Raw genomic sequence first — 144179 nt, forward strand, 5'->3', positions numbered from 1 at the left:
TTAAAGAGAAATTTGCATCAAACCTTTGAAATGTCAAATTTGGGGCCTTTGCATTACTATTTGGGCATTCATATTATCCATAATGCTAGAGACATTGGATTGTCTCAATTTAGATATATTGGTAAACTCCTTGAGAGATTTGGCTTCCAAGATTGCAAGCCAATTAGCACACCGATGGAGACTCGACTCAAGCTATCTTTGCATGATGATAATGATTTGTTTGACATTCAAACATATGCTCCAGCAATTGGATGCCTCATTTATTTATGCAACACAAGGCCAAATATTCAGTTTGTAGTTTCATCCTTGAGCAAATATATGCACAACCCATGCATGTCACATTGGCAAGCTATGAAGTGTATTTTTCGTTACTTGTAGGGTACTAGAACTCTTGGATTGCTTTACGCCAAGGGGAGACCATTGCAATTACATGCTTATAGTGATTCAAATTGGGCTGGTGATTTTGATTCACATCACTCTACAAGTGGAAAATATTTCTTTCTTGGCTCATATTGCATCTCATAGCTTAGCAAGAAACAATCCACTATTGCCACATCATCTTGTGAAGCTGAATACAAGGCAGCTTTCACTACCATAGTTGAATGTGTATGGTTGAGACATTTGTTGGCTGATCTTAATGTATCTATCATGGAGCCTACTCCTTTGTTTACTGATAGTCAAAGTGCCATTGCAGTGGCACAAAACCTAGTGTTTCATGCATGCACAAAACACATAGAGATCCACTATCACTTTGTTAAAGAGAGGCTACGTGTAGGAGATATCAACCTTGTCCACTATCCTACCACCAGCAATGTGATAGACATCTTCACCAAAGCTCTTCCTCGTGACAAATTTGAAGCATTTCCCAGTGACTCATGCCTATGCTCACAAAGGAGTGTCAATGATCCACAATAGGACACTGAGGCACTTTTTATTCTCCTTACGAGAGGTTTTTGCCCCCATTTACATTATTTTCTATTTTATGTGTTTATGTTACATAGTTCGGTCACTTACCATGCTTTACACCTTTTAGGTATGAATGCACCTTAACAACCTTAAGGTCTAATACTTGTACTTTATACTTTCACTTACACTGGGGAATTGCATTGGGTATCGTGCTATGTCTTCACTCTCACTCACTCTATTGTCTGCTATGTACCCTCAATTGAGAGCTCCATCTCCGATCTCACATTAATTTATGTAGTTGTTAACATGTATTACATTTGCATCTTATGGGGAGAACAATGAAAAGCATGGGTTTTGTTGGGCTTCAAATTACAAGGGCTACCATATGGGCTTAAGGTACCTTTTGGTCAATAAAGGGTGGAAATTGTAATAAACTATTGTAAAAGTCAAAAGACTTGGTGTGCTTGGGAGCAAATGCCCTTAGAATTTATTTTCACACTCCCTATTCTTTTCCAATAAAAAGGAGAATTTTAATATTTTTTTGTACAAGGTTGTATAATTTCAAATATTCTTATGTAACTATATGATTATTAAGGGGGGAGAGAGAGAGAGAGAGAGAGAGAGAGAGAGAGAGAGAGAGAGAGAGAGAGAGAGAGAGAGAGAGAGAGAGAGAGAGAGAGAGAGAGAGAGAGAGAGAGAGAGAGAGAGAGAGAGAGAGAGAGAGAGAGAGAGAGAGCTTGGGCACATGAAGGGGTTCAAGCTGTCTTTTGATAGATTGATGTTGAGGTGGCAACAAAAAGTGGATGGATCCCTATTGGATTCTACCTAAGGCTATCTAGCATCTACTCATAGACAAGTTCCATTAAGAATAGGTAACCAATTAGAGCTCTCCACATTTTCTCTATTGTGCCTAATGGATTTTCCACCATAACATGTGCCCCTAGCATAGGCAAGATCAGATAGAGTCCAACAAACTAGTGTTTTGCTTGTGCCTTGATTTAGACTAAGGTCCATCAAGTAGGCTAACAAAAGTGCATTAGTTAGGGCACTTCATGTGCCCATGTTGAGAGAAAGTAAAGCAGACTGAGGAGCTCTAAGCTCAGTTGCAAGCAAGTGACAAGGCATTAAAAGAGATTCAAGAAAAGTAAGAGCGGGAGTTCCATACAGATGAAGGAGTGTGATTTAGCACTTCAAGATCTTTGGACCCATATGAAAGAGTGTGATACTTCACTCAAGGATCCATACAACTGAAGGAGTGTGATTCAGCACTTCAAGATCTTCAGACCCATATGAAAGAGTGTGATACTTCACTCAAGGATCTTTAAGAGACAGGCCCAAGAGCTTTAGAATCAGCCAAAGGAGATTGACACAATGCTTAAGAAGCTCTAGGATTAGCTAAAAGAGATGGAGGCCACCATGAGGAAGCTTTAGGATCAACCTAAGGAGCAAAATCAATCACTCACAAGCAATAGAATTCAAATAACTAAGCTAAGCACATAGATAGTAGTGATCAATCGACAACTCATCGAGGAGGCTAAAATTGAAGTAGCATGGGAGAAAGCAAAGATATATTTAAATGAGAGAAGGCACCAAGAGCACTAGCAAATATAGGGCCAATGGAGTGCCTCATATGTAGGCTTGCGCGTGCATGCACGCACACACACACACACACACACTCTCTCTCTCTCTCTCTCTCTCTCTCTCTCTCTAAAACACATAATGGTCTTATGATTACTTTTCAAGATTGTTTCCTTGAAGGATTCAAATCCCCTTAGGGTTGAGTATTGGATGAGAGTGCGTGAGTTAGAGAGATCTTCTTTGACCATTATATATTGGGCAACAATTGCCAACACTAACATTTTGAGGAGTTCTCTTATTGACGATTCTTATGATTTGAGTTGAGAGTTTGGAGGTCCTCATGAATGATCCACTTTCAAGTACGTACATCAAATCCCTTTTTGTGTTCAACTCACAATGTGTTTTTCACATTGACTTTGGCAATGGAGGCAGTTGCAACGTTGATGATAAGCACCTTGCTACACATGGGCACTAGCTTCCTTCGATTTTAGGTTAGAGTATGATCATATTAGGTGTCATGTAAAAGAATAACCTATAAAACTTTCAATATTCCAAATACTTAATTGCTCATAATTTGTACAAACATTCAAAAAAGCTTTATATAATCCAATTATTGATATGCTAATATTGCGACACTAAAACATCCATTGTTTAAAGTTTATGAAACCAAAGATATAAAAAATACGATCATATCTTTAAGTATGTTGTAAAAAATGCATCATTACTATGTAGTACATTGTTTGTTGCATGCAACACACATTGTTTGATTAGTTCTTTTGTGAGCAAAGGGAAGCAACTGATACAATACCCTTTGCTCACCAAAATGCAAAATGAGTAAGCAGTGACCTCATGAGCTTTGCAGGAGTACCAATGGCACGAAGTGCGGTTAGCAAGCTTGGTCAAAAATGCTACCTAGCATATTTAAAATGAGAACTTGTAGTATTATTTTTGATAGTGAGGTAAAAAGATAGATGCAATGCCTAGTGGGCTAAACTCTCACAAGGCTTATAGGCCCCCAATCAACTACATAAGCACTACTAGCTTTTCGCATGCACTTTACGCTAATGACACAATGCTGTTTCGCTGTCGCAAAAAGTGGCAAGTGAAGTTGCTGTGTAGTTCGCTCAACAATTCATTTCTCCTCTCTCTCTCTCTCTCTCTCTCTCTCCCCCCCCCCAATTCCCTATATCTAATTTTTTTTCTTTCTCTCTTTGCCTTTTATTTTAGTTTGTTTTCTCTCATCTCCTTGTTCTCTCTCTCTCTCTCTCTCTCTCGCATCAAATGTAAAAATAAAAGTAATTTATAAAATTTATAATATAAAATGCTAGATGTATATGCAATCTCTTTTATACATTAAACTTTTAAAATTTCATTTATACACAAAGTTGGTACTAATTGGACCTCACAAAGTTTTGAAGTTTAGTCAAACCTTCCTCTCTCTCTCTCTCTCTCTCTCCTGACGTCTCTTTCTTTTCTCTCTCTTCTCACCTCTCACTCTTGATTTTTTCCTCTCTCTCTCTCTCTCTTTCCATTTTTTCTCTCTCTCATTTCTTTTGCTTCTCTCTCTCATATTTTTTTCTCCCCCTCTCTATTCCCTCTTTTCTCTCTCTTCTCTTTTTTCTTTTCTTTTTTTTCTTCTCTCTCTCTCTCCCCCTTTTCTTCTCTCCCCTCTCTCCCTACTTTTTTCTCCCTCCCTCTCTTTCCTCTTTTTTCTTTTCTTTTCTTCTTCTTCTTCTTCTTCTCTCTCTCTCTCTCTCCCTCTCTCCCTACTTTTTAAGTTCTCTCTCCTCTCTCTCTCTCTCTCTTTCCTTTGCCTTTCTCTCCCATCTTTTCCCTTTCTCTCCCTCTCTTTTTTCTTTTTTTTCTCTCCTTTTTTAGTCTCTCTTTGCTATTTCTCTTTCTCTCTCCAATTTTTACTTTGCCCCCTAGATATGTCTCTCTCTCTAACTTTTTTTCATTTTTTTCTCCTCACCCCCTCTCTCTCAATCTTTTTTCTCCTGCTCACTCTTCCCTCTTTTGTGTCTCCTCTTTTCCCTCCCTCCCTCTCTTTCCTCTTCTCTCTCTCTCTCTCTAATGCCAGGACAGCCTCCCATCAGGTGTCTTTCTTTGATGCATCTGAGGAGATGCTACAGGAGCAGGATGTGTCAAAGCTACAGCTGGAGAGGAAATCTCAGGATATGGGGGAAGTCACCGAGTATGGGAGATACCTTGTGGAGATGGGTACAACACACAGGTTGGCCATTCTCAATGGCCTGGCTAGATACCCCTTATTCGATGCCTTCACATGTTATCCTCACCGACACGGTGCCATCATAGTAGACTATATTCTTGCCCCACCGATGCTAATATCTCACATCCACAACCTCTCAGTATCCCCACGCCTTCTCAAAGTTGCAGTGGATCATGCCTACATATCATTCACCATCAATCTCCAATTCATTGACACGTAGACCCATCATGCAACTCACCAACACTTGAGATACCTCTTTTCCACAGAGAGAGAGGATACCTATGAGGCGGAGATCCTTAGATTGTTACAGGATGTAGACCCCAATGTTCCATTACAAGAGTTGACTCAGCAGTTCAGTGAGGCCCTACACATCGCTACAAGTGTAGCCTTCCCACTCTCACAACCCACATTGAGAGCCTCCATCGAGGTGACACCTTGGAACAATTGGTATGATGATGAGTGCCATGAGACCAGAGCACGGCTACAGAGAGAGATAGCACTGGGGTCCACTACCCATAGACAGGCATAGATACTCTTTAGATGCCTCAAACGGTGGAAGAAGAGAACATTCTTGGCCCAGCTTTAGCGAGACCTATATCAGTTATTCCTGAGTCAGGACTCTAGAGAGGCTTGGAGGCTTTTCAGAGAGCATTGCCCAACCACACCTATTACATCCACCACTATATGGGAGGAGTATGCAACTAGTCTTTATACTGTGGAGGGTCAGCCACCTCTTTCCTGACACCCACTTGAGCCTTGTCCAGAGACCACCACTTTCTTTACAGAAAGTAGGGTCTGAGAGGCCATTGACAGACTTAGTAAAGGCACAAGATCATGATGGATTAGTAGCCGAGCACTTGATCCATGCTAGAGATTTGGTGGCAGGATTTCTAGCTTACATGTTTAACAGAGCCATGTGTGAAGGCCTACCAGAAAGCTGGAGCACGAACTCTATTATGCCTATCCTCAAGTCAGGGGACCCTACTCTACCCAATAACTATCATACTATCATGATTGGGCATACATTGGCTAAGTTATATGCTTCCATCCTTGAGCATGAGTTAAGCATGTGGGCAGAGATGTGGGATCTTAGAGCATAGGGACAAGCTGGCTTTAGGAGAGGCTTCTCCACATTGGATCACATCCTCACACGCAATGCGATCATTGAGGAGGGAAGGGCCCATGGCCAATGGACCTACTCCTACTTTGTGGACTTCCGCAAAGCCTTTAACAACACAATACCGAGAGACATGTTGATAAATAGATTGCATGCCATGGGAGTACCGAAAGAGCTCAGTTGGGGTATTTTGGCACTGTATGAGAGAGTTGTGGACAGAGTCCGGACACCCGAGGGCCTTTCGGCACCTATTTACTCTACCATTGGGGTGAAGCAGGGACGCCCCCTCTCTCTGACATTATTTGGCCTGTACATTGATGGGATTGCTAATTACATTTCACAGGAAGGAGATAGAGGAGCTCCACTAGCTGGCACTTGGATACCTCTCCTATTGTATGCAGATGACATTGTATTGATAGCTGACTCTCCAAAGGGTCTATTGAGACACTTGGATGCACTACACTCCTATACTTTAGATAGTGGGCTTTTAGTGAACCTTGGTAAAACCAAGGTGATGGTATTTAATACTACACCACAATGGATCAGGAGATCAGCACCTAAATTCACATATGGATTTGAGGAGCTAGAGTATGTGGATTCTTATACATACATGGGAGTCTTATTCACAGGGCCCACCTTTTCTATGCGAGAGGCAGCAGACACTAGACTGACTTGCAGATACACAATACTAGGTGGTTTGGAGAGAACGTACTCATAGGTGCAGTTCCAAGAACCCTGCATCAAGCTATGGCTCTTCGATACACTGGTCACATCCACACTAGTTTATGGAGTACAGATATGGGGGCCCAGTCTTGACCACCGTAGCAGATCAGGGTGCACTTATGACGGATGGAGGTCGATGGAGAAACCCCTAGTGTCCATGATATCCGGTATGATCACATGTAAGACCTCAGCGCCACATGAGATCATCAGAGCCAGCTACATCGATTGTGGTAGAGGCCCTCACCCGATCAGTCACATACATACATAGCCTATGGGACTTACCCAAACACAAATATGCACGGTTGTGCCCTTGAGTCCTCCAGGCAGTTGGCCAGAGAGGGTGATACTTCATGTTGGTATGCATAGATGTTGGCTTGGTTTGAGTTGCATGGCTTTAGCATGGACAAGTTACCCCCCTTCTAATACTCCCTTGATGCACCATCTCTTGATCTGAGTAGGTTAGAGATCCACAAGATCATCAGGATGGAACTTACCCAGTTGGATATCAGGCGGACATGGTTGATGCTAGGGCAGGAGCTAGGGACAAAGATGGCTTTCTACCGCGAGCATTTCCTTCATACTATAGATGATGGATTTATTGTTCGCCATGAGGTACATGGACACCCACCTTTCCCATGGGATCAGATGTACTATTGACTAGTTGCGCACCTCCTCACATTAGCTAGAGATTGAGACTGGCAGATATAGATCCATCCCACCAGAGGAGCGCATATGCCATATATGCCAATTAGAGCCAAAGACAGAGGAGCATTATATTTGTCGCCGCTGCCTAGCATATTATGAGGTCCGTGGTCGTTTCCAATGTCTCTTTAGAGGCGGATTTGGACCACTATTCAGAGTCATGGATTTTACTGATCACAGAGATGCCTTGGCCTCTTTCTTCTTAAGATACGACGGCTTCGTGACATGCGCCTCAGGAGTACAGCTACTCCAGGACATCGAGGCCCTTTACAGAGGCAGCTCACAGACTTCTTTGCAAAGGAGACTCTGAAGACTTCAATATAGTTACAGCCACAGTCCACACGAGAGCCTCTCTCATCTCCATAGTCCACACACAAACAAGGAGTACTGATTGGTCGAGCCGTTCAACTTAGCCGATCCAGACGTCTTAGGCCTCGATACAGACACCGACGACACCTTCATAGGTGGATACAGGGGATTATTGCTCGGACTAGAGCTAGGTCCTCCATACCCACATGAAATTGTACCATTTGGAGCTCGTTGTTACTAAATAGAGCTGTATGTTTTACACATTTGTGCTACATACATATTTTTCCCGGACAGTTATACCATCATACACATGATTGTAACTCATGGTCTCATAGGTCATTTTGGCCTTTTGTAGACGTTAATATATCGTTTCTCATTTCATTTCTCTCTCTTAAATTTTATATTTTCTCTCTCTCTATAGTTCTCTCTCTATGTAATCCCTCTCTCTCTCAAAGTATGTTAATTTTTAATTAATTTTAAAAAAATATTTAATTAAATAGAAAAATAAATTTAAAAATATTTAATTAAAAGAGAGAAAAAAGAAAAAAGGAGGAAAGTTTGAATTAAACAATTTAATGAGAGAGAGAGAGAGAGAGAGAGAGAGAGAGAGAGAGAGAGAGAGAGAGAGAGAGATTTGATTTAAAAAGGGGGAGAAAGAGATGTTTGTGAAAAGTTTGATTTAATTAAAAAAGGGAGAGGAAGAGAGAGAGAGAGAGAGAGAGCCTACATGTGAGAGAGAGAGGGGGTTTAATTAAAAAGGGAAGGGGGAAGAGAGAGGGAGAGATTACACATGAGAGAGATGGGGTTTTAATTAAAAAGGGGAGGTTTGGGGAGGGGGTAGGCTCGAGAAGCCCTTTGGAGGTTCAGGGCTTTTTGAACCTATAACAAAAGTGATATAATAGTATTGATTTATGTCATTAGCACAAAATCAAGGAGCTCCATGAATCCTTTCTTAATTACGGTCACCTTATTACCATCCATGTCATCAACGCAAATTGAATTGGGGAGGTTGTAGTAGGGGAAATACCTCATTGTATCTCTCAATTGTCTTCTTGTAAGTAGAAGCTTCTATGTGTACCTTGCATTTTTGGGAAGCATAAGCTAAGGTAGGTAAAAGTTAAGGAGCTTGACACAAGGTGGTCCTTGAATTGCAAGAGTCATGGGGCAAAATGTTTACTAATGACTCTATGAGGGCGTAGAAACACATGCCTAGAGAATTTGATGTTATGAAGGGTTTTCTTTCAAAAGGTTTAGTAGATGCAATCCAATGTGTGTATTCTATGGCAAGAAGACTTAGGATTTTCATCTTTAGTGAGATATTCGAATGAATTGATTGAGTAAACCTCTTGCTATAAAAACATTCAGTATGGCAGACCCTCGTGATTCGGTGTATCTATCACCTACAAAAACAGGGCTTGGGGATTGAAGGTCTGACCTCCCTAGCCACCAACCACAACACAAGGAATGTAATACTTGCGGATGCCAGCGGCTGATAGCGAGAAAGAGGCATTGCAAGTGCAAACGAGCTTTTGAAGTAGAGACTCCTACTGCTCCAAAGAGCCCACTTGGGAGCAGCTGTGCAAGATGATAAATCTACCTCAAGTAAAGCAGGATTTGTGATGCTGCAAAGTCTGACACCTGCAGGAGGTTTTGTGTCTTCCTGAAGTAAGCCCAAATGATCCAAATAGTGAATGCTTATATCTTCTTCTTGTGATCTCCAGCTAGATGTTACCCATGGATACGATGTTTATGACAAGTTGTTGTTCTGTCCGGGGATGATGACGATGAAGGCTGGGGATGGCATGGTCACCTAGAAAAGAAGTGGCATGGCAGCTGAAGGACGTGTGTCCATGCTAGGACCTCCAGCGGTTCAATAAGGCATAAATGCCTTTTACAGATCGTGTCCTTTTTGGATCAATAAGACAAAAATGCACAAATGTTTGGGATTGATAAGGCAGATATGCTTTCTTCGGATTGTGTCCCTTCCTAACCTTTTTGATGGACAAAATTGCTGGATAATAAATCCATGTGGACCAGGGATGATTCCTGCAGGTCGGCTAGCTGGGGATAGATATTTGTCCTCGTTGAGTCTTGCTGAAGCAGAAGGGAACCCTCATATAGCTTTCACAGATCCTTCTGGGAGTGCAATTAGACCTAGCATTTCAGAAACTGCTTCAAACATAGTTGATCATATAGGGTTATTGTGTAAGGACGGTCAGCTTGACGAGGCACTGTATATTTTTAGTGTGATATGTGAACAAGGACTTCAGTTATATTCTGGTGTTTACTTCTGCCTTCTGCAGGGATGTGGACAGGCAAGAGCCCTGGCAGAAGGAAGGCATATCCATTTCTACATGACACAGATGGGGTCTAAACTGAATGTTTACCTTGGAAATGCTCTTATGAATATGTATATTAACTGTGGATGTATTGTTGATGCTCGCAAGGTGTTTGACAGCCTGCCTGAACGGAATGTTTTCACATGGACTGTGATAATATCAGGTTATGTAAAGTGTGACTTTGCAGAAGAAGCCCTCCATGTGTTTGAACAAATGGAGCAAAATGGTATGCCTGATGATGTTTGTTTTGTGACTGTTTTAAATGCTTGTGCAAAATTGCGAGCTTTAGAGAAAGGTAGGCAAGTACATGATTCAATGGTGAAGTTAGGCATCACAGAAGAGAAAGTTGTAGGAAATACTTTAATTGATATGTACTGTAAGTGTGGGAGCTTACAAGATGCTAACCTGGTGTTTGACAGGATTCGACAAGATGAAGTCTCATGGAATGCACTGATCTCAGGTTGTGCTCAGCATGGACTTGCTAAAGAGGCTTGGGCACTGTTTAAAAGGATGGAACAAGAAAAAGTAAAACTTGGCAAGGTTGCATTTTTAAGTATTTTGAAGGTATGTGAGACATTGAATGATTGCTGGCTAGTTCATTTGTATCTTTGTGAAAATGGGTTAGACTCAGATCTATGCATTAGAAGCACCCTTTTGAACATGTACATAGAATGTGGAAGCATAAAGGATGCAGAGGTTGTGTTTGATGGTACCCGTAAGGTAGATGTTGTGCTTTGCAATACCTTACTTACAGGATATGTAAAACAGGAACAAGGCAGCAAGGCTTTAGATTTATTGAAGCTCATGGACAAGCAAGGCTTGAGACCAACCAATGTTTCATACATTGGTGCTGTACAGGCATGTGCTAGCTTAATGTCTTTCGAGGCAGGCAAACTAATCCATTCTCAGTTAGTTAGAGATGGCTGTGATTCTGACATTGGAAGTATGCTAGTTGACATGTATTCCAAATGTAGCAGTATAGATGATGCTTGCTCTGTGTTTGATAGGTTAAGAAATCGAACTGTATTCACTTGGACTGCAATGATGACAGCATATACACAAGATGGAAATGATGAGTCAGCATTGCATTCTTTTGAGCAAATAAGAGTCCAGGGTCTAGAGGTAGATGAATTTTGTTTTGCTAATGGCCTGAATTCCTGTGTATCCTTGGAGAGAGGGAGGCGACTTCACGTTCATATTCTTGCTTCTGCATATTTGGGAACCACCTTTGTAGGCTGTGCCTTGATAAACATGTACATCAAGTGTGGGAGCCTGCAAGATGCGGTGAAAGTATTTGAGACTATGCCACAACGAGATGCTTGCATTTGGTCACAGATGATAGGAGGGTATGTGAAGCATGGACAAGCTGAAATGGCACTTGAACTCTTCCAGCACCTAGAAGTGCATGAGCTAGACGACTCCATTTTTAGTAGCATTGTTAATGCATGTTCTACTCTAGCTGCAATAGAGCAAGGCAAACATGCTCATTCTCTAATAATTCAATCTGGATTTGACCAGGACATATATGTAGGGAGTGCTCTTGTGGGCATGTATGCAAAATGTGGGGCCTTAAAAAGTGCACGCAAAGTCTTTGATCAAATGCCTGAGCATGATGTTGTTTCGTGGAGTGCAATGATTGCTGGGTATGTCCAGCATGGGGAAGCTGAAGAAGCCTTGAGGTTGTGGATGCTGATGAAGCAAAGTGGAATGCATCCAGATGAATTCACATTTGTTAGCATCTTGAATTTGTGCGCTGGCCTTGCAGCTTTAGAGCTAGGCAAGCATATCCATGCCCACTTTGTTGGAGTGGGAATCAAGCTTACAGCTCTTACAGGGGCTGCGATTGTAGACATGTATGGTAAGTGTGGAAGTTTGGACATTGCATCTGAAGTTTTTGAACAGCTGATTGAGAGGGATGTGAGTGCTTGGAATTCTGTCATCGCAGCCTATTGTCAACAAGGCAAAGCCAATGAAGTGCTTCGACTTGTGGAGAGAATGCAGCAAAATGGGATTGGCCTGGATCGCATCACATCTGTTGGTGTCCTTTCTGCACTAGGTCACAGTGGCTTAGTTAGAGAAGGCCTTCATTATTTTGATTTGATGACAAGTGCTTATGGCGTTATGCCTACAACAGAGCATTACAGTTCAATGGTAGACCTTCTTGGTCGTGCAGGCCACTTGGGTCTGGCATATGAGTCCATTGAAAATGCACCATCACAACCAGGTGCCTCGACATGGAGGGCGATGCTTGGTGCTTCAAGAATCCATGGAGACTTAGACCTTGCAGTGCGTGCAGCAAAACATGTATTGGAACTGGAACCACATGATACGGCTGCTTTTGTTTTACTCGCAAATGCCTATGTTCATTCCTAGCAGGGCATAAGATTGAGGCAGGTAGATGGTTCAGTAATGTACTGCAAAAAATTGCTTAAGTTGTAAGCTTCAATTCGTGGGACATTACCTTGTCATAAGAACTGAGCTGTCTGCTTCAGAATGGATCTTGGTACAGCAAATGAAATGGTGCCTAAAGTGCTTGCAGAATATACTGCCAGTTTGAGATGGTTTATTTACATCTAACATTCGATATGTGAATGGGCAAACCACAAGTCAAAATGCATCATAGAGCTAATGTAATGGCACCTTACTGTGCATCCAGCAGGCTGGTCTGGAATGTTCACACTACCTCTTGCATGATACAAGGAAAAGCCAAGCATTCAACTGGTTTTCAGCTTGAAAAGGCTGTCAGAAAGCATGCATTGTCGTGACTTCAGGTGGACACGAATACGGCAGTATGAAAGTGAACTGTGTATTGGGTAAGAGTTGATGAAGACTGGATGAAATAAATCTCCAAGCTCTGATGATGACAGCTGTGAACCTGACCTCAAAACTTCTTCCCAAGTCTCTAGTCCTGATGTCCTGAAAGATCAGTGAATGTCTAGACTGCCATGGTCCTCCGTGTGTAGAGGTAATAGACTGAAGCCTCCATAGCAAAAGTTTCTTCGAAGGCTCCTTGCTTGGAAGGAGACCCCCTAACAATGAGCTTAACCAATTAAAGCTTTGCTTCGACTGTTTGGGTCTATGGTCCCCAAGCCTCCTATAGATCTAGGTTGTATAATGACATCCCAAGTCACATTTGCCTTGGCTGGGCTCCCATCTTATATGAACCAACCAAATAGAGTCCTTGATTATGTGTTTCACCCAAACAATGAAGTGATATATACACGGTTGCAAAAAGAACCTAGTTGGTGTGAAGATATGTTGGGCAATGTACGAACATGACTAAACCACAAGAACTCAAACAAAATGTAAAATGCAAACAGAGAAGGAAGATAACTCTAAAGTAAATGAACGAATGCTGTAAATGAATGAATGTGTACAAGATGCTCAAATGCAGAGCTGTCCAACAGCCGATGACTGTTGTGGGAGTGGGCTGAGGGGGTAGTTGGAGTGTGATGTCCATTGAAGGTAGCAGTCGATGGAGAGGCTAGATAGCCACTAGATGGAGTAGGCTGGAATGAATGAACCAGTTTATAGATGAGGAATGAACCAAATTGTGAAACTTCGCTTGGGGAAAATAGAAACTCTTTTTAGTATTAAAGTGAGAGTTTTGGGGCTGTTTAAATGAGCTAATTAAGGTTTAATGTGAAATGCTCCTTTTAACTTAACCTTCCCTCTTAGGCCCAAAATTGGGACGAGAAAGGGATTGCAAGTGTAGCTCACCCCTTGTATATCTTGAGATGTCCCATACCCAAAGTAGCAAGGGTATTGGCCAATAGGTGCAAGTTTGTTGGCCAAGAACCTACCAAGACTACAAAGGTGATGATTATCTTATCTCGGGAGTTCAAATGGCCACCCTAGAGAGGCCAAGGCATCAGGCAAAGGGTGCTCATCAATCACCAAGTGGCCTATAAGGACTTACAAAGGTGATGTAAAAACCACTTTAAACTTTAAGTTTTCTCTCTTGTTTTTTTTCAAATAATTGTGCCCATGGGGGGCATACAAAGGGATAGTTGGCATACAGACCAAAAATATGTACTTAGTTATCTACCTGGGCATTGATGAGAAGCAAAGGGGTGAAGAGATATGTACAGCTGGCTCAAGGATGCTCTGTATAATGAGATGTATAAATAAATGTTGCATGATGAGAATGTGCATGCAACAATGCACCACCTTGGATTGTATCTCTCATGACAAAAATTGTTCACTTGTCTAAGTGTCCTTTTACAAAGATGATGATGATCATGCAATGTTAAGGGTGAGTATATAGGGAAGGAAGGCCGAAGTCAACGACAATGTCGAAACTCATAGTAATGAAGTGAAGGGTAGGGACCTTTTCTCAACAAAGGATGTTGATGTTGAAGGAGAAAGAGGAAGTTGATATTGGTCTTTGTATTGTGTCGAGAACCATGAAATATGATAAAGATGATGTACCCTAGGTGAAAGAGATGAGAGGCAGCTGTTATAGTAGTTTTGAGAGATGCTAAAAGATTTCTCACAAGAGAACAAGCCTTTATTAGAGATTCATTCATCTCCAAGATAGCGGATATAGATATGGTTAGGATAGATTTGGGTAGTCTTTGTAGCATCACCATATGTAGGAGCAGATCAAGTAGCAATTTTGAATAGTTGCTAGCAATTTGGGTAGGGATCAAGGCAAGTCGAACATGACCGGTATGATAGGTAGTAGTACGATGTGACAAGTTGCGCATTTAGTGCATGCGATAATTTTTTGTTTGTAGTTGGACCAATTAACTAACAATTGACCAGTTTTGACTAGTTGACTAGCTACATTTGATTATTAATGATTGGCCTTTTTATTATAGGCTTGTCCTTGGTCACATTCACTTGATTTTTGTGTAGATTGAGAGAGAAACTTTGGCTAGATATTTCTCATAGCCCCTTGTATATCCTACCTTTTGTATTTAGTATACATTCATTGTAGTCTTCAACATTCTTCTCTCTCTCTCTCTCTTTTTACATTGTTTGGGCCTTCTTTGAAATGTGCGGGGCATCTGCAACTCGTTTTGCCGGGTGTAGCTGATTTTCCCTCCATTCGAGCATCTAAATACCAAAATGCAATTTTTCTTAGTGTGTTTGTAGGCTTTCAAAGATAAATTACTATTGGTTTGATGCTTTTGACGATTCCAAAGAGTAGCTTCTCCCTTCTTTTGATAGGCAATCATACCAATCAGATCATTGCAAAGAACGATGTGTAGATCAACATTGAGAGCCTTTTTCTCCCTCTATTTGATCGAGAAGATTGGAGCCCCCTTCACCTCCTCTTACTTCTCTCCATAGCTCACACAGAGCTTGTACCTTTAGCTCTTGTCTTGCCATGATGGCACCCCTATTCAATGCCCATGCTTTCTTTCCTACCCAAAGAAGATTAGCTTGATGGGTCGAACTGCTCCCTTTGGTGAGATAAAGTGGAGTGTATTCGGAGCCTAAGGGGTTTCATTGAACGAGTGATGAACTACTTAGGAAAGGGTGTATGAAGTTGCTTACCTAGTTGACATGCTTTACAGACCTGTGGAGATAGTTTGAGGTATGAAAGGCCCTCAACTATCCCTTGGCGTGACAACTCATAAAGAGAGTTGTAGCCAAGTTGTCCTAAGCAAACATGCTAAAGATGCTCAGAGTTCGTGGGCTCTCATGTGGTGGTCAAAGCTTGGAAGTGATGAAACTCTGAATCATTGGTAGTCGGCTTGGTAAGAAAGTGTGTCATGTGGTAAAGGGCATTAGGTTGTGCCTTGTTGCGAGCAATCCCTAAACCGATTTCAGTGTCTAGGACCTCGATTGTGGTCGATGTGAAGAAAACTGCTCGACCCAAATGGCAAAGTTGCTGAATGGGCAATAGGTTTACCCCAAGCTGGGGGACATGATAGACATCATCCAATGAAGCAAGATCTAGAGCCAGGTTGATGGAAAACTAATGCGACCTTGGGTCTGAATCTTGACTGAGAAGGTGTTTCTTACGCGAACACTCCTGGTTGCAGGGGTCTAGGAGTGAAAATGTCCACTCTAGGAGTCATGTGATGGGTAGCTCCACTGTCCAGAAGTCAAACATATACTAGCATGCTTGACTATGACGACTGGGTGTCTACAGACACCTCATCAGGGGGCAACTCATAGATATGAACGAGACTCGTATCCGATATCTCTAAGGAGACGATGTGGGCCTTTGCAGTCTAGTCAGACAAACCCTTTGGAGTTGAGTAGTTTGCTAATTGTGATCACTGACCGGTGGTAGTGTGAGTTTGTGTCATGAGGACATGTATTTTTAAAACCTCACTTAACATGTGGATTAATTTTTAATCACATGATTAAGTAAATGTTGCACATGTGAGGTGCAACTAGGGTTAAAGTAAATTTACGAGCTCGGGACCTGAAGAAATCACGGGATGTCAAAGGCAAAAGTTGTTATAAGTTATGCTGTAAAGGTACTTGGTGGTATCTGGTGCCAATTGTTGGCCTAGGTTATCCATTTAGCCATAAGTGTCAGTTTGGTGACATTAGAGAAGTGGCGTTTAATGGTACCTAATGCCAATCTGATGGTCAAAGATGGCGCAGAGACACTCGGGAATGGAAGTTGCCTAGGCAATTTAATTATTGGCCAGTTAGATTATTTTTCAAGGCACTGAAATAATTATTAGATTAATTTTCAGTATTTAAAGACTGAAAATTAATATTTAATTATGAAAAATGCTGGAAAAACCATTTGGGAAGGTCGCCACTTGTCAAAAATGCCCATGCAAGACTGAAAAACGTTTTTAGAGGCTGGAGAGAGGCATTTTTATAAATTCAGCCTACAAGAGAGAGGGAGGGGAGGCTGCTGGTCTGATTTGCAGTCATTGGAGGACCTTTTGAGGCTGCCAAGGGCAAGAGAAGACCAATCAACGGTAGGAGGCAGCATCTATGGGCTGTTGAGACAGGGCAGCAGCTGTAAATGACTGATTTTCTTCAGTTCTTTGCATCTACAAGCTGTTGTGGCAGGGCAACAGCTGGATTTGACTGATTTTCAGTCATTCTTCGCGATAAAACTCTGAATTTTCTCTCTCTACAGCTTTCCCTCTCATCTCCCAGCCATTTCACAGTGTTGCTCTGAAGATTTCAGCATTTGGACCCTTGGAGACAGAGAAATTGCAAATTTAATTGTTGTAAATCCTAATTTACAGCAGAAATTAGGGTTTAGCAGCAGCCTTGGGAAGCATGCCAGAAATTGGAAGCTCCAAGGCTTGGATTCAACAGTGCTGAAGGTGAATCTCAGCTAAATTCAAGTGGAGGACTAGCCAGCCATTGAATTTGGGGCATTTCCAGTGTCCATCAAGTGGGTGAAGGCCAATTAAGTGCCCGAATCAAGGGGCAAAATAGATTGAAGACTTGCTGGTCACTTTGGACAGCAAGGGGAGTTGAAATACTGAAAGGGATCGAGAGAATCCCATTGTAAATCAACTTATTCTTCGATAAAGCTAAAGAAATACCGAAAGGGGCGCCAATTTTGGGGCCAATCGGGTGTGCATTGTCCAAGATTAGTAGGTAAATTTGTATTGTCAGATTTGCATTAAATCAAGGATTTACCACCCATCCACGGAAGGAAGACTAGTTTCAGTTTGGCCTCGCCATTGCCCTTATTGTGAGAGTTGCCACCACCTTGCTTCCTTTGTTGGGGGTTACTCGATCGGGGTGCAAGGGTTTGATTTTTGGATTTAGGCTATGTGTCTCTTGCCTTAGATCGATACTTGTCATCATAATGGCCAACCTTTTGACAGTGTAGATAATAGCTATTCTTTTCAGGTGCATTCTGCCATGCAGGTTTAAGTGTAGATTAATTAGTTCCTTGGGATTCACCAGCCTTGTTGTGATTTTGATTTTTATTTTGATTTTGATTTGAGTTTTGTGTACCCTTGCCTTGTTGCCCCCTCTGAGAAGATGCAACTAGAGTTCCATCTATCGAGGATGTGTTATGAAATTGATCGAACAATCGTGCGTAATGCAATAGCTAATACTCAAACTCATAAAATGTGGGCATCAGAGGCTGTGAAATTTTACTACACAATGGAAATATTTTCTTGGCAGCTTGTTAAGAAACAGGGTAACTTGATTGTCCGAGGACTTAGGATCCCTAGTGGTTGGAAACGTTGTAAGGAGATGTTGATACTCAGCCAACTTGACTTTCAAGTCATCCTTGTCAGTGATTTTGAAATTTTGGAGCTCATGATCCAAATTGATGTGACAGGTCCTATCTCGAGTTGCATAACGGTTAGGCAAGTGTGACCAATGCTCTAATGCTAAGTCGAAATGTTGAAGCTGAGAGTGAAACTCAGGCAACAAGCCTTGCCAAGCCTTGCATAAGCTCGACAATAGCGGAGGCATTACGAGTCTTTCATGAGCGGACCACCTCGTATGGAACAAGGGTGGGATTAGGATGGGGTTGTAACCCTTGCACTAAATCCCATAGGTTCTCAGAGTCAAGACACGCCTCATTAAATTTGACCAAGTGGTGTAGTTCGACTCGTTGAAATGAGTCCTTTCATTAAATGCATGCTTGGTGGATGAGGAGCTAGAACCATGAGGTGTGTGGGAAGATGGATAGATGGGATAAGATGGAGGATAAGATAGTGGTTGGGATGGATAAGGAGGAGGAGGGGGTAAAGGTGGATAGGCATAAATAGGCGGCTGATGTTCAATGAGTGCCGATTGCTACGGAGGTATCGAAACGGACATAGGTCCATATGATACTGTAGGTATAGGTGGAGGCACTGGGATATGATAGCCTTGTCCAAATGTCGGCTAGGGCACAACATAATGATCAGATGGTCCACCAGGTAATGCCATGAAGGTAAATAATGATGCCAAACGATCCACACTTGAGTATGTCTGGGATGCACTCCTAGAGGGATAACCCGAACACTAGGTGTTCTTTGCCAGGGTTTGCAAAGCCCTTAGATTGCTCCATGTAAATCTCATCATGCAAGTCCCCATGTAAAAAAGCCGTCTGGACATCCATCTGGTATAAGTCCAAGTCAAGCTGTGCAACCAAAGCCAAGACTAAGCATAGGGTGGTCATCTTGACCACAGGAGAAAAGACTTCATCAAAATTAACACCATGCTCCTGCTTAAAACCCTTAGCAACCAATCGAGCCTTGTATGCCGGCTTGGGGTGTCCAAGGGTACTTTTCAGCTTGTACACCCACTTGCATGGCAAAGCCTTCCTACCCTGAGGCAAGGAAACCAAATCCCAAGTCTGATTCTTATGCAATGAGTCAAGCTCAGACTGCATAGCCCTCTCCCAAGAGTGACAATCACCCCTGTGCATAGACTCATCATAAGTGAGAGGCTTTCTTGTATCTGTAACAAGTATATAATCCATAGAGGGCGCAAAACGGTCAGGAGGTCGTCTATCTCTAGTAGAACGCCTCAACCCAGGCTTTGCTGCCTGATCGACATCCTGTCTAACATCACCTTGTCTAACATCTGGGGCCATGAGCATTAGGTGATGCTGCACGCTGTCTAGCTGGTTGTGGAGCGGATTGAACGGGAGCAAATGGCTCCTCCTGAAAGATAACTCTCCGTACTCTGCGTATCTCAACCACTTTCTCAGGCTGCATATGCATTTTGTCCTCATGAAAGATGACATCATGGCTGCGGATCACTTTCCGCGCTTGCGGATCCCATAGACGATAACCCATCTCTCCTGCATCTCCATAGCCAATGAAAATGCATTTGACACTTTTAGGATCCAGCTTATTGCGTTTGTCCTTGGGCACATGGCAGAATGCCTCACATCCAAAGACACGCAAATGATCATAAGAGGGGGGCTTGCTTGCCTATATCTCCCCTGCAACCTGAAAGTCAATGCCACTGCTAGGCGACTTGTTAATGAGATGCATTGTAGTAGTGACTGCCTCAGTCCAAAAGTGCCCCGGTAAGTCAGTCTGGCTAAGCATGCTACGGACCCTTTCCTGAATGGTTCTATTCATGCGTTCAGCCATACCATTCTGGGCTCAGCCCATGTCAGATGAGGCAATAGCAAGCTAGCCGTCAGACCCTTCTGTTGTTCTTGCTTTTTTGAATGAGCTTTTCGATCAAAGGCCAAGGTTTCCTAGAGAGTACATAGCTCGAATACCATGTGAAGAAATGCTCTAAATGCAAAAAGCACAAAACCAATCGTACGACAAAGCACAAACTTATAAACTCAAAACACAATTAGGGTTAGGGGTAGGATAACTCAAAGAGAGTGAACACAATGAATAATAAAGTGAATGAATAATGAATATATAGTGCTCATACAACAAACAAACTATGTAGTGAATACTGAACTTCTAACTCGTATATGGTTGGGGTCAAGACAGAGGTTATGAGCTGTAGAGTGTGCCATATTTCAAACAGATTCCAAATCGCAGCAAAGGTAGCCTCTGAGTGTTAAATACTAGTAAACACAACCAAGAAAGGCTGGATCTAATACAGATGACAGTGCAAGAGAGAGAAAGACTACAAACATAGGCACTTAAGAAGAGAGAAAATTTGAACGGCAGCTATTAGGTGCAAACACAACAGACAGGTGAGCATGTCAGGACGACAACTAGAAACTAAAAATGCAGCATTTAGAGGGGAGATAAGATTAGGGCGACAGTTCAAGGTTGATGGTGATAGCATTGGATGCTGAGGTCAGCATCAAATGTAGCAACAAATTGTAGGCGATAGCTCTCGAGAACCTGACGAAGGCTGCAGATAGGTGGTGAAGGCTGGAATCAAACGCTAGATGGTAGCAAATGGTTGGGGGTTGCTCTGATTGTGATGTCCTCCATGAATGGGGTGTGGGCAGCAGAGCTACGACTCTCGAAACCTATAAAAATGAGATTAAGGGAGAGTGGTGGACTACATGTCTATTTATAGAAAGTTTGGGGCACCCAAATTAGGGTTTTATATGTGGGATATCTTAACTTTCAAGGATCATGTTTCTTTTTAAAATAAGTGGTTTTCTTCATTAAATAAGCGTGTTTTGGGGTTGTTTAAGTCAGGCTAATGATTTTTTAGCTCAACACCCCACTTCTCTTGTGTAGGGTCCTCCACGGCAGTTGTTTGTTGGTGTAGTTGCTGCACTTGTTCTTGCTTGTGCACCATCTCTCCCATAGGTTTCATCCCAATCCCCTACCATCTTCTTTGGTGGTTCCCTTGTACCTCCCATCCCTTTCAAAGGGGGACGATATCGACGATACAGTTTTGGATTCTTTGGCCCCTAGTGTTTTAGAGGGGGATTTCTAGTGTTTTAGAGGGGGATTTCTAGGATCATGAGGAGCTTCTTAATTGATAGACTTGTTCAGCTTTGGCATTTCTTCTGCCACCCTTAGTGTTGAGCTAAAAATACTCTACACTCTAATTCGCTCTTTAAAATAGCAAGGTTCTAGAGAGTTTCTTTATCCCACATGCAAAACCCTAATTTGAGAGGATCCTTCCACATCTATAAATAGATAGACACCCCATTCAGCCCATCCTTGTGTGTAGGTTCTCAATCCTACGTGTAGATTTCGCCATTGGCCTTCCACTCAGTGGTGGCTGTCTAGCCCATGTGATTGCTGCTACATCATCAGCATCCTCTCCAGCTCTTGGTGTTTGCATTGTTAGATTAGGATTTGGCAACACTTGCACACTCATACACATTCACAGTGAACAAGTGAATGAGAAGAGATGAGAGTGCTGAAAGGTCTAATCCACTATGTGAGAATAAGTTAAAGTACAATCCCTAAGGTATTAATTAAGTACCACACCCACTGATGTGTGTTCACACGGGGAAAAAACCCTTCTCTACCTAGAAGGTAAAAAGTGCCCCTGTGAGATAAGAGAGTGTTCACACCAAAACTTAGAAGAAACATGATACGTATAACAAACTCCCCTCGAGTGAATGATGTAAATGTATACAGGGAATAGGCAAATCAATCCCCAAATGGTATCAAGTTGAGAGCCTTGCAAAAGGCTTTAAACTTCTCTCTAGAGAGAGCTTTCGTAAACACATTTACCAAATTGTCTTGTGTAGGGATATAAACCAAGTCAATCTCCCCTGCATGGAGTCTCTCTTTGACATAATGATAATGCACCTCAATGTGCTTAGTATGAGTGTGAAAAACTAGATTTCTCGCAATTGCCATGGCACTCGGACTGTCAGCGTAGATAGGAGTGGGTGACTGTTGCTCCACACTAAGATCAACCAAAAGGCGTCTGAGCCATACACATTCCAATGTAGCTGTAGATGCTGGCTTGTATTCAGCTTCACAGCTTGATGTGGCCATTGTAGACTACTTCTTGTTCAACCAAGAAATGTATGAATCACCAAGCATGAAACAATTGCCACTAGTGAACACCCTCATGTCAAAACAACTAGCCCAATCATTGTCTGTAAATGCATGCAAGCAAAGATTAGTGCCCTTAGGATAGAAAAGGCCCAATGTTTGAGTGCCTTTGAGATAACGCAAGACATGTTTAGCTGCTTGCCAATGTGCAGTACGAGGGCTGTGCATAAAGTGTGCTAATTGAGAGACCCCAAATTGAATATCCGGCTGTGTATTACACAAGTACAATAAACAGCCAATAGCTTGTTGATAAAGAGAAGCACCAAAAGGTTCTCTTGCATCCTCAAGTATAAGCATGTGGCCTCTTTCAACGGAAGTAGAGATAGGTTTGCCGTCTTGCATCTAAAAACACTCAAGAAGTTGCCCAATGTACTTAGATTGTTGCAAAGTAAACCAAAACCCCCGCCCACCAGAATCAAGAGGCTATCCCCATCTTTGCGGACATAACCTGTGCTCTCAGTGTGTGAATTACTGAAGCCAAGAGTAGTCAAGAATGCATATCTTCTCATACCATGCCCTAGGTGCCTGCTTTAAATCATAGAGGGCCTTATGCAAATGGCATGCTTTGCTTTTTGACCCTTTCTGAACAAAGCTAGGAGGTTGAGTGACATAAACCTCTTCATGAAGATCACCATTTAGAAAAGCAGTCTTCGCATCCAGTTGATGCACATGCCAATCATAATGAGTAGCCAAAGCAATGACACTGCAAATGGTGGGCATACTTGAAGTGGGTGCAAATGTCTCATTATAGTCAATTCTATGCTATTGGGCATATCCTTTGGCAACAAGACGTGCCTTGTAGCAATCAATGCTACCATCATATTTACGTTTTAATTTGTAAACCCATTTAGTGCCTATAGCATGCTTGCCAGTAGGCAAGTCACATAACTCCCATGTGCCATTTTTATCAATAGAGTTTAACTTTGATTGCTTAGCTGGCATCCAATGTTCATTTTGTAAAGCATCATGTAAAGAAACGGGTTTTTCATTGCACGCAGTAGCAATGAGTGCATGCACAACCAAGTTACCCTGTGCATGGCAAGTGGCTACTCTAGTTCTACCGGGGAGAGGAACGGGCTGTTTGCTGTCCCATAATGTTTCTAACAGCCATCCATGGATTGTTTTAGCTTCCCGAATTGCAGCTGTCTCATCGCCACTTCATAATCAACAATGCCGTGATGAATTGGCTGAAAATCAGGCTGCTGTTCAGCATGTGTTTGCTGCTGTAAACCCTCAATAGGTTGTTGAAATTGACCAAAATTAGGTTCACTTTACTGAAATAAATGCAATGTACTGTCAAACATGTCTATAGGCCCTAGATTGGGCTGATTTTTGTAGTCCATGAAGGGTTGACCAGCATGTTTAGCGAATTCTACATCTCTACTAACAAAAATCTTGTTGGTGGAAGGTTGGTATAAGTAGTACCCTTTACTTTCTGCACTATAACCAATAAAGATGCATTTGACAGCCTTCTGTTCCAATTTATGTCTTCATGGTTGTGGCACCAAAGCATATGCCAAGCAACCAAAGACACAATTATGTTACACCATTGGTTTGCAGCCATTCCAAGCCTCGTAAGGCGTACAATCAGCTAATGTTTTAGTTGAGTTGCAATTCAATACATACAATAGACACATCATAGCATCAAGCCAAAACTTTGGGGACAGCTTCTTGTGTAACATCATACAAAATGCCATTTCCATCAAAGTGCGATCTTTCTTTGAGCCACACAGTTTTGTTGAGGTGTGTAAGGCGTAGTATACTAATGGATAATATCCCTTTCAGCCAAGGAGTTGAACTCCTGTGACATATATTCCCCTCCTCGATTGGTACATAGTGTAATCAACTTACATCCATTGCCATTTTCAGCCAAGGCCAAGAATGTTTTAAAGCATGTAAACACTTCGGATTTGTGCTTTAAAGCATATGCCCAACAATGACGAGTCATGTCATCAATGAAGGTAACAAAGTACAAGTATCCTTCAATGGATTTGATACACGTGGGCCCACAAACATCACTATGCACAAGCTGTAATTTCTGATCAGCATGCATAGTACCATCATTGGGTAATGAAGCACGATGCATTTTGCCAAGTACACAACTTTCACATACATTGTGAGTAGTGTTTTCAATGGAGGGAGATCGGACACCATATTTTTGTTTGTTAGGTGTAGCAAACTGCCATATTTAAGATGACCATACCGAGCATGTTGTAACTCAGTGTCATCCACAATGGTGGCATCAATATGTAATGCATTCTTTGATGCTCATCTCTCATACAAATTAAGCTAACAAAGTCCATTCTACAAAGTACAAATGACAATGAGGGCATCCCCATCAGTATAGTCATAGATACTACATCGATTTGGCCACAAAACCAACACATGCAATGAAATTGAAAGCATGTTTTTCTTTATGTATAGCACATGCAATACATTTTCAAGCATGATAGTTTTCCCATCCACTGCAATAATGGGAATCTGACCAATGCCTTGAATGGCGTACAAAGCATTGTTTGTAGGTACAATTGATCCCCCCTTTTGTACATTTGCATATGATACAAACAAGTCACAAAAGGATGTTATGTGCTTAGAAGTGCCATTGTCAAAATACCAAGTGTTGCAATTTTCAGCAATTGAAAGACCATGCTCATGTGAAGAAGGATCATAGGAACAATGCACAACAAAGGCATAATACTCCAAGCTAGCCAAATGTGTGGTTGCATCCTTAGCATTTTTTGCATTTTCAGCAACACTCATACCTGATTGTTTCTTCTTTTCACTTGACATCCTCTTTCTGCATTCTTCAATTAGGTGCCCCTTCATGCTGCAATAATTTCACCTTTTTTTCTTAGCACCATCATCCTTGGTGCTCGAGGAGTCCATAGAAGAAGGTGTTTTGCCTTTTCCTTTGGAGTTTGAGGGCTGCCATGACTTGCCTTTGTTGCGATGGCTGGCTGCAAACGCTTGATTATCCATACTTGTACTAGAGCGATTCAGCCTTGATTGCTCTTCTTGCAATGATAGTGATACCAATGCATCAAATGTGTAAGCATTAGCATCTCCTTTGCCAAGTAAATGGAGTGTGGTGGCAAAACTTTGAGAAGTATCAGGTCGACCAGCCAAGACTGTAGATACAAGAGATGCATCGGTAATGATTTTATCAATGTTAGCAAGCTGCTTAGTAATATCCTTGACACGTGTAATGTAGGCATCCACGGACTCACCCTCTATGATGTGCTCCATCTCAAGTTGCTTATGCAAATAGGCTACACGAGCCTCATTGTGCACTTGATAAAATGATGCAAGCTTATCCCAAGAATCCTTGGCCATTGTGCACGACCAAATATGCGGGATAACGTGTCTCTTGTAGGAAAGTGCAATCAAAGCATGAGCTTGGGTATCATGCCCATCCCATCTGAAGTGATTGCTATGGGAGGTGTAGGAGGAGCTCAAGCTGAAGATCCTCTAGTGATTGTGGATGAGCTAGAAGAACCTGTGATATTTTGTGTCGTAGGGCCTGCATGCCTAACTTTTGAATCACATCCATAACCCCAAAGCTACTTGACAATAAGTACATGTTCATCATGCATGTTCACATGGGATAATTTGTGCCATCTAATTTTGTTTGAGTCCCCAAACATGTTGAGCAAGTCATTTTGCCCGGCCATTGCTTGTTGAAATTTCTGATTTTTTTGTAACTAGTTGCTGTCCAAAGTACAAATGCTATTGCGGTACAAAAATAAAGGAAGGAAAAGATAAAAAACTCTCAATTTTGCAAAAAATTGATGGCGTTGATGAAGAATATTCGATTGAAAGGGCTCCAATGTGCGCGAATGGCAAAAGCCCTAAATTTAATCGATGAAATTGGAGCTCGAATGTGAAAAGCCACAAATTTTGGTGCAAGACCAAGCAATTTCTAAGCACGAGTGCAAAATCTCTAAAATTTTGGTGAGATTCGAAGTTTTTAGGCAAAAGCCCCAAAATTTTGGTGAATTTGAAGTTTTTAGGCAAAATCCCGTGAATTTTGGAAGCAATTTCGGGAATAAATGGTTTTGATCCCCAAATTTTGTGCTTCACAGGGGCATTGCGCATGAATATGAGCAATATAAAGGGCTTAAGACTGATTAAGGCTTGGGAACATTAATATTTTAATGTTTTTTCTTGAATCCGATTGACAAAGCATGTGTGAAGCCGTCGACGGATTGTTGGGCCTGTTGGGCATCGAATTCACGGAAATTGGGGCTTATGATGTTGCAAGGTGATGTGGCGGCGGTTTGACGGCGGGCTGTTGGTAGGATTGTTGGCAGGCGTGTGGCATGACAGGTTTGATGACTCTTGTTGCATCAGTCGTTGCAAGTGTAGGTAATGTGTGAGTGGATGCTATCCGCGTTGTCTTGTTAGCTACTGGGTCTGTTGACTCAGCACAAAATTGTTACGGGCAGCATGAAACAAATTAGTGGCATCTGATAGGTGCAATCAAGTCACACGTGTGATTGTCACTGCAATTTAGAGAACATAGCATGCAACCAAGCGTTGATAATGAGCAAGGAGAAGAGCAGCCAAGCGTAGGGCTCAAGGGCGGCTCAGGTGGTGATGGCAGTGGTTGAAAGGTATGTTTTGACACCACTGTTAGGTTAGGGTTTAACAACATGCGCACAATCATAGACACTCATAGTGAATGAGTGAATAGCAAGAGAGAAGAGAGTGCTGGAAGGTCACATCCACTATGTGAGAATGAATGAGAGTACAATCCCTAAGGTACTAAGTACCACACCCACTAATAAGTGTTCACATGGGGAAAAAACCCTTCTCTAGCTAGAGGGTAAAAAGTGCTTGTGAGATAAGGAAGCGTTCACACTAGAACTTGGAAGGAATATGATAAGTATAACATCCATCCTTGTTGTCGCCTTGCTGCCTAGAGGCCTCATATTACTACATTTTGAGCTGCTAGTTGTCACCTTCGATTTCCTTATCATGGATGCCCGATATAGCTTGTGTTTATAGCTCCAAATATGGCAACAAGCTGATCTCCACTTGGCGATTGCATCTACTTGTGTTTTTGTAGCTAGTGTGGCCGCCTACATTGTCCTCCACTTCTTTGTTGTTGCTTGGGCCTCCTACTACCTTGGTGATCAACGTTTTGTAGTTTCTCACACTTAGACATCTGTGACTGGTGGTTATAGCACTTGAGATTCATCTTCAGTGGATGTCATACTTCGATACTCTTTAGCTCTACCCTTAAGCGTTTTGTAACTCTTACATTCATTTATAGCATTCATTCACCTCGGAGTTTTGTTTCTCTCTCTTTTTCTCTATTCGTGTTTATTTTTGTGTTTGAGTTTTAAGTTTTATGTTTAGGGTTTGAGTTTTATACATCATTGTCTGAGTCTTTGTGTTTCAGTTGTGGTGGTACTAACTACTTTTGATGTTTTCTCAATGCAAAACCTAGCATATCTTTACATGGTATCAGGGCTAGTGCTTTTATAAAGAGCATCTTGCAGATATTATGGAGGCTCGGTTTTGTGTGAGGTACACGAAGGATATGTAACTGATTTATAATGTCTTAGATACCTTTGTCTTGGGGTCTCATGATGTGTTATTAGGCTTCTCCATCATTGGAGGCACTGAGAAGACATTATGAACTCCGCTAGAAAGACAATACCCCACCATCTTCACCTTCTTTTTCTTCTCTTGTTCCATATTTTAGTCGCATGACAGAGGAGGAGTTTGAAGAGTACTTGCACATCGTGTATAGTGGATTTTACAAGCCTCCTACTAGCTTTGCTACTACATTTGGATCGATTGGTGGGGCTGGCCATCTCTCCAATCATGGAGGACATATGACATTTGGAATGACTAGCGATCCACCTTCTTCATCTCAATTAGGCCCAATGTTAGATTCGTACAAGCCCTTTGAGTTGTATGAATCAAAATTCTCTCATTTTTCTTCTGGTGTGTAGGATTTGAATGATTTTTAGTATGTAAACTTCAATAGTGGGGGCTCTTGAAGTAGACATTCTTCATCGGGATGTCTACATCTTTTGTTTTATTTGAGCATGTTAACCAATCTTGATTATTCTCAAATCCCTTGCATCCCACCCTCTTTTGATCCGCACCTGAATTCCTCCCTTCTTCATTCCAAAACCTTGGATTGCACTCTGCTTTCATATCCAGTACACTAGGAGTTGGATCCTCCATCTTCGCCCCTAGCACTTTGTCTTTCTCCACACCATATTCTACCTATCCTTAGTCGACTACCTCTTTGCACATTGGTGCATTGTTAGGGGGAATGCCACTCTTTAACACTGTGCCTTCCACATACCCACTAGTGAGTACTTTCTTTTATCCTGGGACGGCTATGGTGGCCATGATGAAGCATTTGTAGCTTTAGAGATGGGTGACAGGAAGAAATTGAAGGCCTAGTGCTATCATTGTGGTAAGTAGGTATAGTTGCGCAAGGACTGTAAGGAGTTAGTGGTTTTGTGGAAAAAGAAGGAGAAGAAGAATAAGCAAGATACGGACTCTTCAAACAAGCCATCCTCATCCTCCTTTGACTTCAATTCGGATTCTCTTGGCAAGGCAAAGGCTAAGGCTAGAAGGGGTCATGCTCTTTAAATAAGGGGAAGGGGTCGGCTTCCCCTCCTTTTGCTACTTTCTAGTGTAGGTGACGCTGTTGTTCCTCGGAACTCTCCAGTGCTAGAGATGGAGTGTGAGAGGGTGGTGAGGTGGAGTAGGTGAGCCTCATCTATATAGGTATACAAGTGCAAAGGATCGAGCGAGGGACTTCCCCTCTAGGTTTATGATGGGCTATTTTATGACAGAGAGTGGAATTGGCTTCTAGTTTGAGCTCATGTGAAGGGACACTTTGGCGGTTGGCAGAAGGGGGGAATCCATGATCACATATGCTTAGAGGCATTACTGACAGGATGGCCATGTATGCTATTGCGAGGCATTGTTGACGGACATAGAGAACTGCTATGATTCTTCTCTATTTTCAAGCATTGGTATGACCGACATTGACATCAAATTTTCTTCGAGTCACCTTGGTGGTAGCTTGATCACCCATTGCTTGGGTATCCATGGTCCTATTTTGATGGTCCTTGTTGAAATGGACTTTGATGAGTCATTATCATTGTATCATTGTATTGTATTAGATCACTTATAATCTAAGAGAGGGTGTTAGCAGATTGGTCAGCTCATTAGCGTGTCTATGCATGTGTATTTGTGGGCTAGGCATATAGGCTATTTTAGGCATTTTTCTAGTGCTTGTTTTTGTGGTTTCTATCATTATTTTATGGCCGACTAGCATTTTATAATTATTTTAATACTGGACGACCTGATGCATTTTTGGCATTATTTTATGCCTATTTATTTGTAGGCTTCCTCCTTAGTTATTATTCACTTACAATCTTCCAGAGCAAGTCCTGTTGGAGAGAGGGAGCCAATGCTAGTGCCCATATAGCGAGTGACTCACAGTTGTGTGCAACTGTCTCATGTTTGGTGTATGGATTCCATTTCTTGAGCATATTTGTGAGTTCTTTCTTTGCAATGTTTCTTTTATTCTTTTGTTTCTCTTTTCTCTTGTGTTGTGCAGTCTATTACAATAGTCACTTCTTTTTCATTGTTGAGCCACTTGTTAGAGTGCAATTGTGCGGAAGTGTATGATCGAGACTGAGAGATAGAGTGAACACGGGGCGGGAGAGAGAGAGAGAGAGAGAGAGAGAGAGAGAGAGAGAGAGAGAGAGAGAAGAACACAGATCTGCAATATGAAGAATGCTGAATAAGGAATGCAGATATGAACACGGGCATAGTGTGTATGTCTACATATCTCCACCTCGATGATGTCACCTTGAAATCTGCAGCAGTCTCCACGAACTCAGCCTGGAAATCTGCGATCAGAGGTGTCCAAAAGTGTGAACATCTGCTATTTATAGCATTAAATATGGGCCAGCCAAAATAGCAGTCGGCCTGTCAAATCTGGCCGATGTGTGCCAGATTTGGCCAACTGCACTGAACCTGCCAAAAATGGCAAAAACTGCCACATCATCACTATGTTCAGTCTGTCCAACTGCTGATGTGGCGTGTCTGAGTCCTGCATGTGCAAATCCGACCTGCGCTACCACGTGGCACTCCAGCAACACACATGCTTGTCCAAGGGATGACTAGATGACCTCATCTCTAATACCCCCTCTCAGATCCTAGACACGGCACTTGTAGTAGACCACATTGATAGTTGCATCCAAAAGCTTCTCCCAAATGAAACGGTACTATATCTTAATGTGCTTTGTCCTATCATGAAACACGGGTTTCCGGGCCAAGGCAATGCAACTTTCATTGTCGCAATGAAGGATAATAGGACTTGTTTGCTGGTAGCCAAGCTCCTCCAATAACCTTCGAAGCCACACCGTCTCTCATGTGGTGGAAGATGCCGCTCTATACTCTGCCTCAATTGAAGATAAACCGTGGGTTGCTTCTTACTGCTCCATGCAACAACACTTGCAACCAACGTAAAGTAATAACCTGTCGTGGACCTCTTGTGGTTTGCATCTCTAGCCCAATCTAAATTGCTCCAACCTGTAAGCACTGTAGGGGCCGATTGGGCCTGACGATTGAGCCAGGCTGTCCTACGCGCAGTGAGAGAGAGAGTGCGAGACAGAGCATAGTAGAGAGTGAGCACGTTTTTCGGTACAATGACGAGTGTACCACTTTAGGTTTTAGATAGATATATATATGAAAGTACAATGTGCTAAGGGTGTGTTTACACCCGTGCACATATAAAAGGCACGATGGCCATTTATTCCCAACAACCTTCCACCTAAAGGCAATGTGCCTTAAGAGGAGAAAAGAATCAGCTAAGTCTAGGTATGTACAAAGCTGAAATAAATATATCTATCCAACTCCCATCATCTGTCGGCAATGAGCAAACCACTCTGTTGGAAGACCCTTCGTGAGGTCTGCAGGATTATCATCTGTATGCACTTTAATAAGCTCAATGCTCTTGCTGTCAAGTATATCTCTAATGAAGTGGTACTTCACCTGTATGTGCTTTGTCTTTGCATGAAAGACAGGATTCCGTGCTAGCATGATAGCACTCTGACTATCATAATGGAGAACAAGTAACTCTGTGATGCCAAGCTCTCCCACCAGACGTGAAAGCCATAAAGCCTTCTTGCATGCCTCAGTGGCAGCCACATACTCTGCCTCTGTAGTAGACAATGCAACATACTTTTGTAGCTTGGAGATCTAAGAGACTGTTCCTCCTGTGAAAGTAAACACATACCTAGAAGTGGACTTCCTACAGTCCACATGACTAGCATAGTCTGCATCCGTAAAGCCAACAACAGATACCTTCTGCTTTCCAAAGCAGATGCACAACTCCTTTGTGCCTTTGAGATATCTCATAATACCTTTCACTGCATCCCAATGCTTCTTGCCAAGGGTTGCCATGTATCTGCTAACCACTCCCACTGCAAAGGCAATGTCAAGACGTGTAGCAACCATAGCATACATCAAACTACCAACAGCTGAAGCATATGGTATCTTGACCATTTCAGCCTTCTCATCATCAGATGTAGGGTTGTCCTCTGCACTAAGTTTCACATATGGAGGCAATGGAACCCCAATTGTTTTCCCCCCTCCATATTGAAACACTGCAAAACTTTGGAGATATACTCCTGCTGAGATAGATAGAGTAAGCCTTTCGATCTATCTCTGAGTATTCGCATGCCAAGAATGTGATTTGCATCACCAAGATCCTTCATGTCAAAGTTGCTATGAAGACTTTGCTTCAATGAGTCCAAGACATGAGTATCCTTGCCAGCAATTAGCATGTCATCAACATACAAAACCAAGATAATCAGGTTGCCATGTGCTGCCTTCTTAGTGTACAAGCAGTGATCCACTTGACTTCTATGAAAGCCTTGGGTTTGCATGAATGTATCAAACTTATGATACCATTCTCTTGGAGCTTGTTTCAGCCCATACAAACTCCTTTTGAGTTTACATACCATTTTTTCTTTCCCTTGTTCAACAAACCCTTCAGGCTGCTGCATATATATGTCTTCATGCAAATCACCATGTAAAAACACAGTCTTTACATCCATCTGTATGAGCTCCATATCCTCAACTGCAACCAAGCCCAAAATGGTTCTCAATGTAGTCATCTTGACTACAGGAGAGAAAATCTCATCAAAGTCAATTCCATGCTCTTGCTTGTACCCTTTTGCAACCAATCTTTCTTTGTACTTTGGTGAGGAACCAGAAGTAACCTTCATCTTGTAAACCCATTTGCATGGAAGGGTTTTCTGCCCTTTAGGCAACTGCACCAAGTCCCAAGTGCCATTTTTTTCAAGAGATTCCATCTCTGACAACATGGCTTTATACCATTTATTGCTGTCCTGTCTGTCCATTGCTTCCTTGAAGCAAGATGGTTCACCACAGTCTGTCAACATGACATAATCAGCCACATTAATTGCACTAGGAACAAACCTGTCAGGTTGTCTAGTAGCCCTAGACGATCTCCCAATCGAATGGTCATTGTTTGTTGGCTGTTCTTGCAAATTTCCATTTTCAGCATGCTGTCCTGGCATTTCAGCCTGCAAATCAGCATTAACAGCTTGCTGTCCTGGCTGTTCCTGCACATGTGTTGGCTCATTTTCATGGGCAACAACTGGCTGATCGTTTTCAGCATCATTTCTTGCATTTACAGGCTCATTTATAGCCGGTATTTGTTGCTGTACAACGGGCACATTTTGCTGTCCAAAAGGTATTTCTTCCCGGAATACAACCCTTCGGACCTCCTCAGTCTTTTCGGGTTGTTTGTGCATGTGATCTTCTCAGAAGATAACATCATTGCTGCGTACTACTTTCCTTTTCTCGGGATCCCACAATTTATACTTCATTTCACTCTCGTCACCATATTCTAGGAAAATGCATTTACAGGACTTTGGCTCAAGTTTGCTGCGCTTTTCTTTACGAATGTGTACAAAAGCCTCGCAGCCAAACACTTTCAGATGAGCATATGAAGGTGGCTTGCCCGACCACGCTTCTTGGGGAATCCCCTCCCCCCCACACCCACCCAAGACCTGTTTGGTGATTGATTAATCAAGTGAACGGTTGTCATAACACCCAAGACCTGTTTGGTGATTGATTAATCAAGTGAACGGTTGTCATAACAGCATGGGGTAATGCAACATGAGACAGCATCCTACGGACCTTATCATGTTTGGTTCGATTCATACGCTCTGTAACTTCATTTTGGGGCGGATTATGAGGGGCAGTGAGCTCCTTCTTTATCCCTTTGCTTTCACAAAATGCTTGAAAGGATTTGGACACATATTCCCCACCATTGTCAGAGCGAAGACACTTAAGTGTCTTATCTGTCTGATTTTCAGCCAATGCCAAGAATTTTTTAAACTTATCAAGCACTTCATCCTTGCTACGAATAGGGTAAACCCATACTTTCCGTGTAGCATCATCGACACATGTGACAAAATATTTCTTTCCCCCTAAAGATAATCTTGGTATTTGACATATATCCGAATGTACTAACTGTAGAGGAGAAGATTTCAAAGAAAGAGACTTTTTATGTGACGTCTGTATATGTTTGCCATAAATGCAATCATCACAATGCTCAAAATCAGCATAACGAAGACAAGGCAAGTAACCTAAATGAGAAAGCACTTTCATTCCTGTTTGATTCATGTGTCCCAACCGGCCATGCCACAAAGAAACGCTTGGCTGCTCGGTCACGGCAACAATATGGTCACGCACACTAGATACATGAAGTGCATACAAAGTATCACTCTTGTAACCTTTGGCAATAACCCTAGATCCCTTATAGATCTTCCATTTTCCATCACCAAAGGTGGTATGAAAACCATCATCTAGCTGCCCTCTGTTAATCAAGCTTTTCTTGAGTTGAGATATATGCCGTACATGCTGAAGTGTAAAGACAGAGCCATGCTTAAACTATAGCTGCACACTGCCAATACCTGCAATCTCACATGCATAGTTGTCCCCAAGATGGACAACACCATGTGGACCCCTTGTATAGTTAGAGAACCACTCACGATGAGGGGTGACATGAAAGAAAGCACCTAAATCAAGAATCCAAGTATGCATGTCATCATTTGTATCTGTAAGTAAAGCATGTGCACAAAAGTGTGAAGAGACAACGAGTACGTCACTCCCACTGTCACTGTCATGAGCGACTACATTCACCTCTTCAATTTTTACACTGCTCTTCTTAGGCTGATTGTCTTTCTTCTCTTCCTTGCTATCATCTGTCTTCTTGCCTTTTCCTTTTTCTTTCTTCCATTTGTAGCAGTCACGTTTAAAGTGACCCTTCTTAGTGATGGCATTCAACATCTTTGCCACGTGATTTAGTGCATCCCTTGCCATTATATTTGCCCTTTTGCTGTGATCTGCCCCTAGTTTGCAAAGCACTGGAAGACTTACTGGATGCATTGTTTTGCCGATTCATCTCTTCCATAAGTAGAGCACTCTCTACATCAGCATACAAAAGGATCACATTAGAATTGCTCATAGCAGTCCTGAATGTATCCCAACTCTTTGGTAGAGTGCAAAGCAAGAAAGTAGCCTTAAATTCCTCATCAATCATGAACTTCAAGGCAACCAGCTGGCTGAAAATGGAGTTAAACTCACTCAAGTGAGTAGACATGGCTATACCTTCTTTCATACGCAAATCCATTAGCTTTTTCAGCCAATACACTTTGCTTGCAACACTCTTCTGTGCATACAATTCTTCCAATCTAGTCCATATAGCATATGCAGAATCCAAACCTTCAATGTTGAAGAGCAAGGCATCAGAAATCGATAGCTCTATGGTTGAGCGTGCAAGCTCATTCAACTCATCCCAATCGTCCTGATCCATGTCCGCAGGCTTTGCCCTTTTGCTTTTGATCGGCTTTGCTTGCTTCTTTTGTAATAGGATATTGTAGCACTCTTTTTGTCACACTGCAAAATTATGTGTGCCTTCAAGCTTCTTTATGTGCATCAAATTACTGTTGTCATTGCTGCCAGCCATGATTTTCAGCCCAAATGTGACAAAAAAAAAAGAAGCAAATGCAGGCCCAAACTGTCACCCAAGTGACCAAGGTATGAACAAGTACCAATCAGCAATAAATGACCATGTAGAAGTACAGATTTGAGATCTGTAATTAAATTTTCAAAAGCACCAAACCATGTGCTACAGCATTATCCAACTGATTACAACTGTTCCAAGGGCATGTGCATCACATTACATGAGAAATCCCAAAATTTCAGCTGCAATTTCTATTGTACATGTACCCACCGGCATAAATTTTGACACGAACGGTCAAAAGCCTTAAAATTTTGTGCTCAAAGCATCAAACACACATCTGCATTTCCTCTGTCATGCATAGGACTGTCCAATTTTGCCAAAATAAAGCAATTTCAGCAAAGCCCCCAAATTTACCAAGTGTCGATGTCCAAATTGCGCGGAATTCAACTTGCATGTACATAAAATGACCACATGCTGCATAAGTTTTGCCCAAACTGCAAAAGCCCCAAATTGTACGGGGTCCAATGTGCCTCAATGTTGAGAAATTGGGTTAATTTCAGCTCAATTTGCGCATGTACATTAAAAGCCCTAAATGTCGGGGACAAAATGTCACAAATTCTTGCAATTTCTAAGGTAGATATCACTGTTGCATCTTGCTCGCACCGAATCTAGATAGATCCTCAAATTTTCCAAATCCTGCGTGCATTAATTTGAGTGAAATTTAAAGAATTTCACAAAAATGTGAAAAACCCTAAAAGTTCCTGGGCAAATGTGCACCGACTTTGCAATTTCTGAGTCAGATTGTCCAATTCTGTGTTGAGATCCCGAAATTCGAGAAAAGCCCCAAATTTTTGGGCCAATTTTGCACAGATCTGAGACTTTGTGCTGGTGTGTGCGAAACCTTGGTTAGAGGAGGGAATTTCAAAGGATTTTGAAGAAAAAAAATTGATGACGTGTCTGTTGACCCGTCAATCGTGCGTCATGACACTAACGCTGCCTGTTCGCTTACTCGCGCTGGTCGCCCTGCTGGACACGGCGCCTATCGCAAGTCCCTCACGTCGCGTCAGCTAGTCGCTGTGTAGTCATTGATGAAAACGTCGACCTGCAGTTGGCTAGTGACGAAAAGCTGCCGTCTAATTGCCTTGTCGATGTTGGTTTGCAGCGTGGCCTCAGACTTGGTCGCCTGTGCAGACTTTGGGTTTCCAGACTGTCGACTATGCCTGCAGCCCGTCACACTTGCTACTGCCCGTTCTCTTGCTCCTCAATAGTCCACAAGTCTGTTACACGAGACACTACTTGTCGCTTGTACCTCTCAACAGCTTGAGTGAACCATTTGCTCTGATACCAGTTTGTAGGGGTCGATTGGGCACGATGATCGAGGTAGACTATCCTACGCGCAGTGAGAGACAGTGTGAGAGAGAGCAGAGTAGAGAGTGAGCACGTTTTTCGGTACAATGACGAGTATACCACTTTAGGTTTTAGATAGATATATATATGAAAGTACAATGTACTAAGGGTGTGTTCACACCCGTGCACATATAAAAGGCACGATGGCCCTTTATTCCCAACAAGCACAAGATCTAAACCATCTATACCTACTAGATACAATATCTCGAGATTAGGGATTTCCCTCAGGAATTGTAAAATCCGCAAAGTAGCTTGCCAATGCACCTTATGAGGTGCAACCATGGACCTGGCCAAAAAACCTACAACATAACACAAATCAAGTTGAGTGTTGAGAAGCCAAATCAAGGACCCAAGAAGTTGCTGATAACAGGTAGCATCTGCCAAAGGTGAATCAACATGGGCAGTAACCTTGCAGTTTGGATCCATAGGAGTCGATAGAGGGACTTGCAATCCTTCATCTCAAATGTAGTCAAGAGCTCCTACATATACCACTGCTGGGAGATAAAGATCCTTAGTTGAGTTTGATACATCTCATGCCCTAAGAAGAAATGGAGAAGTCTCATGTCCGTCATCTCGAACTTCTCGTGAAGTGCTAGCACCCTTGGTTGACTGGACCATCTATATACGATCACTTGTCAAAATCAAATCATCCACATAGAGCATAAACAAAACATGTGCCCTTTTTGAAATGTGGACATAAAATTGGGGATTGGTTGTGGAGCGCCGATATCTCAATTACTGTTGGAGGAATGAGTTGATTTTCTCATTCCAAGCTCGGGGGCCTGTTTGAGGCCATAGATTGCCTTCTTTAACGTGTAGACTGATGAGGAAAAACTAGGAGGTTGCTCAGCATAGATCTCCTCCTTCAAATCACCATTGAGAATGCAAACTTCACATCAAGCTAATAAACTGGCCATCTTCTATGGCTGACTAAGGCAAGAACGGCTCTAATGGTAGCAATTCGAGCTGTAGATGCAAAGGAGTCATGGAAATCCACCCCTGGCCGTTGTGTGAAACCCTTGGCAACGAGCTGCGCCTTATGCTTATCTAGAGTATCATTACTGTGATATTTGGACTTGAATACCCATTTGACACCAATCACCTTTGTATGAACGGGCCAAGGCACAAGATCCCAAGTGCCATTTTGCTTAATAGCATCCAACTCCTGCTCCATAGCTTTCTTCCAATGTGGTGATTGCAGAGCCTCCTTCACGGAGGTAGGCTTCCTATCTTGCATAAGATGGGTCATCACTCTGTTCGCATGGGTCCCCAAAGATCTGTAGTAACAAGCTCCAAGGGAGCTGAAGACTGCCTCGAAGCCTTGTTGGGAATGACATTATGATAGTGTTTTCCACGAATGCAGGATATATAAGGATGTTGGGTCACCACTACATCCAACAAACCTCGGACAAGTTGTCCCCTAGATGCCTTCCAAAGGTAGTTATAATTCAAGTGGCCAAACCGAACATGTCAAAGCTCAAACTTTGTTTGTAAAGTAAAAAGAAGAGAAATCAAAGCAGAAGGAGACCTCAACTTGCAGACTCCATTCTCCTCATAACTTATAGAAAGCACCTTTCTCGATCCATGATCAAGAATCCTTAAAGAATTTGCATCAAACTCAACCAACAAGCCAAGAGCACAAATCTTGTGCACAGAAAGCAAATGCTAACCCAAGCCTGGCACATAAAGCACCTCGGAAGTATGAGTACCACCTTGTCCATTTGGAATCAGTTGCATGTCACCCCTACACTATATGGAAATAGAAAAGCTATCTCCAATTAGAATCTGTCCATGCGAAGGCCGCAAATGGGCCACTTGCAGGAGAAGGGGTCATGTGCTGAGAGACACCACTGTCAATAATCCATTCACGGGGATGTGGGGCCATCAATGTAGCATTAGAAGACTTTGGTGGTCGATGCTTGAACAACCTCCAAATGGAGGAAAGTAGCTGATGAGGAAGCGGCCACCGCTTCGGAATCCTTTGAAGCCTTCTCCTTCTTGGTATCCTTCTTATCCTTGTCGGGGCAATTCTTCTTCTAGTGACAGGTCTTGCCACATATGTAACAAGTAGATTCCTTCTCTTTGTCCTTCTTTGGTTTGTCATCCTTATTCTTCTTGTTGTCCTTTCCCTTCTTCTGAGAGGATTGACCGGTCAATGTCTCTGACTTGGAAGCATTCTACCCTTTAAATTGTTCCTCTTGGTCCAAGACCATAGGAACCAACTGCTCCCATCGAAGAGTTGACTCTTGCCCTGAAGCAATCAAGGCAGAGTAAAGAGCACCAAACCTAGGCGGTAACTATGAAAGAAGAGTTGTTGCCATGTTCTCTGAGGTATTGCCTTCCTTGCGTTTTGGAGCTACATTTGCAATTGCCGAAGCTTATTAACATGCTTCTGCATAGAAGAAGACTTGTTAGGACTCAAAGTCCTCATTTGAACCTCCAAGGACACCCGTTTCATAACGGTCATTCAGTTATACAATTGATTGAGCTCCAGCCATATGTCTCTAGGCACCATCAAGTGCTCAATATAGACAATCACGATTGTAGTACATGAAAGGAAGAAAAATGAGCAGATGCGAGCATTTAGTTTGTCCCAATTCACCCGAGCCTTTGCCAAATCTGCACGATCATTTGCAAAAATTTTGGACTCATCTCTTGATGTAGGACTGTCAATGGCCTTCGTAACAAGCTCCCCCAAATCATAGGACTTCAAGATGGCAAGCATCAGAATGCGTTAGACGTGGTAGTTCTCGCCATCAAGCTTCTGATCTAATGGAAGAGCTGGTAGGACATGCACTTTCCAAAGGCACTTTCTGATCCATAATTGATTGATAGCAGTCAGCTTGCCAAATTTGGCCGACCTATGGCAGATTTGTCTGATTGTACAAAACCTACTAAAAATGGCAAAAACTGCTACATTATCACTATGATCAATCTATCCGATTGCTGATGCTTGTATGATTGCTGCATGTGCAAATCTGACTTGTGTTGCCACATGGCACTCCAGCAACACAAACTCTGACAAATTGCATGGACACATGCCTATCTAGGGGATGACTAGATGACCATATCTCTAACACCACTTTTCTTGCCACATGTATACCATTTTCATAGCATTGGTTTCTCTTTTTTTTTTTGGACACCTTCGATAGCCCCTCACTATGGTCTCATAGTTGGGTTAGTGGCTTGGCTCACCCATTCCGGACTAGAGTTTTCTAAAGTGATCCGTTCGAGGCCTCTCCTCTCCCATTGGCTTATGATGGCTTCCCATTGGGTCCATGTAACGAGCCTTTCTCCTCGAATACGGTGGTAAATAACTTGATTAAGTACTATTTACAGCAACTAACAAATTCACAAAACTGAAATGCACACTTTACCATATAATCTTGGACATTGGACACCTTGTTGGCCCCAAAATTGGCGCCCCTTTTGGTATTTATTTAACTTAATTGAAGAAAAAGTTGATGTACAACGGGATTCTTCCAATCCCTTTCGATATTCCAACTCCCCTTGTTGTCCAAAATGACTAGCAAGTCTTCAATCTGATTTGCCCCTTGATTAGGCTAATCAATTGGCCTTCACCCACTTTGATGGAGATGGAAAATGCCCCAAATTCAATGATTTACTGGTTCCTCCACTTAAATAGGCTAAAAACAGCTTCAACCTTGTTGAATCCAAGTCTTGAAGCTTCCAATTTCTGGCATGCTTCTCGAGGGTGTTGCTAAACCCTAATTTCTGCTTTGCAGATTAGGGTTTACAACACAGGAGTGATCTCAATGCTGTAATCTTTGGAGCAAGGTTGTAGAAAGGTTGGGAGATGAGAGATAATTCCGAGGAGAGAGAAAATCTAGACTTTCTTTGCGAAGACCTCGAGAAAATTTGTCATTTACTGCAGTTGCCGTGTTGCAAGAGCTTGTAGATGCAAAGAACTGAAGAAAGTCAGTCATTTACTGCTGCTGCCCTGTCTCATGTTGCTTGCTGTTGATTGGTCTTCTCTTACCCTTGTGTGCCCTAGAAGGTCCTCCAATGGCTGCAAATCAGACCAGCAGTATCTCCTCTCTCTCTTTTGTAGGTTGAATACACAAAAAATGCCTCTCTCCGGCCTCTAAAGTTTTTTAGACTTGCACGGGCATTTTTGACAAGTGGCAGCCTTTTCAAATTGTTTTTTCAGCATTATCTATAATTAAATATTACTTTTCAGTCCTTAAATATTGAAAATTAATCTAATAATTATTTTGATGCCCTGAAAAATAATATGACTGGCCGATAATTAAATTGGCCAGGACACTTTCATTCCTGAGTGTTTTGCACCTTCTTTGACCATTAGATTGGCGTTCGGTACCATTAAACGCCACTTCCCTAGTCACCAATTGACACTTATGGCCAAATGAATGACCTAGGCCAACAACTGGCACCAGATACCACCAAGTATCTGTGCGGCATAACTTATAGCAACTTTTGCCTTTGACATCCCGTGATTTCCTGGAGTCCCGGGCTTGTAAATTTACTCTAACCCTAGTTACATCTCACATGTGTAACATTTACTTAACCATGTGATTAAAAATTAATCCACATGTTAAGTGAGGTTTCAAAAATATATGTCCTCATGACAGTTAGGCTTTCATTCGGAGAAGGAGTTTTACTTCTTGGTTGACATTCTTCATCAATAGACTTCATCGGTAGTAGCACTCCTTTTGCCACCCTTATTCCATCTCCTTTGACCTTTTGCCACATCTAGAGAGGGGGTGTTAGCAAATGTGTGTTGTGTACAATCATCTCCTGCTTGTGAGCTTCAGCTTGAGTCAAACTAGGACATTATGAGCTCTAACACATTGTGATTTTCTGCGATTTTATGTGTTTTAGAAACTTAAGATGGAGGGTACATCAATGCATTTCATTTTTGGCATTGTGACTATTTTTGGTCAATTGGGTGTGTTGACTAGGCAACACACGCCCTCACTCCATTTGGTCTTCATTCAGCTAGCCCTCCTCTTTCTTTTGTTATCCCTTGCTTTCACTTGGCGCTCACACTTATGCTTAGTATTGCATGTTGGGGTTGACCATTGTAACCTTGTATCATTCAGCCATGATTTAGTTTGTTCCTTCTCTCTTTCCGTTTTTCATTGAGTCGCCTTCTCTATTTGACTCCACTCCACTCTTGTATTGGATCACGTCCACTTGGAGGGAGGGAGATTGGAGTTATTGCTGGTCACCACATGTGCCATTGACTTGTGTGGTTGGTATGATATATCTCATATATTTTGTTGCGGATGCCATTGCTTGTTCATTCATGGTTTGAATTTTTGTGTTCTTTCTTTCACCATTCATTCTTCTCAGCATTCAACAGTTATGATTTTTTTGCTTCCATTGCTCATTCTCACAGTTGCCTAGGAGTAAGTAGCCGAACATAAGTGTATGGAGAAGAGTGGTAGCTCATGATGTGAAACAGAGGGCTGGCAGATCAAAATGAAGCAACACATTGATGTTGATCATTAGCAATGATGACCACCGGTAGCACTAGTTGGATAGTCACTAGACTTAGGGGAGAGAAGAAGATGGCGATGGAGCAGTACTAATGGCGCTAATAAAGATGGTGGCATAAGATGGTGATAAAGAAGATGATGAATATGAAGAGAAGAGGGATGAAAGAATGGTTTTGCTTATGATCTTCTTTCATAGAACTTTTTGAGCCAATTGTCATATTAAAACTCTGGAGTTTCTTGTTTTGAATATGTATAGTGAAAAGCATGAAATGATATGATCATGCACATGGAACACGCTGCTGTTTTTTTTTTGTTTGTGTACTTTAGAGCATTTCACCTTGCATGGAAAGAGTATAAAAGCATAATATCAAAATAGACCTCTTGGATGCATAACAATTGTTAAAAAAAAACCCTTTGATCTACGTGGAGTGAAAGAGGATCCCTAGCCACAAGTTAGCGAAAGTCTCCTAGAACGATAAATATCAAGAGAGGAGTATGCTACAATGTTTTATATGTTTTAGACGGTGTATCTTAGGGCCAATTCCTAAGGTGTAGGAGAGCTGTAGGGGCCACAATAATCGGTTGGGGGATGCCCTTTATGTATGTGATTCGAGGTGAGATAGTCACTTATGTGTGGGAAACTCCCTTGCTTGGAGTTGGGAAGGGTAATTGGTTAGATTTCAATCCAAAAGTGCATCTACAAACACAGTAGTTAGAAGAACATTTATAGTACCTAGGCACTCTTGGCCACAAGGCCTTGTGGTTTTGTATGAGAGCTGGAAAAAATAGCGCATAATTTCAAATTAAGTTTAGGCGGCTTTTGAGGTAGCTTAACAAATTCACCTTGAAAACTAAAGTTTAAGGTGTTATTATCTAAATGTGTGGTCTTTTTTTGGATGATACACCAAGTAAATACAACTGCATATGACATAGAATTGGTTCTCATGTTAAAGCTCTCTTCAACGTATTTCATGTTAGTATGCTAAAGGAAATGCTAAAGGGTTGTGACCAATCAAAGGTCATGATGATAGATTCCATGAACTTACTATAAGATCTTTTAGGCCAAGTTAATTGGCTTTTAACACCAGTTTCTTTCTCACTTTCTCATTTGTTTTGTGTCTCTCTCAATCGAATGGGTGTTCAATTAGTTGTGCTAAAGTTTCTCTCTCAATCGAATGTGTGTTTAATTTGTTGTCTCTCTCTCAATCGAATCGGTGCTAAAGTTTTCAATTTAAAGCGATTTTGTAGTTTAGATAGCTGGGGTTCTCAATCATCCTATTGTACAATCGTTAGAACAAGGCAACCCTTTATCTGTTCTGTTTTTTCCTCTACTTTTCAATGATCATTGGTTAAACAGCCATCATTTTGTGAGCATTGAATTTGTAAGTGTCATTGTAGCTTGTCTTTGCATGTGTTGTAGCATTATGAATTACGCAAAGAATATAGATACTTTTCTGTTTTTTGTCTTGTGAAATCTTAAATGCTATTACAGTTTTAATAAACTGTATGTGTGTCAGTCAAAATTCTATGAAGTTCATAAGAGTGTGCATGTTGTGTATCAAGTAGTTTCTTCTTTTGCTGACACAAATGTATATTGTTTATGTTGAATTTATCTATCATGTAAGGTTGAATAAGAATATGTTTCATGCCAAACTTTAGTTTGTTTTGTAAATACATGCACACTAATTTTTGTTGCAAACAGGGTTTACAGTGATTAGTATATTTCCTTCTGGTTGCAAGGTATTTTGTTTCTCTTAAACCATGTCATGAAAATGCTATGTTTTTATCCTTTTACTAAAACAAAAACAATGAACAGGATGACAAGTGACATGGATGTCCAAGAAGGATTGGCTGCGCCTTTGGAAGTTTTGCCTCAAGTTGAGTTTGCATTTGCATATGGGTCTGGAGTATTTCATCAACCCGGATACTCAAACCTTGCCAAAAAAGAGGTATGACATTGTATAAGTCTGTTGAGACCTCTCTTTTATTGCTCAATTATTGTAGTCTTAAATAATAGTTAGTCGTACGATGGGATTTTTTACTGGATCCAAATTTCATGCTGACCATATGTGAAGCTACAAAACAGCTAAAAGAATCTTCCCAAGACCCTTCACAAATTCCTTACAGAAGGTAAAGTTTATTAGTCTAGGTCCGATTTTCCCATAAGATACCATTAGATAGTGTTTTGTGGCCTTTTTATAAATGTTCACTATTGCCAGTGAATCTTTTTTTCTGGAACCCAAATGATTATCCCTGTCCAATGGGTTACCATGCATGATTGATAGTGGTCTATAGTGTCCTTACTGTGGATATAAAACCTCATACTGTTAGCAATACGGTCATCTCTTATGTGTGAGCCCCATGATGGAAACAAGGAGCTTTGCCCTTGGTTAGTCATTTGCATTAACTCAATATGTGATTATTTGGGTCACTTTATGGCTGTCCAACCTTTTAAGGATAGTTTGTATGGTATCCTAAATTTGGCCATATTTAGGGACTCTAGAGTGCCTTCCTGAATGCAAGATCCCAAAGGAGTTTTGGATGGAGCAGCCTGTGGGATTCATCATTCTAGGACAGGGGAATTGCGCTTTTCACTTGCGGAAGGCCCTTTCCAGCTTGAAGCAAGCCCCCCAATCTTTATATGAGAGAATTGACTTGTTTTTATTTCAGAAGGATTCATCTGTATCTAGTTGGATGAAAAATTCTATTTGTATTCAGCTGTGCTTCATTATTTTGTGGACGATCTGACTGTTACAGGGTCTTATACAACCTCGGTGGCTGATATCATGAATCAATTGTATCACTCTCCTGAGATTATTATCTAAGGTCAATTACACTATTTCCTTGGATTGGAGTTGCTCTTGATGAGCATGAGATTTTCCTTTCCGAGAGTCTAACAGGTGCCACCAGATTGGTTGGGTCCCTATTACACCTAGCCAATACCAAGCTGGACATTTTCTCAGCCGATGGTTGCGGGTTCTTCAATAGTATCAGGCATGTTTTGAATCTTGATGGTACCCTTCGAGCTTTTGTACCTTTTCCAGCTTCCTCAAGAATTAGGGTGCTCTTGGGGTCAGCCTACTGCCATCCTCTTCAATGGCCAAAGTACCATTGCTCTAGCTTTAAACCTGATCTTCCATTAAAGGATTAAGCACATCAGGGTTTATTAGTATCTTGTCCTTGAGTAAATCAAGCTAGCGATGATACCATGTCTTTCACTTCCTTGTTTCATTGTAGTAATGTCATTTTTAGCCCCTCATCTCATTCGAAATCTTGTTTCTTGATATGCCGTCTGAAATGCAGCCTTTGGAGAAGATGGTGACAGATGGTGGTAGAAAACAAAGGGCGTAGGTAGCGTTGGAGGGCTGAAAACAAGTGCTGGATGGATGGAGACAATGTTAGGCAGCCTCGGTCCTCAGCTGAGATGTCCTCGGCAAATGGGGTGTAGGTAGTGAAGCTAGATCTCTTGAAACTTGCAAAATGAGATTGGCTGAATGGGAGAGCAAGCTATATATTTATAGAAAATTTTGGGCTTTCCAAATTAGGATTTACATGTGGGATGTTGAAATTGTCTCGAACAACTCCTAGTTTAAAATAATGGCTGAAATTCATTAATTAAGTTGAGTTTTGGGATTGTTTAATTGAAGCTAATGGTGATTTAGCTTGACACCTCCTTTGAGGCTCAAAATTGAAACTAGAAAGGGATTGTAAACAAGCCCAAGCCCCAATGCATCCCAACAATGTAGCCAGGGTATCGAGCAAAGGGTGCATGTCGGTTGCTTAGTGACCTACCAAGACTATAGAGGCAATGGTTGTCTTACCAAGGGAGCCTAAGTGTTCACTCTACAAAGGATAGAGCATCGGACAAAGTGTACTTGTTGACTGCCCAATGGCCTACTAAGTCATGCAAGGCAGATTAAAACACAATGGACTTTTTTTAAAGGGCTTTTGTTTGGTTTTTCAAAAGATTTAGCATTAAATGTGTTGGAGGTAAAGCTGCCTATGTTACGTCGCTTTGTATTTACTTTACACACCATGACCACACACTTGTACATTGCAGGTGGCGGATGCCCATCCCTGCCACTTTATTCTTTATTCTTTCAGTGACTATTAAATAAGGGAAGGTCAATCACACATTGTGACTATTGGAGTTTCCATATACGATGCCTCTCTCTCTCTTACTCTCTTGCTCCAACCACCATCTCTCTTGCTTTACTCTTGCTTCCACTTGGGCTTTATCTTCCAATTGGTATCAGAGTGGACATTCCAGGAGTTTCTTCATTCTGTACTTCAGCCCGGATTCAAAGCTTCAATTCAAGGTTTCATGTGTTTCTTCCTCCCGAGGTATACATTGAGTCTTTTCTTTTCTCGGCTTGTTTCGGCTTGCTCTGACTTGTGGAGAAGCTTCCTAGGGCTTAGCCGAGCCTTGGTTAGTGCTTATTAAGCTAAGAAGCAACCATGCTATCTATTTTGAGTGGATATAAAGTATGTTGCAAAAGTCGTGGATAGCTATGGCAGGTTGATAACACTTTCACATTTTGGCCATAACTTTTGCATACGCTATTAGATTCGGGTGTTCTATAGCTAGAAATGAAGAGCATGATGAGAGCTACAGATTTGAGCACTCACATAGTTGATTTTGTGTAGTTTTTAGTTCTCTATTTTATACATAATACAATAGAACAATTTTGGTTTGGATAGCAAACAATAAATTCCATAATGTATGTTTGATGCTTCTAGGATGCTATTTCGTGCGTGGATGGTATGGTTATGCTTTGGGATGCTAGTTGGATTGTTTATAGCTTGATTAGCTTAATTTTGCAAAGATTTATTGCTATTATAACAGTTAGGACAGTAAGCATGTAACAGTGAGCTTCATGCTTTAAATGCTAGTGTGTCTATATGGTATGCTGAGTATGCTAAATGTCTATGGTGATGCCTAGCATTGATGTATGAGCTCAAATATGGTTATGACATGCTTTGACACTTGGATTTGAGCTAATTTGATGTACTTGGACTTTGGTCAGTTGCTTTGAGTTCCCGTGCTTGTTCACTTATGGGTATTGAGGCTTCATTGGACACTTATGACGCTCCCAAATATATTTGTGATGCGCTTGGGCTTCTCGGATGCTTTAATGTATACGTCTTGAGCTTTGTTTGCTCACTTTGCATGCTGAATTTGCTTTTAGTGGAAGAGGCTTGTACTTGGTAGAGCTTGGCTCTTTGAGACAGTGGAACTCTTGATTAATGCATATGCTCTCTTGTATGCTTTTGGACCTAGTTACCTCCGCTTGTGGGCTGATTTGATTTCATATGCTTTAGACACTGGCACTTACCTCTGTCAACAGTTTGTCAATGATGTATATGCTTATGGGATGTATGGTTTATTGATACTTTATGTTCGTGATAGTCTTTGATAATGGTGGTCTATGCTTAATCATTGCTAGTTGTATTCTTTGTGTCCCGGTTGCTACTCGGATATCCTTGGCAGTGGGAGCTTTTTTTCTTAGCTATTTGCCCACAGTTGGATTGACATATACTACTATTTTTATTTCAGCATTGCTATAATTACAAATTTTTAGCATTGTCTTAGAGAGCAGACATTGTACTTTGGCAGTCTATTGCTTGTAGTTGGTGGACAGCTCTATACTTGGATATTTTCTCTTGTTTTTCTCTTGTTTTGGTTGAGTTTTGGGGGTTGATTTGCAATTATTTATAGCAGCCCATTCTCTTAGATTTTGCATTGGTATATTGCCATTATGGCTTGTTCTTCGAATGATAGTGCTATTTTCAATATTGAAAAGCTTGATGGCATAAATTTGACCTATTGGAAGATGCAGATATAGCAGATACTAGTTCAAAAGAAGCAAGTTAGTTTGTTGAAAACCAAGAGTGCAAAGCCCAAAGGCATGGATTAGAATGATTGGGATGAGTTGGATGGGCCATGTGAATCCATCCTTATACTGTCATTGTCTAAAGAGGTTTACTTCAATATTGTTACACTTGAGAATAATGCCTAGTAGTTATGGGAAAAGATATGCAATCTTTATGACAAGTAAAGTCTTGTATCATAGATGTATTGGTTGAAACAACTTATGGACCTTTGCATGAAGGAAGAGACTAGTGCGTCCGCGCATTTGAATGAATTTCATTCGATTTTCAGTTAGTTGACTTTACAGGGCATTGAGTTCAAGGATAGTCTACCTTGCTTATTCTTGCTTGTGACACTTTCGGAGTCATGGGATACTTTTTGTACAACCATGTGTGCTAATATATCTAAGGATGTTTTAAAACTTTAGGATGTTGAGGATGCTTTACTCGAGGAGATAAACAGAAAGAATGTGGATGCAACTTGTATTTCTCATGCATTGACTGTTAGGAGGAGACATGATGGTAAGAGTGGTAATGACCGCCATGGTAGAGACTCAGAGAGATCTTAGTCTCATGGGTAGTCTTGCAGTAAGTTCGGTGGTCGTAAATTCTCTCTTACATGTTATTATTCAAGGGACTAGGGTCATATTCGCGGTAGTGCCATAAGATGTGCGATGATAAGTGCAAAGACAAAGGCAAGGGCAAAGCATAGGAAAATCTAATAATCATAGCATTCTTCCTAGTAAGTTTAGTGTGAATATTGAAGAGAGAACTATAGTGCAGCCAAAGTTAGATGATGAGGACATCTTAGCAACTTCCTCTCTTGATACTTCTCAGTTGACCAATACTTTGTCTATATATTCATAGTGTTGGCTATTGGATTTTGGGGCTTCTTTTTACGTTACCCTGTATAGGGATTAGTTTCAGTCTTATCGCAACATGACAGGTTATGTGTGACCGAGAAATGATTTGGCATTGGATATTATTGACATTGGGAATGTACAGATACAATTTCTTTTCGGTAGCTCGTTTACTTTGCATAATGTATGTCATGTACCAGCTTTGACCAAAAGTCTTTTATCTGCTAGATAGTTGGATGATATAGGCTATTATGTATCTTTTGGTGATTTTGCATGGAAGATTACTTGTGAGAATTGTGTCTTTGCTTGAGGTGCCAACCTTTATTTGTATTTGGATCTCTTAACCATGTTTTGGTTGTGGTTGACATACCACATGTATCTTTATGATATCATTACCTTGGGCACATGTCCTTGTAGGGAATGAAAGTGCTTATTCGTTTGCAATATCTTTTGTCTCTTGATTACAAATGTTTTGATTCTTGTGACCATTGTCTTTATGACAAGTAGATATGCAGTTCTCATGAAAAGTTTGGCATTACATGCGTGGACGAGCTGTTGGCTCTTGTGCATTTTGATATATGTGGTTCCATGCTCTGTCAGTCATTAGGTGGCACAAAGTACTTTGTTATGTTCATTGATGATTATTCACATAAGGTTTGGCCATATCCTATTAAGCAGAAATCGGATGTTTTATCTACCTTTCAGCTCTTGTTTGCTCTTGTTGAGAAGCAGTCTTGATATAGGCTGAAATGCCTAAGGTTTGACAATGGGAGAAAGTATGTTTCTAAAGAAATTGAGCAGTTTTGTGATGAGAGGGATATTAAGCGGCAATTGACTGCCCCACACATCCATCCCACAATGGTGGTGTTGAGCAGATGAACAAGATCATTTAGGAAAGATTTCGAAGTACGCTTAGTCAAGTAGGCTTACTATAGTTTTTTTGGATTGAGAAAATTATTACTGCCATACATTTGATAAACAGATACTCATGTACTGCTATTGGTTGTCAGGTTGCAGAGGGGGTATGGTTTGGAAAACCTCCCTTATATACGTATCTCAGAGTCTTTGGATGTGAGGCTTTTTGCCATGTATCCAAGGATAAACATAATAAGTTGGATTCTAAGTTAGTGAAATACATCTTTCTTGGTTATGGGGATGTAGGTGAGATGGGGTATCGCCTATGGGATTCACAGGCTCGGAAGGTTATTTGGAGCCATGATGTTATTTTCCATGAGAAGAAGATGCATAAGAAGCCTAAGCAAGTAGTTGAGGTATGCATGGTGATCTTTTAGGAGGAGCATCCTCTTACTATACAGCTAGCTAGAGAGCTTGTAGTTGATGTTCCAGTGGTCCATGACCGTGATGCTTGATAGGATGTATAGGCCCCATAGCCCATTTTGAGACTGTCTACTAGAGATAGACATCAGCTTGATTAGTTTGCACCCCTTCGTGGACTATGTTATGGTAACAAATTTTGGTGAGTCTCTTACTTATGAGGAGGCCATGTGCAAAGCTGATAGTCACTCTTGGAAGAGAGCCATGTAGTTTGAGTTTGATTCATTGTAGAAAAACCATACATGGAATTTGGTTCCTTTGCCCAATGGGAAACACGCATTGTGATGCAAGTGGATGTACAAGTTAAAGAGTACCCTTGGACACCCCAAGCTAGCATATAAGGCTAGATTAGTTGCTAAGGGTTTTAAGTAGGACTTTAATGAAGTTTTTTCTCCTGTAGTCAAGGTGACTACCCTATGATTGGTTTTGGCCTCAGTTGCGCAGTTAGATTTGGACCTTTATCAGGTGGATGTGAAAATTACTTTTTTGTACGGGGACTTGTATGAGTATATCTATATACGGTAAGTAGCCTAAGGGCTTTATGGAAAAGGGTAGGGAACACCTAGTATGCAAGTTGAGAAATAACCTATATGGCCTTAAGCACACACCTAGGGAGTGGTATCATAAGTTTGATGCTTTTACGCATTCACATGGATACACTCATAGTGATATAGATACCTTTGGATACATGGAAGATGCTCCTCATGGTAACCTTATTATCTTGGTACTTTATATCGATGGCATGTTGATTGTTGGGAGAGCTCATGATGAGTTGGATACTTTGAAGACTCAACTCAAGAAGAGTTGTGAGATGAAGGACATGGGGCAGGCCTTACATATTCTTGGTATGTACATCACACATGGTCACTCTAAGGGGCTCCTTTACTTGTCATAGTAGACGTATATATAGAAGGTGCTTATGTAACTCTTTATGTAGGATGTTAAGCCTATTGCAAGTCAAACCAATTGTGCCAGAGTGTAGCATATGTGGAAGCGTGTGGACAAGATTAAAAAACAACGAACACGAGAGAAAGGGAGAGAGAAAAGAGAGAAAAACACCAAGATCTGCAGTCAATGAATGCTGAAGAGGGCAGATGTACAAGGGTTGTCCGTGTATCTTCTTGAGCTGGATCTCTCCCACCAACCTACAATGACCAACTGAGGAATGACAGGTTGAAATGGGCTACAAATAGCCAACAAAAGAGGGGAGAAATATGGTAGGTTGGTGAGGCAAATCTGGCCTATTGCTGCTAGATTTGGCCGAACTACCAAATCTGGCAAAATGCCGTTGTAAGTTGCCGATTGAGCAGCTAGAATAAATGCAAAAAATACAGCTTGCTTGCATGGCACTAACACAATATCTTGCCCACAAAACCTGCTCGGATAGTAGCCACTATTGAAAATAATGCCCAAACTTACAAGAAAAATGCCTAATGTCCTTCGAGAGTATCTTTGAAAGAACCACCTACACCAATAGTAGCTTGAGAAACGCTAGTCTAGGGGTTGACTAATCTATAAGAAATTGCCCCTAGTTAGATGAGCAGAAGGCTGAGATGGCCCTTAGGTAGAAAATGAAACAATGAGGTGCCGTCTCCTAAGATGCAATGACCATGAGCAATCTTCCATTGCCCACCATGTCTAGGAATGCCTCCATCATGAACACTCCAAAAAAGAAAGGTTGGATCCCTAAATTTCTCCCCTCCCCCCCCCCCCCCCCCCCTCCCCCCCTTCATGCTCTCATTCCGCTTGTTTTCCCTCTCTTGGACTTTGCCACTACCCACCAAAGACATTTCAAGACAAGAAAGTGCAAAGCTCCTTGTTCTTTCCCTAACTTTAATAATCGAACTTTTATTCTTTTATGCTTAACATATTGGACTGCATTATTTATAAGTGACTCTTTTAGGTACTTGTTCCTGTCCTCATCACCATTGGATTCCCATTCTTGTCCTTGTCCCATATACTTTTAATTCATATATGTGTTGTATATACCTATATCATGGAAAACATATAAGAGTGAGTTGAAAATGACCAATGCATGTGCCAATATCTATATATGCAGATACATGCTTGAGATGCATGTACCTACTAAAAGCCGATTCCTAGCTCTTAATGTTAGATTATCTCAGCTCCATTGCAGCTCAATTTGAGCCTTCCATATAATATGCTTTCCCCTTTTGTGCTCTTGATCATACTGTATCCTTGCCCTCATCACCACCTCGTTCCCTTAGCTCATTCTTGTCCTGTGTTTCTTTAATGGATACATATTCATGCATACTTAACTATGTATCCCCTCAAAACATGAAAACCATGTGAGACCCGTTTTTAGGATCCAACTTGCACACGAGAGACAGTCATATTCACAATGAAACACATTGGACATCAGACTCACCTTTGAGCCATAGAGTCAAATAGACTTACCCTTGAGCATGGGAGCTAGCAGCACTCCGGGTCATGACCACATCTCAAGGGTTGGTATTCTATACTACCAGCTCGTACCATCCCCGTGTACGGATGTCTTGGCCAATGGGCCAAGAGTTCAAGAGTGATAATCACATAATAAATTTGCTCAATTGGCCTTGAGTCCTCTAAATAGGACTTGGCTTCCCTAACTCCAAAGTGCCCTTAGTGCATTCGTATTAAGACATCTCATGACCACTGTCATGAGGACATGTATTTTTGAAACCTCACTTAACATGTGGGTTAACTTTTAATCACATGATTAAGTAAATGTTGCACATGTGAGGTGCAACTGGGGTTGAGAGTAAATTTACGAGCTTGGGACCCAAGGAAATCACAGGATGTCAAAGGCAAAAGTTGCTATAAGTTATACCTCACAAGTTCTTGGTGGTATTTGGTGCCAGTTGTTAGCGTAGGTCATTCATTTGGCCATAAGTGTCAATTGGTGACATTAGAGAAGTGGCATTTAATGGTGCCTAACGCCAATCTGATGGTCAAAGATGGTACAAAGACACTTGGGAATAGAAGTTGCCTAGCCAATTTAATTATTGGCTAGTCAGATTATTTTTCAGGGCACTGAAATAATTATTAGATTAATTTTTTGTGTCTAAAGACTGAAAATTAATATTTAATTATGGCTAATGCTAGAAAAACCATTTGGAAAGGTTGCCACTTGTCAAAAATGCCCATGTGAGATTGAAAAACGTCTTTAGAGGCTGGAGAGAGGCATTTTTAGTGGATTCAGTTTGCAAGAGAGAGGGAGGAGATGCCACTGGTCTGATTTGCAGCCATTGAAGGACCTTCTGAGGCAGCGAGGGGCAGGAGAAGACCAATCAACAGCAGGAGGCAGCATCTATGGGCTGTTGAGACAGGGCAACAGCTGTAAATGACTGATTTTCTTCAGTTCTTTGCATCTATAAGTTGTTGTGGCAGGGCAACAGTTACATTTAACTGGTTTTTAGTCATTCTTTGCGACAAAACTTTGAATTTTCTCTCTCTACAGCTTTCCCTCTCATCTCCTAGCCATTTCACAACCTTGCTCTGAAGATCTCAATATTTGGACCCTTGGAGATTGAGAAATTGTAAATTTCTCTGTTGTAAACCCTAATTTACAGCAGCAGAAATTAGGGTTTAGCAGCAGCCTCGGGAAGCGTGCCAGAAATTGGAAGCTCCAAGGCTTGGATTCAATAGGGCTGAAGGTGAATTAGCTAAATTCAAGTGGAGGACTAGAGGGGCAAAATAGATTGAAGATTTGTTGGTCACTTTGGACAGCAAGGGGAGTTGAAATACTGAAAGGGATTGGGAGAATCCCATTGTAAATCAACTTCTTCTTGAATAAAGCTAAAGAAATACCGAAAGGGGTCCAATTTTGGGGCCAATCGGGTGTGCAATATCCAAGATCAGTAGGTAAATTTGTATTTTCAGATTTGCATTAATTGTTTGCTGCTGTAATTAAGTTGTAATCAGGGTTATTTACCACCCTATCCAAGGAGGAAGGCTAGTTACAACCACTATGACCAATGCTGCTAGTGTCCATCTAGATGTCTAGGGTGGTACCACTTCTCCCCTTATAAATGATTGTTGTCCTCAGAATATCCTCAAGGCAAAGTGAGAAAAATGACTCTTCAATGAACGTACCAACTTTCAAATAGCTTGTGTGTCAGGGTGGCTCCTTGGTCCCATGGGTCCATAGCGTGGAAACTTGTACAAGTACCATGGCCTGCGGGCTCTTCCATGGTGCCATCCGGCAACTCCAAGCACCAAGTTACCCAAGTGTGAGTTAAAAAAATGCGTTATGCATATTGTGAGTGAAGCGCGACATGGGAGGGATATCAAGTCGTGATAGCTTGTGACATGACACGACACGAAGGGTGCATGTTGTGATGAGATGGCGTCTTTTTGGCATATCTTTAGAGTTGGCTTCTACTGTGTGTTCAAGACGTGACGTGGTGCTATGTGCCTGCGGACCATGCTACTTGTGCAGGTTTCCATACTGTGAACCTGCGGAACCAAGGAGCCACCGTGATACTCTCTCTTGATAAAAAATTTTACTTGACCAAATACTTGGGATAAATAGTCTAAGGCCAAGAATCGATTTAAGTAGTGGAATACAAGGAGCAATATTCTCAAGCCACGGGACTTTCAGAATCAGAACAATAAGTTCACCTTGTTTCAATTATTCTTTTAGATGACTTAGGTCGTCAAACATAGGATGATGAACTCATATTTCTGAAGGTAAATCTAGCTCATAGGATACGCTACTTATCTTCTTGGTAATCTAGAAAGGACCACAATATCTCAAAGACAATTTATAACACTTTTCGGCAGTCATTGAATCGGAGTTCTTTGGAACTTTAAGGTAAACCCATGTGTCCTTGTGGAGATCTCAAGGAGTACGTTGTTGGTTAGCATAAATCATAGTATGATCTTGGGATGTTTTAATGCTTTTCCTAGCAATCATTAACATTTGGCCAAATGGATGATATATTTTGATTTGTGTTGGTTCGATGATGCTTAGCGTATTGGGCAGTTACAAATCATGTTATCGGGGAAGGTATATGCTTGATGGGTGGGGTAGTGCCCCAAGCCGATGACATGGGCATATTTTAAATTTGTTTTTTAGAAATGTTGTGTGACCGATGATTGGATCGAAAATTTTCAAAAATTATTTTAGTTTGATATGGAAAGAAGAGCTTGGATGCATATTCACTAGAGTTTAAAGATCTATTGCCCAAAATAATGGCCTTGGATGATCCTTAAGCATTGCTCTATATATGAAACCTTTTCAAATTGCCACTGGACTACCAGAATGAGGTGCTCTACAATCTACTTATTTGCTCGATGATGTCTATATATATGCAAAGAATTTTGACAATACTTTGGTTGCAAGGAGCAGTCAGTTTGATTGGAGGGAAGGTCCCATTGAGCTGTTTTATTTGCTCGAGGATGTCTATACGAATGCAAAGACTTTTAATAATACTTTGGTTGCAAGGAGTAGCTAGTTTGACGGGGGGTTCCCATTAAGTTGTTTCTATCTTTAAGTCAAGGAAGTCATCTACCCTAGCAACAACTCATTAGTTGTCTTCAGAGTTGCATAAAAAGAAGGATGGTAAAGTGCAAGGTCACTTGTAGTGAGGATCGCTCAAAGGGCTGTTGCTTCGCTTAGCCAGGTTACTTTTGTGGTAGTTTAGAGTCTCGTTAGAAGAAGAAGTGGAAGTCTACTTCTAAGGTTTCAATAAATACTCTTGAAGCTCCAAGTATATTTTTTGAAATTTTCTTTGAAGATTAAAAAAAAAAGATGCTAGTAATAGCAATGGTAGTTTCATTAATAAAATTGACTTCGTCTTGCATGACCTTTTGAAGGTCAGTGGACATGTAAATGGCCAAGATATTGCAGTTTTATTTGAGAATGACTTTACTCAAAATTTTATTTGAAATTTATTCTCGTTTGGTTTAGATGGTCTCTTCACATGATATCTGTTGATTGAATTTATTGTGTTTGATATGCGAAGGGCCCTAGTATGGATTGTTGGGATTAGATGGTATTGGATTTGAATGTTTTGATCTAACAATATCATTCTCTTATGGAGTTTTGACTTATGAGCCTTGACCATGTTGATATCATTGCTGGCATGCCATGGTTCTTTGATAAATATTCTTCCTTGTACATTGACTATAAAAATAATGTATTTTCTTTTGAGCTTGATTGTCATTTTCATGTGATTGAGGATTGTTTACCCTCCTAGATTACGGACAATAATGTACATATGATTCAAGCCATGGAATTTACTCAATGTTTTTTCAACTCAAGTGTTACTACTTATATTTGTTTTGTTGAAAAATTTCAACCATCTGATTTACACTAAGTCACCTCATGACCATTGTGACCAATGTTACTTGCATCCATCTGGATGTCTAGGGATTTAATACCTAGGATGTATAGACCTATGAATGTAAGTGGATACGTTTTTTTCTACAAGCATACATACCCACCTACCTATCTACAAACCTAATGATTGTACCTAGTTACCCACTATACATACCTACATACATATGCAAGTACATACATATTGTATATATATATACAAGCTGTGACATGGTTGAGATGTTACAATAGAAGTTGAGAAGGATACGGTGAAGATTTGAAGGAAGTACAAAAGGTTTGTGTCATTTTCAAGTTATAAGAAACAGGGTGCATACTGGGCTATGCATGATTGTATTGTGTTTACTTATTGACTAAAGTTACACATCCAGCTCCACAATGCAGTTTCACATCTTCTTACTCTGTACAAGTTTAAACCGGGGAAAAAGGGCTCCCAAAATTCAAGTGTGTTGGCAGTATAGACTCTTCTTATATGAACATGTTTTGCCACTGTTTCTGATTGTTTTGCATAGGCTTTGCTATCGAGCATACAAAGGAAAAAAAGTTAAAAGAGTGTGCATTCTTTTGGTCATTCAATGATAAGCTGCTGAATTAATTCTTGTCAACATGACAAGTTTTGATCTGAACCTCAGTTATGCCATTAAGTTGTTCGGTGTATTGGGCAGGCACCTATGGTGGACTATATTTTAGGGGTTAAGACACCTATACTATGGCATTCAGAGGTACAAGATCTTTTTTCTATTGACACTTCTATTTTCCAAGGATCAGTATAAGTATCTTTTTTTGATTGCAGAATATCGAGAGGAATCCACATCATTACAATTCATGGCTTGCATATTTTGGTGGGAAAGGGGTGAGTTTCTATACATTTATAGAGATTTAACTCAAAATAATATGTTTCTATGCAAAAGCAGTTTATCATAGAGTTTGTGGTGATGGTTCAGAGCTAACATTTTACTCTTATGTCATGTTGGAATGTTGCATCTTATGATCCCATTCAATATGAATCTTCTTTAGGTCACACACTTTCTTGTTCTCTGTAAACACGAACAAGGTACAAGGAAAAGGGAGGGAGGAAAAGAGAGTTTTTGACAAAGAGTAAGCACAATTGCACTATTGCAACTTGTGCCAATTAGTAAGAGCTACTAAAGCCCTACAAAAGATCCTTATCGCAGCTACAAAGGCCCTAAAATTCTCCTTGCTCCCATCCAAGTAAACAGCTGTGTCATCAGCAAACTCTACATCCAGCAACTTCTCAAAAGCTGGGATGGGAAGTCTGATGCCTCCGGCATGCCTGTGGCTCTATCCCTCAAGAAGGAGTTTATGGCCTCTGCAACAAATAAGAAGAGAAGAGGTGCAAGGGGGCATCCCTTCTCAGGTAGGGAGGGAATTAACAAGTAAAAGTACAGCTGATTATAAAATTGGGACTGGGAAAATACATTGTATATTGATTATACTTGATTGTAATATTGGGAGTGGACAAATACATCCTATGTCACTTATAGCTGAGCTCTTATAGCTGATCCATTGTACATGAAAGGAAAGGTATGAATGATGGGGGATCATCCATAGGCAGCATGAGGTCAGCTTTGATGGTTACTTTCATTGACAACAAGATTGTGAGAACACTCACCACCCTGTTTGGGGGCAAGTGGTTTGAAGAGTACGACCTACAGAGGACCTTCTTTCAAGCTTATACAGAGATCATTAATAGGGGTTGTTGAGATTTAGGTGATAAGATGACTGTGGGCTTGTGTTAGGGAGAGAATAATAGGGATTGACTCACCTCATTCCCAAGGGTAGCAAAGATAGATTAGAGATTACCAATGGAGATTAATCATCTAGTTAGGAACAGCTTGTAAGATCCTAGGGGCAAGTGGCTTGGAGAGGACGGCCTAGACAAGACCTTGCAAGCTTACATGGAAATTTCTAATAGGGGTTTGTTGAGATTTAGGAGATAAGATGACTTTTGGATTCATGTCAAGGAGACTATTTGAAGGATTGATTAACCTCATTTTCAAGGGTAGTGAAGATAGATTGGAGATTACCAATGGAGATTAATCTCTTTGTTAGGAACAATTTGTAAAATCCTAACAAAGGTGATTATTCTCACGCTCTCTCTAGTGGTGCCAAATGTGGTTCATCACATTCAGATTGGTTTCCTTAGGTGGTTCCAAGTATCATTCATCCAACTTAGATTGGATTTCTTTGGGATTGCAATATAGTTGGGCAATATTTTCACTTTTTTGGTAAACGATGGTCCTAGTCAGAGCACTTTTTGAGAAACTACAATTTTAGGAGGTTAGGATCTCACTTTTTGCTTCTTGGTAATACCTATGATAAAGTCAACTTAGAAATCTTGAAGAGCATGATGTTTAGGATGGATTTCTTGAGCAGTGAGTCAGATGTGTGTCAACACTTAGCTCTTCATCATACAGCCATATGATATTGTGTGAAACAGTGTCAGTAAATTGAGATACAAACTTAGTGATTTAGTTTTTTAATTAAAATGAACTCAAGTTCTAGTACCCCTAGCTTTGGGCTGTTAGAGTGCAGTGACTGTGGAAGCATATGACCAAACTGAAAGAAAGAAGTGAACCCCGGGGGGAAGGGGCGCAGAGAGAGAGAGAGAGAGAGAGAGAGAGAGAGAGAGAGAGAGATGGGAGAGAGGAGAGAGAGAGAGAGAGAGAGAGAGAGAGAGAGAGAGAGAGAGAGAGAGAGTCCGCCCGCGGTCCTGCGCAAACCCTCGCCTGTACCAGTGCGCCCCGTCGGCTGCCTAAGGGTCGCGTGCCCTTGCCTGGGCTTGCGCCGCAGGGCCCGCTGCCTGTGGCGTGCACACGCTCCGTCGCCCTGGTCGTCTGACCTGTCCGCCCTCCGCTTCCGTCTGCGCCCGCCTCACCCTGCGACTCCCTGCGTCCGTCCGTGCGTTCGTCGAGCCCGCCTGCGCCCGGCTGGCCTTGTGTGCCCCGCCCCATCGCCGCCCCTCTGACGGGTGGGCTTGGCGCCGCCCTGCGCGCCGCCCTGTATGCCGCCCTGACCCCTCGTCTTGACCCGCCTGCCTGCCCTGTGATTTCGCCGCCGCCCGGCCCTGCGTGCCGTCTGGCCCCCTTCCCCCAGGGCAGCGTGGGCTTGACTGGATCCTGCGTGCAGCTGGGGACCAGCAATCCATCCCTGTGCAGGATTGACCTCACCTAACCTAGCTCGCCCTCTGCCAGGACGAGTGTGAAGTCAGCAGTATGGCTGGCCTAGATCTGGATTTTCTTGACCGGACGGTGGCAGCCCTTGGCCCTGATTCCGATGCAGAGGAGCCGGAAGATATGGTGCCATGCACGGAGGAGTTGCCGCCGAGTTCTGAACTGCCGCCCGCTGGCAAACGCTCCAAGCATACGCCTGATGAGCCAATGAGTCCCCAGGAACGCTCCTATGCGCAAGTGGCCTCTGATCCTGCGGATTCGCAGGAAATTGACTGGGAGCATTTACTGGACTTCGCCAATACTCTGCTCGGTGATTATGTCCAGCATAATACCGAATCTTTTTCTGTTGCGGGAACGGATGATGTGCTGGACGCCACGGTGGACCCCAAATCAGTCTTGCAATCCTTCTCAGTGTTTTATGATCGTGCAGTCATACTTTTCTTCACTGGCAGGATCCCAGTGCTTTCGCATATTCGCCAGTGGTTGCACCATCTATTGCAAGGGGAGTCTGTTGAGGAGATCTTCCTTGGACCTCGTGGCTTTTATGAGGTCCTGCTGAAATCGGAATCGCATCGCACAGAGCTCCTGTCCAAGTTGCCCCTATTCTTTGATCGCCGCCTGGTCCATGTTGTGCCATGGCGCCCCATGGCCGACTTCCAGCGTCTGCTTCAGCGCGAATGCCCAGTGTGGGTAGAGGTGGAAAATTGTCCGGCGGTCTATTGGCCCATGTTGAAGGATGCGATGGCAGTTGTGGGCACAGTGCTGGTTCCCCCAAGCCTCAGGGCGATGAACCGCAACCGTTTATGCATGCTTTGGGACACGGCCAGGAAAAGGCCCGCGTGGCTTCGCCTCAATTGTTCGGGCATGCATCCTTTGTATTTTCGCTTAAAATGGGGCAACTTTGCGGGCCACTGCTTTGCATGTGGTAAATTGGGGCATTTCATGGCCGAATGCCCTGAAAAGCAATCGTCTTCGGAGGAGGCGCAGGTTGTGCTGCCCAAGGACGACATGGTGCTTGATGCCACGCCCCAGGAAGCCCTTCAGTCTCCTCGTGTCATGGATAAAGGCAAGCAACAGGTCCCGAATGTGGATCCCCGTCACACTGATTGGATTGAGGCACGTCCTAAAAAAGGAAAAAAGTTGGATGCAGGCCTGGCGGATCCTGGGCCTAGCGCGCTCCAGGATCCCGTACGCACGTATACGCGCCAGAAAGAAATGGCCACTTCACAGCAGGCTTCGCGTCCTACGGCCCCGTCTGGCCCCCGTAATCAGTCTCCAAGGAGAGTCTATACCGATGGCCCCAAAGGCCCACCTGCCAAGCTGGCATTCGATGCCAAAGGAAATGTTATTACACCCTGGGATCGGCGTTATCCCCGCCCCTCTCCCAAGGCAATGGATTTCCCTTCTACCTCCAAAGCAGGTCGCCAGAATTCTTTTGCAGTGTTGGCTGATTTTCTGGATGAGGGTGTCCTGGATGCTCTCGCGGAAAAGGTAAAATCGAGGCAGCAGGCGCCTCGCTCCTGACTTCCTTCTTTGAGGATTCATGAAGATAGCCACGTGGAATGTGCGAGGCATTTGCTCTCGCCTTAAGCAACATGCCATGTGGACCGTCTTGCATGAGAACCAGTGGGATGTTCTGTGTGCAGTTGAGCACAAAAGTCACGATGAAGCAGGGAAAGTGATGGATTGTCATGGATTCCGTCTGTTTTATGCAGGGACCCATGCTACGCACTATTCGGGCGTGCTGATGATTGTCCATGAGAAATATCAGCCTGTCCTTGTTAAAAATGATGTGCAGGGCCGCTTTCTGGTGATCGAAGTCTTATTTGAAGGAGAGATTTTATGGCTGTTGGGCCTCTATGCTCCGAATGATCCCGCATCCCGTCGGGATCTTTGGTCCACTTTACAGGGCTCCATGTCACTCGGCCGAAGGGGGTTTCTGATGGGAGATTTCAATATGTGTGTTGACTCTTCTCAGTCCACTTCAGGGCATTCGGTAATGGATACGCCGGAAAGCCGGGTGTGGAGTTCCTTTGCTTTGCACGTACTCCAGCAAGATCTTTGGTCGTGGCTACACCCTTCTTCTTCAGGATTTACTTTTCATTCCGCACAATATGCAAGTACCTGGTCCCGACTGGACAGAATGTATATCATGCAGGGGGATGATTTTCTTCCCGAGATGCTGGAAATGAAGGTCTTGCGGCAATATGCGTTGTCGGACCATTTCCCCCTCCAGCTTGAGATGTGAGCACACTCTATTGCTCCTTTTCTGCAATTCCTGGATAGGCTCCCGTTACGTTTCAACTCCGCTTATTTGAAGCATTCAATTTTCCAGGGTTATATGCAGCAGCTGATTGAGAGGTTCTTATTGGACTTCGCCTCTGAGGGCTTGCCTTCATTTGCACGGCTGCTCTCTAATGTGCAGCGGGTTGCTCGCCAGTATGGGATCCATCATGCCTCGCTTTGCTGCCGTCGTCGACATGCAGCAGAAGACCTACTGGCTTTGGTCCGTTCCTTGCTCCTGGATTCCCCTGATGATGATTTTCTGCTGTCTCTGGAGAGGCGATTGGCCCATCTTATTCAAGTGTTTCAGTTGAAATCGTATCAACAGGCCAAGCTGCACAACTTGACAGACACATTGCAAGATAGCGCCTGCCAGTCTCATAAGTTCTTTCGCGCCTTGCATGCGTCTCCGGCTCGCGAAAATATGACCAGACTCCAGGATTCGGAAGGTCGCATGGTCACGGATCCGCAGACCATTGTCACTATGTGCAGAAATTATTTTATGGAACTTCTTGGTTCCTCTTCCTCGCCTTCTAGCCAGGTGACGCATGCCCGCTCGGTCTTCTATCATCTGGTCCGTCAGCAGGTTCCAGTTGATATGCAAGCCGCTTTGGAGACGGATATTTGCGAGGAAGAGGTTATGGACGTTTTGTTGCATCTGCCGAATGATAAAAGCCCTGGCTGGGATGGCCTCACTAATGAATTCTTTCAGACCTCGGCCACGCAGTTGGTGAAGCCATTGGTGGCCATGTTTCAGCAGGTGTGGGAAACGGGGGTCATGCCCTCCTCATGGAAAGAAGGCCTTATCAAACTACTTCCAAAGGTCCCTTCGCCGTCAAAGTTGCAGCACTGGAGACCAATCTCTTTGATGGGCTCCCTGTATAAAATCTACTCCAAAGTGCTGGCGAATCGGCTTCACAAGCACCTTCCAGCTATTGTGCATCCTCTCCAATATGGTTTCATTAAGGGCCGCAACATTCTGCATAATATCCTAAACGTGCAAATGGCTATTGACTATGCGCGCCACTCCGGTCAGGAAGTGGTATTGATCCAATTGGACTTGGAAAAGGCGTTTGATTATGTGGACTGGTCTTTCATTGCAGACCTCATGTCAGCCATGGGCTTTGGTACCCGAATGTCCCGATTAATCTACACCATTAGTGCTGAGGCTTCCTCCAGAGTTATGCTTAATGGTGGAGTTACAGAGCCCTTTGTCCTTGCACGCTCGGTCAGACAGGGCTGTCCTTTGAGCCCTCTCTTCTTTGCCCTGGCAACTCACCCGGTCCTTTCAATGTTATCCTCCATGGCAGCCTCTGCTCAGCTGACCGGGCTGTCTCTTCCGTTGGGTCAGCACTTCGTCAGCCAATCCTTGGCTGATGACACCTTTATGATTTTGCAGGCAGACAGGGACAACATTCGAAGGGCATTAGATGTTTGGACACTCTTTGGTCAGGCCTCTGGGCTTCGCATCAATGCCCTTAAGTCAGCCATTCTCAGTTGTACGGAGCCTGATTTACAGTCCTTAGGCTGGGAAGGCCAGGTGGTTTCCCGTGGCTCCATTGTCAGGCATCTTGGATACCCATTGGGGGTGGATGTACGGCCAAAAGACCTGCTGGACTGGATTTCACAAAAACTGGCGGCGAAGTTTATGTATTGGAAGTCGCAAGCGTGGCCATTCCATGTCCGCCTCAAAGTGGCCCAGACAATCATGCTTCCAATGCTAACGTATTTCCTGCCTTTGTTGCCATGGACGTCTACTACTTTGAAGGCCCTCACTCATCCCATCCGTTTCATGCTGTGGAAGAAGGACTCACTGCAGGCCGGCATTTCCTGGATTTCATGGTCACACGCATGTACCCCTAAGCGTATGGGTGGAGGAGCTATTTTGGATGCACACACTCATATGTCAGCTCTCCGGTGGTCCCTTTTTCGTGCCATGTGTGTGGATCAGCACCCATGGACCATCATAGCCCGTTATTTTCTTGAGGACAGCGGGCTTCGCCATGGCAACACACGGCTTCGGGCCTCCTGGTGGCATGTCCTTAATGCTGACTCTCGTGTTTTCAGTCCCTCTTTCTCTTTGTTACTGCACTTGGTCGGCTCGTGGCAAGTGGTGCTCCAAAAGGCCCGTTGGCACCTAGTTGGGGACCGCTTGCAGACTAACTCCTTTCAGCTGGAATTGTTGGCAGTGTCCCGACTCCTTTCATGGGAAGATAAACATCAACTCAGACCAAGATTCAATCGCATGGCCCGTTTAGGCGTGACGTCGGTTGCGGATGCTACCCTTGTCACTCGCAATGTCCTCATATCGTTTCGGACTGCTCGGCGTCTCTTCAAGATCCCGCGTGGATACCGTGATTTATGGGAGCAGCTTTCGTCGGAGCTTCAGAGTCGGCAACCCTTTCTTGCCTTGACTGTGGATCGCCCTTGGCAGGACTGGGACCTTGCAGGCCGCCTGAGTCTGGAAAAGGCCTCTACTAATCAGGTGTATCATCTTCTTGTTCAAGATCACCGATGGCTGGGAGAGAAAGCTAATACTGTTTGGGGCCTGCGGAAATCGCTGTCATGGTGGCAGAAAACGCTGATGGAGGGTTGGCTAAATAAGACACCTTTCAAATGCAAGGTTTTTCTTTGGCGGGTGATGATTGGTGGTCTTCCTCTGGCCTCGGCCCTTGCCAAGCGTCGCATTTCGAATGGCAATTGTTTCTTCTGTACCACACCGGCGGAAACGGCCCGACATCGTTTTCTCTCTTGCCCGCTCGCCAAGAATATCTGGTCACTCTTGTCGCACATTTGGCGCGCGGTAGTGGGGTCCTCGCTATCTCCTTTCGACTGGGTTTTTGTGCGCCCGAAGTATCCCGCGCCGCCACAGTTGCATGAGAAGCTCTTATTTCACTTTTTCAGATATTGGGGATGCTGGCACATTTGGACCACGCGCAATGCTTTTCTCTTTGATTCGGCCTCGAATGTACCCCGACATATTGCCAGGCTTAAAGGGCTCTTACATTGGCAGCTAGATATCATCCGACACTCCGACTTGCTCCCTCGGGAGGATTTGCATCCGTGGCATATGGCAATTGCCTCTGGCTCGTTGCCATGATTCGTGTAACCTTTTCAGTGCATTACTACGGGGCTTCCCCACACGGCCCTCGTGTATCTTGTAATCAGAAAATAGAGAGAGAGAGAGAAAGAGAAAACCTCTTCACATGATGGCTTTGTGTCATCATGTATCTTGTAATCCAGTAATCTTGTACTTTTTTCGTAATTAATACAATTACCTTTTACGAAAAAAAAGAGAGATGGGAGAGAGCAGGGAGAGTGATGGCGGTCGTTAGCGTGCTGTCCCTGCGCCGTCTGCCGAAGCCCTAACCTGCCTGTTTTGTCGCGTCCTGCCTGCGTGCGTCCTCCTGCACGCGGGCGTCTACCTGTGGAGGCGCAGAACTCGCCTTCGACGCCCGTGCCCGCCAGTGCGCCGTCGTGTTCTGCCTGTCATCGCGCTGACCAAGAGAGAGAGAGAACCAGCGGGTCCTGCTCGTCGACGTTGCCCGTCCGTCCTATCCGCCATCTGACCTGCTCGCCATCAGGTCTGCGTGTCGGTCCTGTTCGCCGTCAGATACGCTCGTCGCCTGCCCCGTCACCTGTCCTGTCGCCCGCCTCTGACGACTGCGTGCCCTGTCGCCTGTTAGACGCCATTGCCTGACAGACGCCCTCGCCTGCCAGACCTGTCCGCCCTCGCCTGTCGGATGCCGCCCTTGCTTGTCGGACGCCGCCCTCGCCAGTCAGACGCTGCCCTCGCCAGTCAGCCGCCATGGTGGTCGCCCCAGGTAACACATCGTTTGTCGCAGCGTCTTGCAGGGCGCACTGATCTTTTCTTCCCCTCAGCGAGAGGCAGCATCCTCTGTTCGTGCCTGAGCCTGCGCCTCTGGGTTCTGCGACCTGCACACGGAGACAGTGAGACATAGAGAGAGAGAGAGAGAGAGAGAGAGAGAGAGAGAGAGAGAGAGAGAGAGAGAGAGAGAGAGAGAGAGAGAGAGAGAGAGAGAGAGAGAGAGAGAGAGAGAGAGAGAGAGAGAGAAGACAGCAGTATGACTGGCCTGGATATGGATTTTCTAGACCGGACGGTGGCAGCCCTTGGCCCTGATTACGATAGAGAGGAGCCGGAGGATATGGTGCCGTGCACGGAGGAGATGCCTCCGGGTTCTGAACTGCCGCCTGCGGGCAAACGCTCCAAGCATACTTCTGACGAGCCAATGGGTCCTCAGGAACGTTCCTATGCGCAGGTTGCCTCTGATCCTGTGGATTCGCAGGAGATTGACTGGGAGCATTTGCTGGACTTTGCCAATACTCTGCTTGGCGATTATGTCCAGCATAATAATGAAACTTTTTCTGACACGGGAACTGATGATGTGGTGGAAGCCATGGTGGACCCGAAATCAGTCTTGCGGTCCTTCTCGGTGTTTTATGACCGTGCAGTTATACTTTTCTTCACTGGCAGGATCCCAGTGCTTTCACATATTCGCCAGTGGACGCACCATTTATTGCAAGGGGAGTGTGTTGAGGAGATCTTCCTTGGGTCTCGCGGCTTTTATGAGGTGCTGTTGAAATCGGAAACACATCGAGCTGAGCTCCTGTCCAAGTTGCCATTATTCTTTGATCGCCGCTTGGTCCATGTTGTACCATGGCGCCCTATGGCTGACTTCCAGCATCTGCTTCAACGAGAATGCCCGGTGTGGATGGAAGTGAAAAATTGTCCGGCGGTCTATTGGCCATTGTTGAAGGATGCGATGGCAGTTGTGGGAACAGTGCTGGTTCCCCCAAGCCTCAGGGCTATGAATCGAAACCATTTATGCGTGTTATGGGATGCGGCTAGGAAAAGGCCTGCGTGGCTTCGCCTCAATTGTTATGGCATGCATCCTTTGCATTTTCGCTTGAAATGGGGCAACTTTGCAGGACACTGCTTTTCATGTGGTAAATTGGGGCATTTTATGGCCGAATGCCCTGAAAGGCAACCGTCCTCCGAGGATGCGCAGGTTGTGCTGCCTAAGGATGACATGGTGCTTGATGCCCCGACACAGGAGGCCCTTCAGCCACCTAATGTCGTGGATAAAGGCAAACAACAGGTCCTGGGTTTGGATTCCCGTAGCACTGATTGGATTGAGGCACGTCAAAAAAAAGGTAAAAAGTTGGATGCAGGCCTGGCGGATCCTGGGCCTAATGCTTCAAGGATTCAGTGCGCACGTACATGCGCAGGAAAGAAATGTTCGCTTCACAGCAGGCTGTGCGTACTATGGCCCTGTCTGCCCCTCGTAATCAGTCTACAAGGAAAGTCTATACAGACGGCCCCAAGGGCCCACCTGCTAAGATGGCGTTTGATACAAAAGGTAATGTGATTACACCCTGGGATCGGCGTTATCCCCGCCCCACTCCCAAGGCAGTGGATTTTCCTTCTACCTCTAAAGCAGGTCGCCAGAATTTGTTTGCAGTATTGGCTGATTTTCTGGATGAGGGTGTCCTAGATGCTCTCGCGGAAAAGGTGAAATTGAGGCAACAAGCGCCTCGTTCCTGACTTCCTTTTTTGAAGATATATGAAGATAGCCACCTGGAATGTGCGAGGCATTTGCTCTCGCCATAAGCAACATGCCATGTGGGCTGTCTTGCATGAGAACCAGTGGGATGTATTGTGTGCTGTTGAGCACAAAAATCACGGTGAAGCAGGAAAAGTTGTGGATTGTCATGGATTCCGTCTGTTTTGTGCAGGGACACATGCTATGCACTATTCGGGCGTGCTGATGATTGTCCATGAGAAATACCAGCCTGTTCTTGTTAAAAATGATGTGCAGGGTCGCTTTCTGGTAATCGAAGTCTTATTTGAAGGAGAGATTTTATGGTTGCTGGGCCTCTATGCTCCGAATGATCCCGCATCCCGACGGGATCTTTGGTCGACTTTGCAGGGCTGCATGTCACTTGGCCGAAGGGGGTTTTTGATGGGAGATTTCAATATGTGTGTTGACTCTTCTCAGTCCACTTCAGGGCATTCGGTAATGGATACGCCGGAAAGCCGGGTGTGGAATTCCTTTGCTTTGCGCGTACTTAAGCAAGATCTGGTCGTGGCTTCACCCTTCTTTTTCAGGGTTTACTTTTCATTCCGCACAATATGCAACTACTTGGTCGCGGTTGGACCGAATGTATATCATGCAGGGGGATGATTTTCTTCTCGAGATGTTGGAAATGAAGGTCTTGCAGCAATATGCGTTGTCGGACCATTTCCCCCTCCAGCTTGAGATGCGGGCACAATCTATTGCACCTTTTATGCAGTTGCTGGATAGGCTTCCTTTACGTTTCAACTCCTCTTATTTGAAGCATCCAATTTTTCAGGGCTATATGTAGTAATTGATTGAGAGGTTCTTATTGGACTTCGCCTCGGAGGGCTTGGCTTCATTTGCACGGCTGCTCTCTAATGTGCAGCGGGTTGCTCGGCAGTATGGGATTCATCATGCCTCTCTTTGTCGCCGACGTTGACATGCAACAGAGGACTTACTGGCTTTGGTCCGTTCCTTGCTTGTGGATTCCCCAGATGATGATTTTCTGCTGTCACTGGAGAGGCGTTTGGCCCATCTTATTCAAGTGTTTCAGTTAAAATCTTATCAGCAGGCCAAGCTGCATAACTTGACTGACACATTGCAAGATAGTGCCTGCCAGTCTCATAAGTTCTTTCGTGCCTTGCATGCTTCTCCGGCTCGCGAAAATATGACTAGACTCCAGGATTCGGAAGGTCGCATGGTCACTGATCCGCAGACCATTGTCAATATGTGCAGAAATTATTTTATGGAACTTCTTGGTTCTTGTCCCTCACCTTCTAGCCAGGTTACGCATGCCCGCTCGGTCTTCTATCATCTGGTCCGCCAGCAGGTTCCACTTGATATGCAAGCCACTTTGGAGGCGGATATTTGCGAGTAGGAGGTTATGGATGTTGTGTTGCACCTACCTAAGGATAAAAGTCCTGGTTGGGATGGTCTCACTAATGAATTCTTTGAGAACTCGGCCACGCAGTTGGTGAAGCCATTGGCGGTCATGTTTCAGCAGGTTTGGGAAACAGGGGTCATGCCTTCCTCATGGAAAGAAGGCCTTATCAAACTGATTCCAAAGGTCCCTTCGCCGTCAAAGCTGCAACACTAGAGACCAATTTCTTTGATGGGCTCGATGTATAAAATCTTCTCCAAAGTGCTGGCGAATCGGCTTCACAAGCACCTTCTAGCTATTGTGCATCCTCTCCAATATGGTTTCATTAAGGGCCGCAACATTCTGCATAATATCTTAAATGTGCAAATGGCTATTGACTATGCGCGGCACTCCAGTCAGGAAGTGGTATTGATTCAATTGGACTTGGAAAAGGCGTTTGACTTTGTGGACTGGTCTTTCATTGCAGATCTCATGGCTGCTATGGGCTTTGGTACCCGCATGTCCCGATTGATCTACACCATTAGTGCTGCAGCTTCTTCAAGAGTTATGCTCAATGGTGGGTTTACAGAGCCATTTGTCCTTGCACGCTCGGTCAGACAGGGTTGCCCTTTGAGTCCTCTCTTCTTTGCCTTGGTGACTCACCCGGTCCTTTCAATGTTATCCTCAATGGCGGCTTTTGCTTAGCTGGCAGGATTGTCTCTTCCTTTGGGGCAGCACTTCATTAGCCAATCTTTGGCTGATGACACCTTTATGATTTTGCGGGCGGACAGGGACAACATTCGAAAGGCATTAGATGTTTGGACGCTCTTTGGTCAGGCCTCTGGTCTTCGCATCAATGCCTTTAAGTTAGCCATTCTCAGTTGCACGGAGCCTGATTTACAGTCATTAGGCTGGCAGGGCGAGGTGGTTTCCCGTGGCTCCATTGTTAGGCATCTTGGATACCCATTGGGGGTGGATGTACGGCCAAAGGACTTACTGGAGTGGATTTCACAAAAACTGGCGGCGAAGTTTATGTATTGAAAGTCGCAAGCGTGGCCATTCCATGTCCGCCTCAAAGTGGCTCAGACAATTATGCTACCAATGCTAACGTATTTCCTGCCATTGCTGCCATGGACGCCTACTACTTTGAAGGCCCTCACTCATCCCATTCATTTCATGCTATGGAAGAAGGATTCACTGCAGGCAGGCATTTCGTGGATTTCATGGTCACATACGTGTACCCCTAAACGCATGGGTGGTGGAGCTATTTTGGATGCAGAAACTCATATGCTGGCTCTTCGTTGGTCTCTTTTTCGTGCCATGTGTGTGGATCATCACCCGTGGACCATCATAGCCCGTTATTTTCTTGAGGACAGCGGGCTACGCCATGGTAACACACGGCTTCGGGCCTCGTGGTGGCATGTCCTTAATGCTGACTCTCGATTTTCCAGTCCCTCTTCCTCTTTGTTACTGCACTTGGTCGGCTCTTGGAAAGTGGTGCTCCAAAAGGCCCATTGGCATCCAGTAGGGGACCGCTTGCAGACTAACTCCTTTCAGCTGGAATTGTTGGCAGTATCGAGATTACTTTCATGGGAAGACAAACATCAGCTCAGACCAAGATTTAACCGCATGGCCCGTTTAGGTGTGACTTCGATTGCGGATGCTACCCTTGCCACTCGCAATGTCCTCGCATCGTTTCGGACTGCTAGGAGACTTTTCAGGATCCCGCGCGGATACCGTGGTTTATGGGGAAAGCTTTTGTCGGAGCTTCAGGGTAGGCAACCCTTTCCTGCCCTGGCTGTGGATCGTCCTTGGCAGGACTGGGACCTTGCAGGCCGGTTGAGTCTGGAAAAGGCCTCTACTAATCAGGTGTATCATCTTCTCATTCAAGATCACCAATGGCTGGGTGTGAAAGCTAATACTGTTTGGGGACTGCGGAAATCGCTGTCATGGTGGTAGGCAACGCTGATGGAGGGCTGGCTGAATAAGGCACCTTTCAAATGCAAGGTCTTTCTTTGGCGGGTAATGATTGGTGGTCTTCCTCTTGCCTTGGCCCTTTCCAAGCGTCGAATCTCGAATGGCAATTGTTTCTTCTGTACCACTACTGCGGAATCGGCCCGACATCGTTTTCTTTCTTGCCCGCTCGCCAAGAATATCTGGTCACTCTTGTCGCAAATCCGGCGCGCAGTGGTGGGGTCCTCACTAACTCCTTTTGATTGGGTTTTTGTGCGCCCAAAGTACCCCACACCGCCACAGTTACATATGAAGATCTTATTTCACTTTTTCAGATACTGGGGATGCTGGCACATTTGGACCACGCGCAATGCTTTTCTCTTTGATTCGGCCTCTAATGTACCGAGACATATTGCCAGGCTTAAAGGGCTCTTGCATTGGCAGCTAGATCTCATCCGGCACTCCGACTTGCTCCCTTGGGAGGATTTGCATCCCTGGCATATGGCAATTGCCTCTGGGTCGTTGCCATGATTGGTGTAACCTTTTTAGTGCATTAGTACGGGGATTTCCCACACGTTGGCCTAGGGCCCTTGTGTCTCTTGTAATCATGTAATCATGTAATCTTGTTCCTTTTTTCCGTAATTAATACAATTACCTTTTACGGAAAAAAAAGAGAGAGAGGAATGCTGGCCAGGTTACAATCTCACCATCCTTGCCTCTTTTAGTTTATGTGATGGACTGTCTTTGGCACATTTGGCGCACTTGCAATGTTTTTATCTTTCATTCAGCCTTGGGTATCCATGGCCATGTGGGATGAGTGTGAGGCTTGTTTTTATGGCAGATTTCTTCTATGATTTCAATTGGCATTATAATGGGATAGGTGGCTACTCCATGTATGGATATTGTTTGCTCAACCCTAGTTGTGTCTTCTTGATGGTACCCTTCATTGGTCCTATGGAATGAAACTTGACAGCCTTTTGGAGACTTTTTGTTCTTGCAGGATGTTCCTCTAATAGCCTTTTGGCTTTATGTGTGCTGTTGCTTGGTTGGCCTGAAGGCCTGATGTGAATATTTCCATACATTAATTTAAACTTCTTGAAAAAAAGAGTGTAAAATGCTGAAGGTTGTGGAGAATGAATGATGAATACGGAAGGCAGATATCTAGAAGGGGCACTTTCCCTCAATTTGCACGAACGACGAAGTGATTATGACCAGAAGGCAGGCCTGCCTAAATAGGCAGAAAATAATAAAATAATATGATCATGTCGACTGAAAATAAATTAATAAAATAATGAACAACTGCTGGGAAACATGCAGTCTGCCATGTGATGACTCTGTCTAGCCTGCCTGATCTGCCTGGAATCTTGCCCAAACTGCTGACAACTGCAAAACTGCTGCCCAACATGCTCCTAAACATGGTATGACTGCATAAACTGCCCTAAAATGCCATGTGCATGCTTGTATCCATCCGCGAGGTGAGGAAATCTCGAACACCCCCCCTTAGATATTGGACGTGGCATAAGACTAAGGGATTTGGAATGTTGATGAAGAACAGCTCGAGGAAGAGCCTTGGTAGACAAATCTGCTAGATTGTCCTCAGTCTTGCAATACTTCACATCTATGGGCCCATCCAAGATGTTCCACGAATGTAGTGATATTGGATCTCTACGTGCTTCATCCTAATATGGAATATGGGATTTTGTGCCAAGGCTATGCAACTCATTGTTGCATAGAAATATGGTAGCCCTTGTTTGTGAACAAATAAGCTCCTCCAGCAACCTCCGAAGTCAGATGGTCTCACAAGTAGTAGAACAAGCCGCTTAACACTTAGCCTATGTAGATGAAAGGCAACTGTAGGTTGCTTCTTGTTGCTTTAAGCAATAGCTTATCGTCAATCACTTGTGATCAACATCATCAGCCGTGTGTGAATCTATCCATCATTGTAACATCAAAGCTGACCCACCTATACTTGCTAGATAAAACAGGCCTAGATTGGGGATCCCCTTGAGGAACCAGAATATCTATAAGGGAGCCTGCCAATGAACTTGCTTAGGCTTACTCATAAAACTTGCAAGCACAAATGCATTTGAGTATTTAGAAGCGAAGTCAATGGCTCAATTGATTGTCTACAACAGGAAGCATATGACAATGAAGAATTTACGTGAGCCATAGCCTTCCAATTTTGATCCATGATAGTAAAAATGGTCCAACACTTGTACATCTCAAAGGTGGTCAAGGGCTCGTCACATACTATTGTTGGGAGAGAGAGATCCCCCGCTCAATGCTATATCTCGTGATCTAAGAAAAAGTGAATAAGCCCGATATCTGTCATCTTAAACTTCTCATGCAGTGCTTGCTTAGTTTGCTGGACCATCTGGGCATGGTCAGTTGTGAGAATGAGATTGTCCACATAAGCACAAACATTGTGTGCCCGCCAATTGACATGTGGATGTACAAATGTGGTTTGGAGGTAGATCTTGGATACTCCAATCCGTCTTGAAGGAAGGAGTCTATCTTCTCATTCCAAGCATAGGGAGTTTGTCTAAGGCCATAGAGGGCCTTCTTTAACCTGTATACCTTACCATCTCAGGTAGAAAAGCTAGGAGGCTTTTTAACACGGATCTTCTTTAAGTCATTGTTTAAGAACGTGAATTTGGCATCCAATTAGTAAACCGGTCATCTCCTCTAGTTGGTTAGAGCAAGGATTGTTCGAATAGAAGCCTTGCGAGTAGTGGGGGCAAAGTTATAACGGAAGTCAACACCTGGTTGCTATGCAAAGCCTTTGGTAATCAACCATGCCTTGTGTTTATTGAGTGTGCCATCATTGAGATACTTGGTCTTAAAGATCCACTTGACTCCAATCACCTTTCTATGAGTGGACTGAGACACAAGTTACCAAGTGCCATTCCAGGCAATGGACTCCAACTCTTGCTTTATGGCCTTTTGCCAATGATTAGATTGTAATGCCTCCTTTACCGATGTTGGCTCCCTATCCTGTCTGTATGGATCAGACCATCAAACCATAGTTAGTGCAAAACAACTTGATGGAGTGTGTTTGGTTTCCTCGAGATTGCCGCAAGCCATCCTATGATCGCTACTCCTTCGAAAGCCCCTCAATCCTTGCATCATGGAGTGTCTCACGAGCCCAATAAGGAGGAGGTTGATACTCCCCTCATTGCTTTACATCTGTCGAAGCCTTTGGAACATCCACTGGCGGAGAATTTGGTAGAGAATAAATCTCCTCATCTGTAAATGGAGCTTCAAGAGACAAGCTCTATAGGCATTGGCTTAAGTGCCCAACTTTCACGTGGATCTCTAAGAATAGGGTGCTTCTCATCTCCCCTTTGTAGCTGGAAACTCAAGGAATTTCACATTTTGGCTCGTATAGACCTTTTGTGAGATGGGATCATAAATCATGTACCCCTCTGACTGAGAGCTATAGCCAACGAACACTTGTTGTTTGGAAGCCGCTCAAACTTCTCCCTTTAGTTCTTTGGGATGTCACAAAGACATGTATTTTTAGTGGTTAACTTTGGCATCATTAAGTTGAGCATATGTGAGATACATATTTGAAAAGCAAGACAATTAAGTGATAATTAGACCTTAGTAACCTCAATGATGAGTGGGTGATATTGGCAAAATTTGTAATAAGTTATGTTTGATAGATACTAGGTGGTACTCGGTGTCAAAACTTGGCCTATAACATTTAATTAGCCATCAAGGTCAACATTGATACTAGGGAATTTAACAGTGTCAATAGTGACACTAGGGAATTGACATTAATTAATTAATTAATACAAGTTACTGGGTGATAAGTGTTGAGGATAACTTGAGTGATACATTGCCCTAGTCAGTTTAATTGTTGGTCAAAAAGCCATAAATAATTATTAACTTAATTTTTAGAATTAATATTCTAAGTTGATATTTTGAAAATTAATTGAATAAAACAAAATAATGTTGGAAATCACTTTGGAAGGTTGCTACTTGGCAAAACTTACCCATGCAAGTGGATAAAACGTTTTTGAGGTTGGGGGAAGAGAGAGAGAGTGCAATTCCAGTCTTTGCAATTTCAGAGAGAAAGAAAAAGATCTATTAATGTCTCTAGAAGGCTAGGATGGCCTATGAGACCATAACCAATACAAGTGGTATCATCATCTCTCATCAGAGAAGAAAAACAAAATTATGTCTAGATCTACATGATAAATTGAAACGAGAAATGAAAAATAAGGAAAGAATATGGAGTATCTCCCTCTCAGTCTATGGAATCCACCAAAACTTTGCCAGCTATCTTTGACTGAGTCAGCATGGTAATCTTCATCTGTAGAGAGAGAGAGAGAGAGAGAGAGAGAGAGAGAGAGAGAGAGAGAGAGACAGTATTCAGTCGATGAGCGAGAGAGAGAGAGAGAGAGAGAGAGAGGGGTTAGAGAGAGAGAGAGAGAGAGAGAGAGAGAGAGAGAGAGAGAGAGAGAGAGAGCGACGGGGCGCGAACGACGATGGCGCGGAACGTGACGGGGAGCGCGATGTCGTCGCCTGGTCGCCTCGCGCGGTCGTCGGCTGCCTGACCCGCGCTCGTCCTGCGTGTCGGGGACCCTGCCGTCGCCATCTGACGTGGGAGCTACAGCGTCCGTGCCTGCGCCTCTGCCTTCTATTACCACTTCCGTCTACGCCTGGCACTCTCCAAATCGTCCTGCGCCCCGCCTTCTTGCGACTGTGCTACGTGGCAGATTGGAGGCCTGCGGCAGTCACAGTTCAGGAGCGGCAGTGCCTGAGGAGGATCTTTGTCCTCCTTCCTTCCTGTGGCAGGTGACTGAACGACTGCGAGAGCCAGAAGCCAGTTCACAGCTACTGCACCTGTGCACAAAATTTTCATATAGGGCCTGAAGAACGGAGTCCAGCTCCTGTAAACCCTAAACCTGGCGGTTGTCAGAGAGGCGGCATCCTGAACAGCGTGCCCACTGATCTATATAAAGAAGGCGAGAGAGAGAGAGAGAGAGAGAGAGAGAGAGAGAGAGAGAGTTCGTCCTCTGTGTGAAGACAGCAGTATGGCTGGCCTGGATTTGGATTTTCTTGATCAGACGGTGGCAGCCCTTGGCCCTGATTCCGATGCAGAGGAGCCGGAAGATATGGTGCCATGCACGGAGGAGTTGCCGCCAAGTTCTGAACAGCCGCCTGCCGGCAAACGCTCCAAGCCTACGCCTGATGAGCCCATGAGTCCTCCGGAACGCTCCTATGCGCAAGTGGCCTCTGATCCGGTGGATTCGCAGGAAATCGACTGGGAGCATTTGCTGGACTTCGCCAATACTCTGCTTGGCGATTATGTCCAGCATAATACCGAATCTTTTTCTGTTGCGGGAACGGATGATGTGCTGGAAGCCACGGTGGACCCCAAATCCGTCTTGCGATCCTTCTCGGTGTTCTATGACCGTGCAGTTATTCTTTTCTTCACTGGCAGGATCCCAATGCTTTCGCATATTCGCCAGTGGTTGCACCATCTATTGCAAGGGGAGTCGGTTGAGGAGATTTTCCTTGGACCTCGCGGGTTTTATGAGGTCCTGCTGAAATCGGAAACGCATCGCGCTGAGCTCCTGTCCAAGTTGCCGCTATTCTTTGATCGCCGCCTGGTTCATGTTGTGCCATGGCGCCCCATGGCCGACTTCCAGCGTCTGCTTCAACGCGAATGCCCGGTGTGGGTAGAGGTGGAAAACTGTCCGGCGGTCTATTGGCCCATGTTGAAGGATGCAATGGCAGTTGTGGGAACAGTGCTGGTTCCCCCAAGCCTCAGGGCGATGAACCGCAACCGTTTATGCATGCTATGGGACACGGCCAGGAAAAGGCCTGCTTGGCTTCGCCTCAATTGTTCGGGCATGCATCCGTTGTATTTTCGCTTAAAATGGGGCAACTTTGCGGGCCACTGCTTTTCATGTGGCAAATTGGGGCATTTCATGGCCGAATGCCCTGAAAAGCAATCGTCTTCGGATGATGCGCAGGTTGTGCTGCCCAAGGACGACATGCTGCTTGATGCCACGCCCCAGGAAGCCCTTCAGTCTCCTCATGTCATGGACAAAGGCAAACAACAGGTCCGAAGTGTGGATTCCCGTCGTACTGACTGGATTGAGGCACGTCCTCAAAAAGGTAAAAACTTGGATACAGGCTTGGCGGATCCTGGGCCTCCCGCTTCCCAGGATTCCGTGCGCACGTATACGCGCCGGAAAGAAATGGCCACTTCACAGCAGGCTCCGCGTCCTAGGGCCCCGTCGGGCCCCCGCAATCAGGCTCCAAGGAGAGCCTATACCGACGGCCCCAGAGGCCCACCTGCCAAGCTGGCGTTCGATGCCAAAGGAAATGTTATTACACCCTGGGATCGGCGTTATCCCCGCCCCTCTCCCAAGGCAGTGGATTGCCCTTCTACCTCCAACGCAGGTCGCCAGAATTCTTTTGCAGTATTGGCTGATTTTCTGGATGAGGGTGTCCTGGATGCTCTCGCAGAAAAGGTGAAATCGAGGCAGCAGGTGCCTCGTTCCTGACTTCCTTCTTTGAGGATACATGAAGATAGCCACGTGGAATGTGCGAGGCATTTGCTCTCGCCATAAGCAACATGCCATGTGGACCGTCTTGCATGAGAACCAGTGGGATGTATTGTGTGCAGTTGAGCACAAAAGTCACGGTGAAGCAGGAAAAGTGATGGATTGTCATGGATTCCGCCTGTTTTATGCAGGGACCCATGCTACGCACTATTCGGGCGTGCTGATGATTGTCCATGAGAAATATCAGCCTGTCCTTGTTAAAAATGATGTGCAGGGCCGCTTTCTGGTGATCGAAGTCTTATTTGAAGGCGAGATTTTATGGCTGTTGGGCCTCTATGCTCCGAATGATCCCGCATCCCGGCGGAATCTTTGGTCCACTTTGCAGGGCTCCATGTCACTCGGCCGAAGGGGATTCTTGATGGGAGATTTCAATATGTGTGTCGACTCTTCTCAGTCCACTTCAGGGCATTCGGTAATGGATACGCCGGAAAGCCGGGTGTGGAGTTCTTTTGCTTTGCACGTGCTCAAGCAAGATCTTTGGTCGTGGCTTCACCCTTCGTTTTCAGGGTTTACGTTTCATTCCGCACAATATGCAACTACCTGGTCGCGGCTGGACAGAATGTATATCATGCAGGGCGATGACTTTCTTCCCGACATGCTGGAAATGAAGGTCTTGCGGCAATATGCGTTGTCGGACCATTTCCCCCTCCAGCTTGAGATGCGGGCACACTCTATTGCACCTTTTGTGCAATTCCTGGATAGGCTCCCTTTACGTTTCAACTCCTCTTATCTGAAGCATTCAGTTTTCCAGGGCTATATGCAGCAGTTGATTGAGAGGTTCTTATTGGACTTCGCCTCTGAGGGCTGGCCTTCATTTGCACGGCTGCTCTCTAATGTGCAGCGGGTTGCTCGCCAGTATGGGATCCATCATGCCTCGCTTTGCCGCCGACGTCGACATGCAGCCGAAGACTTACTGGCCTTGGTCCGTTCCTTGCTCCTGGATTCCCCTGATGATGATTTTCTGCTGTCTCTGGAGAGGCGGTTGGCCCATCTTATTCAAGTGTTTCAGTTGAAATCTTATCAACAGGCCAAGCTGCACAACTTGATGGACACAATGCAAGATAGCTCCTGCCAGTCTCATAAGTTCTTTCGCGCCTTGCATGCATCTCCGCCCCGCGAAAATATGACCAGACTCCAGGATTCAGAAGGTCGCATGGTCACGGATCCGCAGACCATTGTCACTATGTGCAGAAACTATTTTATGGATCTTCTTGGTTCCTCTTCCTCGCCTTCTAGCCAGGTTACGCATGCCCGTGCGGTCTTCTATCATCTGGTCCGCCAGCAGGTTCCAGTTGATATGCAAGCCGCTTTGGAGACGGATATTTGCGAGGACGAGGTTATGGATGTTTTGTTGCACCTGCCGAATGATAAAAGCCCTGGCTGGGATGGTCTCACTAATGAATTCTTTCAGACCTCGGCCACGCAGTTGGCGAAGCCATTGGTGGCCATGTTTCAGCAGGTGTGGGAAACGGGGGTCATGCCCTCCTCATGGAAAGAAGGCCTTATCAAACTAATTCCAAAGGTCCCTTCGCCGTCCAAGTTGCAACACTGGCGACCAATCTCGTTGATGGGCTCCATGTATAAAATCTACTCCAAAGTGCTGGCGAATCGGCTCCACAAGCACCTTCCAGCTATTGTGCATCCTCTCCAATATGGTTTCATTAAGGGCCGCAACATTCTGCATAATATCTTAAATGTGCAAATGGCCATTGACTATGCGCGGCACTCCGGTCAGGAAGTGGTATTGATCCAATTGGACTTGGAAAAGGCATTTGATTATGTGGACTGGTCTTTCATTGCAGACCTCATGTCGGCTATGGGCTTTGGTACCCGAATGTCCCGATTGATCTACACCATTAGTGCTGAGGCTTCCTCCAGAGTTATGCTTAATGGTGGAGTTACAGAGCCATTTGTCCTTGCACGCTCGGTCCGACAGGGTTGTCCTTTGAGCCCTCTCTTCTTTGCCCTGGCGACTCACCCGGTCCTTTCAATGTTATCCTCCATGGCAGCCTCTGCCCAGCTGGCCGGTCTGTCTCTTCCGTTGGGTCAGCACTTCGTTAGCCAATCTTTGGCGGATGACACCTTTATGATTTTGCAGGCGGACAGGGACAACATTCGAAGGGCATTAGATGTTTGGACACTCTTTGGTCAGGCCTCTGGGCTTCGCATCAATGCCCTTAAGTCAGCCCTTCTCAGTTGTACGGAGCCTGATTTGCAGTCCTTAGGCTGGCAAGGCCGGGTGGTTTCCTGTGGCTCCATTGTCAGGCATCTTGGATACCCATTGGGGGTGGATGTACGGCCAAAAGCCCTGCTGGAGTGGATTTCACAAAAATTGGCAGCAAAGTTTATGTATTGGAAGTCGCAAGCGTGGCCATTCCATGTCTGCCTCAAAGTGGCCCAGACAATCATGCTTCCAATGCTAACGTATTTCCTGCCATTGTTGCCATGGACGCCTACTACTTTGAAGGCCCTCACTCAGCCCATCCGTTTCATGCTATGGAAGAAGGACTCACTGCAGGCCGGTATTTCCTGGATTTCTTGGTCACACGCATGTACCCCTAAGCGCATGGGTGGCGGAGCGATTTTGGATGCACACACTCATATGTTAGCTCTCCGTTGGTCCCTTTTTCGTGCCATGTGTGTGGATCACCACCCTTGGTCCATCATAGCCCGTTATTTTCTTGAGGACAGCGGGCTCCGCCATGGCAACACACGGCTTCGGGCTTCCTGGTGGCATGTCCTTAATGCTGACTCTCGTGTTTCCAGTCCCTCTTCCTCGTTGTTACTGCACTTGGTCGCCTCTTGGAAAGTAGTGCTCCAAAAGGCCCGCTGGCACCCAGTGGGGGACCGCTTGCAGACTAATTCCTTTCAGCTGGAATTGTTGGCAGTATCGAGACTCCTTTCATGGGAAGATAAACATCAACTCAGACCAAGATTTAATCGCATGGCCCGTTTAGGTGTGATGTCGGTTGCGGATGCTACCCTTGCTACTCGCAATGTCCTCGTCTCATTTCGGACTGCTCGGCGACTCTTTAAGATCCCGCGTGGATACCGTGATTTGTGGCAGCTGCTTTCGTCGAAGCTTCAGGGTCGGCAACCCTTTCCTGCCTTGACGGTGGATCGCCCTTGGCAGGACTGGGATCTTGCAGGCCGCCTGAGTCTGGAAAAGGCCTCCACCAATCAGGTGTATCATCTTCTTGTTCAAGATCACCAATGGCTGGGAGAGAAAGCTAACACTGTTTGGGGACTGCGGAAATCGCTGTCATGGTGGCACAAAACGCTGATGGAGGGCTGGCAAAATAAGACACCTTTCAAATGCAAGGTTTTTCTTTGGCGGGTAATGATTGGTGGTCTTCCTCTGGCCTCGGCCCTTGCCAAGCGTCGCATCTCGAATGGCAATTGTTTCTTCTGTACCACACCGGCGGAATCGGCCCGACATCGTTTTCTCTCTTGCCCGCTCGCCAAGAATATCTGGTCGCTCTTGTCGCACATTTGGCGCGCGGTGGTGGGATCCTCGCTAACTCCTTTCGATTGGGTTTTTGTGCGCCCGATGTATTCCGCACCGCCACAGTTGCATGAGAAGATCTTATTTCACTTTTTCAGATATTGGGGATGCTGGCACATTTGGACAACGCGCAATGCTTTTCTCTTTGATTCGGCCTCTAATGTACCCCGACATATTGCCAGGCTTAAAGGGCTCTTGCATTGGCAGCTGGATATCATCCGACACTCCGACTTGCTCCCTCGAGAGGATTTGCATCCGTGGCATATGGCAATTGCCTCTGGGTCGTTGCCATGATTGGTGTAACTTTTTCAGTGCATTACTACGAGGCTTCCCCACACGTTGGCCTAGGGCCCTCGTGTATCTTGTAATCAGAAAAAAGAGAGAGAGAGAGAAAGAGAAAACCTCTTCACATGATGGCTTTGTGTCATCATGTATCTTGTAATCCAGTATTTTTTTCGTAATTAATATAATTACCTTTTACGAAAAAAAAAGACAGTATTCAGTCCAAAAAGGAAGGCCATAGAGAAGAGACAAGTGTCAAGACACTTGTCACACAAGTTTCCAAGTGTCCCACCACTTGTCACATCTCATAACATGTGGCTGGACACTTGTCTTGTGCTACTCCACTTTCCCCTTTTGTACAAGCTCTTCCCTCTCCTATAAATAAGAGCTCGTTTTTCTTCATTCAGCATCATTTTTCTTTGCTGTAAACTCATGTACAGAACCCACATATAGCCAGAAACTGACCCCATCCATCCCCATCATCATCCCCCACTTCTCCATTATCAATTTCCTCCATATTCCCTCTTCTATCACTGCTGTTTTACAGGACAGCAAGCCTGTAATTTCATTACAGCACCTCCTTCTCGAGCTCTTTCTTCCATTTTAGCAACAAGAAGCAAGCCCTATCCATGTATTGCTGATCAACGATGAAGAAAGGATGATTTCCCCTCTTTCTTCTCTCATACTGTAAAGAAATCAGTTCTTATCATTGCATAATAGATAATGCATGTGTGTTTGTACATCTTTGCATGATCTTGTGAGAGTGAGAATTACTTCTCCTCACTCTCAGGTTGATTTTAACTGAGCCCTTTCCTAAGGGACTTGGGTTGAGCAGAAATACATTCCTTCGGGGGGGGGGGGGGGGGGTTGCCCATCTTCAACCCTCAATCTTGTCTCCATTACTTTTACATTTTCATGGCTGTAATTTTGTGAGTAATTTTCATTTTCAGCTTTAAGTGTTCATTTTCTTTTATATTAAATCTCGAAAACAAGCGGGAGAACCAAGACTCTCATTTTCCACACATCGTCTCAGATTCACAAGAAATCATCTTTCACTTCAGATGGGCAGCTAATGGAGGTGGTGAGCTCATATATTTACTTAGGAGACACTTTTATTGCCGTGTCAAGTTGCTTTTCCACAGTGCAGGCAGCACAGGAGTGACTCACCAGAGGATACATATCATTGGCACTTCTGGAGAGACGGTGTCATCCAACATGCCTACAGGAGTCATATACCAAGCAGTGGCTATTTGATACCCTGGTCACTCTAGCTCTTATGCAACCGTCTGCCCCAGGCCTAGCTACATCAGTCTGGACACATATAGAGGCCCCAGATTATTTTACTGTACACGGATGATATGTAGCAAACCCTTAGTGCCACATGAGATTCTTAGAGCAGAGTTTGCTACGCCATCCATGGAGCTAGAAGCTCTCTTTCATATCATCACTTTTATACAGGGAGTGCAGAGAATGATATCTGATAGGTTACCAGGGAGAGCATTGGTGGCTTCTCGACAGATGGCCTGTGAAGGGTGTGAGAGGTGGAGCAGCTACTTGCTAGATATGATATCAACATGATGAGCCTCCCCCCCTTCTAGTATCACTCACCTCTTGTCCAGCTCCCATGGGCAGAGAGGAACATGATCATGAAGTAGGAGCCATGTCAGAGACATGCTTACAAGACCTGGGTGGCTCCCCTGACCCCTCTTCCCACAAAGATGTGGTACTACAGAGATCTTTTCATGAGCCTCACCGAGTATGGATTCATCTCATGAGACCCTTGTATATGTATTGTTACATGCCACAGGCCATGTGAGTTGCCATCGGCCAACTTAGAGTTTCATCACACCAACTGGAGACAGAGAAACCTAGAGCCTCATGAGTCCCTAAAGAGGAGAGGATATGCAGACTCTGCCACAAGGAGGTAGAGACGGAGGAGCAATTCTTATGCAGATGTAGCGCATATGCCCAGTCACAAGAGAGATCACACATTGTTCCAAGGGCAGCAAACCATAGAGTCGATGATGAGCACACCAGATTTGTTCCGCTATATACTGGAGATCTAGAGAGTTAGGGCATTCCTACTAGTGGTAGGTACACGGGACAGAGTATGACAGATAGCCATGACATAGTTTTATCAGGGGGCAGCAGTGGTTGGAGGACATATTGACACAGGGACAGTGAGACCAAGAGGGGTGTCCCTACAGTAGTACAGACATGACCCAACGTCTTTAGTCAGATGCTGCCCTTCTCACACCAGAGAGAGGTCACCCAGATTTGACAAGGGCATGAGATGTACTTGGCCCACTATGTGAGCTCTTGCACCCATGAGATACTCAGGAGCCTACTCCCCCCCGACAAAAAAGGAAAAGAAACCTCACTGGATGTTCTATAGACTGCATGGCATTATTGTATCTCACATGCATATAGTCTCATGTCCCTAGATGGACATACTTGTATATACTAATGGCTCGCCTAGATGATGGTGCACACGCTCATTTCACATTAGATAGGATTTTGCACTTTTCACTCTCCTAAAACCATGAGGATATTCTCTTGTACTTGGATATGTCTCATAGGCCAATTTGGTCTTTACTAGATGTTAATATATCTTTCTTTCTTTCTCTCTCTCTCTCTCTCCCCTTTTTTTTTCCGTAATGCTCTCTCTCTCTCTCTCTCTCTCTCTCTCTTCCCTCTCTACATTGGCTAAGTTATATGCTTCCATCCTTGAGCATGAGTTAAGCAGGTGGGCAGAGATGTGGGGTCTTATAGCCCAGGGATAGGCTGGCTTTAGGAGAGGCTTCTCCACATTGGATCACATCCTCACACTCAGAGCGATCATTGAGGAGGGAAGGGCCCATGGCTGACGGACCTACTGCTGCTTTGTGGACTTCCGCAAAGCCTTTGACACAGTACCGAGAGACTGGCTGATAAATAGATTGCATACCATGGGAGTACCAAAAGAGCTCAGTTGGGGTATTTTGGCACTGTATGAGAGAGTTGTGGGCAGAGTCCGGACATTTGAGGGCCTTTCGGCACCTATTTACTCCACCATTGGGGTGAAGTAGGGATGCCCCCTCTCTGTGGAAAAAAGGAAATAGAGGAGCTCTACTAGCTAGCACTTGGATACCTCTCCTAATGTATGCAGATGACATTGTATTGATAGCTGACTCTCTAGAGGGTCTACAGAGACACTTGGATGCACTACACTCCTATACTTTGGATAGTGGGCTTTCAGCGAACCTTGGTGGTGATGGTATTTAATACTACACCACAATGGGTCAGGAGATCAGCACCTAAATTCACATATGGATTTGAGGAGCTGGAGTATGTGGATTCTTATACGTACCTAAGAGTCTTATTCATAGGGCCCACCTTTTCTATGCGAGAGGCAACAGATACTAGATTGACTCGCAGAAACACAGCACTAGGTGGTTTGGAGAGGATGTGCTCACAGGTGCAATTCCAAGAACCCCGTACCAAGCTATGGTTCTTTGATACACTGGTCACATCCACACTACTTTATGGAGTACAGATATGGGGGCCTAGTCTTGACCACCGTAGCAGATCAAGGCGCACTTATGACGGATGGAGGTCGGTGGAGAAACCCCTAGTGTCCATGATATCCAGGATGATCAGATGTAAGGCCTCATTGCCACATGAGATCATCAGAGCCGAGCTAGGAGCTACACCGATTGTGGTAGAGGCCCTCACCCGATCGGTCACATACATACATAGCCTATGGGACTTGCCCAGACACAAATATGCACGGTTAGCCCTTGAGTCCTTGAGGCAACTCGCTAGAGAGGGTGATACTTCATGTTGGTATGCACAGATGTCGGCCTAGTTTGAGCTACATGGCTTTAGCATGGACAAGTTACCCCCCTTCCAGTACTCCCTTGATGCACCATCTCTTGATTTGAGCAGGTTAGAGATTTGTAAGATCATCAGGATGGATCTTACCCAGTTGGATATCAGGCGGACATGGTTGATGCTAGGGCAGGAACTAGGGACAAAGATGGCTTTCTACCGTGTGCATTTCCTTCATACTATAGATGATGAATTTATTGTTCGCCCGAGATACATGGACACCTACCTTTCCCATGGGATCAGATGTACTATTGGCTAGTTGCGTACCTCCTCGCATCAGCTAGAGATTGAGACTAGCAGATATAAATCCATCCCACCAGAGGAGCGCATATGCCAGATATGCCAATTAGAGCCAGAGACAGAGGAGCATTATATTTGCCGTTGCCGAATATATTATGAGGTCCGTGGTCGTTTCCACTGTCTCTTTAGAGATGGATTTGGACCACTATACAAAGTTATGGATTTTACCGATAAGTGATGCCTTGGCCTCTTTCTTCTTGAGATACGACGGCTTCGTGACATGCGCCTCAGGAGTACAGCTGCCCCAAGACGTCGAGGCCCTTCACAGAGGCAGCTCACAGACTTCTTTGCAAAGGAGACTCAGAAGACTTCAATACAGTTACAGCCACAGTCCACACCAGAGCCTCTCTCACCGCCATGGTCCACACACAGATAAGGAGTACTGATTGATCGAGCCATTCAGCTTAGCCGATCCAGATGTCCTAGGCCTCGGCACAGACACCGACGACACCTTCATAGGCGGATACAAGGGATTATTGCTCGGGCTAGAGCTAGGTCCTCCATACCCACATGAGACTGTACCATTTAGAGCTCATTGTTACTAGATAGAGCTCTATGTTTTACACATAGCTATAGTTAGTTTCCTTTCTTATTTTGCTTTGTGCTACATATATATTTTGCCCAGACAGTTGTACCATCATACACATGATTGTAACTCATGGTCTCATAGGTCATTTTGGCCTTTTGTAGACGTGAATATATCATTTCATTTCTCTCTCTCTCTCTCTCTCTCTCTCTCTCTCTCTCTCTCTGTTTGCCCCTAAAACCATGAGGATATTCTCTTGTACATGGATGTCTCATATGCCAATTTGGTCTTTACTGGATGTTAATATATCTTTCTCTCTCTCTCTCTCTCTCTCTCAGCCACCAAACAAGATGTTCAGACCATCCAACATTTCCCATACCACAATAACCACTTGAAAACCCCCTATGGCATAGTACATAGGAAATGATATACTGAGTATTAGGCATTAGCTGCCGTTTTGAAGGGAGGTAATAATCCAGCTTCATTCTTGACAAAAAATTATTTTGCATAAGGGAATAGAGATCTACTCCTTACTTTCCTATGCTATAGCAACACATTCCCTGAGCTGTCAGGTTGGTCCGTTCCACTTTTAAAATGGTCAATATCATTTCATATGGTTTGATTGAAGAAAAACCTGACACTAAGAAAAGTTTAAAAGAAAGAATGTTTTTGTAATAATTGGTTTCTTTTTAAAAGGTTTCAATGCTTTACAGGTGTCAACTATTGCAGAGAAGCTTGGTGCCGGAGTGCATTTCAATGCATTTGTTCCTTGGAGAGGGAAGGTACAACAACTGAGTACTTAGTATCACTAAACATCCATGCTTCCAATTAAAAAACATGTGAGATGTGCAAGGCAGTGCTGAAGCAAGCTCTCTCTTTAAGAGCACGACGTTGAATTTGTGGACCTTGCATATGATGACAGATGATCAAATATGGTGTCATCAGTATGGAAAATCTGGCTCAAGATATACTTTCATGGCAAACATTGTATATAAGTGGGCGACTGCACAAGCCTGTATGTGCTTTTGTGTCTATGTTCACAATATATTGGCGAAACATCAATGGTGCCTAGGTTGTTTCTAAAGGTGAAATATCAATTGAAAGAAGAACGGTCACATAAAGTTGCATGTGTGTTCTACATTTTTAATGCTGAAATAAAACCAATGGTCGAGGCTTTATTCAAACTTACACTTTTTTCGTTTCAAGGTTCATATACTTATTGATAATTGGGACCTTGCAAAGGTGAACCAAGTGAATCTCCATGCAGCAGCTTCAGCTGCACTGCTGCTCCTTCCAGCTCAGTTCTCTGAGGTGTGTTAAAAGTGCAGTAGGCTTAATGTTTACTAACTAATTATGCTTTGATTGACACAAAATTTTACCCTCTTTTGTGAAAAGAGCGAGTAGTTGTTCAAATGTCTGTTTTTCTGTCTTGATCTTTTGGGAGTTCTCAAACAAATTGATACTCTTCTGCAAATTCTGAGTTGGGTTTCGATGCTTCAGGAATAATACTGTTAAGAGCCAAACAACCACCAAATCCTGTTCAGAAGGTCGATTCTTTGATATTTCTTGTTGTGGTTTATTGCTGACGTATCTTTTGGACAGATGCTTTTTTGAAGAAAAGAGCTGCATCATTGGGTAATAAATTGGAGAGCATCAAATGGATTAATCTAGCTCTAGTCAGGCCTATGTTTGAGAATAGTTGGGGTGAAAGGGGCAAAAAGGAAAGTGGAGGGGGTATTGCCTATGAGATGTATCAATCTACAAGGAAACAGGCTCCTTTGGTGCGGGTGCTGGGGTTGGGGGGCGGGGGGGGGGGGGGAGGGGAGGGCAAGGGTAGAAGGCACACTCAAGGCCAAATTGCTCATGAGATATATCAAGCTAGAACAAGTCCATTCTTTGGAGTATTTTCTAAAAGTTGAAAAGGATGAAATGCATCCCGTATCTAGTTCCTATCTAGCATGCTAAAAGAGAACAATCATGAAGAGCAATGAGTAATTAGCCACTAATATGATCCTGTGGGTATGAGGAGTTGTAATGTATCATACATGGGATATGGGTGACAAGGACTTGCTCCGCGATGTCATAGGCTCTATAATCTGCCTTCCACATCTCTATGATGTCATGCAGATATCAGAGTACTTTCTGATTAACATGGGCATGGTGGTCTATATCCAAACAGTCTTGCTCTTCTGGCGACCTTGGTGTCTGAGGCTCTTTGTATTTGTGAGCCCCAAGTGGATAATATGGGAGAAAGGGGTGTGGTATGCTAGTTGGACCTGAATAAGTTTTAATCTATGGTTGGGATCTCTGGCTCTGTGTATGGAGGCCCTCTTGATTCCTCTGTAGCTCTAGGAAGAGAAGACCTAGGCATCTCTCATCAAGGTAGTCTATTATTGACTATGTGGGCCAAAACCCTCTCTAAAAAGCAGTGGCATTTCCTTTGAGAATAGCATTGAACTAGGTGGGACCCCAATGGGGCCCCGGTGGGACACCAATGAAGAAGACAAGAAAAGCCTTAGCATTAAACCTGAGGACATTATGGGGATCTTCGCACAATCTGGACTGCACTCCAGTGATTTTCTCTTCCATATTGTGTCTAAGGGGCTTGGCCAATATCTCCAATGTTCCTTTTGGGTTGGACTCCAACTATTGTATAGTATTTAGAAGTGCGCCATCTCGAGTACGATATGTAGCCACCATGTTCACAGTGTAATCTACCCCTCTAGCCTAGTGTCAACACCTTATTGTGTCTGAAAACGCCAAATTCAACTCCTTCTCATCCTTTCAAACACTTCCATTGTGTCTTTTGATCTCATATTGTACTGGGCATCTATAAATGTAATGCTCCTGTGCTTCCACCTCTCAATTGCAAAGCCTGCACATCTTGCCTTTCCTGGCTATTTATGCTGCTCTGCCTGCATCAAGGGTGTGTAATGATACTCTGATTCGGCCAATAGCAACTCTCATGGCATAGGACGTATAGGCATTCATGTAGTGTGGTTGTCTGATATACTCATCATGTGTGGATCAACAAGAGTGATCTTCATAGTATTCCACCTTGGGTAGGGGGTCCAGCCAATTCTCTCAAGCATTCATCTGTATTAGATCCCGTTCCAAAACTCTGTTCCTCTCCTCTTGGGAGAGTCTAAAATATGGGGAATCCTTATTATGTTGGCAAGGTGGTAATTTGTCTATGTCAATATCTCTTTGATATTTGTTCTTGGTCGGTAGGAGGCTCGGAGAGTCTCAATTATAGGGAATCCTTATTATGTTGGAATGGTGGTAATCTTTCTATGTTGATTTGTGTAACATTGCATCTTTGTGGGTAGGAGGCCCAACCTATTCTCTCAATTATGCATCCATATTAGATCTTGTCCTGAAACTTTGTTTCTCTGAGAACCGGTGAAGAATTGTAGAGAGAGAGAGAGAGAGAGAGAGTGTGTGTGTGTGTGTGTGTGTGTGTGTGTGTGTGTGAGTGAGTGAGTGAGTGTGTGTGTGTGTGTGTGTGAGTGAGTGAGTGAGTGAGTGTGTGTGTGTGGTGTGTGTGATGAGGACATGTATTTTTGAAGCCTCACTTAACATGTGGATTAATTTTTTATCACCTGGTTAAGTGAATGTTGCACATGTGAGGTGTAATTGGCATAGCAGCCAGAAGCGTTTAGAAACGAAATGTTAAAAATGTGTTTCGTAAGTTTCTTTCAAGTGGGGGTAAAATAAGAAACACGGGTTTTTTTATATAGGGATTTTTAATAGTTTTGACTGGGGAAAGAGGTTCTAAACCTCTATGGAACTCTCTCTTAAACAAAGAATGGCTAATTGAGCTTGAGTGATAATAAAGTCAATTGAGAATAATACATTATACGTTACATATGCATGATCCATTATTGACTTATCACTTATGCCAAAGTTAGTCTTTGAATAAGCTATACTATGGTTTAGAACTCAAACATTATGATTCATACATATCATACAAAGAAAATTTAAATTAACATGTAAATAGCCTATCTATAATATGGACTGAGTCAAGTTGCAACATCATGATTCTCATTTCAAAACAAACTGACAAAATGCCAAAATCGAGAATAAATCATAATATATCATAAATAACTCATAAATGAGACTAAAGCATAGTTGCATTCGTACTACGTACAGACTAGTTCGTTCCGTATGGTTTGTACCGTACTGTACGATACGTATCCGTACCATTTCGTATAAAAAAAGGGGCTATTTTTAGCCTCTGAAGACTAGACCATACAATATCTTCCAACTCCTAAGCCTTACGTTTATTATCATAATTCCAAGTGTCTCTCTCTCACACACATACACACACTCTCTCTCTCCCAACTTCCAAGACGAGTATGCAATTTCAAGAGCATCTTTACCCTCTCCTCTCTCTCTCTCTCTCTCTCTCTCTCTCTCTCTCTCTCTCTCTCGTCTCACACACACACACACACACACACAAAAGAATGGAGAGCCTGTTTGTCCATCCACCCATAGTTGCCTCCGTACGTGGTACGAAACGGTTCGTACGGTATGATCCGTACGGTATCATATGGTACGATTTCGTACGATAAATCTGGCCTATTTCGGCCACCTGGCCTGTGCGTGCTCTTTCCGCGTAAATTCCTACGCCCCGCGTCCCACGTTTTGTGCTTTTCCTACAGGTTGCAGTGTGCACTTTGCGCTTTTTGGGGGGGTGGGAAGCCTTGGATACCTCACCCCACCACGCTTTTCCAAATTCCAGCCATCATCCATGCAAAACTTAATGCTCCTCTTTTGGATTCCTTCCAGGCTCCAGCTTGCAGCCCTCTCTTTAGAGTCTAGTTTTTAGATTCCTTCTCTCTTTAGACATCGACTGTTTGAACTTTGAACTTTGACCCTTCTCTCATCTACAAAAGGTGCTCCTCTCCTCCATGCTTCCATACCAATTCAGCAAGCACTTACAAGTTACCATTCTCATTTTCCTCTTTCCCGCACCCTATCGAAGCATTTGCCATTCTCAAAGAGTCAAATCTCAGATCCCATCCCCTCTACCCCGTACCCTATCAAAGCATTTGCCATTCTCATCTCCCATTCCCTCTCTCTCACTCTTGCTCTTTCAACTTTACCCCGACCCTCGAGCCTCTCGAGTCTCCCTCCCTTTTAACTTTCAAGAGTCCAGAATCGAGCATCTCTCTCTCTCTCTCTCTCTCTCGGGCCTCTTTATTCATCATTGGCACCATGACTCGTGAGAAGCACGAGGCCTTGAATTTGCATGCGATCCATGTGGAGAGAGAGACAAAGAATTCCAACTCCCACCATTGGACTTGTAAGTATTGCGGGAAGCGCTATACAAGTGGTGCAACTCGGCTTCTCCAACATCTTTCCAAGACGGAGGGGCAAGTTGCTCCATGCAAGGAGATCCCTCGAAACATCACGGAGCAGATTCTCGCCAAGATAAGAGGGGGATCCACAAGAGGAGGAGGAGGTGGCTTATCGGCACCAACTCCTATGTCTACTAACAAGGAAGCATCCAATGTGGGCGTATCTTCAACCGATGCGGGAGAGGCCTCTACCATTGGTGGTGGGGGCTCCACATCCGCATCTGGCTCCGGTAAAAGACAAAGAGTGGAGGCTTATGGCAGCCCTTGATCCTATTCGGGCCGCATGGATAAAATATGGTTGCTCCATTCTCACCGATAGATGGAGTGATCGTAAGAAACAGGGTATCATCAACATACTCGTCTCATGTCCACTCGGCACTTACTTTTTGCGGGTCATAGATATCGGCAAGAGGGGGAGAAAAACGACGGGCACATTTATCTACGGCCACATTCGACAAGCTATCATTGAGGTATACATTGCAATTTGCATTTTAAATTTGTTTCACTTTCTTTCATTATGATAAATCATAATATCATGATTCATAATTAAAATTTGATTTATACATAACTTGTAATTTGTAAATTGTGGTTGTAGGTGGGCCCCTCAAATGTAGTGCAAGTTCTTACCGACAATGCATTGAATTGTCGGCGCATGGGCTGTTTGCTTGAGGCCGAGTTCCCTATCATTGTGTGGACTCCATGTGCAAGTCATTGTTTGGACTTGCTCATGGAGGACATTGAGAAACTCAAGTGGGTAAAGAGGGTGGTCCGCAAAGCTACATCAATTGTCACATTCTTCATGGTAAAGGTAAAGGTGCTTGCAATGTATTGTGAGCATAGCACACTTAAGTTAAAGAAGCCTTCTTCAACTCGCTTTGCTTACATGTGGTTATTGCTGGAGTGCCTTTATGAGGTGCGGTCCGCCTTGTGCCAGACAGTGGTGTCTACTCTATGGAATGAGTGGGATGAGCATGAGACAGAGGAGGCCAAAGTCATATAGCGCTTTTGCCTTAATGAGCAGTTTTGGCAAAAAGTCCGTGCTGTTGTTATTGTCGTGACTTCCTTTTATAGGGTGTTACGTATGAGTGATTGCGAGGGGTCTACCATGGGCCTTCTCGTTTACTTCTTTAGAGCGGCATTGGCGGACGCACGTGCTTGTATAGTGATCACAGAGACACAACGTGCACTTGTTTTAGAGATAGCACAGAGGAGATGGACGTGGATGCATAAGCCCATCCATGGTTTTGCCGCATTGGTACATCCAGTCTACAAGTCACCAGCGGTCATGGATGATAGAGAGTATCGTACCGTACCATACCGTATTTTATCCAGTACTGTATTTTATCGTACCGTGCCGTATCGCACCTTTCGTACGTGACAACTATGCATCCACCCTAAACTTTGCTTTGTTCTTTGAAGTTTGATGTATTTCATATACACTCCCATCTATCTTCTAGTAGCGTATTGCACATGTTGTGCATAAGGTTTTTCCTTGTTATCCTCATGTATTCATCCTATTAACTCAAGTGACATTGCTATTTTACCTCTAAACATGTGCTCTATTATCTATAATCCAAAATAACCAAGTTTTTTTTTTTTCCGTACCAATAGGATACTAGATTGACAAAGTTCAATAACTAAAAAATGAGTCTCTCATTCAAAATCTTGAGCCCTCACAAGTCATTACACATCATCATCATGATGTTTAACATTGCTCAATAGTTTTTGTCAAAAAAACCATGTTTTGGATTCCAACTCACAAAAACAAAAAAAAAAACGCCCATGTTTTTTACTCTAAAAAACGTTTCGTACTTTAAGAAACGTTTTGTAAGTTTCAAATTCAAAGAAATGTGTTTCTTAGCTGCTATGGTAATTGGGGTTAGAGAAAATTTATAAGCCCGGGATCCGAAGAAATCACGAGATGTTAAAGGCAAATGTTGCTATAAGTTATGCCGCATAGGTACTCGGTGGTATCCGGTGCCAGCTGTTGGCCTTGGTCATTCATTTGGCCATAAGTGTCAGTTGGTGACACTAGACAAGTGGTGTTTAATGGTACCTAATGCCAATTTGGTGGTCAAAGATTATGCAGAGACACTCGAGAATGGAAGTTGCCTAGCCGATTTAATTATTGGCCAGTCAAATTATTTATCAAGGCACCGGAATAATTATTAGATTAATTTTAGTACTTAAAGATTGAAAATTAATACTTAATTATGGATAATGCTAGAAAAACCATTTGGGAAGACTGCCACTTGTTAAAAATGCCCATGCAAGATTGAAAAACGTTTTTAGAGGTTGGAGAGATGTATTTTAGTGTATTCAGCCTGTAAGAGAGAGAAAGGAAACGCTACTGGTCTGATTTGCAGCCATTGGAGGACCTTCTGAGACAGATAGGGGTAGAAGACCAATCAACAGCAGGTGACATCATATATAGGCTATTGAGACAGGGTAGTAGTAGTAAATGATTGATTTTCTTCAGTTCTTTGCATCTACAAGTTATTGAGACAGGGGAGCAGCAATAAATGACAGATTTTCTTCAATTCTTCATGAAGAAAATCTGAATTTTCTCTCTCATCTTCCAGCCTATCTACAACCTTGCTCTGAAGATTACAAGATCATTGGAGGTAGAGATATTTCAGATTTCTCTGTTGTAAACCCTAATGTGTAGCAGAAATTAGGATTTAGCAGTAGCCTCGGGAAGCATGCCACAAATTGGAAGCTCCAAGACTTGGATTCAAACGGGCTGAAGCTGTTTTCAATCAAATTCAAGTGGAGGGACCAGAAAATCAATGAATTTGGGACATTTTTCATCTCCATTAAAGCGGGTGAATGCCAATTGACTGCTCGAATCAAGGGGAAAATTAGATTGAAGACTTGTTGCTCATTTTGGACAGCAAGGGGAGTTGGAATTTTGAAAGGGATTGGAAGAATCCCATTGTACATTAACTTCTTCTTCAATTAAGTTAAATAAATACCGAAAGGGACGCCAATTTTGGAGTCAAGAAGGTGTCCATTGTCCAAGATTGTAAGCTAATTTACATTTCTCAATTTTGTAATAAATGTTACTGTTGTAACTAAATTGTAATTAGGGAATTACCACCCATCCATGGAAAAAAGGCTGGTTTCATGGTTCCATCATTGGGATTACCACTCAATCCCTTGATTTGGTGGGCCCGAGGTACGTGATTGCAAGCCAAAGCTTTGTGCTAGTGCTGATTTTTACTCTCAGCTAAAAAATTATAGCAATATGTCTTCATACACTGAGATGGACTCAAGCAGTGACGATGTCTCTCAGTATGAACATTCACATGGGAATGAAGGAAATGCAATGCTTGACCTTGGACAAGGCTCGGACCATGGATATCAAGCTGAAAATATTGGTGTTGGGCAAGATGCACGGCCTTCAGGGCATAAGGAGACTGGTGACCAGCAAAGTGAAGAGAAATTTGATGACCAGTTCAAGAATCGAATGAGGACAGCAACAAATCTCTTTGCTGAATTGGCAAAGGATTCTCAATTTACCCAAATTTTAAATGCTCCAAAGAAGAACAGCAAAGGCAAGAAGAAGAAGATGCCTTTTACACCTTCGGGATAGCAAGATGTATCGAAGATAATGCCAAACCCTTTATTTGAAGCTCCTAAAGATGGTAATGAAATAAAATAGTTGGTAGCTACGGGGCAAGGAATGCAAATGCAAGGCCATCACAGAAGTTTCAATCCAATGGATTTTGGATAGTCGGGCATGCATGCTATGATGTGACAGCTAGGATATTTTGGTGGAAGCATAATTTTTCATGCTATGTTCGGACAAGGACCACATACGGGAATGTATGGTACAAATCCCTATGGTATGCAACAACCAATGCATGCTCTGTAAGGTCCAATGTGTTTAGGTATGGTTGGAAATATACAAAGCCCTATGTATGGCAGCATTGGCTTGATGCTTGGGGCACAATGTAGCATGTTTAGTACTGCATCTACACCCTCGAATGCTTATGGGACTCAATGAATGAATGCTGCTCATGCAAATGCTTCGTTTGGCGTTGGTTTTGATGTAAATTCAGCAAATGCACCCCTTTTGCAGTAGCCAGTGTATAACAACTTGACACCCAAAGGGGCAGCAAAAGACTATGATGAGGGTGGGAAAGCAGTGAAGTTTGAGCCCTTCAGTGGTGTACAAGATAGGCGAAAAGCTTTGACTTTCATTCAGGAGTTTGATGCAATCTATTCAGGGGGGAACTTCACAGAGTCCTCGAAGATTTGGAAAGGCAGTCACTTTTTTGAAAGGAAATGCATTACAGTGGTGGTCTACTCTTTTGATGCAAGGTAGAGTACCGTTAACGTGGGTACAATTCAAGCTAATGTTTGCATCGAATTGGTTGACAAGTATCTTTGAGATGGACATCATGACAGCTTGGAATAAGCTGGGTGCTAAGGAATGTAAGAATTTGGAGCAATATAATAAGAAGTTTTGGGATGCATTGCTGTCTGAGGATAATCACCCTTTGCAAACTGCAAAGCACGTCTTTGGCAATCAGTTGCCCTCTTTTGCTTTTTTTGCGATCTTTGAAGTGCATATTTTATCTTTGCATAGGCTACATCCAAGTTTTTCATATAACGATCAGCCTCAAAGATCTTATCCTTAGTTTGCAGAATAGGTGGCACTTTCTTGCCACCCTCAACCACCTCAAATGGAGCTTTGCCCGTAGAACTATGCACTGTGTTGTTGTAAGCAAACTCAACCTACGGCAAATACTGCTCCCACTGTGTCTTGTGGTCTGAAACGTAGCACCTCAAAAGATCTAACACTGTGGAATTTGCTTTCTCAGACTGACCATCTGTTTGCGGATGGAAGAATTATGAGAATTTCAGCGTGACGCCTATATTCTCAAACAACCCCTTCCAAAATAAACTAGTCATTTGTGGGTCTTGATCACTAATGATCGACTCTGACATACCATGATACTTAAAGATGTGCTGCAAAAATAATCGTGCCATATGATCAGCCTTTATTTTCTTTGTCACCAAAATGAAATGGGCTTGTTTACTAAACCTGCAAATGATAGTCCATATCCCATCATTCCTTGTAGGTGTCTTAGGAAGCTCAAAAATAAAGTCCATTGCAATGCTCTACTAAGGCCTATCTGGAATAAGCAAGGGCTGCAACAAACTCGGCATCCTTTGCCTATCATGCTTTACCTTTTGGTATACGATGCATGTCTTAACAAACTGTTCTATATCATGCCTCAAAGCTGGCCAATAAAAGAAATGCTCCACTACCTTGACGATGGTATCAATACCTTTGTGTCCTGCATACAGAGGAGCATGACTTTTAGTGATAACTCTAGGTCTTAACTGCTTTGTGATACACAGTTGTCCGTGCATCATCAGAAATTCATCTCTTAGTACAAAGTGTTCATGCCTTTGGCCATTGCAAAGCTGATCGTAAACATTAGCAAAGTCTGAACCAGCAACATATTGCTCTTTCATGGCATCCAACTCAGTGTGATAAACCATGGCGACGGCTGAAATTTGTGGCTTACATGATAGTGCATCAGCCACAACATTCTTTTTATCATCAATATGTACAATCTGAAAACGAAACATAGAGAGAAAATTTGCTCATCTCATATGCTTCTCTGACAATGTTGTTTGCGTTAGAAAGTCTCTCAAAGTTTGATGGTTTGTCTGCACTATAAAATCGGCCCCAAACAAATAATGTTTCCTGTAACCGGCCTGTTCACTGGGAAGGGCGGTAGTGTACAACCAAAATAAATAAATGTTTTCACCCAATTTAACAGTCGCCCACTTTACTTGAACTTAAAGACACAGAATCAAGAAGACATACAGGAAGCTAGAATGCTCACGTTGCAACACATACACCCTGTTGGCCCGTAAGTTAGGCGCCCCTTGCGGTATTTCTTTATTTTTAAAAAGAGAAAGTACAATGGGCTGTCTTTCACCTATTCTGGGTGAAATTTGACAGCATAACAGTACAATTACTGACCCAAATCAAGTTGACTAGGAGGGGAAACTCTGCCCAAGTCTGAATCTTCTGGTTGGAGTGCAGAATTGACCATTTCAACCTGCTGTATTTACTGGTTCAGACCTGTTCTGAAACCTGTTTACAACTCATACTGTTCCCTGTACTGTTCAGCCCACTGTAATTACTGGTTCAGATCTGTTCTGACACCTGTTCTCAGCTCATATTGTTCCCTGCACTGTCCTGCATCATCTAGGCCAATTGTCCCTTGATTCTGACATCAATTGGGCTCTGAAATAACCTCTGAACAGTCCAGAATCAGAACTGATTTAATGCTGTTTCAGGCACTTGCTTGGTGAGGTTACCACCCTCACCTGTTCTTGCTTGTGGGCAGCAAACAATTACTCCTGTTCATGGAGAAAAGAGGCTCTTGCCTCATGCAAAAACAACATATTTCACACGGCTGTACCTGAATCAGAAGAAAGGCCCTTGATTTTGCAGCATAACCATACTGTCAGGGAGAGAAAGAGAGAGAGTAGGAAGCAAGCTCAAGCCTCTTTGCATCATAGACAAGGTAGACTAGCTCTCAAGAGCTCTTCATCTGCAGCAATCCATCTCTCTTTCACAAAAATGAGCCCCCCATGCATTGAAACTCGTTTTTGTGCTGCCCTCTCTCTCTCTTTTGGGAATTTATGCCCAAATTGTGACACATGGCATACATGTAACAATTTTCCTGTTTAAACCTTTCGGTCTAAAATTCTCCATCATCGGTTCAAAATTTGACCTCGGCACACACCAGAGCATTAATCCTCGTACAAAAACGAAGATAATGACGCAAACAGATTCTGGGGTCCAAAAATAGTAACTCCCTAAATTTTAGGAGTTGCTTCCATTGCATCCCCACTAGTCTTTTGACCATCTTTGCAGACTATGGCTACATCCAAATCTGTAATGTAGCTGAACTGAAAGTGAATTTCCACTGATGACCCCACATGGACTAATCTCTTGAAGATTTGTCCATCTTCACTTTGAACTAGTCTCTTCCAGGCTAGTTCTTTAACACACTTGTCCATGCACGCTTTCACAAGTCTCTTCCAGGCTTGTCAATCTACAGTGCCATCAGTCTCTTCCAGACTTATACTGGATCTTAACTGTCCAGTCTTGACTCACTAGACAGTCTTGTCCGTTTCACATACTGGCCATGTAACTCAGGCGTTTAGATTTCAAGAGGGATCCTTCCAAAAAGAAAAGCCAAATAAAATATGTAATAAAGAAATCAACAAAAAGGTAATAGTTGTCACAGTCTGACATACCTCCCTCTCGAAATCGCAAACGTCCTCATTTGCATGAATGTTATACATGCTTCCAGCTAACCCAATGAACTTATACCTGGCAGCACATGTACAACACATACATGCTATCAGTGAACATTGTGAACTGAACACACTGTTAACACATGTATGTTCTAACTGTGAAACATGACAGACTATCATCATGTGACTCCACATCATTGTTTCCAGATATAGTGGCTGGTACATCACAATGATATCCCCATAGTGGCAGATTCTCATTTGATGACTCCACATCACCCTGACTAGAGATCTAGTGGCCGGTACATCAAAATGATATCCCCACTGAGTCAATTCACAGAATACATGCTCGATCAAGTAACCATTGTTACAACATGTATTCAATTCAATAGAAGTAAAAACTGTATTCTTGCAAGCAATACTTACTTCTTTAGCACTGAGAAAACCATATGGACACAATAAGTGTTAACCTGTACAAAATCTATTTTTGTACATAATTTCTTTCTTGAGCAATTGTCACTTTGACAATCTATTTCAGCTTAGAGATACAAGGGGTCAAGGTAGGTTGCAAGCGAAATGCTTCAAGGTAAAGTTCCAACACATTAGGTGACTCTGCAAGTTCACCTTCATCCATCCACTTAGCATCTATAGCTGGATAGTTCTTGAACTTAACCAAATACCTTCTAGCAACCTTGCCTTTCACTTTCCTTTCTTTGTGTGCCAATACCTGTTATGGAACAAGAATTTCATCAAGTTCCTCAACTTCGGGCTGTTCCTCAGCTGGCATATCTTTTGGCACATCACCCACATAAGGTCTAAGAAGACTTACATGGAAAGCATTATGAATCTTCCAATTGTCAGGCAATTTCAGCCTATAGCTGACATCATTAATCTTCTCTGTTACTTGAAAAGGCCCATAGTCTCGCATACTAAGCTTAGTGAAAAGACTTTCCTTGCCTTTCCGCTTCTTTAAGCGTGCCTTTTCAAACCGCAACAGTGCCCAATCACCAAGTGAAAATATCAATTCACGACAGTGATGATCAGCAGCTTTCTTTTGCTTTGCCTGAGTCCTTTCAAGGGCATGCTTAACTTTATGATACATTTCACCCATACTCTGCACATACTGATCTGCCTGAAAGATCTTATTATTTTGTATGCAAAATGGGAGGAACCTTTTTACCACCTTCAACAATTTCAAAAGGGGCTTTGCCTGTTAACGAATGCACAGTATTATTGTATGCATACTCAACCAAAGGCAAATACTGCTCCCACTTTGACTTGTGTTCTGACACATAGCACTTAAGCAGATCCAAGACAGTAGAATTTGCCTCTTCTGATTGTCCATCAGTCTGTGGATGAAATGACGATGAGAACTTAAGCGTTGTGCCCATGTTTTCAAATATGCCTCTCCAAAATAGACTTGTCATCCGTGGATCACGGTCACTGACAATAGACTGTGGCATACCATGATACTTGAAGACATTGCACATAAACAAATGTGCTATCTGATCTGGTTTTATCTTCTTCCTGACAGGAATGAAATGAGCACGTTTGCTAAACCTGCAAATAATAGTCCATATCCCATCATTTCCTGTCTGTGTCCTTGGAAGATCAAAGATAAAATCCATAGCTATGCTTTCCCATGGTTTATTTGGAATAGGCAATGGTTGTAAAAGCCCTAGTGCTTTTTGCCTGTCAAACTTGACCTTCTGGCAAATCAAACACTGCCGCACAAAAGCATCCACATCTCTTCTCAAAGTAGGCCAATAAAATAATGTCTCTACTACTTTGACTGTTGCATCAATACCACGATGCCCTGCATACGGTGGAGAATGACTCTCTGTCATAACTTTCCGTCTCAATGGCATAGTCACACATAGTCTACCATGCATCAACATGAAACCATCCTTGAGAAGATAATGCTTATGATGTTGTTCATTGATAAGCTGATCAAAGATCCTTGCAAAATCTTCATCATCAGCATACTGCTCCTTCATATCATCAGCATCCTTGCAAAATTTTCATCATCAGCATACTGTCTCTACTACTTTGACTGTTGCATCAATACCACGATGCCCTGCATACGGTGGAGAATGACTCTCTGTCATAACTTTCCGTCTCAATGGCATAGTCACACATAGTCTACCATGCATCAACATGAAACCATCCTTGAGAAGATAATGCTTATGATGTTGTTCATTGATAAGCTGATCAAAGATCCTTGCAAAATCTTCATCATCAGCATACTGCTCCTTCATATCATCAAGCTCATGATGATAAGGAATTGACACAGCTGAAAATAAGTACACGTTGATCCCGAACTTTACCCCAAGCTTTGCAGAGCTCATTAGCATCCGAGTGTGGCTTGTCTCCCAGGATATCTGGCTTTCACCCAGGCGACCCGGGTTCAAATCCTGGCAATGGAACCATGTAACCGGCGTGTTCACTGGGAAGGGCGGTAGTGTACCACCAAAATAAATAAATGCTTTCACCCAATTTAACAGTCGCCCACTTTACCTGAACTTAAAGACACAGAATCAAGAAGACATACAGGAAGCTAGAATGCTCACGTTGCAACACATACACCCTGTTGGCCCGTAAGTTAGGCGCCCCTTGCGGTATTTCTTTATTTTTAAAAAGAGAAAGTACAATGGGCTGTCTTTCACCTATTCTGGGTGAAATTTGACAGCATAACAGTACAATTACTGACCCAAATCAAGTTGACTAGGAGGGGAAACTCTGCCCAAGTCTGAAACTTCTGGTTGGAGTGCAGAATTGACCATTTCAACCTGCTGTATTTACTGGTTCAGACCTGTTCTGAAACCTGTTTACAACTCATACTGTTCCCTGTACTGTTCAGCCCACTGTAATTACTGGTTCAGACCTGTTCTGACACCTGTTCTCAGCTCATATTGTTCCCTGCACTCTCCTGCATCATCTGGGCCAATTGCCCCTTGATTCTGACATCAATTGGGCTTTGAAATAACCTCTGAACAGTCCAGAATCAGAACTGATTTAATGCTGTTTCAGGCACTTGCTTGGTGAGGTTACCACCCTCACCTGTTCCTACTTGTGGGCAGCAAACAATTGCTCCTGTTCCTGGAGAAAAGAGGCTCTTGCCTCATGCAAAAACAGCATATTCCACACAGCTGTACCTGAATCAGAAGAAAGGCCCTTGATTCTGCAGCATAACCATACTGCCAGGGAGAGAAAGAGAAAGAGAGTAAGAAGCAAGCTCAAGCCTCTGTGCATCATAGACAAGGTAGACCAGCTCTCAAGAGCTCTCTATCTGCAGCAATCCATCTCCCTTTCACAAAAATGAGCCCCCTATGCATTGAAACTCGTTTTTGTGCTGCCCTCTCTCTCTTTTGGGAATTTATGCCCAAATTGTGACACATGGCATACATGTAACAATTTTCTTGTTTAAACCTTTTGGTCTAAAATTCTCCATCCTTGGTTCAAAATTTGACCTCGGCACAGACCAGAACATTAATCCTCCTACAAAAACGAAGATAATGACGCGAACAGATTCTGGGGTCCAAAAATAGTAACTCCCTAAATTTTGGGAGTTGCTTCCATTGCATCCCCACTTGTCTTCTGACCATCTTTGCAGACTATGGCTACATCCAAATCTGTAATGTAGCTGAACTGAAAGTGAATTTTCACTGATGACTCCACATGGACTAATCTCTTGAATTTTTATCCATCTTCACTTTGAACTAGTCTCTTCCAGGCTAGTTCTTCAACACACTTGTCCATATACACTTTTACAAGTCTCTTCCAGGCTTGTCAATCTACAGTGCCATCAGTCTCTTCCAGACTTATACTGGATCTTAACTGTCCAATCTTGACTCGCTAGACATTCCTGTCCGTTTCAGAAACTGGCCATGCAACTTAGGCGTTTAGATTTCAAGAGGGATCCTTCCAAATAGAAAAACCAAATAAAATATGTAATAAAGAAATCAACAAAAAGGTAATAGTTGTCAATGTCTTGTGACATTTCCACATAGACAGTGCATGAATTACAATCAAGAGCTCTTTCTTATAGACCTATAAATTCTTTTTCTCACTGTGGAGAATTCGGCTCTTATAAGTCACAACTCAGCCGTCCTACATATAAGAACAACCCCAAGGCTGTTACCACATGCATCACATTGAACTATGAATGACTTCCTTAGATCGGGCAACACAAGCACATGATTTGAAGTCATCTTTTTTTCAACTTTTCAAATGTTGAAATTTCCATTGCTGTCCATCTAAATGGCACATCTTCTTCTGCAAGGCATGCAATGGAGATGCAATTTCGGCAAACCGCGTACATACTTCGTGTAGTAATAACATAAATCCAAGAAGCTGCAGATCTCATGCACATTTCTCAAAGGTGGCCATGATTGTATTGCCTCAACCTTTGCAAGGTCCATACGAATATCAACCGATACAATATGCTTCAAAAATGCTATCCATGGTCTAAGCCTTGTGCAAGGTCAAACATTGCATTTCCTTCATTTCCATGTGAATGTTTATACTGAGAGGCATTATCACTGCTTGAGTCCATCTCACTGTATGAAGACATATTGCTGTAATTTCTTAGTTGAGAGTAAAAATCAACACTAGCACAAAGCTTTGGCTTGCAGTTAGGTGCCTTAGGCCCACCAAAGTAAGGGATTGAGTGGTATCTCGGCAATGGAACCATAAAACCAATCTCCTCCTCGGATAGGGTGGTAAATAACCTGATTAAGCACTATTTACAGCAATTAACAATTCACAAAACTGAAATGCACACCTTGTCATATAATCTTAGACAATGGACATCTTGTTGGCCCTAAAATTGGCGCCCCTTTTGATATTTCTTTAACTTAATTGAAGAAAAAGTTGATGTACAATGGGATTCTCCCAATCCCTTTCGGTTTTCCAACTTTCCTTGCTATCCAAAATGACCAATAAGTCTTCAATTTGATTTTTCCCTTGATTCGGACAGTCAATTGGCCTTCACCCACTTTGATGGAGATGGAAAATGCCCCAAGTTCATTGATTTTCTAGCCCCTCCATCTGAATTTGATTGAAAACAGCTTCAGCCCTATTGAATCCAAGTCTTGGAGCTTCCAATTTTTGGCACACTTCTTGAGGTTGTTGCTAAATCCTAATTTCTGCTTTGCGGATTAGGGCTTATAGTAGAGAAATCTGAAATTTCTCAGCCTTTGGTGATCTCAATGCTGTAACCTTCGGAGCAAGGCTGTAGAAAGGTTGGGAGATAAGAGTGAAAATTCAGACTTTCTTTGCGAAGAACTAAAGAAAATTTGTTTGTTACTACTGCTAGCCTATCTTAATAGCTTGTAGATACAAATAATTGAAGAAAGTCATTTATGGCTGCTGCCGTGTCTCAACAGCTTGTAGATGTTACGAAGAACTAAAGAAAATTTGTTTGTTACTACTGCTAGCCTATCTTAATAGCTTGTAGATACAAATAATTGAAGAAAGTCATTTATGGCTGCTGCCGTGTCTCAACAGCTTGTAGATGTTGTCACTTGTTGTTGATTGGTCTTCTCCTACCCGTGGTTGCCTCAGAAGGTTCTCCAATGGCTGCAAATCAGACCAGCAACATCTCCTTTCCCTCTTTTGTAGGCTGAATCCACTAAAATGCCTCTCTCCATCCTCTAAAGACGTTTTTCAATCTTGCATGGGCATTTTTGACAAGTGACAGTCTTTCCAAATGGTTTTTTCAGCATTATTCATAATTAAATATTACTTTTCAGTCCTTAAATACTGAAAAATAATCTAATAATTATTTTAGTGCCCTGAAAAATAATATGATTAACCAATAATTAAATTGGCTAGGCAACTTCCATTTCCGAGTATCTTTGTGTCATCATTGACCATTAGATTGGCATTAGGTACCATTAAGCACTTCTCTAGTGTCACCAACTGACACTTATGGCCAAATGAATGACCTAGGCCAACAACTGGTACCAGATATGTCAAAAGATGACGTACCAGCAAGACAATAGGGTTGGTGGGGAGGAACACGGAGTGAACTCGGTAAACATGGAGAAGAGAAGGCAGAAGAAACTCTGATGAATGGAATGATGAAGATTTGAATCATGGAGTGAATGTGATACAAGGGAACAAGGGTGCCGTGCTGTAGCACAAGGAAGATGATGAAGACAGCCACGAACCACGAATCGCAATGTCCTTTTGAAGGGGTGTGAGGGTAGTGGAGAGGTTGAAGAGAAGAGGTGACAGACTGAATGACTCAGCCATAAGGAATGAATGAGAGAGTGGCCTATAAACAGGCACAGTCAGTCTAGGATGGTGCCCCTTTTTGGGGCTGCAAACCCTAAACGCAAAACGCAAAAACGCAAAAACGCAAACTACGGGTGAAGGGTTTTTCAATACCCCCTCTCAGGCCCAAAAAGGGGAACAAGAGAAGAGTGAGGTGGAGATGCAATGCTACATGCTAAAGAATACTCATGCAACAGGTGCTACTTGGACAGTGTCTCTCGTAGGAAAATTGTTCACTTGTCCAAGTGCCCTAGTACAAAGATGATAAAAACATGCAATGCATAGGAGGAATGTCGGACTTTGTGTGGTGCCGAGAACCATAAGGATATGCTCGTACTCAATCTTGGAAGGTGGTTCCATGCTAACCAAGTGTCAAAGGTAAGAAGAGAAGAGGAGGAAGATGTAGAGAATTCCTCAGATCCAAGATTTCCAGCAGAAAGAGAACCTGCAGTAAAGACCAGTAGACAGAGTGAACTGGAGAATCCGAAACACAACCTCGGGAGAGAAGCCACTAGCTCAGTGCATCTATACTGGAAGGAATATGAAGGCCTTGTCACCAAGTTGCGGCTGAACCTCCGAGGTCTCGATCTAGGTGGTACTTGAAGATCTTGGATATCAGTAGAAGAGATGACTGGTCAAAGACAGCCACCCCAAGAAAGTAGAGGATGGGTGAAGAACTTCATGTGGAGTAGGTTCCCCCTCTGAGGTGGGAGGTGGAGGGGTCCCCGTTGAAGTCGAAGAAGAAGTAGATGCCTCCTCTGAGGGCAAAGAAATAATATCCCCCTCTGAAGTAGATAGGGAATCCAAAAACTCATGAATCACGGACTCCGAAACGTTTGATGACGAAGGAAGTGTTGCCGATCGTGCTGAAGAAGGTATCTGGGGTGTCCAAGAGCTCCTAGAGATGGCCTCTCGAACCTGAGTAGTCGAGGGTGGGGAAGGGTCGAATTGAGAATGAGCAAGACGTAGGCAATAGTCGCTCTCTCTCAGTGGAGCGGATTGGGTAGCCGAAGAAGAGGAAGGAGTCGAGTAGCCATTGTCTCTTGAAGGAGCGGACTGACAAGGAGACGGTATCAAACAATCACTCTCTCTCGATGGAGTGGACTGTAGAACCACGGGCCATGGTAGCCACTGTACCCGAAAATAGGTGGGAGTAGACTGTCGCTGGTATTGCGACGATCTCCAGGAGGTCGTAGCGCCAATCGATCCTCCATGTGCTCGAAAGGACTTAGTACGCATCGGATGCATCTTATTGCCTTGAGTATAGTACTCTGATAGCCGATGCAGAATGATCTCTATGGCCCAGAAAGGAGAGGTGGCACAAGGAGTGCGTGGTGGAAGACGCATATACTGCGGGGGTTGGGGAGCAAAGGTCGAAGTCGGCAAGCATCGGTGGTGTGTCCGGTGATGCCACAGTAGAAGCACCCAATAGTCTGGACATCTGTTGGTAAAGAAGCCATAGATACGAGTGTGCCTTGCTGAAAAAGGAAGAGGTCATCCACCACTCAAGGGGTGGGAGGGTAGTGGAAGGGCTGGAAGTGAGCTGCTAGTGGGAAGAGGATGTGACCAGTAGTAAGAGGTTGCAACCAAAAGAAAAACGCAGGTGAGGAGAGAGAAAGACTAAAAACGCAGACAACAGGAGAGAGAAAGACTAAAAATGTAGGCAAGACAGCTTGCAAGGAAAGAAAGACTAAAAACGGAGCTTGCAGGAGAGAGAAAGACTAAAAACGCAGGCAGAACAGCCTGCAGGAGAGAGACTAAAAACGGAGCCTGTAGGAGAGAGAAAGACTGAAAATGCAGGCAGACAGCTTGCTGGAGAGAGAAATACTAAAAACGTAGGTAGCAGGTGAGAGAAAGACTAAAAACGCAGGAAAAAAACAGTAGCAGCAGTCAATATGCTGAAATTAGCTCCGAACAGTGTGTGATAGACTGGAATAAGGCGCCAGACTGTTGTAGACAGCAATGGCCAGCTTGAACCGCGATGTCCTCCGTGTCTGGGGTGTGGGCAGCAAGCTGAAATACCTGAAATCTGCAAAAACGAGATTGTTTTCTGAATGGAGAGTCATCAGCAACAGTCGTTCTGTTGTAAACATCTGCAAACTGCGGATGGAAGGCTGGAAACAAGCGGCAGACTGTAGATAACAGCAAGGGATAGCTAAGACTGCAATGTCCTCCGTGAAAGGGGTGTGGGCAGCAAGCTGAAAACACCTGAAATCTGCAAAAACGAGATTTTGATGCAGCGGAAGAAGAGAAGTGGATGCCAAACCTGCCACCGGTCTTTGCCTTCATTGGAGTGGAGGATCTTCGCTGCTAGGTGAGCAAAACCTAGCTCTCATACCATGTCAAAAGATGACGTACCAGTGAGACAATAGGGTTGGTGGGGAGAGGAACACGGAGTGAACTCAGCAAACATGGAGAAGAGAACAGAAGAGAGAAGAAACTCTGATGAATGGAATGATGAAGATCTGAATCATGGAGTGAATGTGATACAAGGGAACAAGGGTGCTGTAGCACAAGGAAGATGATGAAGACAGCCACAAACCACGAGCCGTTTTCCTCCTGAAGTGTGAGGGTAGTGGAGAGGTTGGAGAGAAGAGGTGACGGACTGAATGAATCAGCCGTAAGGAATGAATGAGAGAGTGGCCTATAAATAGGCACAATCAGTTTAGGATGGCGCCCCTTTTTGGGGCTGCAAACCCTAAACGCAAAACGTAGAAACACAAAAACGCAAACTGCGAGTGGAGGAGGGTGAAGGGTGAAGGGGTTCTCAACAAGATACCACGAAGTAGTTGTGCGGCATAACTTATAGCAACTTTTGCATTTGACACCCCGTGATTTCCTTGGATCCCGGGTTTGTAAATTTTCTCCAACCCCAGTTATACCTCACATGTGCAACATTTACTTAACCATATGATTAAAAATTAATCCACATGTTAAGTGAGGTTTCAGAAATACATGTCCTCATGACATTGACTAAGTGCCTTGGCCCTTTAAATAGGCTTCCTGATTACCACTGATGTGGCTAAATGGCTTTCTAGAGGACATCTCTAAGTCATTCTCACCTCTCCTAAAGATGGGTATGCACCTTTCATTCCACACCCTTGATCAATAGTCTCCCCATCTTACTGAAACACAGCCGTATACATCATTGAGAAAGCAAATGCAAGGATGCTCATGACTGATGTTCTAGTAAACCTTAATTAATTTAAGATCCCTAATCTACCCTTGATTCTCAACAAGATAACAACATAAACAATCATCTTCATAGATCATCCCCCCCTCCTTTCCTTTTTCTTTGGCTGAGTACTGAAAGTTTGTCCCAAAAATGAACTCCTTCAGTTATGAAGCATTTCATGGTGACTTGACCCATGCACTAAGCTCATAATTCCAAGAGACTTACCAGAAGCTGCCTAGATGGTCAAATTCTTGTCCATGTTAAATCCTCTATATAAGGCCGTTCTTGTTACTGTTTGTTTCTTGTCCTTGAGTTGAAAGGGGGAACGTGGGAGAGAGGGACTGGTACGGAGATAAGCAGGATGTGCTTGAGGAAGCGACTTGTAGGATGAGAGCTGTAATCAGCTAGATAGTGTATCTGTACAACAGTACTGATATGCATGCTTTTGGTCCATCTTTGTTTTGCAATCAACATTTCGACTCTATTTTAGATGCGGTTCTTCTACCCTATTTCACTAATGGTGTGAAACTATGTTTAATTGCAGGAAGAGCTCTACAATAAAATTTGCAGCCTCTCCTATATGGGTGATGTGCGGATGATGTTTGCAGAGAACAGAAACAAGGTTGGTAAGATGCACGGAGAAAATGTTTTGAGCTGACTGAGACTCTGCTTAACTGAGTTCCATTCTAAATTTTCAGGTGCATAATATAGTCCAGGGCAGTGCAGAGCATTTTCATTCACTGTATCGCATGCCTCTGTGCCATATTGCTGCTTTGGGGTTGTTGGAGCTTCCTAATTCCTTTGGAGATCCAAAGTCAGTTCTAGTACGGGTAAGACTGCAGCAGGTTTTTTTAGCATTTACCATATATACAAGAGGTTCTAGACAAATTCTGATAGTAATTCTCAGATTGTGAATTACGACGACATCATGAGCTTCTGTGGGGGAGGGGCTGCATACCTAGCTAGGTGTGGTTGGGGCATGGAGCTGCCGGCCCAGGGTGGGGGTCACGGTCCCTTGCCTCGGACTGCACCTAGCCAGGTATGCTGTTCCTTCTGAGCAGAAGCTCATGATGTTGAACAGTCTAGGGAAAAACAATTCACCACATGGGAAAATGTCAAAAATTTCTTGTGATAGAAAGCTCTTGCTCTTGATGGTGAGAACTTTAGGCTTTCAAAAAGTATTGTTTTAGCTTGAGTGACACTCGAGTGTGTTATCTAAAATTTTGCTCAGGATTGCAGACCTCATGCCCTGGAGTCATTTTTGAGCTCACTTCCAAAAGCTGTCTTGGATAGAATTGCTCCAACTGCATCACTACCAACCCATACAGGTTTGGCTACATACATGTGAGAGAAAGCAGCAGCAAGTAATGTGATGATGCTTGAACGGAATTAATGGAAGCTGTGCTTTTCAGAGAAAGGTGTGCATGTGTCGGGTGATCCAGCAAGGGCTGTAGAAAGAGCCATCCGAAGTGTAGTGCGGCGATCAAGTACGAGGCAGGTTCTTGCAGGTATGGTTGCAGCAGGGGGAGTGAATTCATTACGATACGTGTGGAGCAAAGTATCAAAGGCCTGGAGGCAAGCCTGATTTGCGTCATGCACATTTGTTTTGGTCCTCTTTGTATGTGACGTACTTCCCATCAAAACATACACTAAACTGATGCAATCCAGTCAGTATTTGGCCTTCCAATTCTGCAGTAGCACACCAAAAACATTAGGTCAAATTCACCTTCATTGCAAGTGTTGTGATATGTGACCAAAGGAGGAAGTGTCAAGTGTCTCTATTTCTGTTCTTATGAGCATTGGTTCATTTGGTGGCAAAGCTTTTATTAAGTAGGTAGGGTAAACAATAAGGGACCCCTATATTTGTTGATTAGGTAGGGTAAAAGTTCTTTTCTTTCATGAATATATAAGAAAGGTTCTTCTAAGCTTTCGGAACTTCGCTCACCATATTTAAATAGAACCTAGACTTTTTAAAATCTTTGGTTCACTTATATGCATATCATCAACGGTCACCACAATAATCAGATTTCTTTGTGAGAATGGAGGGATTTCAAGAACAAATGCAACGGGAAAATAATGTATCTATTCACCTCGAATAGTCTAATCTTTGAACAAGACCTCTATTAGGATGAATCCACAGTTGGATCATTGCATCCTTCCAAAATCTTTTTTCGGCCTACCAATGGAGGATGTGCTTACATGGATAGATCATTTAGAGAATGTGGTCGTGTACCATGGATGGCAAGATGATTGAAGATCACGCGAGATTTGGGCTTTATTAGGACTTGCTACAACTTGGTATACACAAAAAGCATAAATAATTGAAGTAAATTGGTTTGAAATTAAAAGTCAATTAATAAAAGATTTTGCACAACAAAATGTGACGGAAACATTTTATTTGGAGATAATGATATATTCATAGATCAAGGAAAGTAGCCTTAATAGCAATTGATATACAATGAATTAAATATTTTCATGAATATTATGTACTTCCACTAACTATTTTCACTAATATTAGTTTGTGATTGGCTAGACAAACTCGTCGTCGGGACAAATTTTAGCTTCCAAGAGACAAATGGTTAGAAATCAAGAAGTTGGCGCTTGGTTCGAGAGTTAATTGCTCTCAAATTGTGCATTTCGTAACAGGGGTAAAATATATGATAAATCTACTTAAAAAGTACCAAAAAGTAACTCTCTCTATCTCATCTTTTGTTTCCTCTGCTCCCATTGAACACCATACAAACACATTCAATCATGCACCCATAAAAATGACACAACTCAAAAGTTCACTAAAAGAAAATGAAATAATTGAATAAGCAATTAAAGAAATGTTAGAAAAAGGGGTAATACAACAGCCAAAAAGCCCCATGATAGGTGAACCCTACTTGGTAAAAGAAGATAGTGGGGAATATTGATTTCGTGTCAATTATGGACCATTAAATGAAGTAATACAACATGGTGTTTACCCTATGGTGTGAATTGATGCTTTAATTGATGAACTAGGACAATCAAATTACGTTTCTTTAGATTTAGCATTTGGCTATTAGCAAATCCCAATAAATAAGGAAGATTGGAAAAAGGTAGCTTTTTGAACTTTAAAAGGGTCATATGGGTTCAAGGTCATGGCTTTTGAACTCTCTGATGCTTCAAGTTCATTTCAATGACTAGTTGATAAATTGTTTGCTCATCTCATTGAAAAGAAAGTGTTAGTAGTTTACTTAGATGATATTCTTATTCACATAAAGATTTGGGATGAACGTATAAAAATCATAGAAGTATTGCCAATTCTAGATAGATACAATCTCAAATTTACAATTAAAAAATCGTAGATGGGATCAAACTCAATTGGAATTTCTAGGCTTTATGATTTCTAAAGAAGGGATTCACATAGACTCAAAAATGATAGCTACAATTAAAGCATTTTTAGAACCTAAAACTATAAGCAATTATAATGCTCCTTAAGGAGAATTTCTCAAATAGGTTTCTACCTTATAGAACCATTGAGAAAATTATTAAAAAAGAAACATAAATTTGAATGGCCTAATAATTGTAAACAAGCCTTTGAAAAACTTAAGAAACTAATCTCTGAAGCAGTAATATTAAATTACCCTTTTTAAAAATAATTTATTTTAAGAAAAAATGCTTATAATGTCGGACTAGTAGTATCACTATGATGGATGACCATGAGAAATGGAGATTGATTTGTTTTATTAGTCTATTGCTTACAAAAAAAAGTTAATTAATTAACAAAAAAAAAAGAACTTCTACGTATTGTTTGGGCACTTAAAAATTTACATCCATATGTACATGGGTCAAAATTAAATGTAGAAATAGACCATCAATCACTAGTAGCTTTAATGATGAAATCTCATCCTCCTCTAAGATGTCTACTTTATTGGATTCTTGCAATGTAGACTATACTTTTGAGATTAAATATTGTAAAGGCTTTGACAACAATTTCCGTGGTGCACTGTCTAAAATAACTCATATTCAAAACGCTTCAATAAATGAACTTAGAACCAATACTCAATTAATAGCGAGACTTTAACAAGAAGATCCAAATATAAAGAAAATTATATTAAACATAATAAATAACAAATTGCAAAAACATTATTACATTAAATACAATGTGTTATATTACATAGACCATTTAAAAGAGCCAAAAATAGTACATCCCAAAGCTTTACAAACTCAATATATTAATTCTTTTCATGCTCACCCTTTAGTTGGACACTTGGGATTCCATAAATGTTTAGAATGTATTAGGAGAAAACTTTATTGGCTAAATCTTTGCCAATATGTAGCAAACTATCTAAAAAAGTGTACAAAATGTCAAACTTTCAAAGAACCAATAGGTAAATTAGTAGGCTCACTCCACCCCATAAAAGTCAATAGAGTAGTTGAATTAAGAGTTTAGGATATAATCAAGTCACTTCCTGAAACATATAAAGGTAATAAATATATTATAGTACTAACATAATACTTTACATGATGTTGTGAAGTTAAGGCACTGCTAGATGCAACAACTACTCAATACCTAAATTTCTATTAAAAGAAGTAATAATTCGACATTTACGTCCAACAACTATATTTTGGGTAAATTTCAAATCGGGATTTATCAAAATAATATGTAAATATTTAGGTGTAAAACAAACATTTGCATCTCCATATCACCCTCAAACAAATGGTTTAACAAAACGCTTAAATAAAACATTAAAGCAAATGACTTCCATGTATGTAGACCCGCTCCAAGAAAATTGGAATGAGGTTCTCCCTTATGTAGTACACACGTATAGATGTTTAGTCCAAGCTTCCACTAAAGTCAATCCTTTCAAAGCTCTATATGGTCGTGATCCAATTTTTCGTCCATAAATACCATTATTGGAAATTCCAAAAAAATACAAAGATGCAGCTGATTGGTATGTAGAACTAAAAGAAAAACAACCAATGTTAAGATTAGCAATTCATAATAATTTAAAAGAGAGCACAAACATGGAAAAAATGATACTATGAAAATAGAATAAATGAGGAATATAAAAATAGAGACAAGGTATTAATTTACTACCCAAATAGAAAGAAAAGTTGAAATGAATCAGTATGGATCCATATATAATAACTAATAGAAAAATACTTATGACACAAAATGAGTTGGAGAAAAAACAAAAACAACAAAACACATAACACAAATCAAGAAGTTCTTTTCAAATACTAACAATGATATAATGCAGAATATGAAGATGTAAAGAGAAAGAATGGAATGACCAAACTAGCAAGAAAAGCAACATCAAACCACATGGGCTCGAGGGGGCAACCGAGGGGGGAGGTGTGAAAGAATAGTTCAAGGCATGCTTGTTCAAGAGTAGCCACCCATATGGAGGAGAAGCCTAGTGCCCACTAGTCTACCCAAAGGATAGCTCACCTATGGTTGAAGGTAGCTTTTGAGTCTTGATCGATTCTTGGATATTTTACATGGCAAAAATTCACCCCTTATTTTTCCTTTGATGTAAAGGCCAAGCTATGGTGGTCCCAAGTACGAAGAAACTACTCCCATAGTTCCTATCGATAACAAGAGTTCTCTTGGATGTGCTCCCATTAGTTTTGCACATTGAATGGATCATGGAGGACCATGCATCCACTAGGATAGCATATGCTATAAGGATCATTGTGTTAGACTAGCTCACAATGCACCTTCTAGATACACCATCTTGTAAGATTCCTAATAAACTTTAAATATCTAATCTCAATGCTAAAGATTGGCATACATAATTTCATAAAAGGGACTTTAGGGCTAGCACAACATAGGATCTAGCCTTTAGGGCAACCACAACATAAAATCAAGCCTTAATGATGAGGATGGTGTTTTGCAAAAAGCTCTAGAGTAGGTAATGGATTTGACTAACAAATTGCCAATAGAAAGCACCCTAGACAATGCTCCCTAGTCTTTGCACTAATAGAATCCTAAGGGTTTTTCTCCACACTATGTGGGCCTTAGCATAAAACCAAAGGCAATGGTTTTAGATATCATATTTGAGGTTTTTACATGCTTCCCTCATGTTGCATCTATGCTAGTTAGTTGCCTACTACTATAAGTTCATTATTAACAAGAAGCCAAAGAAAGACTCAACCACGAACTATAATAAGGACACATCCAAAACATCTATTGAAAAGTCCTTATAGTACTTTTCTCAACCCATTGCCAAGTGTGGTAGTGTCCCAATCCACCTTTGCTTGCATTAGGATGTGTCTATAAATACATTGACCCTTGAGAAAGAAAGTAATAATGCATGCCAAGGCACTCAAGTCCAAGTGATAACTCATCCAATGTATGTCCCTCTCAAATCCATAGTCTCAACTCGTCAATGTAGTAAAAGGAGTAGACGTAGAAAACTTGATTTCAAATGTGACAACTTGTTGTGGAAGTTAAAAGTCTAGTTATACTCTTGTGACCTTTCCACCACTAGGTCATGTGATAGGATTGGTCTAAGATTGATAAGGCTAATAGTACTTTTGACTTCAATAAATTCATGATATGGTATGCTTCAATGTCCCCAAATTAGTCCATCTTTTATAATTCTTGATTAGGATGGGATGGTTTCATTTTCTTCACAAGCTCCAAGGAGACATGACTTGAGATTACACATTAGGCTTGGTTGAATATTAAAAGGCATTACCATTGTCTTTTGGATATACTGCCAATTTTACCAATGAGGCTTTATGCTTGCTTGTGACAAGAACATATGATTCTATGAGCTAGGCATGTAAATTGAATGTAGCATGTTAATAATTCAAAACATTTGAAATGATGCAAAAGAGCCCTTAGTTTACTTTGGGAAAAACTAGTGCCAAGAGTATTCTCATAATTATGATTGAATGTAACAAATCCAAGTTAAAGATAATTTTACAAAAATGGATTTCAAGTCTCTTATTTGATTTTACACATATTATATTTTTCCAACCTCCATTGGAAACAGAACTTACAGGGTTTCCAAGCTATATTCCCAAGCACAAATGGTGCAAAGAGGACTCCCTTTGCTTTGGGAAAGACTAGTAACCCCTATGCAAAGAGTATTTCTAATAATAATGAAATCCTAGTTGAAGATACTTTGATCTCACCTCTTACAACCAAATATTGGGGACAATGGTAAATAGCAATGCAATCCTTCCCCCACAAACATCCACATGTTAAGAAAGATGGTATGTGCAAAGTTGATAGTCTCATTGACTATTTTTGTGAGGGCATCAACATGTTGTTGCACTTCAAACAATACTAAATGGTTAGTACAATATACAACGATAGTGAATATTGTTTCTCATCAAAGCACCTACCTCCTTCTAAATTGTTTTCAACTTTTGCAAGCATTGGAGGCTACCATCACTACAACCACAACTTTGCTCTAACATGTAAAGAATAGAGGTCACCTTCTCCTAGCTATGCCTTCATCTTATGCATGGGGAGCACAAAGCTGGCTTTGAAATGCCAACATAGTGTTGCTCACAATAAAGTGTGCACTATAATAAAATACCATAGATAAGAAGATTGTGCGACAAAACCATCAACAACTATTGTTTGTATTATTCAACCTTTGTGTCTAATTTAAGCTCTACCTATGTAAGTGGATATTTAAGTATGAAATACCAAAACTTTAATATAAGACATTAAACTTTTAAGATTATCCAATGAGATCTTCAAACAATGAGTCAATTGGGCAAATCACAATATTTTTTTCTATCCTAGGTAAGACAATCAATGCAATTTCTATCTTTTAGAAAATGGTAATTTGGTAAAATTACTTCTTTATAGTAGGATTATAAACTCTATACATTTTACTTGTATTCTTGTACCACATAGAAATGCATTTCATTGCCTTAACATCCAATTTTTTGTGTTGTTTTTCTAGCTCAAGAGCATAATCCAAGTATCTAAAAAACATGCAAATGTGCAATGAAAGGCTTTCTAACAGGCCAAGCATGGTGTATCTGTTTGCAAACATTGGTTGGTCACACTTGTTTAGTATGTAATAGCACGCAAAATAGCTTCAAACCAAAAACTCTAAGGCAAAATCTACACTTTTAATCATGCACCATGCCATTTTTTCTTCCTTTTAGCCACCCCATTTTATTATGGAGTGTAAAATATTGTACATTGATGCTTGATGCCCTTTTAAGCCACATAAATGCTTAGTTGCTCGAATAGAATCATATGGAGGAAGTGTAGCCTCTTGCAATTAGCTAAAAATACAATCCTCACATACACGTTTTGTAGGACTTATGCATGTGGCAAATCTAATACCGAATGTTGCCAAATAAAACATAACAATGAACCATACTTTAGATGGTCAAAATGTGTATGCATAATCTAGCATCATCTATAAACTTAGCAACAAAAACATATGCCTCATGTGCAAGATGCTCATAGAGATCCATTTTATAAAGTCCACAGTACAAAGTCTTGATCCAATAAAATGTCACCATTGTTGTGATTATGTACCATACATCTAATATGCACAAAAAAAAAGTACAAACCAAAAATTGTGATTATAGTAAATAACAACAGATTATTTATCATGCAAGGTAAGAAAGTTAGTGTACTAGCATTAGTTATACTTTACGAATATGTTTAATAACATATGATGTGTTCTTGGCAAAATGAATAGTTCTTTTCTATGAAGGCATTTCCAAAGACCAAAACAACTCTTATGAGGAGAAATATTCTTGCCAATACCACCCACAAAATACCAAGCATGAGATTTAGAAACTACCATAGATGTGTCATGTAAAAGAGGATCATGCCAGCAATATGTGTTGATGCACAATCCTCTTAAACATAATGCATAATTTCTCTCATTGTGAATTAGAATTTGATCCATCAACTACTACCAAACCCCACTCTTTTTTTTCTCCTCCCTTGCCTACAACTTTTGACAATCCTTAATAATGTGACCTTAATGTTTGCAATAATGATAGAAACACTATTTCTCCTTGCTACCTTGGTCACTATTTTTAATAGAATTCTATGCATAATCAAACTTATGCTTTGAGAGCCACAAGCAAAAGAGACATTTACTTACCTTTTTGATGACTTGACAAATGTTTGATCACATGGATATATCACAAAAATAATTATCACTTGTATGCTTTGTAAAATGATTCTATGTGGATTGTTCTTTTGGTAATTGCATTAAAGTTAACTCATCAAACAAGATGGCATTTTGGTTGTCTTTCATCATGACCCAAAGTGTAGATGTAGAATCTTGATAAGTGTCTAGAAAGGCATTCAAAACATCAATACCTCCTAATATGCCATCTCGCACAAATTTCATTAATTGTAGCAATCTCGTTCTTGAGAACCCTAACTCTAATGAGAAATATATCCATGAAATCGCCCTCATTTATATGCTTAAATCATATTAGGGTCAATTTTGAGGCCAAACATGCAATTTAAGGATTTGGATTAATTCTTAATCACATCCTAACTAGATAAAAATATCAGAGAAATGCCACCTTATTAATTGCTTATCTTTTACTAATTTTAAGAAAAAATAGTATTAAATAAAGTTGCATCTCTCTCTTTTCTCTCTATTCCATCTACATATTCTTTTGTTGTTGTTTTTACTAGTTTTTATTTTTTATCTTTCTCTGTTTTTGTTTTTACTATTTTTTTTTCTCATTTTTTCTTCTTTTTTCTCTTTATCATCATGACATTTCTCTTTTTATGTGTTTGTTTCTGCCATTGCAAGAATATTGAGGTATCACGCTTATAATATTGAAAGAAGCTCTAGGTGTCATCATTTAAATAAATTGTTAAGGGTTTTTAACATTTTACTCTTATATTTGCTACAACCCTTCTCATGTTTTTCTCCTTATGTATTTGCGTACTCTATTGGTAGAGACTTATCATATTTATTGGGTTCGAAGAAGCAAGAAAGTTATGAAGGTAATTGGATTACTGATTGTAAGGGTTTTAGATGCTTTTGATTGCTACATGCCTTTATCTTTTTTCTTTTTTACTATTGCTCTTGTGCTTTTTGTGTATTCATTTGATTTATAGGGAAAAAAACTTGGCGTGCCAATTGGATTGGAAGAAGAAACTGTTGAGGTAAGTGGAGTGCTAGGGTACTTTCTATTTGTGTTTGCACTTGTATTAGTTCAAGAAGTCACTTATAACCATATCTTTGCATGTTGTAGGCCTTCCACTCTCTTTTGTTCTCAATAACTTCATATGACTATTGAGGCAAAGTAAGAACATTGTGAGCTATTGTTTAGATTTCAAGAAGGCTAGATAAAATTTGGTGGATGAAATGGTAAAATCATGGGAAAAAAAAACATCACATTCTACTTAGTAAGTATGAATTTATACCACTTTATCTCACAAGAATATTTTCCATGGTCTTGACTAGTTCATTTTCTTATGCAGCACATTTTGTGAAGATATGGAGCATACTTTGTTGATAATTGTGGACCATTGTGAATATGGAATATAGAAGGCACAGAGAAGTTCCACTATCAAGCAAGGATATTCTACTTTAGGACCACAAGATGTGGTGGTAGGCAAAGAAAAGTAAAATTACACTACGAAATGTTCAACACTTTTTATCGAAAATAGCTTCAATGCATACAATCAATTGACAATACACAATAAATTGAAGAAACCACAGAGGATAGTAATCTAACAACCCAATATGAATCTTTTCATTAGTATAATGATCTTATGCAAGTCATATGATTCTAATCACATTATTTTGTAGAGAGGTCACTTAAGTAATCTTTTATATTGATAGTTAACGTTGTATAATACATATGATTTTATTCTTTTGCATTTCTTAGATGTCAATCAAAAAGCTGTATTCTTTTGTTACTTTTTACTTTCCTATCTTTCTATTTGCCTTCAAGTAAGGATGCAATCCTCTTATTTTACAAGAGGTATCTTTGCCTCTTGTAGCCTTGCAATGGGGGGTTTTAGAGGATTAGCTAGCAAGGCATAAGTTTTGTATAATAAGAAGTATCCATTTCTTGAACCTTTGTGGCTTGGATCTTAGCCAAAATACTTAATTATAGCATACTTTTCAATCAATATAACTTTATCTCTATTTGCACACATACATGGGAATACCCTAAATATCTAAACAAAGTTTGGAGAACAAAATATTGATATTGTTGGCTTATCAAAATACTTTATGTAGTAAATCTTCATAATGCTTGGTTGAGCTTGGGAAGGTAATGTGCAAGGATAAAGTCCTTCCCAAATCTAGTTCTTATGCCAGCAAAATAAGCCGGGAAGCCATCATCATCATCATAAATAATTCTTGTTATAAGGTGACCAATGAGTAATTTTTGAAGCTCTACAAATTTTAAGATATCATTTAGCAATATGAACTCTTGCCCTAGAATGGAAAAGAAGGGGAGATTTGCCAAAGTGAGGGACTCAATAGACATTGGTATGTAATTGTACTCCTCTTCAAGTAGATCACTAATTTTCAAGTTGACTATGTCAAGTTCCTTCGACAAAGCATTCCCTTGCTCAATGGGTACGACTTCCTCCATATCCATGTTAACATCCTCAACATTAGTGACTCTCTTGTAGGTGGCAAAATCATGGTGAAGCTTTATTGGGTATTCTAGCTCATTTTGAAAGCTAAGAAGTTGATAAAATATCTCACAACTCTTTGTGGAATGGGTGCTCCAATGTTTTCCTGCAATCTTCAAGAAATCTTCCTTTCCTTATATTGGCAATATATGAAAATCTTGGAATCTTCAATAACTTTTTCCTACTCCACCAAGTCCCTCAAGGTATTAAACTCATCTACCACAAAATATTTGTTGGACATTCTTACCTGTTCTGTATTCAAGGGAGCATTGAACATTGTCTTGGCACACTCAAAGGATGCATTATGTCTAGTTTTGTAAAGGAAGGAGAGCAACCCCTTTGCTGGTGGGGACTTGTCTCCTAGAATGACTTCTTCTCCAATATGAATGTCCTCACTCTAATGTTAAAAAAGGCTTTGCAAGGATTGCTCTTGTCTCCTCCTTCTCTCCAATCTCTAAACCTTCTTAATAAGCTAGAATCTTCTCTCCCCAATGTCTATATCTTCAAGCACTGTAACATCAAGAAGCTTGATCTGAGGATCATGGCATTCACACAAGAAGATCATGGCCATAACAACCCAAAAAGGAGTGTGACAACTTGGCCAAAACAACTTGGACCCTATAGTGTGCGCATGGCCCTTTTGATGATCCTAGATATCATCCCCACACTTCATAATTACCTAGGTGAGAACTTTAAGCTCTTACATGCCACACTTATCTTTACAATAGAGCTTCAACAAGATGAGGGCTACAACAGACTTTAATATATGAATACTCTTGTTAGATATGCCCAAGGCTCCACCCTTGAAAGGTGCCATCAATGATCCATGGTGCTCTAAGTTGTAAGGCCCCCATTATGAGGAGAAGCCATGTGTGAGCATGGACATTGGGCGGGTCCTGAATTGTATGTTAAATGACATCTATGTGATCGAATGGAAAAAATGTGCCCTTTGTGGATCTAGCCTTTGGGTTAAGATAGAGTAGTTATGTCGGTAGCAATTCGAGGCACAATGTATCAAGTTACATGATGTGGGAGTTATCAAGGGCCCCTATTTTGGGGTTTGGGGACCATGAAAGCATCCCTTGGTGGGTGATCTTAGGGGGGGCCCTGAGGGTAGCACCCCGGGCCATGATGGTAAAGGGAATATTCCCTGGTCAACTAGGGAAGGTTCATAATATGGTCGAACTTGTTGACTAGACTACCTTCCCATGCTATAAAATGAAGACCCCTCTAAAGTCGTCATCAATCTATCTTTAACCCAGTTAGAGTTCTTCCAGCTACCCTAAGATCCTCGCCTATTATCTATCTAGATCGCCATCTAAGCTTCACAGTGGTGGAAGCATATGGGTGGACAAAGCCATCTTTGTATCAGTTCCTTTGAAATAAAAGCAATCTCTGTTCTTATCATATTTACTATGCATTCTCTACTCGCTCAAATTTTGTCCGTTGTGTTATGTAATGTCTACAACTTTCTCTCTCACTCTCACTCTTCTATCACTCTCTAATACAGTGGTATTTTGCATATCTAGACAATGGATCAGGTATGGAGCAAGTACAACATCCTTGCATAATTGCAAGTCAACCCCATAGATCTAGCTAGATAGTGAGGCCTTGTATGTCCAACATCAATGTATGTACTTCCATTAGGTAGTCTATTATTGTGGTTCCTACTCTATTGTTCTAACAAGTGAATCTAAAGATGGTTACGAAGATAGAGGATTGAAAATTCAAAGACTAAGTATGTTGCCTAAGGCAAAAAAGTGTCTCCCATACTTAATCATATTTGTTGTGAGGTGTACACAAACTCATTTCAACTACATCCCATTCCTTGCATATAGGTTCATCAATAACACATAGAGTTTCATATTCACAACATGGCATGTAATCGAAATCACTAAATAATAGAAAATGTCCTAGATCAAAGAATCTCTTAATATCTTCCTACAATGGCATATCTAGTGAGTTTATGACTATATTGTCATATACATATTTTGAAGTCTATGACTACTTACACAAGTTTGGATAAGGAGCATAATATGGTCGAGACAACCGGAACCCTGCACCATGCATGTGTGGGGCTATTTCAACAACCTCAAATTCCATCCTTGCATGCCATAGGGTTTGGGTTAGAGAGAGAGAGAGAGAGAGAGAGAGAGAGAGAGAGAGAGAGAGAGAGAGAGAGAGAGAGAGAGAGAGAGAGAGAGAGAGAGAGAGAGAGAGAGAGAGAGAGAGAGAGAGAGAGAGAGAGAGAGAGAGAGAGAGAGAGAGAGAGAGAGAGAGAGAGAGAGAGAGAGAGAGAGAGAGAGAGAGAGAGAGAGAGAGAGAGAGAGAGAGAGAGAACTTCATCACATACCCAGGCTTGGATGATGTAGTAGATTGGGCTCAGATGATGTAGTAGAATTGGAATTGGGAATGCCTTATGAAGATAAACTTGAGATATAACACAAGTATTCCTTCTAGTACCATTGTCAATATGGTGGGTTATTGGAGAATTCCAATGGAGAGATGGTAAAGATCCTCATCGAGTGTCATAAAATAGGAAAAACAATCAAAATATTGAATTAACTAAATTTAGATACCTTAGATTTATACGAATGCTAGAGTGCTAGTTACACTTGAAATTAATTGAGGTGGTAGGTTAGAGAATGTAGAGAGCTTATAAAGGCTCAAAATATGGATGGTAAGTAGAAGTATCAACAAATATGCAACACTATTGAGGGTAATGCTAAAAAAGGTTATCTTGTTTCCTAGCCAAATCATTGTATTGTTACATAATGATTTATGTTTCTTAGTCCTTGTGGTCTCCTTCATTATCTTGATATGGTTATTATCCCCATGGATTACTCACATTGTAAATTTAACAATATTGAGAGCTATCTAACCAATGTACTTACTACTTATTTCCAAGCACTACCAACTTTTGAGGTGCCCTCAAGGGATAATAAATATCAAATTGTGGACACTTATTGAATAAGGGAGTAACAACGATTGTGGTACACAAAACATTAGGTAATAAGACTATCATTCATTTAGGAAACGTGTTATCAATCCTAGCATATTGTTGTCATTGTGGCTTAACGTTTTAGATTTTGCAAGTTCGAGGATTTCTTAACCAACCTAACGGTACTTAGTATTAGAAACTTGTGATTGTTGAGATATCGTAAGTGGCTTTTGAAAAGTGCTCCAGGATCATAATTTTCCCATCCGAAATACCATATCCCATGACTAGGATGGGAAACAAGGTCTAATGGAGTCCTTTTTATATTAGAGATTTTTGTAAGTGAATAAAATTTGAGTGAATGCACAAGAAAGAATATAAAAGGTCTTACCATTATATTGGTTTGGGCATTTTTAGGTACAAAACCACTAATTTATTGGGTGGTAACATGATGGTAAGGGTCTCCACTTTTCACTCATATTTTCTTATTCATAAGCATGTTCTTCGATATTGCTTAAACTATGAACTGGCCAATCTAACATCGATTCATAACAAATTTTGAGATGATTTCAAATTCAATATGTAAGCTACTTGAAACTTTCAAAGAAGTCCTATATAATTAACCATACTATAATTTTCCTATTTAAAAAGACATAACATGGGCGAAACAATCTAGACCCTACAATGCATGTGGGGCCATTCAATGACCTTGGATTCCATCCTTATGCACCGTAGAGTCTAGAGAAGAGAGAGCTTCACCACATACCTAGGCTTAGATGATATAGTAGATTGGATGATATAGTAGTAAACTTGGATAACATAGTAGACCAAAACTTTATCACATTAAAAGAATATGACTACATTGACAGAAAATATAGTTTCATGAGTTAAAATTTGAGATGAAATGCTAACACTAGAAGAAATAAGATAATTCTTGATGTAGAACTTTTTTGGGTGGACATTTTGACCATTTTGAGGCCATAGATGAGCTTGAAAGGCCTATTTCAATCATTTTGAGTACAAACATGGCCTGGATTTGAGCTCTAGAGTGAAAGTTACAACCGTTTTTGTAGTGGGTTTGTAGTGCAGCTTGGGTAGAAACCTACGACATGCATATGACCAAATTGGCATGTGGTTAGATTGGTCTGAGTATATGTCGGGGATCAAATTGCACCATAGAAAATGCCATAATGTTGACTCCAAAGCTTAGAATGGTCATGCCTATACTCAAAATCATCAAAACATGCCTTTTGAACTCATCTATGGCCTTAGAATGATCAAAATCCTTGCCAAAAAAAAAAGCATTAAGAGTTTTCATATTTTGACTAGTGCTTTCCTTGCATCTGAAATTTTGGCTCATGATATTATCTTGTTCTCCAAGTAATTAGTGTTATCATATTCCTTATATATTGAAATATTAGCTCAAAACATTATCACATTCTCCAAATAATTGATGTCACTGGTGAGGAAATAACAGTTGGTGCAAAAGTCTCAAAGAACCCTAGCACAAATGACAATTATGTTGGATAAGAAATTGTCAATAAAGAGGAATTCCTATGTGAGAAGTTGTTTTTCTTCCTTTATAAAGCTAGACAAACCTGTTGCTTTAACAATGTCAACAAAATCTACAATTTACCATATAAGACATAGTATGTCTTCTTGTCCAAACACTTAGTAGGGATATTGAGAATAAAATACTTTTGTAGTTGAAATCCAATGTTGAGAGGTTTCATTGTAGGTGCTATTTCTTGTTAAGATTAGGTATCAATTTTCTTGATGGAGGTGTGATGTAGGGAATTTGCATATATATTGTGTATTTATCATATTTGCTATTTAAGATTTTTTTAGGTTCATATATACCACTTATAATTACATCAATATACAATGAAAAGCCTTTAAACATGCCAAATATAATGAAATTGTGTTATTTTTCACCTTTATCCCATGACATGCTAAGAGATAATCCAACAATACGCTATAGAGTCAGGGTTAGTTTCAAGTCAAAATTTTGCTAATTTGCCATATGCATGGATGTTTTTTCTCATTTATGTAAAATGCAGACACTAGAGGAGAAGAAATACAACAACTACACCATTGAGTCCTATAGAGCCTCTAGAAGATTGAGATATTTAACAGGAGATACTAGTTCATGTAGAAGCCTCACAGGACACTATCATACAAGTCAATCATATTGAATAAATAATTGTCAATGAAGAGTAATATCTAGCTAAGTTGCCATTTATGGATGGTTTTTCTTATTTAAATATAAATGAAGGTTGGAGAAGTTTTAAAACTTACTCAAACAAAATTTTTTGTACTTTTGGTATCTTTTAGCATTAGAAAGACTTGGTAGAAAGTTTATTATATCATAATAATGCCCTATCATGAGGAGTAAAGTTTTCTAATCAGCACATACTAAATATTTTTCCTAAATAAGCATATACTAAGTAATATTTATTATTGAATGATTCAAATTATTTTGGTAGCCTAATCTTGGTTGTTCATGGAGCTTCTCCCAAAGTGTTGAAATACTTTGTCTCATATTTAGGTGAATGTGGTCGATGACTTATTTCCAAATATATTCCAATGAATTTTTAAATTGGTTTCAATATGAATGTATGATACACTAGATGAGTGCCATTTAGAAAGGGTTAATGAAATAACTTTGTACCCTCTTTTCAAGCTTCTCACTAGCTATATAATAACACCGATGGATGGAGAGTAATAAAAAATGCTTAGAGGTTTCTAAAAGAAAAGCTATATTTACAAAGAAGAGGATGATTATAAGTGATATGTCTAGTTTTTAGAATTTTATTTTCACTATTTTTAGCATCCATAGTATCATCTACGTACTTTACATCACATTGCTACAAAGGAGACAATGTTTGTGAAAGGTGGAGCAAGTGGTGAGAGCACAAGTGGAAGCAAGAGAATGCAAGAGCTATGGAGGTTCAAGAAAAAGAGAAAGCTAGGCGATATGTGGGAACTTCAATAGTCACAATGTGTGACGTACCTTCCCTTATTCTATTGTTATAGAAAGAATAAAGAATAAACTGACAATGATGGGAGCCACCACTTGTAGTGTATATGTGAGGGGACAACAAGTACAAGTAAATGTAGATAGCTAGGCATACGTGGTCTTTAACTCTCAACAACCTCTCACTTAAAGGAGAATGTCTCCCAAGTGTGGAGAAAGTAAGAAAAAAAAGAGTAACAAAGTACAAGGTGTATATATAAGTATAACAAGACAAGGAAGAGACGCCATCTCATCTTATGCCCATCATCTTCCTAAGGAAGGCATAACATCTTACTAGGAGACTTTTAATGACTAGACATGCAAGATTCTCATCAATCAATCAAGATCTTCACAAGCTCTATCTACTTGTCCTCAACTACCTCTGTGATAAAGTGGTAATGGACCTCAATATGCTTGGTCTTCTCATGGAAGACTAGATTATGTGCCAACAAGATGGTACTCATAGAACCCGAATGCAATGTAGAGATCATGGTTATACCAAGGTTTGCAACCAAATGGCCTAACCATAGGGCCTTTTTGTTGGGGGTTAAAGGCCACATGTGCCTAGCCGCCTATATTTACTGGTATTTAATGCTCACACAATTATACACTATATGTGGCTCTACTGCCCATCATTGTCACTTTATTTTTTCTATGACAATAGAATACGGGAAGGTAGGTCATACATTGTGACTATTGGAGTTCTCATGTACCATCTAACTCTCTCCTACTTGAACCTCCATAGCTCTTGCATCTTCTTACTTTCGTAGATGCATCATAGATATGATACAATCTTGGGTATATCATTTTCATAATATGATACATCTTGAAGTTAACATAAGAAAGTTCGAATGTCATACACACACATGAAGAATGACTATTTGCCAAGTGACATTCGATGCTCGCAACTATTTTAGAATGGTAACTAGACTTAGTTTATGCTTGACTTGCAAGAGAAGTAAACACAAGTTCCTACTATCTTGATGAAAGGAAACCCTAGGGTGAACTTAGAACCCCGATATAATTCTAAGATGGGAAAATGGTTACCAACAAACCAATTAAAATCCTAGACCGGGATCTTAAGATGAGAACCAAAGGTTAGTAACTTAGGGAAGCTGTCATCCGAAACTATAGTGAAATTGCTCACTCCTACTATATAGAGAGAGGTCGAAAAGAGGGTATTCTCTATCCCTCAGAAGATAATCGAAAATGACGCCAAGGCAAGAAAGACCCAAGAATGGCGACGCTAGCGTTCAAAGATAAGGACTCCACCTTAGCACATGTCCTGTGAGGGGAGCACTCGCCTTCATTGTTATTTGTGCTTGTAAATCTAGACTCAATGTCTGTGAAATGAATGTATGACTCAAGCTCATAAAGAAATTTGAATAATGATTCAGGTTGAATTCAAGTAGGGCACGCTAGCTACCCCCAACGGACTGCCAACCTTAGCCAAGGGGGTTCCAAATAATCGTGACGGGAACGTGGACCAAATCCGCCACGAGAGGTCTCTCCATGGGTTAGTTTGAATGTAGGAGGATGCTTGGATGCTAGGGGAGGCTTTGGCTATAAATTCCTTGCCTTCGGGTCCTACTCAAATGATCTACGTGATTCTGATAAATTCTTGAGGCCTTGTTACTAGTACAAGGGTGGAAACTTGGAGGAAATAAGACGCATCCTCGCGGATTGCGGGATTCGTCCTTTTTGGACAAGACTTGTATTTCAGTTAAGATGATAATATAAAGTATACTTCCAAAGAACTTGTCTAAAGTGTTTTTGTGTTAGTGCTATAAGTTAGGCAAATGAACCATGTTTCCTAAAAGGCTTAATTAAGGAAGATGTTTTTAAATGTGACACATAAATGTGATAGGACCTAGTTAGATAACTAAAGAACTCCCATTGAGGGAAGCAGACAGGCGGACCCCCTGACAGGCTGCCGTCCTACGAAAGGGTGGTCTTAGAGAGGTGGGAGGCTTCTTACAAGGTTCTATAGTCATATGACCTTTAGATAATATTAGGTTAAAACCCAGTTCATATCATTTTAGGGGGCCAGAATGGGACTATGTCCATGGGCAGAGAGGTTGAGTGGTGCATCCCTCTAGTTTCCCATTCTCTTTGAACCAAGTGTGGCATGGATCTGCTTTAACTTGGGTATCTCTGTGTAAAGTAAGATGTTGAGTATCCGACGCTAGAATGCTATGAGGAGACCTTGGTAACTAGGAACCCAAATTTCAGGTCGATCCTAGTGGTTTCAGTCGCGAACGTTCCGTTGTGAGGCAGACTCAGGAATCTCTAGGTGACAAACTCCGAAACATTCCATGGGAGTGCCAGGCGGAAACACTTAGTTTCGTTTCTCAATGGACTGCTAAAACGTGCTCGGATAGCCGTTAGATCGGCACATCATAGTTGTTATTAGAGCCAACCAATAAATAAAACAATCTGGATATGAATAAATTGGGAAGGGAGAAGTGATATTTTTCACTAGGAAAATAATTTTTATGTTACTCATTTGTGGATTGTTGTCACTTCCAGACCTATGAGGCATGGAGCAAGTTTTGCATATTTCACATCATGTTCAAGATGACTATGAACTCTTCAAGTTATCACCGACGAGATCCGACATGATGGGGATCCTGGATTGACTCTACAACCCTTTACCGTTGCATGTGGAAAGGCATTGGACTTCGAGCGCGGGATACTGCTATATAGATGCCAATCGACTCGCCTATCTTTAAAACAACCTGAAGAGGCTAAAATGGTTGGAGGACTTGAAGGTCATCAAGTTATTCATCTTCCATGAGGGCTTGTGTAAATTTGATTCTACACATCGGATGCTGAAACGTAGAACAAAATTGCTATATTTATGACGAGGTCAGTCTTGCCAGCTGACAGAATCAAAGTAATGGGGCAAAACGAACGTCATGGCTATGAAAAACGGGGACTTCCCAAACTTCCCATGACTTACTGCTTCCGGAGAATCCATTCTCCCAATCCATTTCACTATTCTGTCCATGTAGCTGAATCCAATAGGGAATTATTAACTTGGCGTTGATGTATGTATTGGAAAGAAAATCATCCTAACCAATGTCTATCCATTCCCGAATAATTGTACTTGAAGCTTATGCTTCTTTATGGATAAATAAGAATTTCGTATTTATTTGATTTTTCGCACAGTAGTAATGAAAGATAATTTGCACATTGATTCAAGATGTGTAGAGATATGTAAATGTTATCTTAACACAAAGGTTTTAATGCAAAACCAGATACAACCCCACACGTAGAACCAGAGTCTTGTTTCCGCACTAAGCCTATTGGAGGCACAAGAGAAGAAGTTTCTTCTCAAACAGATTAAACCACCAGAATTCAACAAAAAAGGGAAGCCTATTGAAGTTGATGCCAAAGTTTGGATTGAATTGATGGAGGATTACTTCAGTGCAGTGGGAACAGCACCTGTAAACCAGGCTATGATTGCCAAGCTAAAACTTACTGACGAGGCTAGACTTTGGTGGAAGCAATGGTGTAAAGACCAAGCAGTCTTTGAAAGCACAATAACTTGGGATAAACTAAAGGAAGCAGTGCAGGGAAGATACATGCCACCCGCATATAGAACTCAGAAGATGAATGAGTTCTTCAAGTTGAAATAGTTGGGCCTATCTTTGGAGGCATACTACTAGAGATTTGTCTCCTTTTTGAAATACGCTCCGACAATGAATATTCCCCAACAAGTCTCAAAGTTCTGTGATGGCTGAACCCACCAATGAAAACTAGGTTGGAATTAATGCATCCTTCAGATTTGCAAGATGCATTGATAGCAAGACCTATTGCCCAAGAAGTCTAGCAGAAGCCCAAGAATAACAGACGATGGTCTTACAAAGACCAGAATCCAGAAATGTTATAAGCTCAATTCAAGAAGGAACAAGGACAGATTCAGGGCCAACGGAAGAAGCCGAAGGAAAATGCAATCAGTGACTTTGTCCCCACTCAACGAAGTGATCAAAGCCAGCGATGTTTTCAATGTAATGAGCCTGGACACTTCAAAAGGGAATGTCCCAAACTTGACGAAGATCATCGCCAAGGAAAATTCAATGGCCAAGTCAGAGCTACCTATGGCTGTGATCATGCAGCGATGGGAAGGGAAAAAACTTCCAATATCTTCTCTAAGGGAATCAATGAAGAAGAAGACCCATCCATGGAAGCTAAGATTGAGAGGGCATCCATTCATGCCACTCTCCATAGAAAGGGGCCAAACCGCCAATTCGCGGTGATCCAAACACCATCGGATTACCAAGGTAAGAAATTCAAAACCCTGATTGATTGTGGATGCAGTCATTCTTTCATTTCACCGGCTTGTACAAGAAGGTTAGGAATAGCCATTGTAGCTGCATCCACTTTACTTGTCGAACTAGCAAATGGGTGAGAAATCACTTACACTAGACAAACTGCTAAGGTGGAGTTCCTACTCGAAAACGAGTCCACATCTGTTAAGTTCATGGTTAAAAGAGTATGCAGATGTATTTCCAAAAGAATTGACTAAATTACCACCACCTAGGGAAGTGGATCATGAGATCAAGCTAATACCAATAGATGCATTGGTCACAAAAAGGCCATACAAGATGTCCATTCTTGAAGCTATTGAGTTAAAGGAACAACTCAAATAGCTATTGGACCAAGGGTACATACACCCTAGCAGTTCTCCTTGGGGGGCTCCAGTCTTGTTCCAAAAGAAGGAGGATGGTACACTTTGCCTTTGCATCGATTATAGAGGCCTGAACCAAGTAAGCATCAATAATAAATATCCTATCCCAAGGATAGATGAGTTACTTGACAGATTGTAGGGAGCAAAACTATTCTCCAAGATCGATTTGAGGTCAAGATACTACTAGATCTGCATCAAAGAAGAAGATATTCCTAAGACGGCATTCAACAAAAGATATGGTCATTTCGAATTCACAGTAATGTCTTTCAGATCGACTAGTGCCCTTGCCACCTTTAATAGGCTAATGCATGATATTTTTAGACCATATCTTGGCGATTTTGTGCTTGTCTTCTTTGATGATACCTTGGTTTATTCTAAGGAAGAGGAGGATCATGAATCGCAAGTTCGCATAGTCCTTGAGACCATGAGAACTCATAAAGTCTATGCTAAGAATAAAAAGTGTGCCTTCCTCAAGAGAGATAGATTGAATACCTTGGATCTATTGTGTCAAATGAAGGAATCTTTGTAGATCCTACAAAGGTCAAGGATGTCCAAGAGGGGCCTCCACCAACTACTATTAAAGAAATGCATAGATTTTCTTGGATTAACAGGTTGGTACATGATCTTCATTAAGGATTATGCTTGAATTGCAGCACCCCTCACCAATTTGTTGAAAAAGTAGGTTGCCATAGTCTGGACACCAATTGAACAATCAAGTTTTGATCAACTCAAGGATAGCTTAGTGACAACACCAATTCTAAAACTCCCTGACTTGAGCAAGGAATTTGAAGTTATCATGGATGCTAGCTCACTTGCACTAGGCTATGTACTAATGCAAGAAGGTCATCCTATAATATATTCTTCGAGGAAGCTAAAAACCCACGAAAAAAATTATGCTACCCATGACGTGGAGCTATTAGTAGTTATTCATGCTTTCAAAATTTGGCGACACTATTTGCTTGGTAACAAGTTCGCTTTGGTCACAGACCATAAGAGCCTTAAATGGATCTTCACCTAGACTAACCTCAATATGATGCAACATCGTTGGATTAAGGTTTTACAAGAATATGACTTTGAGATCAGATATCGGCTTGGCAAAGAGAATGTAGTCATTGATGCCTTAAGTTGCAAGGCGTCCCTCAACTCTCTTATTATGGAGGAACCCTTGATGGTAGGATCATTGGCAACCATGGTGTCAATGCCTAGCAACCCTATCCTTGAATTAGCAAAAGAGGAATCTAGGCATGACCCAGAATATCTGAAGATGATGAAGGAGATTTAGAAAAAGGACCAAGACCCTAAACTCAAAGTCAAGTATCGAGAATTTTCTATCAATGAGGGACTTGACCATTTTAGAACAAGATTGTGCATACCCTTAAGCAGGAAATTCAAATAGAGAATACTTTGGGAAGCACATGATTCCCCCTTTTCAGGCCATCCCGCATATGTCAAGATCCTCAACACGGTCAGGAAGAGCTACCATTGGGAAAGGCTTAAGGGAGACGTGCTCAAATATGTCACATAATGTTTGTCTTGCCAGCGCATGAAGGCAGAACATGTCAAAATGCATGGGAGGGTACAACCTCTTGGCATTCCCTAGATGAAATGGGAATTTATTAGCATGGACTTTGTTGTTGGGTTACCTTCAGTTCAAGGAGGGTACAATTCAATTATGGTTATAGTAGACATGCTCACTAAGGTTGCACACCTCATTGCAGTCAAGACAAATTATAAATCTTTGGATATTATGAGATTGTTCATCAAGGAGATATTCAGACTCCATGGACTGCCTAGAAGGATTATTAGTGACTGCGATTCCCTCTTCACATCTAATTTCTGGAGAGGGATATTCGAGGCCATTGGGACTCAACTCTGTTTCAGTATAGCCTATCACCCTCAAAATCTGATAGCCAAACGGAGAGAGTCAACCAAGTCATTGAAGACATTCTTAGGGCATATTGCTATCGCAAACCCAAGAAATGGATCCAATATCTACCATCGGTAGAAGTTGCCTATAATGCTTCCTACCACCAAAGCATTCAAATGACACCTTTTTAAGCATTGTATGGGCATGATTGCCGTATCCCATTGAACTTCTCAGATCCTACCTTGAGGGTAGAAGCTTCTAAGAAAATGCTTGAGGAGATGAATGAGCAGGTCAAGGACATTAGACAAGACATTAGAGCCGCCAAGGATAGGCAAAAAGCCTATGTAGATCTAAATAGACAAGAGCGACTCTTCAAAGAAGGAGATATGGTTTTTATTCGGGTACGACCCAAGAAGAGCTCCTTATCGCTGGGAGAATTTAAGAAACTGAGTCCAAGCTACCCTGAAGGATCCTCAAGTGCCTAGGGCCTAGTGCCTATACAAACTCCAAATCCCGGAGAACGTAAAGGTTCACAATGTATTCCATGTTAGCCTATTAAAGAAATATGTATCCGATCTTATCCATGTACTCAATGATCAACACATTGTAATGCCGAGCCAAGGAGTCCTTGAGCTCTGGCTAGATAAAATCCTAGACACTTGGGAAAAGAGATTGAGGAGTAGAAGCCTCAAATAATAGCTCATCCAGTGGAAGGACTATTTAGAGGAGGATACCACATGGATTAATGAGAGTACTCTCAACCAAAAATACCCCCGATTCCTTTCGAGATGAGGACATCTTGATTCCTTAAGGGGGAAAGGGTGTAATATGTCACCGTTTTGCTAGCCTCGTCAAGATTTTACCCCCTTTTTTTAAATGAATCAATAAAAAAAATGAAATATTTCTTAATTATGTCTCTCCCCCTATCAACGCCATTGGTTGGCGGTGGGAGGGGGAGTTGAACTCAGAGAAAGTGGAGGTGAGGGAGGGGACGACTGGCATTTGACAAGGGTGGAGGAGGAGATCACAACGGAGAAAGGAGTCGACGTGGCAGGTAGAAGGACGACTGAAGATCACGAGGGCGATGAAGATTTTGATAAGGGAGGGGCACACGTGTGCCACCTCCAACCCTCACTATCCCTCCTTCTCCTTCTAGGAGGCATACTTTGCATGGCGAGAGTGCCAGTTTGGCCGCTGGGGTAAAGGTAGAGGGATGGGGGGACCCGTGTCAATACCCCCCCCCCCCCCCCCCCCCCCAATAACCAAGAAAGGACACCAATCCTCTTCCTTTTTTCCCCCTTAGTTATCACCGATCCCTTATAAAGTCATTCCCCCCCCCCCCCTTTCTTTTCAGTAGAGTCGTTATTCTTCTCCCCCCTCCTCTGCTTGCTGCCAATTTGAGAAGGAGAGAAGGAGAGGGAGAGCTAGTGAAGGGGAGTAAAAGAGAGAGAGAGGGAGAGAGGAGAGGGAAGAGGAACCTAGAGCAAGAGAGGAAGAGAGAGAGATAGAAGAGGCCCAAGGAAAATTCCTTGCCTGGACAAAGCCTCGAGCACCCTCTCTCCCCATCGCAATTCCAGTAACTTCTCCATCGATTGCCTCTAATTGACAAGGAGACCGCGAAAGTCAAGACAAGGTATAGGGAAGTCTGGCACCAAGGAGTCATTTGAGAGAAGTGAAGGTCGCTTTCCAGTTTCGAAATGGCTCCAAAGTGTAAACTCTCCCAAGTAATTGAAAAAGCTATGACTACGGGAGAAGGATCAGGCAAGGATGCCACCATCAACATGAACGAGTTATCAGGCATGAACGGTAACTCGACACTCCAAAACGAAGGATTGCTACAGTGTCTAGAAACTGAAATTGAATATCTAAGCATGGGCATCATTAGGAAGAAGTCATACCTCGCATCGAGTAACTTGCATATTTTGAAAGGTAGTTGAAAAGGGTTTAATAACCATGAGTTGTCCATAATAGATTACGCATTTATGGATCATTGTGGAAATTAAGTCAAGTATTAGGTTCGAACTTCCGCAAACGCATCATAGATTGCCGAGATACATAAATATTCCGTATAGGTGAATTGCATCTCGTAGACCATCGTGGTGAATTAACTTGCATTAAAATGAATGCATGTACACTCGCGTTTGAATAATTAGGTCATGCCTTATGAGGTGCATTAATATACTAGAAGGGATTTTTATGAATGGGGATCTCGCATCGCATCGACAACTCAGAGAAGACCTGCATCTAGATTTGCATGGCATCATGAATAGCTTGAATTGCACCACATAATAGGGAATGCACCTAAAAAGGTAGATTTAAGATGCACATGTCAAGTGCTAAACTTAACTGCAAGGGCCAGTCTAGTAAATGAAACCTTACATGACGACTGAGGCTAAGATTTAATTTAACTCAACTAGGGCTCTAATCGCAAATAGGTCAAGTTGCCCTTACTTCCATATTTTTAATTAGAGTCAACATGCTCTTTGGTTCCTACCCCAATAGCCAACCGTGATGGACCCAAAACACTCTTGGGTATATCATTTTCAAAATATGATACATCTTGAAGTTAACACAAGAAAGCTCGAATGTCATACGCACATGAAGAATGACTACTCTTCAAGTTACATTTGATGCTCGCAACTATTTCAGAATGATAAATAGACTTAGTTTACGCTTGACTTGCAAGAGGAGTAAACACAAGTTCCTGCTATCTTGAGGGAAGGAAATCCTAAGGTGAACTTAGAATCTTGATATAATTCTAAGACGGGAAAATGGTTACCAATAGACCAATTAAAATCCTAGATCAGGATCTTAAGATGAGAACCAAAGGTTAGTAACTTAGGGAAGCTGTCATTCGAAACTATAGAGAAATTTCTCACCCCTATTACATAGGAGAGAGGTTGGAAAGAGGGTATTCTCTATCCCTCAGAAGATAATGGAACATGACGCCAAGGAAGGAAAGACCCAAGAAGGGTGAGGTCAGCGTTCAAAGATAAGGACTCCACCTTAGCACATGTTCTATGAACACTCACCTTCATTGTTGTTTGTGCTTGTAAGTCTAGACTCAATGTTTGTGAAAGGAATGTATGACTCAAGCTCACAAAAGAATTTTGAATAATGATTCAGGTTAAATTCAAGGAGGATGTGCCAAGCTACCCCCAGTGGGCCACCAACCGTAAGCAAGGGGGTTGCAAATAACTGTGACAGAAATGTGGATTGAACCTGCCATGAGAGGTCTCTCCATGGGTTAGCTTGAATATGGGAGGATGCTTGGATGCCAGGGGGGAACTCTGGCTATAAATTCCCTACCTCTGGGTCCTACTCAAACGATCTATGTGACTTGTGATAAATTCTCGGGGCCCTGCTACTAGTATAAGGGTAGAAACTTGGAGGAAATAAGACGCATCCTCACGGATTGAGTGATCCATCCTTTTTGGACAAGACTTGTATTTCAATTAAGATGATAATATAAAGTTTACTTCCAAAGAACTTGTCTAAAGTGTTTTTGTGTTAGTGCTATAAGTTACGCAAATGAACCCTGTTTACTAAAAGGCTTAATTAAGGAAGATGTTTTTAAGTGTGACACATAAATGTGATAGAACCTAATTAGATAACTAAAGAATGACTATTGAGGAAAGCGGGTGGGCGGAACCCCTGACGGGTTCGTCCTACGGAAGGGTGGTCCTAGAGAGCTGGGAGGCTTCTCTCACAAGGTTCTATAGTCATATGACCTTTAGGTAATATTAGGTTAGAACCCGATTCATGCCGTTTTAGGTGGCCGGAATGGGACTCTGCCCATGGACAGAGAGGTGGAGTGGTGCATCCCTCTAGTTTCCTATTCTCTTTGAACGAAGTGCGGCGTGGATCTGCTTCGACTTGGGTATCTTTGCATAAAGTAGGATTTCCAAGATTCGACGCTAGAATGCTGTTAGGAGACTTGGTAACTAGAAACCCAAATTTCAAGTCGATCCTAGTGGGTTCGGCTGTGAACATTCCATTGCGAGGTAGACTCGAGAAACCCTAGGTGACAAACCCTGGAACATTCCATGGGAGTGCTGGGCAGCAACGCTTAGATTCGTTTCTTGATGGACTGCTAAAACGTGCTTGGACAGCCATTGATAGGCAGGCACGTTACAGTATGAGCTAAGGAAACTTACCTTCCTGGTATATAATTGATTGACTTTTCTTTGAGTTTCCCTTTCTCACACTACTCATGGTTAACTAGAGGACCTTTTGATAAAAACCTATCCTTTCCTCCCTTCAAAATAGAACTATTCTTATGTATATTGTCTATTTCCTAGTTATTACATTATAATTAATACATGGGAAAAACAAACCTCTTAGGCCCAATTCCTAGTCAAACAAAAAAACCATAAACTTCATAAACTTCAAGGCTTGGGATAATGGGCTTGGTTTATACTAAGAATTTCATACTCTGAATTAGATATACCAATGTCTTTGCCAAGTTTAGATGAGGCTAGCCATGTTTCTACAAATGAGAGATGCATAGATCAAAGAATAACTTGCCTATATACCTAGTTCAAGATAACTATTAGATGACAATATCACATCACCCTCTAGCATATAGAATGTTATGGAATGTTTAATGTATCCCAATACATCAACTTGTGGGAGAAGCTATCACATATTTTGTGTGGCTCATCACTCTATCTATTGTATGCACAAGCATTTATGGACACTTTATCCATGACTTATCCCCATGATTATACCTAAAAGATTCATGAATCATAGGATGAGGAGTTTTAATGAAGAGGCAACATCTATAAACTAGTGAGACATGTTTGAAGAGGCGATAGGCGGATGTTGCAAGTGGAGATAATATGCTATTCATAAATGATCAATTAGCACAAGTAGGAGAGGAGGCATCTAATGGAGGGGCTAAGAATGAGGTCCTTGAGGTATAGATGGCTCCAATTGAGGCAAAGATAGATGATATGATAGATGATTCTCTTGATGATAAGGACCCTTCCATGCCTACCTTGAAAAAAAAAGGCAATGAAACCACTCTATGAGGGCTCAGGCATATCTTAACTAAAGTCATCTCTATTGTTACTAGACTTGAAAACTCTTTATGCATGGAGTGACACGTGTGACTGCCTTATTTAGATATATAATTTAAAGTTTGAATTTAACATCATCATGTTGCATGGATCAAGACCATAATGTTACTCAATAAATTTTTTGCTTCACTTGGAAATAGATTAAGAAGTAGCTGCTTGACTTTGAAAATGAGCATTAACATGTGAGACAAAGCCTTACAATAGATGGGGCCAACACTTTTGGCCAATAAGTGACCATAAACAATGTTTGGCTGACTACCTTAGTGAACTAGAATATTCATCCATGGCTTGCAATGAATAAGGGTAATCCCATTCTTAATCTTTTGATTCTTGGTCGATATAAGATGAAGAGCATGGAAACCTACCTCTAGCCTCTAGTTAAGGACTATTATGGATAGGTGTTCTAGTAAAATTAATATGAGAAAGTGTGCAGAAATATATTTTAGGAAACTTGATATGGACCATGCATGACTTTTATGGATGTGGAGGATGCTTAGATATATATCATATTCCTTTTCTATGCTTAAATAGATCATATTATTTAGCCACCATAGTTTATTAGTTGTTCCAAATGTGACATACTAAGCTTTAAACTGTATAGGTCTCATGGTAAAATGAGTACTATGGTTGCCATGTGTGTTGACAAATATCAAATACATGAAGGTCCTGTGATTTGAAGAAGATGATCTATGAAGGTCATTGAGTATTTCTTCCAAAGGGGCATGAACTTTACTTGGGATTTCTTGGAAGACCACAAAAACACATGATAATCATTGATTGGAAAACACTTTGGATGTAAGTGATGATACATTGCCAAATAAAATGATTTTTTTTCATTGTTTACATGTTACTATATTAGAATGCCTTAATAATCAATCATCTTCTTGATCCAATGTGCATATTCAAGAACATTGGGTATCTTGTGGGAGTACCTCATGAGATCAAGGAAATCGATGGTTGCTTGTGAATGTTAGATATGCACAATGCCCCACCCTTGCAAGATGCCACCAATGATCCATTGTGCTTAAAGTTGTAAGACTTCCATTATAAGGAGAAGCTATGTGTGCGCATGGACATTGGTTGGGCCTTGAAACATATGTTAGATGAGGTCTGTGTGACTAGATGGTAGAAATGTGATCTTTGTAGGTCTAGACTTTGGATTGGATAGAGTAGTTAAGCTGGTAGCAACTGGATGCACACTACATTGAGTTGTAGGGTATGGGAGTTATCAAGGATGCCAATTATTATAGGGTCAGTGGCTCCTCACTACCACTAGGGATTCTTAGGGGGCCATATATTATATCATATTTAGGGGGATCAACGTGGTAAGTTGTGAGACTATGGCATGTATAGAAAGATCTTAGATATTTGGATAGGTGGCCTAAGAATAGGGGCAAGAAAAGAGGATCTATAACTCCTTTGCAAAAAGAGAAAAAAGCTACATCATCCAGTCATGGAGAAATGGCTGAATTTATACAAGCTTGTAAATGAGCAATGAGAGATGACAATTATTAGGGTAGCTTGCTTTGTTATATATTCTTGCATGATAATTAGATATTTCATGAGGCTCCATCTTTGCTTATCCTTTTCAATGTACAAAAGGTTCTTAGATTGTTGGATAGGTGGCATAAGAATAGAGGCAAGAAAAGAGGATCTATAACTCCTTTGCAACAAACAAAGCTACATCATCCATTCATGGAGAAGTGAATCAATTTATACAAGCTTGCAAATGACCAATGAAAGATGACAATTAGGGTAGCTTGCTTTGTTACATATTCTTGCATGATAATTAGATATTTCTTGAGGCTCCATCTTTGCTTGTCCTTTTCAATACAAGTCATATCCTATCTTGTGATCTTATGGAAGACACTTTTGAGAGGAGCATATAGACCAAAGATGATTCATATTTGGTTACGATGCGTGGACCAACAATGATGCACCTTGGATTATAGTGCAATTGAAAACTTTGAATAAGAGAGTCATTGCACAACCATAAACAAAAGCATTGTGATAAACTAAAGTTTAGTACTTCAAAGGTCCAAGAGATTTTGAGGATCAATTAGCATTATTTTAACATGTTCCTCTTGGATGTTGAGTGGTATAAAGTGGTAGTGGAGGGCCCAAGTGCAACTATTTAAAGGGGAACTTTGGGATTCATATAGTTGGACTCCACAAACTTCTAGAAAGATTTGCATGGCACCTTTGTGATTCCATTGTTTAGTAGGTTTGTAGAGCTCCTTACTATCCATTGTTTAAGTCATACTCAATCTACAAAACTTTATTATTTAAAACATTTTGCATGTAGTTTTTTCTTAATCCTAATCCATTGGATGAGTGGTGTCACTATGTGTGGTGCAAGTTGGTTCATGCTCTCATAGGTTCAATAAAGAGCACTACCTAGTCAACAATGATTTCAATTGGATGGTTAAGGAGTTATTTCATAAGGACAAGCACGTCAATGAGGAGTTATTTCATGAAGTCATAGTAACAATGACTCCACTTAGATGGTTGGATAAGACTTTAACATGCATAAAGAGGTGGAGGCTTCCAATAAAATTGAGCAAGAGTCTATTGATGGCAATGATGCACAAGCACTTGCTTCTATAGACGAGGACAAGTACCTCAATGAGGAGTTGGAGTTTTCTTTAGGAGGAGAGTTGCATTTAGATTAAAAAAATTTAAACAATTTATGCGATGACGATGTGGAGGGTAATATTTAGAATCCTAAACCCTTGCACATTATAGAATTCCAAGAAAGCTATGTACTCATTTTTTAATGTAATGTAACAAATTGTGTGAGACACTTCTACAAACCTCAAATTTTTGTAATGATGTCTTAATCAATCAACAAAGAGAGGGGAGCCCAATCGCAAGAAATAGGGAAGGAGAGTGGAAGAGAGGGAGAGGGAGAGGGAGAAAGCGAGGAACAACACTACATATCGATTTATTTGTTTGTCATTGGTGGCTATTATACTTATCAACATGGTGTTATTATGATACTATACATCCAGTTAGAAAAAACCTAGGAGGACGGATGTAGGATAGTTGAGGAAGAGGAATAAAGTCAATGTCACTTTGACATGTTTTGGTTTGTTGAGCAACATAGGTTGTACAGATTTTGCTTTCTTGAACAAGGTTGAATAAAAAGATTAGCAACAAAGACTCAAGCACCGTGTGCTTTGAAACATGACCGCATGCTTGTGAAGGAGAGAAAAGAGACAATTGACTTGCTTGCCTTTTGGTGATATTAAAAAGGCAACTATGTTCATGTGCTTAAACATTGAAGATGTTCTAGATCCAACTAGAGAAGGCGATAGTTGTGGAGTTCAAAAAAATTTAGGCTTGCTAGAGCTAATTTTGGGGCACACATGAGACAGTTCAAGGAAGCACTTGCATTTGGTTGATTTTTAATGCAATAGATGACATATAGCACTAGGGAGTAGTGTATTCTTATACGTTGTTATTTGTAGTAGGTGGTTTCTTTTTCCCTAATATGCAAATGCCCTCTTTGTGAAACTCCCTTTTTGGGTGATCTAGACAATATATGTTGGCTACATATTATATGTGGAGTGGTCAATGACATTATCATGAAGCTCACAAAGTATGGAAGGGTAATACATTGAGATGATACATGCAACTTGTGTGCTTTAAGTGTTGTATTAGAACCTTTCAAGAAGATGAGAGAAAGAAATCATGCTTTATGTAAAAAGGGTATGTGCTTTATGGAGACAACCAACTAGGAATGCATGGGAAGAAACATGGTAAGAACGATGATGGTAGTTTTTGGGGAGGGGAGAAAAAAAACAAACAAGGAATTAGTAGGAAGGCACAGAGTTGACAAGAGAAAGAGGGTTAATCCCTACAAGTAGCAGGTTGTGAGGAACTCTAGTTGAAAGCATGTGTGATTAGGAAAGGAGCAAGGGGATGGAGAATGAGAAGAAGTCGAGGGGATTAGGTGTCCTTTATGTTAGCATCACTAAGCCAAGAGCAAAATTGTGGATCTTGATAATTTAGAGGAAGTAGGTTGGTAGATTATAATCTCCACTTGTCAAATAGGGAAGCTAAGTGATAGAGAGTGGTGTCTCTAATATCATCAATTTTAATTTCAATAGTGTCAATGGTTGAAGACACTAAACTACCACTGCTGATAAGATGAGCTTTTCCCTAGACCAGGGGATTTGACACTCCTTCTATATTATTGCTTCCTGTAGATGGCTTCTTGGCCGCTTGAGATTCAGGTTCCCTCCTAAGATCTTCTACAACGAGTCAAAAACTTGCAAATACATCCCCCTCTCACTCTCTCTTACATGGCCATTATGCATTAGGAGAAATACAGACTCTCTTTTTTGCCCCTTAAGGGGTTTCTTTCACTTCTCTCTCTCTCTCTAAAAGAGATTTCAAAATAATGTTATAATAAGAGATCTTCTACAAGCAAGCGAATCTTGTATTTGTATTTTCAATAGAATTCACATACTATTTTATCCTCAAACTATAGGATAAGGTCACTATTTGTCAAAATCCTCACAACTAAAAAAATACAATTCTATATTCTCAAAAAATGAAGCCAATAATTAATAGATGACTCTTTAATACCCTCATGACTTTTCAACATTAAAATATATTAGAATCATTCTCATTCTTGCTTCTTAAAAGGATGGAAGTTGAAAAATGGTATAAGTTGACACACATCATATATTAATATTATTTTTTAGCCAAAGACACCTTTTTAACTTGAGAGTCTTCGTGTAAATTTTATCTCTTTTGGACAAGTATATGCCCATTTATGGGCATTTTTTCCTTCGCTCTAAAAGCTCTAATTTTATCCCAAAATTTATGTACTCTTCTCTTTCCCTCCAAAGTATGGTTTCTTGCATACAAAATCTTCTGAAGCAGCATTGAGGAGTGGTTTTGATACCATTTACTGAAATCAAATAATCTCCATTTATAACACTCTCTACACTACTACAAGTAATCTCCCTCTTCAATACTATACTATAAGCAATCTCCCTCTTCAATAGTCTATACTACAAGAAATCAAGTGATAATGGATGTATCTTTATTTTTTAATCTATGTGATATTATTATTCTTCACAATTGTTGTTTAATCCTTAAGCAACAATTCATGGATGGAGAGAGAGAGAGAGAGAGAGAGAGAGAGAGAGAGAGAGAGAGAGAGAGAGAGAGAGAGAGAGAGAGAGAGAGAGAGAGAGAGAGAGAGAGAGAGAGAATATTTTGGATAGAACAGAAGATAATATTAGATCCTAATTAGAAGTTGATTCCAAGATAAGGTCATAGGCTAACTAGGGGTTGATTAGGGTCTATCATGACTAAAATCAAGTGAAAGAGTCAAGATCCAATTGGATTAAAAAAATAGAGATATAGTGAATTAAAGGGGTATAATTATGTGATTTGAATGTTAATCCAAGTTAAAATTATCATACATTTTTCTTTGTAGAACGGAGATGCAGGACATACTAAGAGAAAGAGAGATATTCACTTCCAATTGAAGGATGAATATGCACCACTGTTCAAAAGAACTGTGGGGAAAGGGATGATGCAATAAGATATAGGATGCAACAAGAAAGAAATGTAGGAAAAAAATGTGGATCTTTGGGTTGATGGGTGCATTTATCCACCTGATCCACTCACTCAAAGGCCACCACAATTTAATGGGCTTACATCATTTGTAAAGTTTGTTTGTGAAGGCAATGAAGGATTGTAGGGATACACATGTAGACTTGTGACACAAGGATTAGCAAAAGGGTTCATCAAGCCTTAACAAATATATAGACAAGATTTCAAGGGTGTGTGCAATCTTTGATTAAAAAAGATAGATCATTGGTTGAGAAGGATAGGGAGAATCAGAGCCTACAACAAGCAATGTTTGTCTTTGAAGATGCTATGCATGCTACATAGGTATATAATATTGAGTTATAGTCTAAAATTATGGAGTTGGAGAAGGAGAATAGAAACTTAAAGAGGAAGCTCATAAAAACTTTGGAGATTGGGCCCAATTTAAAAACCAAAGAAGCACGTTAGCACATTCGATTAGTTAAACCAATCAACCAATTAACCAAATGAAGTGAACAATATTATAGATGGATATATGATCAATCTGCTACAATCAGAAATATGTTTCTTCATGTAAAGAATGACACTATTGCTAAAGTCCTTAGCAATAAATGATATGGTGAAAAATGCATTGGAAAATCATAAATTCAGGGATATCGTGGTGGACGATGTTGCAAATGAACATCTTAGGGATGTAAGAAACTTGTTTATTGCTACAGTTGCTCAGGGATTATGTGACAAAGTGGGACTGAGTTTTGAGTCATACATTATGCTCTATCAATAATTGGATACAGGTTTTAAGCAGGTTTTCAAAACTAAGTGAGTAGTACCTTTGCCAAAACCATTTCACGTGAAGAAGGATCGAAAACAACTAAATCAGAAAGTTTTAGAACTGATTGGTGAGCCCACACATCTAGAACACACATACATACCAAAGTATGGTTCCAAAGAAGTTTCCTTTGTATTGAATGCATCCAACAACTTTGTATTGGATATATGTAGGGTGCAGGTGGCTACGGTTAAGTTTTGCAATATGTCTTTGGAAGAATGTAGAGGCAAGCTTGAGTTTGTCCTCAAACTTGATGAGAGTGAGATTATTAAGGGGCAAAAAATTGAACGTGTGAGTATAACACTTATGAATTGAGCATTGGATCCTGACATCAATGAAAACCATCCTTTATACTTCAGTGTGCAATTGGAGAATGAAATATGGTGGCTTGCAGCACTTGAAGTACCAAAGGAGAATCATGAAGTACTTAAACTTGTTTTAAACCTCACTAATATATCC

At 41.9% G+C, this 144179-nt stretch overlaps 1 protein-coding gene and 1 pseudogene across 14 annotated transcripts; both read left to right on the plus strand.

Annotated features, from left to right (window-relative positions):
- Nucleotides 1-8844: 8844 nt before the first annotated feature.
- On the plus strand, nucleotides 8845-109960 carry LOC148038724 (translocator assembly/maintenance protein). Of its 14 annotated transcripts, none has more exons than XM_087674559.1 (14): nucleotides 8855-9230; nucleotides 9356-10130; nucleotides 10324-10468; nucleotides 10673-10762; nucleotides 44006-44138; nucleotides 57261-57317; nucleotides 57389-57448; nucleotides 86745-86813; nucleotides 86954-87046; nucleotides 87238-87342; nucleotides 108686-108763; nucleotides 108840-108971; nucleotides 109373-109469; nucleotides 109554-109960. In XM_087674559.1, exons 4-14 carry the CDS (start codon nucleotides 10737-10739, stop codon nucleotides 109724-109726), a joined length of 1023 nt encoding a protein of 340 aa, XP_087530685.1. In that variant the 5' UTR covers nucleotides 8855-9230; nucleotides 9356-10130; nucleotides 10324-10468; nucleotides 10673-10736; the 3' UTR covers nucleotides 109727-109960. The 14 variants fall into 14 exon arrangements, with proteins under 14 accessions (XP_087530695.1, XP_087530685.1, XP_087530687.1 ...); XM_087674561.1 differs by having other exon boundaries at nucleotides 9869-10130; XM_087674562.1 differs by having other exon boundaries at nucleotides 10068-10130.
- On the plus strand, nucleotides 84589-86019 carry LOC148038725 (uncharacterized; annotated as a pseudogene).
- Nucleotides 109961-144179: the final 34219 nt, after the last annotated feature.

This window comes from Lygodium microphyllum, chromosome 3, assembly GCF_053477565.2.
Source record: "Lygodium microphyllum isolate KBCC chromosome 3, Lygodium_microphyllum_v1.1.10, whole genome shotgun sequence".
NCBI classification, from domain to species: Eukaryota; Viridiplantae; Streptophyta; class Polypodiopsida; order Schizaeales; family Lygodiaceae; genus Lygodium; species Lygodium microphyllum.

What these genes read in the sequence shown, in the direction of transcription:
- LOC148038724 (XM_087674559.1), top strand. Translation starts at nt 10,737, where the DNA reads ATGTTTCATACATTGGTGCTGTACAG. An exon ending in CATACATTGGTGCTGTACAG is followed by an intron (nt 10,763 to 44,005) that starts GCATGTGCTAGC and finishes AACAATGAACAG; the next exon opens with GATGACAAGTGACATGGATG. An exon ending in CAAACCTTGCCAAAAAAGAG is followed by an intron (nt 44,139 to 57,260) that starts GTATGACATTGT and finishes TGTATTGGGCAG; the next exon opens with GCACCTATGGTGGACTATAT.